This window comes from Triplophysa dalaica, chromosome 22 (genome assembly GCF_015846415.1).
Source record: "Triplophysa dalaica isolate WHDGS20190420 chromosome 22, ASM1584641v1, whole genome shotgun sequence".
Lineage (NCBI taxonomy): Eukaryota > Metazoa > Chordata > Actinopteri > Cypriniformes > Nemacheilidae > Triplophysa > Triplophysa dalaica.
The window spans coordinates 8,944,286-9,088,464 of NC_079563.1; the positions used below are offsets into that span (position 1 = coordinate 8,944,286).

At 37.4% G+C, this 144,179-nt stretch overlaps 9 protein-coding genes across 22 annotated transcripts in view; 2 read left to right on the forward strand and 7 right to left on the reverse strand.

The window, feature by feature from the left end:
* Positions 1 to 528: 528 nt before the first annotated feature.
* LOC130411857 (zinc finger matrin-type protein 4-like) lies at positions 529 to 29,109 on the reverse strand. 2 transcript variants are annotated; one of them, XM_056736839.1, is made up of 8 exons: positions 28,996 to 29,109; positions 28,453 to 28,473; positions 23,235 to 23,336; positions 16,828 to 16,917; positions 13,018 to 13,211; positions 8,042 to 8,266; positions 5,401 to 5,497; positions 529 to 1,515 (listed from the first exon to the last, which is right to left on the reverse strand). In XM_056736839.1, the coding sequence occupies exons 3-8, from the start codon at positions 23,315 to 23,317 to the stop codon at positions 1,500 to 1,502; spliced, it is 705 nt and encodes a 234-aa protein (XP_056592817.1). In that variant the 5' UTR covers positions 23,318 to 23,336; positions 28,453 to 28,473; positions 28,996 to 29,109; the 3' UTR covers positions 529 to 1,499. The 2 variants fall into 2 exon arrangements, with proteins under 2 accessions (XP_056592817.1, XP_056592816.1); XM_056736838.1 differs by having other exon boundaries at positions 13,018 to 13,174; positions 28,996 to 29,103.
* Positions 29,110 to 34,267: 5,158 nt separating this feature from the next.
* Positions 34,268 to 39,281, reverse strand: sfrp1b (secreted frizzled-related protein 1b). Its single transcript, XM_056736609.1, has 3 exons — positions 38,566 to 39,281; positions 37,622 to 37,702; positions 34,268 to 35,141 (listed from the first exon to the last, which is right to left on the reverse strand). Exons 1-3 carry the CDS (start codon positions 39,065 to 39,067, stop codon positions 34,816 to 34,818), a joined length of 909 nt encoding a protein of 302 aa, XP_056592587.1. The 5' UTR covers positions 39,068 to 39,281; the 3' UTR covers positions 34,268 to 34,815.
* A 5,490-nt stretch (positions 39,282 to 44,771) lies between these two features.
* Positions 44,772 to 47,459, forward strand: golga7 (golgin A7). Its single transcript, XM_056736627.1, has 6 exons — positions 44,772 to 44,848; positions 45,229 to 45,351; positions 45,620 to 45,772; positions 45,862 to 45,963; positions 46,384 to 46,440; positions 46,565 to 47,459. Exons 1-5 carry the CDS (start codon positions 44,840 to 44,842, stop codon positions 46,426 to 46,428), a joined length of 432 nt encoding a protein of 143 aa, XP_056592605.1. The 5' UTR covers positions 44,772 to 44,839; the 3' UTR covers positions 46,429 to 46,440; positions 46,565 to 47,459.
* A 1,342-nt stretch (positions 47,460 to 48,801) lies between these two features.
* On the forward strand, positions 48,802 to 53,001 carry r3hcc1 (R3H domain and coiled-coil containing 1; the record flags this gene model as incomplete). The annotated part of the gene is made up of 7 exons (XM_056736614.1): positions 48,802 to 48,938; positions 49,456 to 49,593; positions 49,678 to 50,158; positions 50,273 to 50,445; positions 50,526 to 50,596; positions 50,687 to 50,782; positions 51,534 to 53,001. Coding segments are annotated over 7 exons (1,206 nt in total), but the record flags the coding sequence as incomplete, so codon positions are not given.
* A 62-nt stretch (positions 53,002 to 53,063) lies between these two features.
* loxl2a (lysyl oxidase-like 2a) lies at positions 53,064 to 78,217 on the reverse strand. Of its 2 annotated transcripts, XM_056736612.1 has the most exons (14): positions 78,030 to 78,217; positions 76,028 to 76,325; positions 74,755 to 74,930; positions 64,508 to 64,716; positions 62,053 to 62,269; positions 60,535 to 60,718; positions 59,194 to 59,345; positions 58,937 to 59,104; positions 56,069 to 56,234; positions 54,792 to 55,032; positions 54,591 to 54,706; positions 54,226 to 54,362; positions 54,033 to 54,144; positions 53,064 to 53,793 (listed from the first exon to the last, which is right to left on the reverse strand). In XM_056736612.1, the coding sequence occupies exons 2-14, from the start codon at positions 76,305 to 76,307 to the stop codon at positions 53,729 to 53,731; spliced, it is 2,223 nt and encodes a 740-aa protein (XP_056592590.1). In that variant the 5' UTR covers positions 76,308 to 76,325; positions 78,030 to 78,217; the 3' UTR covers positions 53,064 to 53,728. The 2 variants fall into 2 exon arrangements, with proteins under 2 accessions (XP_056592590.1, XP_056592591.1); XM_056736613.1 differs by lacking the exons at positions 74,755 to 74,930; positions 76,028 to 76,325; positions 78,030 to 78,217 and adding an exon at positions 70,040 to 70,172.
* A 2,417-nt stretch (positions 78,218 to 80,634) lies between these two features.
* tacc1 (transforming, acidic coiled-coil containing protein 1) lies at positions 80,635 to 107,576 on the reverse strand. Of its 4 annotated transcripts, none has more exons than XM_056736411.1 (13): positions 107,364 to 107,576; positions 95,340 to 95,440; positions 89,258 to 90,254; positions 86,795 to 86,855; positions 85,861 to 86,017; positions 84,259 to 84,311; positions 83,638 to 83,760; positions 82,918 to 82,994; positions 82,765 to 82,808; positions 82,501 to 82,664; positions 82,316 to 82,422; positions 82,100 to 82,220; positions 80,635 to 81,986 (listed from the first exon to the last, which is right to left on the reverse strand). In XM_056736411.1, exons 1-13 carry the CDS (start codon positions 107,426 to 107,428, stop codon positions 81,918 to 81,920), a joined length of 2,139 nt encoding a protein of 712 aa, XP_056592389.1. In that variant the 5' UTR covers positions 107,429 to 107,576; the 3' UTR covers positions 80,635 to 81,917. The 4 variants fall into 4 exon arrangements, with proteins under 4 accessions (XP_056592389.1, XP_056592388.1, XP_056592387.1 ...); XM_056736410.1 differs by lacking the exon at positions 107,364 to 107,576 and adding an exon at positions 97,425 to 98,027; XM_056736409.1 differs by lacking the exon at positions 107,364 to 107,576 and adding an exon at positions 97,410 to 98,027.
* A 4,451-nt stretch (positions 107,577 to 112,027) lies between these two features.
* Positions 112,028 to 118,193, reverse strand: ddhd2 (DDHD domain containing 2). 2 transcript variants are annotated; one of them, XM_056736560.1, is made up of 17 exons: positions 117,955 to 118,193; positions 116,489 to 116,631; positions 116,215 to 116,408; positions 116,029 to 116,118; positions 115,839 to 115,953; positions 115,680 to 115,769; positions 115,428 to 115,569; positions 115,125 to 115,333; positions 114,962 to 115,029; positions 114,486 to 114,617; positions 114,313 to 114,402; positions 114,024 to 114,149; positions 113,205 to 113,360; positions 113,009 to 113,114; positions 112,770 to 112,910; positions 112,520 to 112,661; positions 112,028 to 112,426 (listed from the first exon to the last, which is right to left on the reverse strand). In XM_056736560.1, the coding sequence occupies exons 2-17, from the start codon at positions 116,616 to 116,618 to the stop codon at positions 112,351 to 112,353; spliced, it is 2,007 nt and encodes a 668-aa protein (XP_056592538.1). In that variant the 5' UTR covers positions 116,619 to 116,631; positions 117,955 to 118,193; the 3' UTR covers positions 112,028 to 112,350. The 2 variants fall into 2 exon arrangements, with proteins under 2 accessions (XP_056592538.1, XP_056592539.1); XM_056736561.1 differs by having other exon boundaries at positions 114,316 to 114,402; positions 117,955 to 118,192.
* A 546-nt stretch (positions 118,194 to 118,739) lies between these two features.
* On the reverse strand, positions 118,740 to 124,728 carry plpp5 (phospholipid phosphatase 5). Of its 2 annotated transcripts, none has more exons than XM_056736564.1 (8): positions 124,497 to 124,728; positions 123,955 to 124,067; positions 123,593 to 123,701; positions 123,373 to 123,460; positions 123,080 to 123,143; positions 119,759 to 119,883; positions 119,469 to 119,639; positions 118,740 to 119,312 (listed from the first exon to the last, which is right to left on the reverse strand). In XM_056736564.1, exons 1-8 carry the CDS (start codon positions 124,644 to 124,646, stop codon positions 119,143 to 119,145), a joined length of 990 nt encoding a protein of 329 aa, XP_056592542.1. In that variant the 5' UTR covers positions 124,647 to 124,728; the 3' UTR covers positions 118,740 to 119,142. The 2 variants fall into 2 exon arrangements, with proteins under 2 accessions (XP_056592542.1, XP_056592543.1); XM_056736565.1 differs by having other exon boundaries at positions 124,562 to 124,699.
* A 1,437-nt stretch (positions 124,729 to 126,165) lies between these two features.
* Positions 126,166 to 144,179, reverse strand: part of nsd3 (nuclear receptor binding SET domain protein 3) — a 23,441-nt gene continuing 5,427 nt past the window's right edge. For 5 of the 7 annotated variants that reach the window (XM_056736556.1, XM_056736557.1, XM_056736555.1 and 2 more), the window contains exons 5-23: positions 143,306 to 143,887; positions 143,078 to 143,198; positions 142,827 to 142,927; positions 142,084 to 142,129; positions 138,666 to 138,796; positions 138,304 to 138,429; positions 137,303 to 137,429; positions 136,397 to 136,594; positions 136,130 to 136,309; positions 134,094 to 134,243; positions 133,017 to 133,173; positions 132,545 to 132,747; positions 132,259 to 132,371; positions 131,867 to 132,136; positions 131,557 to 131,673; positions 131,334 to 131,475; positions 130,213 to 130,319; positions 129,798 to 130,002; positions 126,166 to 129,277 (exon numbers count right to left, since the gene is read on the reverse strand). In XM_056736556.1, coding sequence (XP_056592534.1) covers positions 129,006 to 129,277; positions 129,798 to 130,002; positions 130,213 to 130,319; positions 131,334 to 131,475; positions 131,557 to 131,673; positions 131,867 to 132,136; positions 132,259 to 132,371; positions 132,545 to 132,747; positions 133,017 to 133,173; positions 134,094 to 134,243; positions 136,130 to 136,309; positions 136,397 to 136,594; positions 137,303 to 137,429; positions 138,304 to 138,429; positions 138,666 to 138,796; positions 142,084 to 142,129; positions 142,827 to 142,927; positions 143,078 to 143,198; positions 143,306 to 143,887 — 3,348 coding nt within the window. In that variant the 3' untranslated portion in view covers positions 126,166 to 129,005. The remainder of the gene's footprint in view (positions 129,278 to 129,797; positions 130,003 to 130,212; positions 130,320 to 131,333; positions 131,476 to 131,556; positions 131,674 to 131,866; positions 132,137 to 132,258; positions 132,372 to 132,544; positions 132,748 to 133,016; positions 133,174 to 134,093; positions 134,244 to 136,129; positions 136,310 to 136,396; positions 136,595 to 137,302; positions 137,430 to 138,303; positions 138,430 to 138,665; positions 138,797 to 142,083; positions 142,130 to 142,826; positions 142,928 to 143,077; positions 143,199 to 143,305; positions 143,888 to 144,179) is intronic. The other 2 variants (XM_056736558.1, XM_056736559.1) reach the window with 2 other exon arrangements.

Here is a 144,179-nt window from a genome sequence, read left to right on the forward strand (position 1 = left end):
ATTTGCACAGAGCGTGTTTGCATAAGAGATGCTAAACGTTCTAAAACAGAGACTTTGTGTCATTTTAAGTATATTTTCTGTCATTTTTAATCTTTCAATTCATGCAAGTGAGAGTGAGCAAATTCACAGTTTTATACAAAGTAAAACCCCTTCAGGCCCTGCAGAGATTCAGCCGCTGTCTGTTGGGAATCACTTCATTTTATCTCTTACTCTGCTCCTTATATCATTTATGTCCTATGGGCCCTTTTTCCAAACAAATCATTCCAGCAGAATATAAAACACTGTAAGAAAAAGGCCTTAGAGAGACACTAAGGCGGATTTATGTTGGTAGATTTATTTTTGTTGTTTGCCTCTCATTGCAGTACACAAAAACACTGTTGCACTCGCTAAATGAGCGTGAATTAGAATTGGACCGTGTTGAATCATCAATTGATATTTCATTTGAAAGTCCAGCCCCATGATACTTCAACTTAATGTTGAAAAACTGAATGCCACACTTGTATTTGTGTCAGAATGTCTTTATTCTCTAGGAAGCCAATCAAACAGAAAAAAACAATACATTGCAAATAAAAAAGCTGGAGTGACAGCTTCATTTAAAACACTTCTACTGGTCGTTGTGGGAATAATTCCCTTTTTTTTGGCTATATGACACATTGCTGCACAAGAAAATCCGTCTTTAGATCTTTGCGAAAGCAAAATGACCCCATCAAAGACACTCCCCAAAATAACCCGAGGACACTAATAACTTCATCTGAAGAATGCATGACTCACTATCTCAAGTTTTTTTTCTTTGAGACTACATAGGTCATTATAATACCATTTTGTATTACACATTTACTGCAAGCATTGAACAGAATAGTTTGAACATTTAGCAGGAACAATAATGACTGAATGTCTTGATGAAGCTAAAGCAATGAAATTCATGTTTATGATTGGATTTTAAAGAAAAGTGTTTTAAAGTGGTTTTATAACAATTACTTTACTTTGGTCCATTACCTCCGTGTTAAACGCAGCCTCGAGATATCCAAACATTTCCCTTTTATTACCATCAGAGAGCAATACCTCCTGATAGTTATGTACAAAATTTCAAAAAGAAGATGTGGTCATTTTCACTCCTAAACACAATCTTCAGATCTGACACATTCATTTAAAGTAAAACATATAAACAAAATAAATAATTGTTTTTTAACAAATGTAGCACCACATTATTAATAATATGAATGCCAGAATTGTGTCCATCCTACATGCTTTAAATAAATACTTTATAATGTTCAGGTTTCACAATCTAATTTACAAATGGACTCAAATGCGCTGTGGTTTCTCATAATCTATCTAAGTCTGAGTATCTTCTGTAATGGTAGCGTCCGTACTACAAAGACATTTAAATTTGTCTTCTGTCTTGTTGTAACATAAGTTTAACTCAGAGGGGCAGACAGACCCTTAGATAGTTTCAAGAGTATCGCTGTTGTATTTAAGGAGACTCGATGTTCCATCAAAGTTCATTTGGTCTTCAAGCTAAGAGAGAAATTAAAACACATGGTTAGGTTTAGCAGAAAAAGCACAGGAAGCAAAAACATTTATTAACCCACTTTAGCATAAAAAATCTTGGAGAGTGTTCCTCATTTGGTCATTGTGAAGGGGTTTTTCTTTGGATGTCATCATTCACCACTTTATCTTTTATAGACGTCCAGGAATTTGTTGGTTGCTGAGCTCACCAGTTTGTGTTTTTTTTTTCTTAGAATGTACCAAATTGTTGATTTGGTGACTCTTTATGTTCCTGGGATCTTCCTGACGGATTTGTTGTGTTTTTTAATCTAACTATGGTCTGATTCACTTGGAAGGAGATCTCCCTGAACCGCATGATGTGAGTTCACAGCAACAGCTTCCAAATGCAAACACCGCACATAGAATCAATTCCAGACCTTTAACATGTTTATTTATGAGGAAATGATTTAAGGGAAAGCCCATACCTTTGAATAAAACAGCCATTGATACATCTGACCCATTACCTTTGGTCACTTGAAAAAGGGGGACCTACGTATTAAGGATTTGTAATTCCTAAAACAATCAGCCAGTTTGGATGTGAATACACTCTTAAGGGGCCATTAAGAATGAACGTGTTTTTCCTTGCAATGCGCCGCTTTCTCATTGTTTTTCTATGTAAACACGCGTTTGACGGACGTGCATTACCGCGGTGTCAAGTTAAGAAAACTTTTACATGCAGCGCTGTTCATCACTGTCACTTCCAAAAGCAGTGAACCAATCAGAATCATTTGGAGGCGGGCAAGCGTGTGCATAATAAAAACCATATGATAGTCATAACCAACACTTAGTTGTTGGCTGCATGTGCAAAAAGTGACCCAAATAGAACTCCAGAAATGACACTCATTGCTATCTCATCGATCAATCATTGAATTTCTAATTCCGGCTGCGTGGCATCCCACAGACCGAATGCAGTGACGCTCAATGGAGCCAAGTCCACGAGCCAAATCTGTGACTCCTTGCACTCAAATGAGTCAAATTATTAACTCTATCAGGTCATTGAGGTTAATGGAGTGAGGTTTCAAAGATAAACAAATCAGAGCAATCCAGAGCATGAAAATGAGGTGGCTGACGACCAAATCCCCAACACTTTTTGGCAGGGTTCAGAATATAAGCACCCATGACTAAACAGGCTAAGTAAACATATTCATTAGCTCTTCTTTCTTGGCATGTTCCATTTTCTGGTGTTGCTCAAACATATTTGTGACCCTGGACAACAAAACCAGTCTTAAGTAGCACGGGAACATGTTTAGTAATCGGTAAAAATACATGGTACAGGTCAAAATTAAAGATTTTTCCTTTTGCCAAAAATCATTAGGATATTAAGTAAATATCATCTTCCACCATAGATCAATATCAGCTTTCAGATGATGTAAAAATCTCAATTTCGAAAAATGGACCCTTAAGACTGGTTTTGTCGTCCAGGGTCACATTTGTACAGATTCTCTATCAAAGTTAGTGATCAAAACATCAGCTTGAGCTTTGTGATTGTCACGATACCAAAATGTCTGTTGTTACTTAGACCAGTTAAATCTCATGATTTTCCAAACTTAGTATAAAACAAGAGTATACAATTTATTTGAGTGAAATTCATTTTAAGTAAATGTATATAAATATTAATGTTATAAGACCGCAGAAATTTTCTGGCAGCTGGGGTGCTAGTAAGTAAAGTAATGACATTTTAAGTATTTTTTCAAGGAACCGATTAGTAATAAATAATATGAAATGAAAGTAGGGAGTAGTTATCTTATTTTTTTTACAGTATAATTTCTGAAGATGCACTGATACAAAATTTGTCTACCGATAGCCGATTATAGAGTGATATCTGCTGATGCTTATTCCAAAGAATACATTAATATTGCTTAACTTTCTGAATGTTATTAATTAATATAATGACTATTAATATTGAACATCAAACTGGTGAGATTCAATAAAATTTTCTATATACATTGTATTTTCCTGTTCTACTTTGTTAAACAGGATATATAAGTAATAATAAAGATTTTTGGCCGATATATCGGTGCATCTCTAATTATTTCCAATCAGAGTAACATGCAGTTTGAATAAGGGCATTTGACCAGTAGGCTAAACACAGTCACATATCGTTTCTTGATGGCACATTCACACTTGCACGTTTTGAGCTAAGGAGTGCTTTTCCACCATAGTGCCGAATCGTTCTCGTTGCTTAATCGTTTCACTCTGTGCCGATTTTAGTATCGCCTTCTACCAACTTTGTTTTGAAAAGTGGTGGGGACAGATATGACAAAAACAATACTTTAATAAATTGTTTCTAAATGCTAAATGACTAAATGTTTCTGTAATAACTAATTGGAAATATTTATCATATATAGTGGGCGGTCCGTCCATTGGCTACTCCCCTTTTCGACTTCAGCTCTCAAAGTATGTGGTTCCCAACCTGTCATTTCACGAGTTTCCCTTGCAGACAATAAATATGTATGATAAGGGACAGACAATATGCTTATTTGGCATGCTGTCTAGGGAAGAGAGCTCCAAGCTTGATAGTTCCTCCGAACTTGGGGTTCCTGCCCCTTGTTTGTGCCCAGACTCGGGTCGTCGCCCCCCGTTAAGTAAAAACGGGCTGATGGTGAGGAGCTGGGGTGGAGGATGGATGCTTGGAAAATGTAGAGAGAATGAAAGCCAGCCGGGTTAACTTTAAGGCAAACCCTAAAATCACAGCCGCAAAGGCAAATTTTGCTAAAAACGCGATTTTCAGGAGGTGGTAAACATTGATAAATGTCTCCCCTAACCCCGTCCCTAAACCTTACGTCACAGGGGAAAAGTCAAATCATAAGAAAACATACCGATGAGATCGTAGGAAATAGAAATTCACACGAATGAGCCACCTTGTAAAATAGGTATGAATTCCCATCAGATTGCGTTGATATATATTTATACATATGAAAGAAACCGTCTATTAAAATGCATTAGATTCAAAGTCGTGCTGGGTGACACGGAAAAAAGGGGGAAATTCGTGTCAGTAAACACAAATTAATAGATGTCACAAATTCCCGTGAGGCTGTGTTGAGATAGGAGACGGTAATACAACTGTACAACTGTAAGCTTATTATCTGTTTCAACATCAAAAGTGTAAACAAATTCTTCAGACTGCACTGTAGATGTGACTGCTGTGCATTTACACAGTGTAGAACGGTCCCCCAGAACCTTGGTATTTTTGACACCCACCACTTATAATGCCAAACCCCTGCTCTGATCGTCGTCCTTGTGTCTGATGTAGAGTCATTTGCATGCCTATGAACACATCACGCAGGGTGTGAGGGTAGAATAATGCTACCATGCTCAACTCCGTGACAGCTAGGACACGCCTTGCGGTTCCAATCACGCGTTTTACTTTCTTTCTCATTCATCTACACTTCATTAACATTCCACCCAACCCTGAACGCCACGCTCTGACCTTGCCTGCTTGTTTCAGCCTCCGCATGGACTGCGTTCAGTACGGTACCGTCAGGACACGGTCCAGTCAGGCAGAATATTGATTCAGGGCAGATATTGATCTCCTCTACAACACTCCATTAGCTTCTCTCACATGAACACAACACAAGGCAACAACTTTTGCCTGCTGTTATGTGTATTGCTACTGCACGATTAAATACAGTAATATTATTTATATTAAAGTTAATATTAGACACATGTTTTGTTGAGGGTTTTGTTGGTGGTTGGTTATGATGTTTTAAAATGTTAGGAGTTAGATGCCCCTGTGTAGACATACAGTACAGATTCAAGCTACTTGTGGATTGTCAAATTATGTTGATTTATAGTTGTCTTCACCCTTTTCACTGCTTGTACTGTGTTGAGTGGGACAGAATGACTGATACTTACTTGTTCTGGTGTTTGGAGCCTTGCAGATGTGCATGGTATTGTGCTACAGAGTTGAGTGTGACATGGCAAACGTCACATGTGTGACTCCGCTTCAGGCCTAAGAAGACACACATCGATCAGACTTTGTATGACAATAAATTATCAATAAATGATCTCATGCTATAAATAATGGCCTGTGTAGATACCTAGAAGTATACTTTATCTTTAATGTACCATATATTTTATGTATGAGGTCAATTTTGCATGGAATTTAAGCACTTTATAAAGTATATTTCAGAAATCTTAAAACAGTATCATGTTGGTAATATCATGAAACCTTTGCAGTGTTTTTTTATTTATTTGAGAACTTCTACTACAGATGAATTCATTCATTTATGAATTCATTGCAGTTCAGTTCGGAATTAATTAAATGATCATCAAAAAATGATTTCCTTCAGTAAATGTCAAAAATACTGTTTTACAAATAGCTTTCAGTTTCTTTAGGCAAAATATAATATAAAAAAAAAATATTGCTGCTGTCCTTCTGAAACTCCATATCCAATCTCCAAAAAGTTTCACGCTTTTCATTTTTGCCACAGATCATTATTATTATATCTGACCAATAAAAAAGTGCTTGTCAACTTGGACAACACAATATTTAATCATTGAAAAAGAAAAGTATGTTTTCCTTTTCTTAAAAACAGCAAATTTGGACATCTGAGGTCTCAAAATAATACAGAATACCAAATAAAGAAAAATAATATCGTTTTTGTATTATTGTATTATTGCTCATGTATGAAATATTGCTTTATTGCTCCATGAACTCTCTGTAAGTCGCTTTGGATAAAAGCGTCTTCTAAATGACTAAAGGTAAACGTTTTCCTTCCGAAATCTCCATATTTGGTGATTTTTATTTTTGCCACAAATCATTATTATTAGTCACCCTTTTTGCTTGTCACTGCAAATATCTAACCAATGAAAGTATTAAAAGTGCTTGTCAACTTTGATAACACAGCATTTAATAATTGAAAAGTTTGTTCACTTTCTGAAAACGATATCTATAATAGAATATATATTTATATAATAATAATATGTTATATATTAGATGTGTCTGAACATGAAACCATCAAGACATGTGATGTGATTTGCTATAAGATGATGGCTGGTGCTAAATGACCTTTGTATACTGTATGCTACATGACCCTTACAAGGCGCCACAAGCACCTCCTCTGTTTACTGAGAAAATCCTTTGTTATTCAAGTGAATACGCGGCACAAAAGTCCAGAGATCAGGCCAGATAATGAACAGAGGCACATCCAGGTGCATCATCAATACCATTTACCGTGGATCTATATTTAATCAAAGCTCCAGATTACATTTGCCTAAACTCCGCAACGAAAGCACGTCTCTCATTTCCTTGATATCGCCTGCTTTTGGGATGATTAAATGAAATAAATAACAGAAGGAGCTGTGAAACATACAGATAAGTGGCTTCCTCCCACAGCACCCTCCTCCCACACCAAATCTGTTTTCCACCTCCAACTAGGACAGGACAGTAAATAATAAGCGTGCGGGAAGCTTCGTAAAACAGTAAAGTCACTTTGTTTTAGAAATGGAGGGGATAGTTGTAGAGAGTGGGTTTATGACATCACAATCTTGCAACCATTGAGCTCATGAATTATTATTAGGTTTAAGTTCTGTTTTGATATATTAATAGTCTTATTATGATGTCTTGAATTGAGGATCATATAGGAAAAATTACAATTTATTCTAATCTAATCTTATCTTGTTTTATCTGATCATTTTATTTTATCTTATTTTATTTTATTGCAGCTGGCCCATCGTTTTTTGTCAGTGGATAAATTGATGGCTAAGGAATGTTTTCACCTACCTATACATTAAACAGATTATGGCTTTCAGTTGAGTTTACTGTACATCATGGTAAGTATACTTGTAAAATCGTGTTTAAATTGCTTGACATTAATTAAATAACTGTGTCACCGTTAAAATATATTTACTAGAACCTAGTAAATCTTTCTAATATATGATTACATGTCATACCCGTATTATCATAACAAGCACATGACAGAATTCAATTCAGTGAGTGCTTGTATTGTTACTGTAAAGTGCAGTATAAGAAAGGCTTGATGAAAACCGCAGCAGTGAGTCACATTTATGAGTCACAAGCGTGACGTGAGGGACGAGAGACATTTCAATCTAAATTCACTATTCGCCCCAAATGGCAGCTGGTACACCTCCCACTAAATAGATCTTCTCCTTCCGCACGTCAAAACTCAAACCAGGCGCTTTTGTTGTCTTAAACCTTCGCCGTTGTTGGTTTGCTTGGTGAGCAAACATCTTTCGCTCGGAGCAGTTCTTTGTTGCATTGTTAATTACCTATTGATAAGTGCCTTCAATGAAAGCTCTTTAGCTATCTGCTGAATAATGCAAATCTTTAATGAAATGTCTACTCGTGAAAAGACTCCAAAGACTATTAAAATGCCTCCACTGAGGCCTGTGAAACAGCCAATGGTCAATGCTAAAATGTTGTTTATGAGACATTACCGCAAATTGGTGTAAACAAAAGCCGTTCCGGTTGAACGTAGTTTTTGCTAATGCTTACTTGTTTTGTTTGTTCAGCTCATTGCGAGTTAACACATACCGTTCAGTTCCTCTCCGTTTTCAAGATTCTTGCCCAACTGAGCGAGGAGGTTTGCTTGGGCTGCGTTTTTCTTGTGCTTCTTGCCGTCATAGTGTTGTCTGGCCATGCCGGGGTTGTTGAACCAGGCTTTGCACATCTGGCAGTAGCGATGTGAGAGTCTACCCTGCCTGGAAGGACATCCCGAGGAGACTTCAGTCACCATATGCTCTGAACTAGATGTCACCTCTACAGGAAAGGATAACAGACTGAGTATGATATACATGCAATGTACTGTACAAGCATAACATGTGATTAGATAAGATAATAACGTAATCCTTCAATGCCATTTAAGGCCCATTCACACCAAAAATGATACTGTGAGTGTAACCAGTGGTGTCGTTAGGGGTGGGCTAAGGGGGGCTAAAGCTCCAAATGTTTTCAGTAAAGTGCCAAATGTTTTATTATCATGCCCTGTACGAATTACCCAGGGACCATTTTGGATCTTTTAAGTGTAAATTTAGTTTTTATAAACACAAAAACATACATGTATATAAGAAAAATATAAACTTAAATGTTTATGTATAATTTAATTTTTTTCTAAATATAAATAAATACACCTAAATATTTCCTAAATATATGCGTATGTTTTTATAAATACAAAATTAATATGCACAGTACTCAAATTATGTAAACACAAACGTTTTTTCAATATGCGATTCATCTTGATTAATCGTTTGAAAGCCCTCCTTTAAATATAAATAGTACATACAAAAAATATACTTAAAGTGGAAAATGAATGAACTCTTGTTGTTACGACCTACTCTTACACGACATGAATGTATGGATTCAAGACCAACCATCACAACCTCACAGACATTTTACAAGGTGGGTAATTCATGTGAATCTGCATGCTATCTTATTCGTACGTTTATGCTGGTTTGCAACATAGAAACCAACAATTCACTGTGAAATTGCCTGAGAAGAAACATGGATATTTGGAGAAATAGCACCTGCATTTTTTTACCCATATCCAGGCAACAGCAGCAGGTGTGTGACAGCATTAATAAAACACATCAGATTTTCACAGACATGCGTATGTGATTAAACTGGCATATTTTGCCAGTGGTCTGTCTCCTCTGTCATAGAGTGGTGTACAGCCTTGTGTCATTTTAAAGTTTTTCTCCGGTAAAGAGCGCAAATTTGGAACACAGAATGTCCCCCGCGGCTGGATCTTAATAAGATAAGTTCTGAATCTCATGACATTTATATGATGAATAAATGAATGCGAGGTAATCTATCTTCCACTAGAAGATATAGGCACCTGGTTTTTTACTATTACTGAAAAATGCATGTTTATCCATCAAATTCTAAAATGATTACGAAAGAGACTAGATTGGACCATCACACTTTATAATAACTATACAAAAGGGATCATGAATGCACATACAGGGGCTTTTGGCTCTTACGGTTTCGGAGACTGAAAATATCAGGATAGATGACACTGGCAGCTCTACAAGTGTATTTATAGAAGGTATCAAAATAACCAGATAACATGAGGCAATCTTTTTTTCTTCTTCCTAATGTTTCATGTTTCATCCAATTCTCTGAGGTGTATCTATGGAAGGGCTGTTTTGATTATAACACATAATCAGACTGGGATATATGAAATAATAATAGCGTGACAAATATATTTAACAAACGGGCGCTTGTAGGTGTGTTGCCCTCCTGACAGGTATCAAAGGCAAAGTTGTGTATTCAAGAATCATTGTCCTTATGTTTAACATGCACCTTATGCATTTTGCAAACACTTCTGTCTAAAGCACTTTACTGTTCCCTACATTTAATCTATATTTATATTATAATTCATATTTAAAAAAAAATAGCTTAAAGGTCCGGTGTGTAATATTTTGGTTGATCTATTGACAGAATTGCAGTGTTGTATATATGTCTTCACAGGTGTATAAAAGACCTTACAAAATAAAGCCTTATGTTTTTTTACCTTAAGGTCTTTGCACATACAGTGAAAAAAAATTGCATGTTGAAAAATAAATACAACCTCAGTCAATCATTTACACACTGCCTCTGATAATTTTTGTATGACACAAAGTGAAAGAAACAAAGATATAAAGAGAGAGTGGCAGATGAGCAGATGATATTGGAACAGCTTGATAACAGGATAGTATACAGTATACAGATTTTTTTATCCCCATCCCCAAACACGAGAATACCACCCCTCAACATTTGGGTAACATTACCAAAATCAGGGAGACCCGCAGGGTTACGGGTTCCTGGGGCTGTTCGCGGTTTCTGTGGACTGTTCGCAATGGCGTTTGCGGATGGGTTTATAAAACGGGAGACTCCTGACCAAAACAGTAGTGTTGACAGGTATGCAAGAAAATGCTGGCAGAGAAAGAGAGGACAGCTTTCCTATCGAGGTGCTGTCAATGGAGAGAAGCAAGGGATGATAGGAGAGATAAGGAGAGAGGCAGATGGACAGCAGAGTCAGGATGTTTCGTTTCGCAACAGATTCATTCATTCGCATCGATCTCAATGTGCAAGGTTTCTGTGCGTGACAAATATTTTGGATGGCGAATACACAAAAAAGCATATGAAAATCGGACTATATTTGCAAAGACCTTTAGAATGAGTTATTTCTATCTACGCTGTTTTGAAAACAGCGAATAAATTAGATTACGAATGATATATTAATGACATATTGGAATTGCAGGACAAGATCGACATCTTTGATTGAGGTTTTTGTTATAGAAACAATAAACGATGAATAAATGTAAAAGTGACAGCTTAGAAAATAGTATTGCATTAAAAATGTGTAGGTTGAAGTAAAACTGTGAATTGAGCGGGAATCTGTCATGATTCTGCATTTCATAGTCATGTTTTTCTCAGTCTGGTGGCAGAATCATGACAGAACCGCGTGTTTTGTGTGAGAAAGACATGGCATTGTTTGTATTAGACCTGCTCTGCGCTTTCTCGTGTCTAGTCAGTGTCCCCGCCCTCTCGTTTTCTCATCAGTATCATTAATGATTTCATGCCCCGCACCTGTTCCCTCTTGATTTGTATCCCTTTATAATGCCCTCATGTATATTGTCCTGTGCGCATTTGTTTGGATTGTTTGACCATTGGATAGTTTGAGTGTTTGGATTTTTGCCTTGCCTTGCCTTGCCTTGCCTTGCCTTGCCTTGCCTTGCCTTGCCTTTTCATCATCACCCATTGGATTACCTTGCCCTTTGGATGTTTATTGTTATCAAGTCGTGTTTTAGTTAGTAAGTAATTATATTTATCCTGTTTCTATTGTTTTTGCCCCCTTGTGGGAAGTCTTTGTTTTTGTAGTTTACTGTCTTAGTTTGTTTTAATAAAAAAAGTCTTTGTGTTTCCCTTCACTAAAGCAACCTGCAAATGGGTATCTCTTCCTTGACATTCACGACAGAAACCAGGAATTGGAATTGAATCAAATTTTTTGCTTTGAAACAGAGTGGTGCAACTAGATGCCATTAAATTACATACACTGTACCTTTAAATTATACTTAAGATGTATAAAGTATATATATATAATACATAAATATAATGTCTAAAAGTCTACTTTTTTGTCAGTTGCTAAAGTAATGCTTTCCCAATTGAGTTGTAAAGTTGTCCTCCATCAGTCAGCTTCAAATACTACAGAAACAACAGAAGCGCTTTAACTTCTGTTTCAGCTTGTTTCCCCGTTGCTGTCGTTCTGTATTGTCTGGATGTGCTTTCCATTTTTTTCCCTTTTTGGGTCAATTCCCACCCTCAGGTGTTTTGGCCACGCCCGGTTGTGCACGCTAAGTGAGTTAGATGATGTGTTGTTCCACACAACAACCGCTGCTCTTATTGTTAACAAGCCAAGGGTGACGCTCTTGAGAACACCAGCCTCTAATACGTATAATATACTCACGTCTTAATGATGATATATTACAAATAAACAACAATTTGTCATTTTTCAACTAGATTTTTAGCCTTTCTGACAAAATTGTGAGGGATTGGTGATTGCCTGTGCAAAACTCACTGTTGTGAGTGCCACAGAGTTGCTTTCTTGCTTTGAACTGCCACCAGCAAGGTCATGAGTTTAATTCCCAGGCAATCCACATACGAATATTATGTATGCACTTGTGAGTCGCTTTGGATAAAAGCATCTGCAAAATATATAAATGTAAATGTCGGAGGCGGTTGCAAAGGTTTTTTGGGTTGTTTTTAGTATGCTACTACAGTGGCTTTGAGAGTGTTCTGAGTGGGTGAAATAGCATTGCTATCATATGATCATATCATATATATTGTCAAAAGCACCCAGTATTGCAGTGGCTATAATACAGCTTATATTGTTAAACTTAAAGGGACAGTTCAGCAAAAAATTAAATTCTGTCATCATTTACTCACTCTTGTCTTGTTCCAAATCTGAATAAATAAATTTGTTCTGATGAACACAGAGAAAGGTATTTGGAAGAATGATTATAATCAAACAGTTCCTGGTCACCATTGACTACCATGTTAGAAAAAATGACAATGGTTGTCAAAAGTGCCACAGAACTGTTTGCTTTCCTGCATTCTTCAAAATATCTTATTTTGTATTCAACAGAACGAAATGTATAAAAAAATCCTACTATGGGAGTCAATGGTGGCCAAGAACTGTTTGGTTGCGAGCATTCTTCTAAATATCTTTCTCTGTGTTCATCAGAACAAAGACATTTAAACAGATTGGGAACAACTTGAGGATGAATAAATGAAGACAGAACTGTTCCTTTAAACTGTACTTAATAATAAATTATTTCATGCTCAAATTTTTTAATAGCCTCAAGTATATACATGCCTAAACAGGTCGATTCCTTCCTCATTGGCTGCTTTACATGTCATGTCAGTGTAAAACTCTTTTAAAAATGACTAGAGATCTAGGAACAGGTTTGACCCGTTTAAATTTGTTGATGTAGTCATCTTGAATCTGATTTCGGATCACCACCTCCTACCTTTAGATATGATGACAGGTGGCTCCCCCAGCAGTAGTCTCAATCTCTTGGCGTGGATCTTGCCCTGGTAGTGCGACTGGGCCACGACAGCCGAAGTGAACGACATATTGCACAGCGTGCAGCATTTGTTCTTATCAACGTCTCCCTCTGAACTTCCCTGGACGACACAGAGGCAGACATACAGCGCTGATGTCCTATAACAAGGACCATTTGTCACATAATAGTCCAGATGAAGAATATGAGAAGACAATTTGTTAAATTTTGTTTGTTAAAAGGAATGTATAAAATTTTATGATCAAGTCAAGTTGTTGGACACAAATCTGTATTTTCTGTCCAAGAAGTTGCATACATATCAAAATACACTTGGGGGTCCTGATCAACCTGAATTTATTCTGCGATTATAACCGACAGTTGTATGTGATCCCTTAAATAATAACTTATCCAGAAAAAAAACTCAACAAAAAAAACAAAATAGAGAATGTTACCTTTAAAATGGCCCTAGATTAACAATTACCATAAAAATATGATTGAAGGTGCATCAGCCATTCAGCTCAATAATGTTTCTCCACCGTATCTGTTTCAATTTCGCCAAATTCAAATGAATTCTTTGACATTGCAAATGACCTACAGCACATCAATAGTCAACACCCTAAGCATTAAGAACATGGCAAGGTCAATGTCATGAAATAAACATCCGGACCTCAAAGCCACCTAGTAGGGTTAGTTGTTTTGTATCGCTGAGTCTAAACATCTGAAGAAAAGATCCTATCGCAGCCTGATTGAATTTCTGAGCCTTAATTGTTCTGTGACAGTTTGTTACAGCAAAAGAGCAATTGAGCCGCTACAGCTGTGCAAAGGTCTGCCTTCTGTCCGCATGAGAAATGCCCCGAGCCATTGATCTGTGTCCACTCATTCTGCTTCTTGTTATTTCTCTCCTGACTTGCCATAACGTCTTTACTCTCCCCGAGGGGGAAGACCTCACAGACATTCAGCTCAACTGTTCCTGATCGACATTGACCTTGGCAGGAAAAAATCATCACATGCAATCAATTGAGAATCAAGAATCAACGCTTCTACGATCAGCATATTCAAGCTCAGATCACTGTGAATACTCATCTTTTGATTAAATCAAGAGGTTTTTTGGCTAAAACAGATAACTCTGTTTTTTGTGTGTTTTATTGTATAGGCTAGCAGTGTTTTTTTAGCTATTATAACTATATCAAAACAACCCAACTGCAGCTTGGTTGATATTAATTGGACGATAAAAAACATGATTTTTTCTTGATTTTATAAACAGAGTTATCTGTTTTTAAGGGAACTCTTCAAATGTTGTAATATAATACAGTTCATGATAAATGCATTACATTTTTAACCAAGCTGTTTTTTTGAGATATGAGGCTACATCGGAGTTGCCAGGTTTGCGTTTTTCCTGCTGCAGCAGGTTGCTTTTGAAGACGGTCAAAGATGGACAGATTTTGTTGATCTGATTTCATTCTTAAGGTAAGATTATTTATTAAAACAAAGTGTGTTTATGAACAATACTACACTGATTATCAAGAGGAAATTCTGTAGCCTATAGCCCATAACAACAACAATAAATGTGTATGTTAGGTAGGGCTTTGCAAAAATATCGATACATGTAACTATCGCAATATTAGCTTTTTCGATAGTTTATCGATATTGATACCTCTTCTATCGATAAATTTAATAAAGGGGTCACATGGCGCAAAACATGTGTTTTTCTTTGTCTTTGGTGTGTTATAAGTTGCCAATGCATGTATTAGACACGTAAATTGGCACAAAAATAAAAAAAAACTCTGATTTATAGGTCCATACATCACACATCATGGGTAAGGGATGTTTTTACACTTATCCTAACAGAAAATCCCAGGTGGTGCACTGCATGTTGTATTTCTAACTCTACTTTTTACACATTCTATTTAAAGTGTTGCAATATATCGCAAATGTTTATCGAATCGAAATGCATAGCAATACATTGTATTGTAACCCATCTTAAGTGATATGTATCGTATCGGGAGGTTCTTGCCAATACACAGCCCTAATGTTAGGTATAGGAGAGACATATTTCAGGTTTTTGGTATTGGTGCAGTGCTGGGGTCAGTTTTGTGCTAGTTTTAATAGATTGTTGGACAGATCTGGCAACCCCGAGCAAGATCTTTTTTATAGTTTTGATGTCTTATTTTCTTGTTTAAACTGTTTAAAAATCTGCCTTTTTCTGTTTGTTAAGGGTCTAAAATATTCGTTATATTCAAATAACATCCGTTGACTATAATTCAAACGACCAGGGCATTGTACACAATGATAAATTCCAAAACAATTGACAAACATAGCTAAAGCGCTAGAGACAAAGCTCAGACAGACGTTAACCTGAGAGGACCACACACAGGGGATGCCAGCTCAAGCTAAATCAATCCACACATTTGGTATCTTGAATTGGGTAAAACCCAGGTGCAAACAAGGATTGCGATTAACTAGAAAAAAAATACAAGACGCTGTCATGCCATATGCAGCCCAAAAAGACCCCCCCCATCTCTGAGCTCCTGACTTTCCCTCAGAATGCCTGTAATTTAATCGCTGGATCAGGTCCAGAATGCTCTGAGTTCTGATACTCATGATGGTGTCTCTGGCACATGACTCTCACAGACCACCGCATACTGTGGTCATGATTCAAGCAGCATTGGGAGGTCTGACATATAGAAACTAGGAGCTGAAGATTGGACAGCAATCGGATGAAAGATGTTAATAATAAGATGAAATTGCATAAACAAAGGCAGCTTTGCATGTGGTGAGTAACCTGGCTTATGTAAAAGAGATCTGTCATAATTTACTCACCATCTTGTCACTTCAAAGCGGTATGACTTTCTTTCTTATGCAGAACACAGAGAAGATATTTTGAAGAATGTTGGTAACTTAACAATGGCGGTACCCATCCACTTGCATTGGTACAATAGAAGCCAATGGGTACCGCTGTTGTTCGGTTACCAACGTTCTTCAAAATATCTTCTTTTGTGTTCTTCATATGAAATCAAGTAAATAAAATCATTTTTTTGGGTGAACTTAAGTATGCCATGAGGATGAGTAAATGAGCAGCAAATTATAATTTTATGCCTTAAAGGATCAAATCACTCTCAACTGAAATGATCCAATTTTTTGTTCAGCACAAAATTAGAAGAATTAAATTCTTCCGATGCATTTCAAAATATAAAACCTTGTTTTCTTCTTCCTGTCAACTCTTCTTTAGTTTTCTTCTGTTCATTCCCTTTGGTAGATAAGTGTCAGCTTTGGGGCAAAAAAAGGGACAAAACATCCATTCTACTGTAGTTGGAAAAAGTTCTATAGTTTATAACAGCATTATAAAACCTCTTGACCTTCTGCAGTCCAGATCATAGACCTTCACAAGCCATGTGTGACACAAAGTGACAGCTTGTCAAGTGCAAGCCGTAACAAAATGGATTGGGTCATTCTTTATACTTGAAAAAGCCTGACTTCATCCCAACATCCCAATAACAGCCCGAAATGTGAGTGACACAAGATCGGACAGGAGTGATCAGCCCAGATGAGCAGCCCATCCCTGTCAATCAATACGCTGTTGACAAAAGTCCGTTTTTCTCGGATAGCTACATCAGGACTCCTCAGTGCAGTAATGAAACTGTCTGCTTCAATTTTCAAGAAGGACAGGCGTTTGGAATTGGTGATGATTTGTTTCTGTAATCTAGTTCTGCGTCTTCTTTCGACATGTGAGACTTTCATACAGAACAGATGTATTTGTTTGAGTTTTAGGGAACTTACATTGTCTGTACGGAGCTTCTTTGCAGGACAGCCCCCATCCGCCGGGTGTAACATGTGATACAGCCGAACTTTGTTTGCATGCTTTCGACTCTGCAAGGGAAGAAAAGTGGACAGATCTGTATGTGATGGTTTCCCAAGAAGCCTTTTTTATTCAGTGTAGACAGAAAACAGAACTCGCCATTGATTATTAAACTAAGCGATGTCAGGCCCCGAACAATTTTCATCAGAGCTATGGGAACAAGATTATGGACCACTGCTCTCATTTTTCAAAGCTGGATATGCCCGAGCGTAGCCTGAATGATTGTTCTTCTGGGTGGATAAAGGTCCATATTGATTGTTGTGTAACAGACGAAAGCCCAGCCGTATGAAAAGCACAAAGGCACAAGAGGAGTAATTCTTACTGAAAGCTCCTTATTCCCTTTTCACCCAAAAGCCATGTGAATCAGCATAAAGTAAAATGCTTAAGGGATCATTCGCCCAAAGATGAAAATTCTTGCATAATTTATTCACCCTTACCTGTATGATAAAACCATTGAGACATTTCACAAAATATCTCCTATTGTGCTCTACAAAAGTAACAGACACAGGTCCTATCATACACTTGGTGCAATTCGGTGCCAGGTGCGACACAAGTGTTTTTTGCTAGTTTCAGCCAGACGCAGTTGTCATTTTCAAATCCTGAGCAATGTTTAAACTGCAAATGCATTTGCACTCATTTGTGCGTCCATGGGTGTGCTGGCCTGAAAGCGAGGTGTGTTCAGGCACATTGTTGACGTGTTGCTATTTTAAGACAACTGAAATAGACCAGGCTGAAACCTTGTCTAGAGTCAATGGTGCAATGTTTTTTTGTTATTTAAAAAGCATATCATGAACCTACAGGCATGTGCACAGCGGGACGAGCAGCATCACACAATAATGCCAAATATTAAAAATAAATGGATTGTAATGAAAAAAATTATTAGCATGTACATAAAGAAAAAAAAAACATTTTAGTCCTATAGATTGTCTGCTTACACTCTTTAACCCCTTGCACAACCAGATGCGTTTCCTCTCTGGAGAAGCTTCCAGTCTTTGCTCTAGCAAATTCCATCGTGTAAATAGTAAATCCGCCAGGGTGCAAGCCGAACTAGGTCTTGTGAGATTAGACTCGGATTTGCCCAAAACTCACCCATGAGTCATTAAGAGAATAGGCGCAACCCTTTCAGACCATGAACCGGCGCGCTGACCTATCCCTATAATAAAGATTTATAATAGGATTTACTTCTTTTATTAATGAAATCATGAAACAACGTGCGCATTTTCTGCGTCTGTGGTTTATAAATATAAAAACTAGAGTCCCCAACTAGAGTCCTTCAAGTGAATCTTAGCCATTTCCAGCATTGATTATAAAACAATACTTGGGAATCTAAATTATGAGAGAACACAACAGAAAAACGACATAACAGTTGAACGACAACTTGTGCGCTAATTTACATTTTCTAAAATCAAACGATATCTGTGTTCACAACAGAAAAGCAACCGGGTTTCATGATGCAGATGTAACGCTTCTTCCATTGGTTGCTTCCGCTGCCTGAATGTTTTTGCCCGCACACAGGTTAAAGATGCAATGCGCGGGTGCTTCAATGAGTCGGTGCGGCCCACTAATGCAGATAACATTGGTTGGAGTATTTCTGTGCCCATGCTTTACATTTTTAACTAAAAGTTCCCTGTGAGTAAACAGTAATTAGCGGACCCATTGCAGTTCCATCGCGGACCCCCGGTTGAAGACCCCTTGTATAATATATATTATCTTTTTTGTACAGTCTATCTGTTAATAATTTGCAATATTAATCTTTTATCTGTTAATAACCCACGACTTTCACTCACCACTCGTGGTGATGTGACAGGAGAAGTGATTTGACTTTGATTTGAGATTCTGCTAAAAGCTTCACATTGCTCCTTTAAATCAATTGTTTTTAAAACACATTCTTTACTTTAGCTATTGAATCTTTCACATCAGGTTAAACGTTTTCAGAAACAACAACATTTATGTCCTGTATAAAAATCTGCTATTTATGTGCCACAGAGGCAAGAAAATAATCAGGTTTGACGAGGACAAATGCCATGTACAATTATGTAAATTATGACCAAGTTCATATTTAAGGGTGAGCTAAAAGGGCTGGTTGTAAATATTTCAAGGGTAAAGCCTTCTATATTGAGTCAAGCAACTTTTATATCATCTGCTCTGATCTATTGATATTCCTCTGCCAACTTTGTCCTATTTTCACCTCTATGAGGTGCTTCAAATCAGAGCAGCAATGTGCAAATTGATCTGAGACTGTCTTGATACCTGCAAATTGTCACTCACAGACGTTTCAAAGCAACAACATCAACGTTATTGCGGATGCACGCTTTTGTGGATTTAACTTCTAGCACACATCCGCATATGATAGGGACCCTGCAGATTATTTCTGAAAACCAGCAAAAGAAATAACAAGAAAATTACATTAGCTATCAAGTTAAAAGTATGTCTAGCCATTATTATTTTGGGTTGCCAGTAGAAGAACCGGTACTAGAATGCGACAAAGTTAAACGACCCATTCAACAAATAGTTACTAAATAAAATGAACACACAAAACAATCCAACAAATTGTTTATTTAATAAAATTATTTTACAATAAAATATGAATTAATATTAATATAAATTAAATAAAGTATAAATAGCCATATTATTAGCTTCTAGCCAGACGATCAACAAACACAGACCGGAAGTTAACTTCGGACCAGGGACGTGCGTCCGATGAAAACTAAATTCGTATTTCCTGAAAATCTTTATGATGCCGTAACAGAGCGTGTCATGATTTGATTTCAAACATGAATAATTGAAGTTATTCATTTTAAATGAGATTTCAAGCGACTAGACCATTGCAGACTATATGTGGGCGTGTCCAACATCACCTTATATTTCCATAAAGTTTGACCTTATAAAATGCTAAGCGGCTGCTTTTGGGAATGAAGACAGCTGAGCTCACTAGTGTAGGCGGGATGGAGAAACTAATCCTAGCCGTAAGCAATTTTCCCAATTTAAATGTTTATGGCCACATACATGGAACAAGTGAAAAATTACGCTCGGAAAATCATGTCCAAGCCATGGTAAGTCTCAATGTTCTCAAAAACAAAACAGGGCGAAATATCCCAGTTCGGCGGTTCTGGTAAATACTTCGCATTGGCTTTAATTGTCTGTTCTCTTTAATAAGTGATTCAGGCAAGGCCAACGTTGACTTTGTTCCGTCTTGTAAGCTGATTTTCCTCAGGAGGGTGGTGGTGCGGGGATGGGTCTCATTAAATGCATGACCACACAGTCTCATCGCTCTGCCTCCTGCAAACATCTACCGTCCTCATTACCGCACCAACCAGCTGACAATAACAACCCTCCACCTCAGGGCTTGTTTTCTAAATTCTGAGAGGAAGAGAATTCCACAGTTAAAGAGAAGAAAACCAAAAGCAACACTGAGCAGATGTGTCACTCCAGTGACTTTATTGGAGAACATGTGGATTATGATTTTATAGTTAGAAACATCTATATATATAATAAAAATCTGTAAAACCACAGAGCGACGGCTGGGTTATTGAAAGTAAAAATCACATTAATTTAATACAGAGAAGTTTATTGTTACCATTTATAATGCGTATAAATTAATATGATCTATGAGGTTGTATTATATTATAAACTGTCCATTATATTCCTGTAATTTATAAATCAATAATCTTGCATGACCACGAGAAAGTCAGATCAAATCTGATCCTCTCATGTGAAAGTTTCATCATTACAAGAGATATTGTGTTAAAGATCAGTCTGGGATTGGGTTAACAAGCTAACAGCTGGTTCTCAGACAGCCCAGGCGTCGACCGCATGGTTTCGTTCCCTCACAAGATGGAAGCTAGAGGCAGATTTAAGATGCAATAATCAAAACATCTCCATTCAAGGCTGATGTAATGACACATAAGATTCGTCCCATATTTGCTTTCTTTTGTAGTATAAACAGTATGTGTTTACACAGAAAAGTCAAAAACATTTAAATGCACTGCATTTAATGAAAAAACTAAATAGTGAATGTTGGATACCGTTATGGCACTCAACAGTCATTGTCTACCTTATACAGAAGAAGAGGCGGTGACAAACAAGGTAAAGAAAGTGGCTAAACCAACACAATCTCACAAGAATTTGTGACCATTTTGAAGGTGGCTATTTGTATAAATATGTACAATCTCATTCAAACCTTGTAGTACGATTTGCTTTAGCACCATTTCCAGGTAGGTTGGGGTGGGGTGAGGGGCTTCAGTATTGCTTTTTCCTAATAATCGTACAGTTGGCCAAAACATCCATGTATCTGAAATTGAATTTCACTGAACTATAAAACAACAACAACGTAGGTCGGTTGGTAAAATGGTTTATGGTGAATAAAATGAATGAGAGACAGTTTGATTTTTCTGAGACCTCTGATAAATCCATTTACTTTTTTTTTAACCCATGAGATTTTGAACTCCAAAAATCACAAACGCAAACATCCAGTGCAAAGTAATCGTCGGACCTGGGTTGCGGCATTGAAAATTGACAGGAATAATCTGGTTCCTGTCGAGCAGCAGGGAAAAATTGGAGAGTTTAAAATGACAAAATGCTGACGGCGTGCCACTAGCGATCCATACGTGTCCTGATAATGACTTCTCCTGCTGGGGTCTGTACATGGGTGAACCATTAACTGAAGCGAATAAATAAAAGCCATTAGCTCTTATAACATGTACTAAAACGCTCGCACAAAGATGGCAGTTTGTGTTACATTCATGCTCGGTCAGCATATTATTCAAGTTTGAAATGGTTGTAAAGATGCACGGTTAGTCATGTGACTATAACCGTTAAAAAGTTTGTTTGAAAGCAACGGCAAACGCTCTGCTGCATCAATACCTAGCACACGTGCCCTTTTTTTTTACAGTAGACACGTCCCACAGGACTTCAAGGTAGGTAGAATGTAGATTAACCTATTGTGAGAGACCCACTTTATAAAAAAATATCTATCTATATGTTTTATGTGTAAAGACACATTTAAACGTTGTATATACATTATAAATGTTATATTATAAAGACAACATATTGTTTTCAGACATAAATAATTGGGAATACTTGTTAGATGTATGTAACCTTGAAGAGACGTTTTCAATTCAAATGTATTTGTACTGAAGCAACTTTCACTTTAGTGTGAAAAAAGTAGTATAGTGAGAAAAACTCAGTAGAAAGATACAAATATGCCCAATTCTGGAAATTATGCATGTTGGGAAAAATCTGATAAACACAAGGTCCAATGAGTATGCAATATACAGTGATGTACATAACTAACTATGTCTTCATAGGTGTATAAAGATCTTACATAATGAAGGGTTGTGTTTTGATTATCTATAAAATGAGCTATTTCAATCTACATACACCGCGGGTCCCCTTACATGGAATTCGCCATGTTGTTTCTACAGTAGCCCTAAACGGACAAACTGCTCTACAGAGCACATTTTGTAAATACGTAATCTCCTTCGGCAAATAAGTGAAAACTCAATGACATCTTTGTCCTGGGAGAGCCGATGTAGTGCTTCAAAAGGGAGGGCTGAAGTGAGCCGTTGGTTGCACTTTCGAGACCTCACTGCTAGATGCCGCTAAAATCTACACATTGCTCCTTTAAAGAATGAAACAATAATAATGTTCAGTAGACTAATTCTTTATAATTAGTAGTCTACGTCACATAGACTTTACACTGCAAATTTTCTGGGATAGCTTTAAACCTTTTGGTCTCTTGTCCCCAGTTTGAAAACCTATGATCTAGAACGTCACGTGTAATACCATGATTGTCTCATAATTTGAACAAAAAGGGCAATTACACCTAAGTTTACTTCTTTCAACTACCCATCAGTTATGTTTCTTCAATAAACCACAAACCACAAATCACACCACATGCACAGATGTGGGATATGAAGGACGAATGAAGAATACATCTATACAAAATGCCTTGGAAGATGCCTTAATAAACTCCTTCATATACTCCCTGTAATGTTTGCAAATTACAATTTTGTTGATTTTAAACACAACAGTAGTTTTAATAAACACCAGGCAGAATTTATATTTTCATAGCATTGACCTGTAAACTCCCACACCCAGATTAATATCATCAGAATTACTTTTAATGCACGTACATGGCGCGATTGATGATGGGTGAAACTTCACACCCCCTTTTTAATTGCGTATGAATATTAGCTGCCAAAATCGAATTAACCTACTTATCTGGCCTCGTTTAAGAAAATGCACAGCAGACCGGAGAATATTATTGACAGCAGATCAAATGAACGTGTATCAGTGTATGTTTATGCATAGTTCGAGTGTTACTCACCTCATAGTGGGCGACTCTCTGTGACTCAGAGATAAGCTGAGCGCTGCACACTCTGCAGTAGCTGTCAGTGAAGAGCCCTGCATCCACCTCTGTAGACTTCATCTGAACAAGAACATTTTGAGCATTTATGTGATGAATTTAACAATTAGCCATTTTAAACAATCATTCATTAAGGGCACTTGAACTAGATGATAGTAGAGAACATTGAGTCAAATATCAATTTCCAAAATTTAAACTTTGTATATTTTTTTTATTTTATAATGACAAAACGTTTTATTGTCTCCTGATTCCACAGTTATAAAATAATCAAATCACAAACCAAGGATTCTCAATTTAATGTCATATCAGGGCCTGTATTCTTAAAGCTTCTAAGAATCCTCTAAGAGTGCTCTAGATTTAGCATAAAAACTTTTACGTCGGAGTCTTAAAAATGATTCAGGACCAATCTGAGAGAAACTCTGAGCAAGAAAAAGACAAAAACTTTTATCTTAGTGAGGAGGCGGGGCTGACTTGTTGCTTTGTATGACACACTCTTTTAAAGACTGTGATTGGTTGGTCGACCAAGAAGGTAAAAATAGAGCTTTTAAGTATAGGGGCTTTTTTCATGTTTTACCGTACTCGTACAAACACACACACACTATTATATATATAAATATCCTTTCTTTACTTTTTTATTTACCATGCTGTTAATGTTAACATATTTGATAGAAAATGAACGGTGACACAATAAGTTTCTCTAAGAGCTGTAATTGTTTTGGAGATGTTAGCATATCTATAGGATCGGTCACAAACGTCTTATGTGTTGTGTCTTATTAACTCACTGTCATTCAATTCAATGTTATTTTATTATATAGCGCTTTTACAAGTTGGATTGCATCAAAGCAGCAATGCAAGAAAACCAAAACCAAGGTTATCAAAAGTTGAACACACACAAGCAAAAAAAGAAAAAATCAGATAAACCTTAAAAGTAATATGGAAATTGTCAGGCATTGCAACACACTCTTAAGTCTCTTAAAAAGTCCTCCATAAGAGGTCTTTTAAGGGTTAAGGTTCTTTATGAATTACTGTTTTCTTTACTAGGGTCTTTACTGTTATTCTAAGAGGAAACTGCCATATTTCTACCCATTTTCTTAGAATTGTGTTAGTAGGAGCAACTCTTTGCGCTAAGATTGTTCATGAATACGGGCCCTGATAATTAACGCTTTGTCTTTAGGGTAATTAAAGAATAATCTATGTCTACATCAGTCATGTAAGATTTCATCTGCGTGACATTTTGGGTATATCGTACAGTGACATTCTGTCTGGAAGCTGATGAAATCTTTGACATTTGGATTTGGCTTAAGGAGAAGAATGTTTTGGGGGGATAATGACACTGACAAGAGAATATAAATCTGGCACCGTTATGCGACTAAGAGGTACCACGCTGGAGGAGAAATAAATGTTGGCGTTCTTTTTTATGCTGATCTGGAAACAGCTGATGCCAACATATCCTGACATTTGATATAGCAGTGTGTAAAACTCATCTAAAGGAGCCATACTTTTGCCGTTTTTGAGGCTTTGATTATGTTTCTAGGGTGATTAACAATAGATGTTCATGTTTCTAATAAAGTAAACGCTTTTTATTCCACATATTTCAAGTCTATTGTTCAACGCTGTCCCTCTTCTAACAAAACGACTGGATTTTTTCCGGTCTATATAGTCTCTCCTTCCGAAATGCTCTGATTGGTAAAGGACTTCAAAGGATGTTTCATAGAAGTGTTTTAGACAGAGGTATGCGCACACACAATATCAGTGTATTACACAGAACAGCTTTCACAGCCGATGTTAAAGTCATGAAGCTGTTATTTGACCGTTGCTTATCTTAGAATGTGTGTAGCTGAATTATTATGACCACCTGTAGGACTGTGATGAAAGTGAAAGTAATTTAGCGCGTAGCTCAGTCAAATGTTTACAATCTCTTATAACCAAACACTACTCCAGCGGCTCTTCCTCTTCTCTAAGGAAGGCCTCACCCCTTTTTTGGAGTATTCCTATGGGTGGAGGTTATTAAAAGCGCGTGGAAAAGTGACATCCCGGGAAGTAGAAGGCTGTTGTCCGATTCCAGCAGTTCTCTGTAGTTCGTGAAAAGCGGTTAAAGGGGTGCTACAACAATGTGTCATGCATTCTGACTTCTTCACAATGTTAAACGTGCTGTCTTCTCATGCTTAACATGGTCAACTTGTCTAAAAACGAGTTGGGTGTATTACGTAGTATTTCTGTGCTCCATACACTCCCCCGGCGATCATGCAGGTTTTCGGAAAGTTTTTTCCGAACATCTAAAACAGTTTTGTAACTATTTTTCTTAGTATCTTATCGGACAATTATCCTGGAAAAGCACGCCGCACGCCCCACGCGACAGCATTGAGAGCAGGTGAAGGAGCATGCGCAGTCGTCACTTTCACTTGTGTGCTGGAGAGAGAGTGAGAGCATATGTTCACGAAGTTCAGGTGTTAGTTTGTTTACTGCATTTGGGTGATGAATGTTATATAAACTGTGGATATAACGCTGGATTTGGAGATCGTTTGAAACTTATATATGGAGTCGTCCCAGCGCTAAAAGATGACAGACATGAACCACATGCAGTGATTGAAACTGATGTCTGTGTTTTGTTGACAATGTGCTTTAGTTCAGCCTACCCCTCCCCCCCGCACGCGCCGTATGTTTTCGGAAACAATCGTAAAGCTGTATCTATCTTTCATAAATATGATCATACTAAATACTCCTTGATGATACAACGTATGCAATACTACTCTATAGTTACTCAAGATTAATGTGAGATTGGCAGAAACCCTGTGTGTTAGGGCCGCTTTAAAATAAAAATATCTCGCTTGGCACTGAACTTTGAGCTTTATCATTTTGCAGGTTTTGTTTATGCTCTAACAACAACATTACACACTAACTAAAGGTTGAAAAATGGGATTGTGGGGAATGGGATCTTTAAAAGTAAGGGGAGTTTGATAATGAAGAAGGAAAAGTAATCCATAAGCTTTGTCTTCTATCTTCTTGTCACATACAATGTTAAACACAAAATTGGATAAAACCTGCCAACATTTTGAGAAGTGAGTGACTGATATTTATATAGAAAAGAACAAATGTGGACACAAAATGAAGCTGGACTACTTAGAATATTTTTTTCTTTTAAAATAATATTAATTCTGTAATGTTACTGCCTTTGTGTGATATGACAGAGTTTTAGTCATTTTCAACTTTCTGAGAGATATGGCTCGGGATTCTAGAGGGCCAGATCTGAGGAAGAAACTGTTTAGGGCTCATTTTTGATTCAAGTGCATTGTCAGCTAAATTTGAATTATGATAAAAGAGTTTTACATCTCCAAACAAAACATGGGTTGTTTTCAAACACTTTCTTCTCACCCTAGGGGTCACTTCAAACCAACTGCAAATACAAAATTAGTTTTTTACAGACAATTGTTTCAGAAACTTTTAAGTCGACCATGTCTGTGACCCTCTGATACCCCCCCAAACTAAATTACACCCTCCAGCAACACTCTTACTTTGCTACGAAAGGTTATAAATAGAATACCATTTTTGGTTCCCCAAAGAGCCATTAGTATTACTGTAACTCATGAATCAATTATACTTTTTAAAGGGGTGATATGACACGGCTAAAACGAATATTATCATTTGGTCTAGATGTAATGCAATGCATATACATGATTTAAGGTTAAAGAACGCTGTATTTTGCACATATCATGCATGTTTGAATCTCCTCTTTGCCCCGCCTCTCTGAAACGCACAGATTTTTACGAAGCTCTTTGCTCTGAAGAGCAAGGTGTGCAATGATTGGCCAGTTAACCACTGTGTAGTGATTGGTCAAATACTGGAAGCTGGTGTGACGGAAATGGAACATCAGGTTCCAAAGCAATTGTACTGACTGGTACGACCACTTTACTTGCGTGTACATTTGGGCGGTCTTGATACCACGAACTGATGTAGATTTGTGGGGGTGTGTTTACACGAGGCGTTTCAGACAGATCTGGGTGAGCATTGGCTTTTAGATAGAATGCATCTTTTGTCCCGACACTTTAATTTTTTGTGTCAAATACATGCATGGGCAACTTATAACACGCCTAAGAAACAGAAAAACATGTATTCGCGCCATATAACTCCTTTAATAGTCTTAGAATATTTTTTCCAAAATAACTTAATTTTTGTAAAACAGAAAGGTTCTTCGGGTGTTAAACTAAATTTGTTACTTTTACATTAGAAAATATATGAAAAGATGGCACACCAAAGCTCCAAAAATATCAAATTTTATATAAGACATTTGCAAAATGTATTTTAAATCTATTTAATAATGTATATTTTTGGAGTTTTGGACTGGCAACTTTTCATCCATTTTCTGACATGATTTGTTACGGTAGAGCACCCATTTCAACTCGAAGTGGGTGGATTTTTCTTATTATTTTTACATAAAATAAGCCATATATCTTTTTTAAAACCTGATAAATACATTCACACTTAACACATACAATTTTTTACTGTAAAATAAACCATCTGCCGTCTATCAAAAAAAACCTTCTGTACCAAAACTCAGCTTCCTCAATAATAAATAACTACTGTAAATAATTAAATTATTGATTGATTTGAAGCAATTGCCACCACAAAAGGACTTCTAAATGAGAATCAATGGGTGAAATGTAGTTCAGAAACCTTTCATTCAGATGCGCATGACTACAGCAGCTTGTAAAATCAACTGGGAATTACACCATGATTGATCCAACAAGTGAAGGACTGGCTCAATATAGGTGTACAACAGATGTCAAGTGCTTTAAAGCTTTATGCTTTTGTAAAATCTGTTGTCCAAATCCTGTGTGGCACAGAATCTGCAGCATGTCAGTCATGCCAGTGAAAGCTTCATCTAATAAAGCAGATGAGTATAACATTCATCTTTCATGTGAGGAGAAGTGATTGCTTGTCTGGTGTATGCCCCACAACCAAATATTGATTTTTAATGTTGTGAGCTCAAGTTAGAAAAACACACAAAATAATCACTGAGGGGCACAAGTTAGCCCGTGTCTCACTTTAATCCTCCATAAGAAGTATTTTTTGGGATGTGGACAGGTCTACAAAACTTATGAAGAGTAAAGTTTTATAATCAGAAAAGTGCAGCCTTGCAAAAATATTGCTTATCAGAAGTAAGTAAAGTGTTTTAACTTACCGAGAAGTGGAAGTACGTTGACTATGGAAAAACAGAACACAAACACACCTTTTGTTACATGTAACACACTTTGAAAAGCTTTGTATACCTAAACATTTGTTTGAACTTGTTACAGTAATGTGAAGCCTTGTTTTCTTATCATTTATTTTTTATTTGGTTTGTAAAAATTCTCAAGTTCAACAATACCTGGATCCAGTGGTACACAATATTATAGATTCATTTATTTATTCAGATTAATTTATTGATTATTGATTCAAGATTTATAACTTGAAATGGCATGTGTTTGTAAATGACTCTCTGGTGGAATAAAAGAAAGAAAGAAAGAAAGAAAGAAATGAAAGAAAGAAAGAAAGAAAGAAAGAAAGAAAGAAAGAAAGAAAGAAAGAAAGAAAGAAAAAGAAAGAAAGAAAGAACGTCAAGACAAAAATGGAAATTAAATCTCGGATCTGTTCTTGTACGCCACTTGCATTTTATCATTTAGCTCCTTTGAGTTCATGCTTTTTATAGAATAAGAAATGAAGGATGGTGAAAACAAACGCTTACTTGTAATTCCAGACTGTAGCCCTGGTGCGAGTGATGGGGATGCAGAGTGAGTTGAGGGGAGAGTGTAAAGTCCATTGAGAGTGATGTTAAATGATGCTGAGACGTGCCGCTTCTGCAGCCACATCCGCTATTCACGTGCACGTAAAACGAGTCTCCGCCCCGCGACGCGCTCATTGGCTGCTGTATCCACAAACAAACAACCCCAAATACACGCTTTGGTTGAATAAAAAAGAATAAAAGATGTAATTTGCTTGATCACTAATGAAGGATGTTAAAGCTTCTATCTAATATATAGCGCAATTAAAGACTATATATGCACACAAAATTGATCACAGATTAGTTTTTTTCTGTTTTAAGTGTTTACAAACAATTTTCGTTGAAATCTCGGCGTTATGAGGTGATCATTTCTGAATGAGCAACAACTTTTCATCTTGGTCAATACAAAAAAGCCCATTTTATAAAACGTTGCAGACAATTATTTCAAAGGGAAATTGTTTTTGTGTTTTCATAAAACGACTATCAATCAATATACAGTATATGTTTATTTTAGATATAGTTATATAGTATTTAATATTTGTTTCACTGTCTTTAATCGAAATGTTTAAAAAACTCACTAGCAGCTCATAAGATAAACTGGAATGCCATCTATTGGGAACTTGTGTTAAGTGCATGGAGATTCAATTTAAATCAAATATATTTACAAAGTTGTATTGTCTCAAGAAGGTTTTACAAGAAAATAAAGAAATCTCAAAACAACAAGAAATTAATAGATTATGGGACATTTAGTTAATTGATGTAAGTACTCAACTGTGCTATTTTGAGATACCTTGAATAGAAGTATACTGAACACCACAATAGCCTATTAAGTACAACCTAATTTGTGAAGACAAAGCACTTTAAGCATGCTTATTGAATAATTGAATGAATAAAGTGTATTTTAATGATCGTTTTTAAGGTATACAAGAAAGAATAGGGATAGAGAATTTGCATAAACAAGACTGTCACATGTAAAATGTGCAGTATTAAGAAAAAGTGAAGTAGCAAAGTCTTTCAGATTGTAGATAATTTTAATAAAAAATATAACAGAATGTTCATAACCTTAAGCTTCAGCAGTCTCCGAGTGAAAAAGTCAACACAAAACCAAAACTCCAATGATGTAGAAATGGAGAAAAAAACCTGGTGAGAAACCAGATCATCGAAACAGTCGTCATCAAGAATGCCAAAAATAGGCCATGACATATGTCAGATAATGCATTTGTGACATTGATGTATTGATAAGGCTTTCGTATAAAGGTCAAGCCCTTAATACTGATAAATGATAGACTGAGAACCTCTGCCGTTAATATTTTGGCATTGCTTAAAAAACAGAACATTCAATTCCAATCAAGCTGCTTTAATTTTACAATTTTTTCTCACGGTGAAAGAAATAACCAGGCATTTACAGTCCTCCATTATCTGGGAGTTTGCCATTCCGAAACTATAAAAGGAACTGCTGGATTGAATTTGTTAAAAAAAAACGGTTTCTTGTAACTTTAATATAAGAATAATAAGAAACACTCAAGAACAGATGAGGTAAAGACTGTAAAACTCAAATATTTACTTATCTTTTTAGTGAGTAAATGTAACACAACCCCGGATCCCAACCCCATTTTCAGTTTGTCAATGTCATCAACGAGACACATGAGATAGATGTGTTTATATCTGAGAGGTTTGCGAGGCCATCAGCTGATTTATGAAATCCAAGCCACCTTCCAAAATCTGCTCTCACGTCACAGTTGGGGCCAGGTTTATATCTCAAAAACAGCAACTCGAGTTCAGTGTGTCCACAGCTCCTGTTTCTGCCAAAACCATGATCCACGACACCCAGGCCAGTTATCATCTATCCTGGTTATGTGTAAACGGACACGCATGCTGTTCAGCTTTCAATGTAACTGATTTAACATTGAATGTTTGCCCAGAAGAATGATGTGAGTGTTTCTTGGGTACCGGATTGCATCATATTCTTGAACATGTCTAAATAATTGTTTCTTGTGCCGATTGCTCATTTCTCAAACCCAGAATCTGCAAAGCGGTTTGCCAGCAAGATTTTTTGTGTTAAAACTGTGAGACGTGGATTTTGAACAAGATGTTTTCAGCCGAGTAAGAAAGCAACAGCTTCTAACTAAGAAGGAATTCCGGACCAAAGTAGACTTGGCCTAATTTTGGTAACCGTGCAAGCAGACCTCCGTCAGGATAATTTTCCAAGAATTTACATCTGATATGATTCGAATAAACACATTGAAAAATCTCTCACATTCAGACAGCAAGAGCAAATCTCTTATCATCGAATTGAAAACAGTAATGGCACAATCTTTAGTGTTTACGCATCCCATCTGGCAAGAGTTGGTGGTTGGCATGTGTGAGGATTTAACTTCAAGCTCCATGTGAAAGTTGTGTTTATGTACCTCATATGCTGTCCGGTGAGAGCATCATATTATTTATGGCTTTAAATGCACTTTTCTCCCTCCAGGCTGGAGGCGAAGAGCGAGGCTTTTTTATTCAATGAAACTGGGAAATATGCAGCAGCCAAGCCAACAGCTGCTTCTAATGATCATCCCATAGTCTCTGGCAGTCGGTGTCATCCCAGAGCATAAAAAATAGATGTTTGCTTAACCTGGATAAATCATTACTAAACTAATGCCGTCGATCGACTTTACCTGGAGGTGACACGCCTCAGGTTTATGCCAGTTACATGAATGGATTTCTATTTTGAAGCGTGCTTCATAGCAGATGGCTTCATTAAGTCTTCAATCAGACCCCCCAAAGGAAGTCAAAACAAAAGATTGGGGGGCCTTCGAAAGCAACTAAACAGTTTTCAGAGGAATGTTTCGGGTTCAATACAAGTTAAACTCTATCGACAACATCTGTGGCATGCTGTCAGTTACCAAAGAAAACAATGCATGCTCGTCTCTAGACGATGCTCTTTGTAAAGCCACACAAATGCACTTACAATTGACATCTAGGGCCTTGGCCACATGGTGTGTGTGTGTGTGTGTGTGTGTGTGTGTGTGCGTGCATGTGTGTGTGTGTGTCTTATGTACTGTTTACTGTTTTAGTACAGTATAAGTCGGAATCTTCCTAATGAAATGTTTTTTGAAGTGTTTCACAAATTTTTCATAAACCATAGCAATTGTATTGCGCAATGCTTACTGTATGATAAGTATTTCATGTTTGACCGAACCTGCTGAAATAAACTAAACCAGTTCTGGAAGTCTTCCAGACGGCTATGGTGATGCGACACAATCTCAATTCGTAACTCATTTTGAGATGGCTACTTTACATTAATTCGTACGATCTCATTTGTACGTTTTAGTACGATTTGGGTTTGCGCCAATGACGTTGAGGATAAGGGCTGGGGCTTCAGCATTGGATTTTTTCACAATACATTTTTGCATGATTCACTTCAAACGATTTTATACGAATTAGCCACGTCATAGGATGGGTGTTCGGTTGGTTTTCCAGCTGACACAAATATATTCTGAGAGGGTTGTCCTATAGTACTACGATGGCGTCACAAAAACGTTATTTAAACACTGCCATAAAAAGCAAGATTCATTTGTTTATGGGCTACCATTTCAGAACAGTTGAACTTCCAGTTTTGTTTTTTTAACACGTGCATTAGAACATTGATAATTACATTCTTTTAACAATGTTAAATAAATATCTTTAAGATTTTATAAGAGATTTTTGAAAAATGAAAAAAAAATCTGAAGTGCTGCTAGACTAGTGATTGCAAGTTTTATGACGTTTAATAAGGACATTTTTGTAAAATGTTATTTTTAACGTTTTTGCAACGTTTCTGATATCTTAAGTCTTGAGGTAACATTTGGAAAAGTTTTGAGACTGTTCCCTGATAGTTAGGTACTACTTGGAAAAATATAGTGGAAAATATCATGCAAAATTTAAATGGTGCATTTTCAAATGGAACCCAGTGCTAACATTTTCCAATATATAAAAAGTGGTTCTTTGTGTATTATTATTAAATATTGTAACATTGCAATATAGCCTATTAACAGTGTGCTATTTACAGTACATTTCCAAATATTCAATTATTGAATACATAGCCTATTTTCTTTACGTAATTGGGTTAATAGGCCAACTATACCAACCTTTTGTACAGTAACATCATGCTGTCGCAAAAAAAGTACTTTTGTTGACTTTATCGCACTACAAATTAGTTCCACACACAAACGCCCTTTATTTTTCCCCATATAAACACGGCTACGCTGTGCTCTTCAAAAGCAGCACCTGTGCGTTGAGTCTAGCATGATTTCATGGCAAATTCATTCGCATAGCCGTGTTGTCAACATCCACACTGAATCTGAATCTGATCTTATCTCTACTGCACACTTTATGATGTCGGGAATGTAAACAGCTGTTGCGCCAAAGGCAACATGAGACATTCATTTTCGAGCACCACGCTATCGTTGCAGTTCGTGCATATACTTACACAAGAGTTATCTGGTCAACATCTTTCAACCATTCTGACGTTAAATTTCACCAGCTTCTGCTTGACTTCTTTCAAAGCCAGATAACACATGCAGAGCTTTACAAAAACTCGCATTGGTTCCGCGTAAATCAAGCGGATGAAAGCGGGGAATTAAACAACTGTTTTATACAGTTTAGGAGCTGTATGCATCATTGCTCCACAGGCCAGGCCTGTTTTGGCATGATGGTAGATAACAGATCTCAATTCTCCACAGCTTATCAGTTGTAGATATGAACTTTTATACATGCAGTTTTCACAAATTAGTAGACATTACTATGGTTTTCTTTGAAAAATGCCCTCAGTCAAACCCCCCCAAAACAAGCCGGAGACAAAAAGTTTATTCTTGTTCATCATTCATCAGTTCGATTTCAGCATCTTTTAAGTCAGCTCAAATGTTGTCAGCATCTGGGCTTGGTAAATATTTTTCTTCTTGTTGGCCTTGTGATTAAACGTATCATTTACATCCTTCATCTTTCCACACATTAAAAAGCTTCTTATTTGCTTTTATCAGGTGAGCTAGCAGAGAAAACCTTCACATTCCTCGTCCAAAACAAATATCTGCTGATATAAGATTTGTTTAAACTTCTAGACATCTGCTTACATTCAGCACACAAAGTGTCAAAATAGACAGAATCATATTTTAGCAGTGATTTCACAGCATGTGCCATGTGTTCTGCAATTACACTCTCTTTTCACATCTGCAACACACTGTTATTCTGATTAAAAGTCCTATGCAGTCAAAGATAGTAAAAATATGTTCTGTTTTAATGTTCATTTTATGATTACAGTGTATTGCAAACAGTCAGGCATGCAGAAGACTTTCCACTTCAAGAGCAAATGAGATTTACATCTCATACAAACCAAACAAACAAACAAACTGTCAAACTGTGTTGTGAATATTATGAAATGTAAAATAACAGATTTTTTAAGAGGTTACTAATCCAACATGAAAGTGTCAAAATATATCAACAAATGTTTGCAAATGCACAACTCACACAATATACCTTGACCTGGAATGTATGATGATGAATAATAGTAAGTACTTGCAGTATAATGTAAAGATGTAAATGACTATTATTGTTTATTTGAATTGGTTAAATTGTTCAAGAAAACACTGAATTGAATGCATGACTGATATGTTAAAATTTAGAAATGTTCACAAATTTGAATGTGGCTTCTAACATGTGTTGTATTGTACAATACAGAAGATAATACATCGCTATATTGGATGGTTTAAAATGGCGAGTACAATTAAAATCAATACATTCATTTGTTGATCAAAAATGGGTGAGTTACTTAAAAACTGTCTCATGTGTTCCACACTTATGGCTTTTAAGTTTCTTAAGGGTCTTTTTAAATTCTTTGCTAGATTTGTCCCACTTGTGAATGCCTGTCAGAATATACTGTTGCCCCACAAAGCGACCCATAATTAAGAAGTTTTCCCCCAAGTTATCAAGTTGTTGGCAAGGACAGTCTGCCCCATTTTTCAAATAAAGGACAAGCTTTTTCAGGTCCTGCTTTTTCAGGGTTACGAGTTTGAATGGCTTCTTCTTTTTCTGCAGGATGAGTTTTCGGTCCAAGTTCTCTATTTTGACCTCCTTAATCTTCGTCTTGATCGCTGCGAGAGAATAAGAGACGATTTCAATGTTAGCTGTACGCACACACACTTTGTAAGGAGTTGGGTAACATGTAAAACAGTTTATGTAAGTTCAAGTTTTATTAAGAAAAAAATGTTCAAACACTTGTATTCTGACGAGAATACAAATATTTTAAGTGTTTTTGCTTAAGGTCCTTGTTGTAAAACACTTGCTTGTTTTTGATCTTTTTTCACATATCAGCCAAGAACGTCTTCTAGTTTATGTGTTTCAGATGCTATTTTGTGTTAATTGAGCAAAGCTGAGTACTGCAATGTGTTGTATAGCAATACCATCAAGCGTGCGTGAGGATACGATTCTTGGGTGTGCACCAAATTGAAATCCCGCAAAGATCAATAGAGAGATCATGCCATTCTTTCCAACACTATCAGTAATGTGAACAACCGAGGGCCCAATAGGGCCCCTGGAGGCATCCATATATCTTTGGCTAAGACTATGATTGTGAGTGTGTGTTATTGTTTGCTGTAATAAATGTGTAAGAATGTTTAAGAAAATGCCTGACCGCCTGACAGTTCTAAACTACCCTCATAGATTGACTACTCAAAGTTATGCTTTAAACTCATTTTAAAGTTTTACCTTCTAGCTCATAAACTCCACGACATTATCTGAGTTCCAAAATCTTTCAATTCCAGGGAGCTTTTCTTTTTAGCCAGATGTCATCTAGTATAATATCTTCACCACCCTGATGTGTTATGATGTGAAAACCATACAATGTTGTAATAGATGGGAAATGGTCAAAGAAGAAAGCTTTTGAAGCCAATTCATGAGCACGCAACCACAGATCGCATATGATTATTAGAAATGACAGCAGTGAAAGTAATTTTCTGTTCAGTTGTTTGCAAGTTGTCGTTCAAAAAACTATATTCAAGTTAATTAAATGATATGCATATAAAACAGTCAAATGAATTTGATCTTTACCAATGTTTGTCGGAAAAAAATATTCCTGTGCATCCAAATTTCCATAAAAAACGAACATATGGTTCAGGAAGGTTTGTTGCTAGTAGCATCTGTATAGGGCTGCAACTGCCATATTGTGCCATATTTTTTTATTCACATGAAATAAATGCATGGTACTGACAGTCACAATTGACCTCTGTGCTAATGTTATTCATGTGCTACATTACATTATTAAACAAACGATTATTACAAATTTCTTTCAAGTATGTACTGCCAAAAACTTTCACACAACCACAAGTTTTAAGTGTGGGGGACACATGCATAGCTTGAGACGTAGTCATCCTGTAATGTCTACAAAAAGCCTTTATTGGGTTGGTGCTTGATAGCTTGTCATAAAAATAAAAGGTCCAATGAAATTCTTGCCACCGGCAAGCTTCCTGCCTTGACAACATCTCAGACCTTGCAAAAAGAAACCTGCCAGATTCTGACCACACCAATGGCTCTTAGAAACATTATTGCAATGGAAAATGCTTTTTGTACATTCAAAATATCTCCATTTGCGGTTGAAATTCACTAATATGTCGTTCTATAAAAAAACGAACCTAGACATGAAATCTGAATATAAGGAGGGATAGGTTGGACCTTATGAAACAACAGAAAAATTCAATTCAAGTAAACAATACTGGCCACACAATCTAGGGCGCAGTGTGCCCGTTATGTACATAATGATTAATGAAAACAAGTATGAGTGACAATACAACCCCCCAAATGTTCAAATCAAATCTACGCCCTTTCACACAATACACATTGTTTATCAGTTCTGTTTAAGCACCCCGTTCTGTTTCACGCACTGTTCTCAAGAGAGAAATATGGATTAATGTAGTACAAATCCAGACATAATATTTGAAATGTTCTGGAAAAAATATTATTGGAAACAAATGTGTGAACCATAAGCCTGGATAATGGTAGAATCACAGTAACTAATCGTCTGATCGGATTTTATTCGCTTGAAATCATTAGGGTATGGCCATTACCCCAATCATTTGGAAATCACTCTAAAGCAGCATCTTGAATCTAGAATTTGGAGCAAGAAATGTTTTCCAGTGGTAATGTTTATAAAAGTTCTGCTCTGAAAGCCTTCACATCTGAACTGCATTGTAAACTTTGATTTATTTTTAATCTCTTTTGCTTTATTGCATTTCACTCAATGGCAGACAGACTTCTGTAATACTTAAAGCACATGTTCTCATATTCATGAGTAAAAGGGAAAATATAATGTACCGACTCAAATGCTCTTTGACTTATATTGAGGGACCTCGGTGATCAGCTAGTGTTTATAGAAAAAAGCAGTGTGTCTGTAAATGATTTTACAAGCATGGTGTCTTGATAGGAAACATTACATCTGAAAAGAAGACGTTTTTTATTGTTTTTACTCTTTATCTTACATTTGTTTTAATAAATATCAAGAGTTTGAAAATGGTTACTTTTTTAAATAATAACTGGTAATCTTTCATTCATAAATACGCTGATAGAAATGATACGTTACCAAATTCACTGGCACACATGTGTTCCAGAATAACATCTGTATTCATTTCATTGTCACATGGTGGACACACAGGAGGGTGGTCTGAGAAAAGAAGGAAAAGATCAATGTCCCATAATAATGTATGTCTGTTAGCATGAAAAACGGTTCAAATTAATGAAATTAAAACAAAGGACTTCTTACATCAAACATTGCAGAACTTTTTGGGGGAATTGCATGATCTTTTAGTATGCATTTTAAAGAATAATCATATTTTCTATTTTCTTCTGAATATAACAACATAAAAATGGACAAAAGATTTTAAAAATATCACAAAACATGCTTGGATTATAAACTCAACTCAAAAACAGTAATTGTTCATTTTAAAAAGGCCTTAACTTTAAACATCATAATCTTTTATATTTAAATTAAAATAGATCTGATTGACTTCCTGAAAATAGTACATTAAACAACCATGGATATTAAAAAGTCTAATCTGTCTCACTTTTCAGTGTTAATGTTTCTGTTTATGCATGCAGCTGTGTCTGTAAACATTTTTGCATTACTACAGTAGTCTATTTATTCATATTGACACAATTTTATAACAAACTTACAAGTTAGTTTTTTTTTTTGAATAGCATCAAATAAGAATCTGAACAAAAGTTTGAACACAACTAATTCTTTATCAGTATTATCCTATTCCACATTTTATGGTGATATTTATGCCATACCTTAAATGGACTTGTGTGACCAAAATAAACCAAAACTGACATTTTACAAATTAACTTTCCTGAAAACACTATTAAAAAGTTACCATGTGTGCCAACTTAATTCAATTATATAAATGTATTTCTAAACTAACGTCAAGCATCATTACATGCTTTAATATCACAAGAAACATCAATTCTGTGAGGTCCGAACTTTTTTCACCAATGGCGCACATCTTCGTTTAATTTATGTATACACACCTCCGGGTTTGGCCATAGTATTGCTGGTGGTCTCGTTCATGGCAATGCATGGCAAAACGTCGTCCAGTGGGAACTTGTCGCACGTGAGCATTTCGGGCCAAGGGAACCCAAATGACTGCATTAGAGGGGCGCAACTGTCCCGGACAGCCTCGCAGAGCCATCGGCACGGATATAAGGGTTTCTCAAGGCATACGGGAGCGAAGAGCGAGCAGAGTAACACTTGCGTGCCAGGGTGACAGGCTTTGTGCACCAGAGGAACCCAGCTGCCCGCTTGCTGCTTCACCTCCGCAATGGATTCGTGCTCCAGTAAATTGGGAAGCATCATTTTGTCGTAGCCCACATTAAAACACAACCTCAGGTCCTCGGGAATGTCTATGCACCGCGGAGATTTGCCGTAACTTTGCACCCCGGCGTCCGCTCTCCAGGTCATGTATTCATACTCGGATGCGTAAAGCGGAGAAAGCAAAAGAGCCAAAGAGACGCAGATCCACAGGTTCTTCATGGCACGAGGAAAAATATGTCGCAACGTTCTGCGTTGTACAAAACTTCTAAATATGGAATCAAGTTAACTTGGTTTCTTTAAAGTGCTCGTTTTCACAGAGCAGAACGACTGACTGCTGTTCGGTTGTGAGCGCGAGAGTAAATGAACGCACTTGAAAGAAACGAGCAATGAAACCGCGCGCGCGTTTTGGCTCGGCATACTGTGAAGAGATTGCTCAATGTGCTTGAAAATGGACGAATGTTCGTTTCTTCGGCAAAAGGAAACACAGCTAATATGTTAACCCCTCATAGGCTATTCGTAGGGAATCTTAGATGCGCGCACTTGCAGTTCTCAGAGGACGTATATAGAAATAGACTATAGGCATCACAGAGTTTATGATACTGTAATTGTGGAAAAATATATTTTGAGGATTGTCTCAGTGGTTTTGTGTCCATACAATGGAAGTCAAGGGGGTCAATTTTCTTTTTGTTTCCAACATTCCTAAAATGTTTTCTTTTGTGTTCCATAGTCAGGTTCCATAGGTTTAAAATGACATGAGGGTGAGTAAATAATGAAAGAAGTTTCATTTTTGGGTATAGTTTATACGACTTATGCCACACTTTACTACTGGGCAGAAGTAAACGAAAGGATTGAGAGATGTAAAATACAGTAGGCCTATGCCAGAGAGAGAGAGAAAGCGAGATAGAGAGAGAGATCGCGTAAAAAACTTAGTCACACATTTACAGATTTACTGTTTAGCATTAAAGCATTAAAATTATAAATGATATTTCAGGCGCTTTTGGGTTATTCATTTAGTATTGTCAAACAGTCCCATCCAAGTTAACTGTACTGTTACGTTACCTTTTTATATTAAACACCTGACCTTTTTTAACATGCCAAACAAAAAATTACTCAGAACAACTCAAGTTTAGCCAAACCAAAACTGAACATTTGGTTGAAAGAGAATAAAATAGCATCAAAACGTCTGCATTATTAAAAAAGCCTGAAATTCATTAAAAAAGACTTTGGATTCAAAACTTATAAGACGCTAATAAAATGTAAGTGAAAATGACTGTACACGCTCTGTGTCACTGGTGTAAAATGTCTGATCCAATTCAATAAAAGTTTAACAGCCTGATTTATAAAAGTGTTTGTCATGTTGGTCGAACCAAGCCGAGAGGCTCCCCTGCTACAAAGACACATTATTTAGAATCTATAATGAAGCATCTGCTATTTTTGGCTTGCCTTTTGGAACTGTGATGCAGATGCTTATGAGATGGCCTGCCATGTGCTTTTCACACTGATTTGAAAGCAGCTTCTCCTACCCAAACTCTAACCGCAATCATTACAAGAAACCGTACAGATGATCCTTGGTCAGTGTGTGCATTACTTCCAGAGTTTTGCAGCTGTGAGCTGGCTTTCAAAAATCACAAAGAAAGATTGTTTAACAATGATAGAATTTCAATGAAGTGAGATTTGAGTAACATTGCATTATCAATCTAGCACTGTTTTATATTTTCATCCAAATGCTGTTAGTTTTCGTTATACACAACTGAAACATTGAGGGTAAATCTTTGGTGTAACACACCATGTATCCCTGTTATGAGACCACATGTTTCAAGAATCTGAGAAGTGAAAGGGGGTCATTACCATTTTTATGAATGTCTCTTCTCCTGGTTCGGTTGGAATCAGATTTTTCCCTCTTTATTGAGAGCATTTTCAATGGTCCCATGAGAATGCATTGGGGAAATATAAATAAAGATGGAAAACGCATAAATAAACATTTGTAGTGTTCTTAGTATTGTTCTTGGATGTATTCTTGGGGTATTTGGCTTGGGCTATTGTTAACACTATAGTGCAATGAAATGGTAAGTAACGACGTCTATTCTCACCGTTCAGAATTTTTGTATTTTCACTGAAACACAGATACTTCTAATACGTGTTTCATGTGTGACATGTTGACGTTGTAAAGAATGGGGACTAGTTGCAACACAAGGAATTGTGTCACTTCTAATTGTGTTCACATTCAATCTACAATCATATATACAGTATATGTATAAGTTTATCAACACAATCTGACAGGAATTTGTAAATATTTTACGAGGTGCCTCATTCGTATGAATTCGTACAATCTAATGTGTACGGTTTAGTGAACTTTGACTGTGCCCCTGTGATGTTAGGGGCGGGGATTTATTATAGAATGAGAGTGAACTGAAAGCATAAAGCATAAAGAGCAGTCTGGTCTCTCGGTACATTGAAGTCATATGCTGATCATATGCAGAGCTGCAAAAAAACGAACACGCCCACTATCCAACATGAAACAAGAAAGTTTTCATGTAGGCCTATGCTCCGCCCAATATTTCGGAACAGAGGCACTGTTCATAGTTTCTGAACAGTGGATCACCTTCAAGCCATCCAGACTGAATATGACTTACATCTTGAAGATTAATGCAGTCGAAGTTATAATACCACGTATCATTTTACTTCCAAGCGGTAGAAGCTTGGAAGAAGCACTTTTTGAAGCTCCCAAAAGTGCATCCATCGATAAAAGAACTGCTCGACTTGTATAATGTATACAGTATTGGAATTGACATTAAAATGCATGCATTCGTGTATATTTGAACATTTGTAATTCTTTACTCTGTCAATATGTCGTTTTTATGTAACTTTATGTAATTTTATATCATTTATTTGAATGAATTAAGAGTCGTTTCATGTCTATCCTTGAATCACTTAACTAATGAAGGTTGATATATGATATGGAAAGTAATAAGTAATAAGTAATTAAATACTTTCTGGAGAGAGTAATTTGTACAGTAATCTTATTACACAAATGTGTTTTTTTCAGAGTAAATTACTCTACACTCTACTCTACTCTACTCTACTCTACAGGTGTAATTTATGATTGTGTCCGTGGCCAAAATCATATCCGAATATTTTGTGCTGATGTATAGTATTTCTTGAGTGTTAAAAGATAAGTAACATTAGCTAAGTACCAAATTACGTTACCACAGATTTGCAATACGAACCGCGGATTTCGCAAACCATTCTACCCCTAAAGGTACATATATTGAAAGTTGTGGTTAGTGACATGAATAAAGTTGTGCTAATCACGCTAAAAGGTTGTGCTAACTGAAAAAAAGGTCTTAGTGATCTTTGTTACATTGACTAGTTACAACATTACTAATTCAGATTTTTGATCATGTTGTTCTCTCTACATGAAGGTCAAACCTCATTTCAACACAATACATATATAAAAATATCCCTTCATTTAGCCATGCTATGAGCGGAAAAACAAATATGATTAACATAGTTCCCTCTGAAGTGCAATCCAACTGCATTTTTGAAGTTGCATTTCTGAAACACCATGAATTAGCACAAAATTTATGACGATTCAAAGCAAAATGTTTTACTGATACAAATGGGTTGTTGGTTTCTGGTCTAAATCCCAGTGGTAAAGTTTCCTCATTTGAAACGTTTAGAAGTGCAAATGTTTGGCTGATCATGAAAGCTGCATGTGGATGGAACAAACATTGAATGAAAGCTCTTGCCTGCTACAATAAACTGCAGATGAAGTGCAATTACTGTAAACTCAATGCAGATTGATAAAGCTGCGTGTGGTACTCTCTGCATAAAAATAACACTAATGGAAGTGAAGTTAAAACTTAAACATTAACTATGACAAAAAAGACATGTGAATAGAACATCATTTGGCTAGATTCAGAAGTCTTTGAATGCTGTGTGGGTACATTGGCTACTAGTTGACATCCATTTCAAGGCCAAAAAGTTAAATCTGTTTGGCAAACTGGTTGAAGTGCTCATCTTCATACTACATTCTCATTTCTATGACTGTACGGTTAACTGTAATCTGGCAAAGAGATCTCACGGGTTGTCAATGCATATGAAGATACACAGCAGGCTGCAACCATATTTTATGTGCTGCAATGTTCCAAAAATGTCTGACAGGACTTGAGTAATGGTGAAAAGTAAATGTTATATGTCATGAAATATGGACTAGGTGTCTCTTGAGAAAGAATAAATTATCCCAGTGATGGTTCATTCATCAAATATCCTAGCACCAGTCGAAGTTCAAGATGGGGTTTCATAACGATGGATGAAGGAATGAGAAAGAACTGTTTTAGGCATTAACCTCAGTATAACTATAACTGTTTAAACCGTTTCCATGATCACTATATTTGGTTTGCGTTTTAGTTCTTATTTATACCAGATCAGGACCATAAGTGTCTTCTTTCTCAAATCAGGAACACACCATTCCATTTTCCGCTTTCTGAAATGTTGTGACAACATTGTCCTGACGCTAACAAACAAACACATCATTACTATGTAAAGTATGTGGTGAGATCATGTCTGTTTAAAATTCATTGCTTTCACATTTAAATTACATGCTGCGTTTTTCTGTCTGTGTATTTAAGGGGGAACAATCCAATTTTGCTAGATAACAACAGGATTACACAGTTCCTGTGCATTTATTTTCTATTCAAGAAGATAAAGGAAAAGAAAATGTATCTTCTCTCTGTTGCTTACATTTAATTTAATTCAATTACAGAGACATTACTTCTGAATTAGTACACAAGTTCACATTCTACCCTGTGGAAATAAAAACAAGGTTCGGTTGGGCACTTTTTGGACCACACCGTTTTTTTCACCATTGGACCAAGGCTTACTCCATCTCCAGCAAGATCTTTTACACAACCCTTAACTTACTCCAACCACTAAAAAGCTATAGAAGTCAGATTGCTGCTCTACACCGCAGTTCACATACACCAAAGGTCCCCTTGAATGGAATTCACCATCTTGTTTCTACAGTAGCCCTAAATGGACAAACGGCTCTACAGAGTGCGTTTCGTAAATGCGTGATGTCCTTCGCCAAAGAAGCGAAAACGTGACGACATCTTAGTTCTGTAACAGTCCCAGTAGTGCTTTTAAAAGGTGGGAACATTTTTCTTTCTCAGACGGAATTCTGAATATGTGAAATTTGACGAGAGGTTCTAGTGTAGAATGATGTCATGAAATGTCTAGATTTTTGGGGGGCACACGTGCGTGACTGTCAGTTTTGAATGCCCATATCTTCTAAATGTAAATTTGGTTAGCGCTTTGGAGCATACTCAGTTTATTGATATCCTTAAGGTTAACACATTTTATATAAAAGAAAAAAAACTTACATTTTGATTTCACTGGTCTTTAAGGCCCACTTTGGATCTTTACTTATTAAGGACTTGGACTCACTTAGACTCAATAGACTTGGACTTAATAGCAGCATTCTTTAAAAATAAATCCAACTTAGATGAATTTAAGTGCAAAATACGTAGATTTCTTTTCAACGGCTTTAAAATACAAAGAAAAAAAAAATATGTATGTATTTCAAATACTGCCCATGGTCATACGATCACATTGTCATTGCATATTTGGGCTAGCTAGGGTTGTTTGAATGAATGTATGTTTAAATTTAGTCTATTTACTATTAAATATACTTTACTATGTAGGCTATTTATTTTATTTTTTATGCGGCTAATTTATTTTATCACGCTTGACTGATTATAGTATTGTACCCTAACAACCGTATTATTTAACAGATTATTATACGAGGCTAATAATTTCATGACCGTTTAACGAAGAACATCTTTCAGAAAGCATTCATATTAGTATTTTGTGGGACATTATTTAGGTTGTTGCAGCGGAACTGATTAATAGGGGAAATGTTTCTGCCGGACTGGAATATGAGGAGTGCAGGACTCAGCAGGCGGAGCAACAGGAAGCGGAGCAACAGCCACTATGGCGGAGGTACGTGAATGAAAACAACATATTATATCTATTTTCTCTTGTTTAAAGCTGGAAATTAAGGTGTTTTATTAAAAAATGTCTTTACATCATAAATGATGTCTTTATTTACATGTAATTCGGTTATTACGTTAGCGTTTCTTCAATAGCCGACGAAGATAGTTATCGTCGTCGATTTTTAACATCAGCTATGTTCGGTTCATCCATGAAATATTAGATCAGTATATTAAAGAAAAATACCCTCGGATCACTTTTTTAAGTGAGCACCGTGTGTCAACATATTTCAGTGGTTTTACTGGGACACATTTGATAAAGATCTGTATAAAGACGTCTGTTTTTTTTCATATTTGTTTTTAATGAGACCGATTATATTTGTTATGCAGACGCACAGCTTGCAGGACCTGCGGCAAGCAGCCGTCGCCTCCAAGGTTTTCGTCCAGAGGGATTACACCTCTGGCACCATCTGCAGGTTTCAGACCAAGTTTCCCGCAGAGCTGGAAAGCAGGGTGTGTAAATACAGATCTGAATAGAAATGACCACTTCTTAATGCTTATAAATGTCAAATTTAGCCCCTGTGAGATATATATTTTGGTATTGGTGATGTCCTGATGCAGATGTGTAGAGAACAGGACTGATGATTGCCCGTGTATTGATTATTTTTTAAATGTATCCACATTGGTCTTGGTTTGTTTTTAATTAATAATTTAGACTAGATCTAAATGTAGTTGACTGGATTTTAACTTGTGGTATGTGCTGTTTGATTTGGTGTTTCAGATTGATAAGCAGCAGTTTGAAGAGACCATGCAGACCCTGAATAATCTATTTGCTGAGGCAGAGAAACTGGGAGGAAGGTCCTATTTGGAGGGCTGTCTTGCTTGCCTCACTGCGTACACAATCTTCCTCTGCATGGAAACCCACTATGAGAAAGTAAAATTTCAAGAGTTAAATGTTGTGGGGTTTTGTTTTGGACAACCGCATTTGTTGCCAGCTAAATTAACTTTGTTCATTTCATTCAGGTGCTGAAAAAGATCGCCAAGTACATTCAGGAGCAGAATGAGAAGATATATGCTCCTCTTGGGCTTCTCTTGACTGACCCCATAGAAAGAGGGCTGAGAGTTGTATCCTTTTCTACATGGAAAAGTATAGTTCATCCAAAAAAAAAAATTTGGATAATAAAAAATGTCCACCCTCGTGTTACTCAACATGTATTTGACAACAACTCCTGTGAATCTCAAGTGATATTTGGAGAAATGGCTCTGTTTCCTTATAGTGGAAGGCAATGTCCAGTGTTGTTGGTTATCATCTTTCCTCAACATATATTCCTGTGTTCTGAAATCAGTTGTTGAGTTTAGAATGAAGTAATGGTGATTAAATGATGAAAGATTTTTAGGTGAACCATCCCTTTTAAAGAGTTTTGCAACCAAGAATGCATTTCTATATGTAATAGCTCTGTGCAGATAAATATTATTCATCCAAATAAAACGGGTAGAATTTAACCAAATACTCTTCAGAATATTTCCTTAATTCAACTTTTAAAGTTGGAGATTACTATTTTTGAGGATAGAAGCATTGGCTCAAGATAAAATACACCAAAGGTAAATGTTTTTAAAATCTCTCTTTTTCCCAATTTTTCCCAAGTTTCCATTTTTTAATCAAATTTGACTTTTATTGCTTTTTATATAGAAGCAAACGGTTATAATACTTTTTTTCTTATTCCAGGATCATGTGTGCAACATGGTTGGCCTGCTGGACTCAGAACCTGCTTTTCCATCTCATAATGTCCTTACCCTGTTGCTTCATATGTAGGAAGGGTAGACCAACCTTATTTCAGTTAATTCTTCTGTTTTTTTTTTAAGAGGAAGAGAGTGATTGTATAATGTATCTTACAGAAACCCACCAAATCAGCTCTTGATCATTAAGCAGCCCTCTGATGTCTTATTTTGAATTTCTTGTACATTTGTGTTGTGCCATGTTATTTTTATATTTTATAAATCGTTTCTCCAGGACCTGTTCGCTTCTCTGGTTTTCTGTATATACTTGTCTTGATTGAGAAGTATAGATCAAATGCACAGTGTTCGGTCACCGTGTAGTTGATCTAACCTTGTTAGAATCTCTTGTGATTTTTGCCTTATTATTGTGAAATTTGTTCTCGAAATATGATCAATTTAATCATTGGAAAAACTGTTTTTCTTACAATACTGAAGCTGCTTGGGTTTTGTGCACATCTGAAATGGATGATCAAGATTTTTTGCATTTAATCAAGAGTTTGTTACGTAACCCGTTTAATTACATTATATCATCACTTCATTCTGTAATGTCCCTTAACCATATGTGTTTTTCCTTCATTATATATTTTTAACACTAAAATTTACGATATTGTTCAGTGGACATCTGTTCTCTTATTTTGATCTGCAATGTAATCCTTAAATACACACAAATGCCATAATTCCCTTAAATAGCATGGTCTAATATTGCATAACCTTGTATTTCATACTGCTTGTCAGTTTAACCTACTCTTTGTGTTAATCTTTTTATCCTGTATCAGTGTCTTTTTGAAACTCTTTTGACACTTATTTAAACTATGTGCCGTTCAATAAAATGTTTTGATGAACAAGTTGATTCTATTTTATCTTAAATATTTTGCTCCCAGTTGTTCAGAGGTAATTTTGGATTGCGTCATATTTTCACCATGGTTTTAACTAACTAAAGATATGTTTTGACTCTAGTCCTGTTTTTGATTTAATCAAACTTAAACATTTTTAAGGATTGGGAAAACTTGTTGACTGGAATACCTCTAATGGTGTGTTATAGACACCTCATATTCCCACCTCAAACATGGACATACTGTAACTCCTGGTACACATTAACATGCATTGCTTTGGTGCAGTGAATGGGTGCTGCTGTTGTTTGGTTACCAACATTCTTCAAAATATCTTCTTTTGTGTTCTGTCATGCAGGTTTGGAATAACATGAGGTTGAGTATGATGGCAGAATTTTCATTATTTGGTGAACTAAACATTTTTAAACGTATTTAGTAACACACAGTAGTGTTGATTGAGTAACATTAAAATATCAAAAGCGTTTATTAAAATAAAGCGGTACAGTCCATGCAGCCAGCAATTGTATACTCGGAAATTACTTCGCTATAAGCTTAACTCCTGATAGAATCAATAACTTTTGTTTTAATATAATATGATAAATATACTATAAAATAAATTAATCTAAATTACATATATCCAGACCCATGACCAAACACAGACAGGAAGTTAACTTCGGGCCAGGCGCGTTCGCCCGATGAAACTCAATTAATGAAACGATCTGCTTTCATCAAACGTTTATGGTGAAACTTAAATTTTACGAATTCATAAAACATCCCGTGACCCAGTCCGACCACAATCCAGTATTTTCTGAACGAGATTAAATTCGTTGTTATTCTACTCCTGGCCACTTGGGTGCGCTCTTCACCAAATATCTCCATCTCGTCCGCCGTGTCCGTTCAAATCATAGACATAAATAAATCTCGTGTTTGTGGCTGTAACTTCGTTTGTAGGCCGATTAAAGCGTTTCCGGTGCTTGAAAGTTCAAACACCATTTACCACATCGTAAGTTTATTGTTTGTCTAGATCTGTTGCGTTTTGTTGCGGTGGCGATGATGTTTTTAATCTAAATGAAAAGCTATCCTCGTTGGTTAATGGTAAAATGAGTTTGATCGAGAGTTTCATATGCATTTCTTTCCCTGGAAAGTAGTTTTAATTCATTATAATTTGTTCTAAGTAATAATGCTTTAAAATGCTGTAAATAACGTAAAAATGCCTTTCCGGGTTAGATTTGGGGTGATTCTGAGACTTGTTTAACGTTAACAGACGTGACACACAGACACAGTGAAGTCTGTTCTTTAAGTTACTTAACTTTTATTCACCGTATTTCTTAAATGAATGTGTTAAAACTAGGGCTAACCCCGCTGTGGGCATCCTCCTAACACACTGGCTCTTCCTTGCATTGATGGCTGTTACCTCCCCAAACAAGAGAATCAATTCGTTCACACTATCTTAGAGGAAATCTTCACCTTTCAGGAGAAAAATGATCAGAAAAGGTAACATCACACAGGTTGAGTGTTGGGATCACTGTATAGTAAGTTTATTAAAGCAAATATTATAACAAATTGGATAAATACATAATATTTTAATGCATAGGGTACAGTCATGTAAACTTTGGAAAAGTGTTTTTTTTTTTCTCGTTTTTGCTATCACCATTGGTCTCTAATGCAAAGTTAATAGATTTCACTCAAGTCATTTTTAATTCATCCCTTGTTATTTCACATTTTGACCCCCTCTACTAAAAGTTGAAAAAAACATAATTACACAGTATGTATTAATCCATGGCTTTCTTCATTATAAAATTTTAAAGAAAAAAAATTATGAAAACACTATTTTCAGCTTTGGAAGTTTCCAAAGTATGGTCATTTCAACACAGAACGAGCCTATGATTCAGCACTCAAACCTTTCTTTTGAAATGTAGTTGCCTGCTTAAACTGCCACATGACTCAATGGTATATGTAGCCCCCAGGATATCCTGAAATGTTATCTCATCAAACTGTTTCTCTGTTCTAGCGTCCTACTATTCCCACCTCTTTCAAGCCGACTTCGCTTCCTAATTCACAAAACCACTTTGAACCACCCTGACCTCACCACCTTCTCCGTTGGTGATGGCTGGGCTCGCAGAACTGTTCTCTGCCATTCCAATCTCAGGTACCTGATCAGAAATCATGTTGATACCATTACACTTTTAAGAAACGCTGTTTCGTCATCTCATCAACATGGTGGTTTTGGCAGGTTGCATACAGAGGAAGATTGCAGAGACACAGAGCGCAGTTCCTTTGAGCGACCGCACTGTCGGGGCAGGGGAAGGGGGAGCAGAGGCAACAGCAGACCACCAGAAACCACATTCAACAACAGAAGAGGACACAGACGGCCCGACAAGCCTGTTTATGTTCCGCGTGCTGTAAGACAGAATGTGTCTGAAAGCTTGGCAGACTTTGAACAGCTGAACCTCAACCCTTGCGAGAACAGCTTGAGCACTTCAGAGGAATCCAGCTCTGATGACATCATGAAGGGACCTCTTGTAGCCAATCAGGAGCCAGACGTGGATAGCACTAACCAATCACTAAACGATACCTGCGACCAGCCCGTGTCTTTCTTAAAATCCCTGACATTAGATGACCGAGATGATGAAAACTGTAGCAACACAGTCGTTCCCACAGATGAAACCATCCAGCTACTCAGCAGTGAGGAAATTGAACAGTTCTACACTGAGGTGAGCAACAAAATGCTCAGCTTTTACTATAATTATTCTATTGTATTAAAATAACTGTTATCTCTTTTAACTGTTGTGTTTTCATTTTGTCTTTTTGTATTGTGGTTGTGTTAGATCAAAGCCAACCTGAAACACAAGGACGTTGTCATACAGAATACCTGCAATGATTATTCTGGTTTTGCAACTATCTGGCTCGACCAAAATGAGTTCTCGCATGTTGTTGAGATCTATGACTTCCCTAACATCTTTAAAACTGATGATCTCCTCGATGCTTTTGAGGACTACAGGTAATACATCACCCCTCTCTCTCTGTTCTGATAGGAATGTGTATTAAGCCCATAAATATGACACACTTGTTTGTTTACAGTGGGGGGGGCATGAAGATCAAGTGGGTAAATGACACTCATGCACTCGGTATATTCTCAAGTCAGGCAGCAGGTATTATTTCAACCCCACAACTGTGATTTTTTTCCTTTTGATATGTGGATGTATCTGTGGATGTGCTTATATGTCTGTTTCTCGTGTTAGCTGAACAGGCGCTCTCCCTTAAGCATCCGTTACTGAAGATCCGTCCTCTCTCAGAGGGAAGTCAGAAAGCAAAGTGGAAAGCAATGAGACGAGCAGGTAGAAAAGATCCAGAACTACATTTAGCATACGTACAAGAGGAAACTTCAGAAATGGGAATTGAAAATCAACATTTATTGTATTACAACACACATAATGAAGAATTATAATGCATCGCTCCCTATAATAAGTAGTTTTACTGGAAATTCTAATATCATTTAGTCCGCATCATGTTGTAAATAAAGGGTACACGTGTTCTATGTTGTGACTGCAAAAAATAACATACTGTAAGTGGTATATTGTTTTAAATGGTTAATATTTATAATGTAAAATAGCATAAGAGAGATTTTTCCTTATTGTTGATTTTTTTCTAAATTTTTTTGTCACACCATAGAACACTTGTATGGTTTGTTTACTACTCTTTTACATATACTGAGAGAATACTGTGATCATAGGACAAAACAGCACCATGAAGTATACAATGGGTACGGAAAGTATTCAGACCCCCTTATATTTTTCACTATTTGTTATATTGCAGCCATTTGCTAAAATCATTTAAGTTCGTTTAATGTTAAGTTTTTTCCTCATTAATGTACACACAGCACCCCATATTGACAAAAAAACACAGAATTGTTGACTTTTTTGCAGATTTATTAAAAAAGAAAAACTGAAAGATCACATGGTCCTAAGTATTCACACCATAGGGCATGTTGTTTACTTGTATGATTTGAGTTGTAAAAAAACTGCTAAAATTACAATAGATACAATGTCTTTTTGATATGTTTATTGACAAGCACCTGTTGTCGAACAGAATTTATTCAGCCGGTGAAGGAGAGGCCGCGTACAGACACTGAGGTCGCTCGGCGGATGGTGACCAGAGCGCTGGGTTTGAGAGGAGGATCAAAAGGAAAACAACTCTGACTCAAAAAAGACTGTCGTTTTTAAGATATATCTCGAAGCAACTACTAAACCGCCAACATTTACTCTCTCAATCTTTTTTAAATGTAAAGAACAGCCCACATTTTGCTGTGCTCATCACTGACAGGTGTGTATGGCTTTATTAACAAATAATAAACAGAATAAAACCATGAATACTGTGCCAGATGCAGAAATGTAAAGTGTATCTTTTTTGTGGTTACACAGGAAGTGTTTGGCATCTCACAAGTGTTCCAGTTATTAATTTCCTGAGCTATGTTCTATTATAGAAACCTGCCGATGGTTTATTGACCATCTGTTTGTGTGTTCTGGTAAGCATTTAAAGCACCTTTTTTCTTCACTTTTTTAAAGCAGGAAATGTGGCTTGGGTAAACAGTCTTGTTTATTTCAGCCTGCTTGGTTACCTCTTACTAACACATCTGGAATCTCTTGACATCTGGTCCAACTATTACAAACACACCATTTTGTTTTCAGTACCTTATTTCCATTAGGACTAGAAATATTGGTAACAGTTAGGTGTTATTTGTTAACAGTAGTAAATGCATTTGCTAACAATGAACAATTAAAATTTTACAGCATTTATTAATCCTTGTTTATGTCAGTAAAATTATTCATGTAAGTTCATGGTGTATTAACTTATGTTAACAGACAAATGTTTTAATGCAAAAATAAACATGAACTAAGATTAATAAATGCTGTTGAAGAAATGATCATTGTTAGATGTTGGCTAATGCAGTAACTAATTGTTAACAAGAAGCACCTTATTTTAAAGTGTAAACAAAATTTTGAAGAACAAAGTAATGTTGCTTGGATATATAAAAAAATGATAGACCCTAGAATTTCTTTCACTGTTTATTTAGGACTACATTCTTGAATTTATTGATTGAAGTCCGTTCCAGACATTTTATCAGGGCAGATAAAAACAAACAAGACCGGAACACTTTGATTTGTTATGATTGGCATTGCTTCAGAGGAATATGTTGTTTCTTTGTTAGTTCTGTTGGTAGAGTTTGGATTTTAAGCACAACGTATGTTTGGGATTTGAATGTTTTGGGGATCGAAAAGGAGACAACGTGGCATTTGTGGCACATTAAATATATGTATTTTGTTTATACATATTACTTGCGGCTAAACTCATACTAGATTATATAGTTTAAAAGGTTTGATTTAAGGATTGATTTGTTTCGACATTTGATTTACACGTTTGTTTATTTATTGTCTGAATATGTTTTTGTGTACTTTGAGAGATGTTTCAGAAAAATTCTGCATATTACATTCCTTTTTAAAGGTGTAACATTGTCTTATGTTAGTTTGATTCTATTGTCATTAAAACCGTTTTTTAACTAGTCTCTGTTGTTCTTAACAGGCCATACAGTTCAGAAATAAAAACTCAAAATATCACTCATCAATTGCTCCATTCTTTTATTATAGAAAGCAATGTGAAGGTTTCATGATGTGTGTTGTTTTACTCACACACCGTTTATCTTAAAACCATGTAACTGGTTGTAGATACCCTCATAAAACGGAGGGAGCTTTTTTCATAAGACGCTTCACAAATACGCAAGAAAATCATAGTTTCACATTGCATACATATTAAACACAATCCCTGACTGAACGTAATAAATTACTCAACGTGCATGATGAATGGACTACAGAAGTTGGACAGAGCTGTGTTGACTGTACATTAGATAGTAACGGCTATAAACAGGTTTGTTTATGCAACATAATACAGAAAAAAGCCTAGGGGACAATAAGAGCCAATGATGATCCAAGTTTGTGTTACAGTTATATATGCCATGAGTTCATAATGACAAGCAAGAAATTCTCTGTACAGTAAAATCACGAAAATTAAATGCTTTCGGTTCGGAAGCTTGCAAACTAGCATCAGGAGGAGATAATCTACATTTAAACCTAAACATGTTCACTTGGAGGTCGGTCAACAGAGCAGATGCTCGTGTCTGCTCTTGAAGTGCTGGAGTCTCTCTAGTGGTCAGTTATATTTCAACAGTCTTGAGTGACAGTTTGCAGCATCCACCACTGAGAGCCTTTGGTTTATTTTCTCTGTCTCTTCTATCTATGGTACAACTGGTTGCTCATTCCAGGGTATTCATCCATGTCTGAACTCCGTGAGCCACCTAGCAAAAAAGAGGTAGAGGTTAAATAGCTCTCATCTAACATCTAAATTTGATATGATGGAAAACAGCAAAAATGTTGAACATATATGAATAATAATCTTAAATATACAGTATTAAAGGGATACATCACCCAAAAATGAAAACTCTTTATATTGAAATTTTATATTTTGCATACAAAATCACTAACAGGAATAAATGAAAAATAATTAAATATAAATTCAAGTATTTCTCCAACATGCCTGTATGACAGTTATACGTCCATATTCTGTTTCCATCATAGCGACACTTGCACTTCAAAACATTGTTGGTGTAATCTGATTCTGCTACATCATAGTTAGGATTGATCACAACCTATGAAACAAGATACATTTCTGTAAGAACGCAACAATTATGTTAAATTTGTCTTCTGACTTCAAGTTGTGTGTATTGTACCTGGAAAATATAATCTCCCGGCTTCACATCTGTGATGTCGATCCACTGACAGTCAATGTCGTGTCTATAGGTGTCCCAGCAGCCAACCGTGATGCCCTGCTCCCCAAAGTTGGCACAAAGATATCGTTTCTGAATACCTGCATGAAAGAAAAAAGCAATTGTTGAACATTTATAAAAAAACTCTCTTTTAATCACCCTTCAAAACCTGTTTATGACTCTTCTTCATTTTAATTTTCGGCAATAAGCCCCCAAACACAAAACTGTGTTCAAAAGTACTTTTATGTTCTCAAATGTTAATATTCAATGGTGCAGAATAACTTTTGCTTTAGTCTATCATTGTATCCATTAGTGCAGTGAGTTCACACCTTCATCACACTGCGTGTCCTCCAAACAGAAGCTGGCCTTGTGACCTTCTGCAATCTTGGTACCATTCAGACTCAGAAGATCATAGTGTGTGAAGACCTCCATACTGTGGTAGTGCCTGTACCAATAAACAACAAGATACCCTCATCACATAGCTGTATTTCAAAATCAAAACTTTATTTTGTGATCTGAGATGATCTTGCCTGTGACACTCGTGCCAGGTCCATGCGTGGTATCCCAGCTTGGGTCTGAAGTCGGATAAGCCTACATTATGGATCTGGGATGAGAAGCGGAGCAGGCGTCGGTACGAGCTGTGGTCGCCTTGTTTTGCAGTGGTGGAGAGGCAGTGTTCTTCGAGGGCGCACTGGAGGGCGTACATGGGCCTGTCCTCCAGATAGGTGGTCTGCTCCACAAGCTGAGCGTTAAGCACCAGGTCAGGGGCCGCTGTGAGTCATGAGTTCAGAGGTCAGAAAGAGCAAATTCCTCCATGCAGTAAGATTGCGTGATGTATTGACCTGGCAATCTAAACCTCAGTCAGACTAACTGGTTAACATTGTTTATGAAGGTGATCCATCAGGTTTCTAGAGACTTACTGCTTAGTCCGACCTGTAAACGCTTTCAGTAAGAAAATAATCTTACTATTAGTAGTATACTCTTTCAATCATACCATTTTTAGTTACTAAACATACACTTTTAAATGCAACAGTAGAATATTTTTAGTATACAAGAATGTTTATCATTTGTATATACAAACATAAATGCTATGTGGCCCAAACTTAACTTCCGATAGACCTCCGCAAAGAAACTGTTGAGTAGTTTTAATGTCATTTAATAAAATGAATATACAATAATATATAAGATAACCAAACACAGACTGGAAGTGAACTTCAGGCCAGAAGTGTCTACAGTCTATTTAAGACTACGAGTGAAGTTTACAAGTATACTGATAGTATCCTTGATGACAAAGATAATTGCTTTAATGTTAAATCAATGTTGAAAATAACCAATTTGTCACAGATAAATATATATATTTGGACACTTCCGACAGTGTAAGTCACACATACTTTTAAGAATTTCATAAGTTCTCTAATATGCTACAGTAAACATGTTAACATTTAAAAGGAAAGTTCACCCACAAATGAAAATGTTGTCATTTCAAACATAAAACACAAAAGGAGATATATTGAAGAAGGTTGTTCACCAAACAACAGCGTCAGCCATTCACTTTCAATGCAAGTGAATGGGGACCGCTGTTGTTCGGTTACCATCATTCTTCAAAATATCTTCTTTTGTGTTTTGTAGAAGAAAGTCAGTCAAAAGTTTTGAAATGAGTAAACGATGACAAAATGTTCATTTTGTGGGTGCACGATCCCTTCGACAATGCCTTGATGTCATTATAGCCGTGAATCATGAACTCAAATGTACTCCGGGTCACTTTGAATAAAAGCATCTGACAAACGTATAAAGTAAAATGTCTTACTATCTGCGCACGAGACTCCAGCAGCGAAGCGTCCGCCTCCTTTCGGGCAGTTGAGATGTTTCCCGTGATGCAGACACTGAGTGAGACTCATCTCAGTACCTGAACATCTGACCCCACTCATCACAACATGATCAGCACTGCGGTCTCCAGACCAGTACCACGTCTCCTACACAAACACACACATTACACATAACGACACTATTTTAGTATTTAATGTGTTAATGTAAAATCAATTAATCATCTTCTAAATGCAAAATGTGTACGCTGTTTATTTAGTGCATTTCATCATAGCAGTGGTTCCCAAATGGGGGTACCCCACGCGTACCCCCATTTGGGGAACACTGCTATGATGAAATGCCCTTAAATATACAGACTACACATTTTGCATTAAGAAGATAATTAATTGATTTTATATTAACACATGTTCTCCCCGTGCCTTGGGGGTTTCCTCCGGGTACTCCGGTTTCCTCCCCTGGTCCAAAGACATGCATGGTAGGTTGATTGGCATCTCTGGAAAAAATTGTCCGTAGGGTGTGAGTGCGTGAATGAATGAGTGTGTGTGCCCTGCGATGGGTTGGCACTCCATCCAGGGTGTATCCTGCCTTGATGCCCGATGACTCCTGAGATAGGCGCAGGCTCCCCGTGACCCGAGGTAGTTCGGATAAAGCGGTAGAAAATGGATGGATGGATGGATATTAACACATTAAATACTAAAATAGTAAAAGTAAAATACTTTGGGGTACTGCATGGGGTATGAGAGAGAAACTGAAATTTAGGAATAAATAATGGAAATCAATAAATTATGATAATAGAATTGTCAAATGAAATGAGGACTACACAACTAAGCATAAAAAATGTACTCATACATTTAAAACGCATTTCAATTTATGAGAGTTATTTTTTGAGACCCGGACATGGAATCAGGAGCAGTGTCTCGGTGAGAAATAATGCAAGTTAGGAGAGGTTGCGGTTAAATGTTAAAGAAATGCTGATTTTCCTGGAATGAAAAACACTGAACTATTTACATAGTTGCGTAAGCTACATACAGAAATGTTTATAAGCAATAAACCTGCTTGGGGGCATCAGATATAATAACTGTCTGACTCTCATGTCACTGTATTTTAATGAAAAATGTTGCGGTCTGGTCAAGGGGCACTTGGCTTAAAAAATCATAAAAAAAAAGTTTGAGAACCACTGCGTTATAGGAATGAAATGCCATACATGTCATTACACCTCATTACCAAACGAGGGCGCTGTGTTTACATTTTTTCACACAACCCGAACGTGACTTGTGCGTCTGTTATAGAGATTGTTTCTCATTACAGCTGTTGCAAAAGTGTAGCGGTCTTAAACGCATTGTGTACCCCACGGAAAGTCTCTCAAAGCTTGTATTACTGTACAAACATATGTGAATGATGAGTAACGGTCAAGTATTATTTCTGTTTTCCATGTGTTTTGTGTCCCTTGACTCCGCAGAGTTGACTCATTCTAGCTCCCTCACTCATCTGAGAGATAATCTCGCGCGACCCGCCACCGGGTAAACGGGCTCATTGTGTCAGATTTTCCGCTCTCTCTCTCTCTCTCTCTCTCTCTCTCTTCCTTCCTCTACCCCTGTTTTCCACACTTTCTGTCTGGAAAGACCCACCGGTCCAGACTGTCCGATAAATCTTGTTTTAATGACCACACTGACATCTGGAAGTTGTATCTTGCACTTTTTGAGCCTTGGTAACGGTCCTACAGAAACAAGCTACCAAAACAAGTGATATTTACATAACTTAAATTAAATACCCTTTAGATAAAAGTTAATTAAAGAAAAACAACTGCTTAAATATCCCAAGGGTTTCTCAAGACTTGGTAAATCTTATATCGTCGAGTTAATGCGCAAATGATAACGTCAAATGATAACGTCATTACGTCCAAATTGTCTTTGACACGCGGCCACACGCCTCAATTAGGGGAGAACTTCAGCCAATCAACATAACAACATTTAATAATGGCATTAGCCTGCAGAACTTTTCCATTTCCACTCATTGAAGCGCCCGTCAAACTAATCCTATAGCTTTTATCATGTAAATAGTTTGCAGAGCTGTACTGTCGGAAGTTTATTACCAGGATGTCATTCAAGTGCGAGCGCCCCAAAACTCTTAAAGGGACAGTTCACCCCAAAATAAATCCGTCATCATCATTTACTCGAATCGTTTCGAATCTGTATAAATGAATTAGTTCTGATGAACGTTGGACGATTGCACAGTTCTTTGGCACCGTTGACTACCATAGTATTAGTAGGGAACATGACAATGGTAGTCAAAAGTGCCCAGAACGTTTGTCTTTCTACAGTCTTCAAACGCTCTTCTTTTGTGTCCACAAAGACATTTATACAGATTTCTAACAACTTGAGGTGAGTCAATGAAGACAGAATTTTCATTTTTGGGTGAACTGTTCCTTTAAGATGTCAATGTTAAAGGGATACTTTACCCAAAAATAAAATGTCTCATATTATTAACTCACCCTCGTGTCATTTTAAATCTGTTAACTTTTCTTTCTATTGCAGAACACAAAAGAAGATATTTTGAAGAATTTTGGTAACCACACATTGGGCCTCCCATTGACTTTCATTGTATGAACAAAACCAGCAAGACATTTATCAAAATATCTCTTGTTGTGTTTGACATAAAAAAAAGAGTCATATACAGGTTTTTAATGACAGGGGGAATCAAATACATAAATTGACTTCTTGGAGGAACCCGTACTTTATTGTGGAATCCCCAAAAATGTTAGTTGTATGAAACAGTGATGCCACATTAGCCACAGGGGGTGTCAAATGAAAAGCAAAAAGTGCTCTTTTACTGTTAAAATGTGATTATTTACCTGAAATGCGTGGCTGGCGAAGCCTAATCCCAGCTGTCTGCAGACCACCATCGCCTCCATGATCCCCCAGTTTTCACTACAAACGGTTCCCCACACCAGAGAACCACCCCTTTCAGCTAGAACCTCCACACGTCCCTCAAACGTGTTTCTTCCTCCACTCAAACGAATCTATAGCGATGGAATTAAATAGTTTAAAGAGGTTTCTTTTTCATTCCATCATTTCTTATGTGAGCTGACCAGTAATTAAATGTTCTTACCCTCTTTTGGAAGCCCATGGCAGGTACATTGCAGCGCACGCCAGCATCTTCCTCATGACTGCAGCCCAGCGCATCATTATTGAAGTAGCAGTCAGTGAGAGACTTCTCAAATCCAGAGCACTCTACCTCATTCATATGAACCGGACCCATTCCTGAGAAAACACGAGGACATTGAAGAACGAATTCCAACGAACATCGACTGTCAAACACAGAACCAGCATTCCTTTGCATAAAATGTAAGATGTCCCAGAAAGTTGTAATTATCTAAAGTTCTGAAGGAGATAACATCACATTAATGTTCTTTCGGGTAGCGTGTTGTATCTTGGGAGAGCTGGAGAGTGTTTGTATTTGTTTAGTCTGTATCACAAGCACAGAGTCATGGTGATGTTTCCTATCTGTTTTTCGAGAACACTGTCAACTTGAGCGCATGAGAAAATAAGGCTTTAAAGAACCCGAAAAAGGGATGTGAATAGGAAGAAGAAATTATACAAATGAATCCAAGCAGTTTGCCAGTTAGTTTTTGCTCCCATAGCTTCACTTTAAAGTGAAGACGCAATGCAATAAATCTACAAAATGAACGAAAGACTGCAATGTGATTCCCATTTGGTTTGTAAATCGTTCTCAAACCCTTTCCCTTATATAATCTGTTGGATGAAAATGAAATTAATTCCATTTCGGATGAACCTTCTCTGAATATTGTGGAAAATCAGGAACGTACAAGAATGTAAAATATACACACAACAAAATACAAAGTAAACCAAAATGTTTGAGTATCTTAAAGAGATTTTTCACCCAATAATGAACAATCATTTAGGTAGGCCTACCACAGTTGTTCGGTTACCAACTTTCTTCAAAATATCTTTTTTGTGCCTTGCAGAAGAAAATCATACAGGTTTGAAATGACAAGAGAGTGAGTAAACGATAAAAGAATGGTCATTTTTGGATGATCACTTTAATGCAAGTGTATTGTTTATGCAAAAATATTGCATGCAAGTTTGCCGCCGTGCAAACTCTCTGGATAAATCTACTATAAGAACCTCTCTGAACATCAGCTGTGGTACAGCCCTCTGCACGTCTCCAGTTGGAGAACAGATGTTTGAGAACACAGATGAGTGAGACTCCTGGCTCAGGAATGCTCTCATGAATCTGATCAAAGATACTTTAAAGGCTGTGATCCATGACTGTCAGATGAAGGCCAAAGACAAAGACTGCTGTCGTTTCAATTCAAGTGCTTCGAGAAGAAAAACATTCATGATAGATGTTTATGTTCTACGTAAGTTTAACAATAAAGCGTACATCACAATATGATGTTCCGTGTAAGATGAGAGAATGCACACTGACCTTGTCCTAACTTTGCTCCAGTAAAAGCCTCTTTGGCTGTGCCATAGCCCAGCTCTCGACACACGACAGTGGCGGCCCTCAGGTTCCAGTTGTCGTCACAGACCGTCCCCCAAACTCCGTTCTTTAACACCTCCACTCTTCCCTCACCAACATTCGCACCTCCCCGCAGACGCACCAGGGGTTGCTATTAAATTATATATCAAATTAATCAATGGGACAATTCAGGTTAGAAGCAACACTTTTTGAAGAATGGGGATAGCATTTGATGCTAGGCAAGGTTCCCTGGGCATTTCTAATGTGCTCTTAGCATCTTTAGCTTTATGTTGCTGCTAGCGTTGAGAAACTAAACACACAGGACCAAACTGTTTGTCACAGTTTGTTTGTTACTTTTGTTCAATACATTTACATATTCCTATACTGACAGAAGTCTAAATATATTTGGCCTATACTATTCAATCTTTTGATGGAGATTCATTTAAAAGTATAAAGAAGTGAAGTATATTTGGCTTGTAGTTTGTTTATTTTTGATTGGGTAGCCTTCTTTCACATATATTTTTTTTCACATATTAAATATTTTTGTTTTACCTACTCTTTTAAAAGTATATAATATATACAACTGTTAACAGCATTACAAGACAGATGAAAAGTGTGATAAAAATCCAGGTTATCCCATAAAACGTTTCCTAAATAGCCTACATGTATAAATATTAAAGTTGTTTTTCTTAAAGTGTAATTTCATAAACTAATAAATGTGCGAAAAATATTAAAATAGTAAACTATCGGTTTCCCTGTAAGTCACATTAGCATAGTTGCAGCCAAAAAAAAAAAACTGTTGTGTACGAAACTTTACTACTGGTACACTTATAGGTGCCTATATTTAAAATGAATGAAATAGTACAGTGTACTTACCAGTACACTGAAAACAGAACACTTGGTTGGTACACAACATACTTTGTACAAAAAAATTTAACTTCTTTTTTTTGGAAGGCCGAATCCATAAATCCGAGTGAATCAACACACCCAAAAAGAAAAATCCTTCATCGCAGCTGTGTTTCTTCAATCTAGCCGTCTCTTTATGGATCTGTTCCAGGTAATAGTCCACAGCACTGAGAAGCTGTTGTTTCACCGCTTGTACACACTCACATCAGCACTCTGCACTTGAATTCAAACATTATGTAATCTCCCTTTCATCCCAAAAGGAAACGTGCTATTTATTGTACTGCATGACCTTGCATGTGCCGCTGCTATTATTTCCAGGCCGGATGACTGTAACGATTCCCAGGAAATGAACATGCGAGGAATTCTTTCAGAAATAAACATTCAACCTTTCACACCCCAGTCAGCGCGAAAAAATGGAAAATGAAATTGCACATGTGCAACAGTCATTGCTAACAGGAAAGTATGTGACAGTAGCTGATGTGATGTCATGGCGGATGACACAGCAGTGTTAGAAACCACAGGTACTCAAATCATGTGACTTATAATACTGATGTCATTCATTCTGTGCATGCAACTTACCGATGGTCTGTAGGCCTTTCTGAAGCCAACAGATGATGAGGGGGCGAAGGCTCTTCCAGGCACGCAGCTGACTACCACAGGCAGGCCACGTCCACAGGTGCCGTTCCTCTTTCGTTCCAGGGGTTTGCCCAGTCTACAGCTCGACAGGTGGACCTCATTTCCTGTACAGTTCACGGAGAAACCCCAGTAGTTTTTTCTCTTTCGCATGGACAGGGATCTGAAAGAGGGAATACAGATTAGTTCAGTTTTGTCAAGACAAAAATACAATTAAAAACATCTAGATGATACTTTCTAGAGGATATAGGAACCTTTTATTTGTTGGTTCACTCCAAATAGTTAAAATAATACAGTTTTTCTTTAATTATTAACAGGACATGACATTGCTATTTCAACAGAGGAAACAGCACTTTTCCCATGATTCTCATAACATGCACAGAGGTTAGAGAAAGTTCTAGTTCAGCTATGGTCACCCAACATCTTCACTCAAACAATATGTGTGTCCTGAAGTTTCCTCCTGTTAAAGGGATACTCCACCCATAAATGAACATTCTTGTCATGAAGTCGTTCCAAACCTGTGTACATTTCTTTGTTCGGTTGTACACAATGAAAGATATTTGGAAAAGTGTTAGCAACTGAGATTTTGACTACCACAGAAATGCTAACATGTTTCTCAACATCTATCTTTGTGGTCAACAGAACATGTATACAGGTTTGGACTCACCTGAGGTTGAGTAATTCATGACAGACGTTTTGTTTTGGGTGGAGTAACCCTTAATGAGTCCAACATTTGTTCCGCTTCATACCTGAACAACAAAATCTTATGAACATGCAAAGTTTCTATCTACTGTCTTCATCAACAACAACAACAACAACAAAAATGTCAACTCAAATAGAAATTTAATTCCTATTAAAATACACACTAACAATAATACAACCTTCATATGTCTGCATGTCAGATGAGATGACTTTAATATCTCAACTATTTCTCCTAGACATCAATGATATTAAATGAAGAGCAAATTAAAACATTTTCTCAAGTCTCAGATATTTCTCCAGAGAAAAAAAGATCTTTAAATCTTACATGTCTCCATTAGTTTTCAGAAGAGATCTCAACAATGTCAAAAACTTGCTGACAAGTTTGCAATCAAGAGTCAATATTAATGAAAAGTTCAATATGAAGTCAAATATTTCTCATCAAACTGGACCAAGTCCAGATAATTTATCCTACAATACTCGTAAAAACGGGAATGTAAAATGATACAGTTTTACTGATATTTCACACCCAACTTGTACATTTACAGGTTAACCACTTTAAAGAAAATGTGTAAAAATTCTCTAAAACTGTGAACTTCTGTAAAAAAGCGGTTTTGCACCGTGTACACAACACCACCATCCTCTTCACATAGTTTAACAATAATCTCAATTGTTTCCATTTCTATTTTCCTAAGCAATTTTAGGAGACAGGAGATAAATGAAAACTCAAATCTCATGCGCTATAAAAGAGAAACTTCTGCAATAACAATTTCTTCTGGGGACGTATGCACAACTTACAAACTTAAAATCATTGTCAATTATTGTTCATTCTCAGCATATTTCTTGTTGTGGATAGAATCTAGTATAACCTCAATCTAGATTTTTTATAGAAGTCTTTTAATATGTCAGGCTAAAACAAACAGTTATCCGGTCACACCTTTCAATGGACAGAACCACACCTCAGGTGCTGGAGGGTAGACAAATAAAACCCATTTAATAAAATGGTGTGACTAAACAAGCAGATGGAAGAAGAGGGACACAAAAACAAGTGTATTTTAAAATGTTTGTGCCTCAGGGTGTTTCTGAAGGAAAGGTGAGGTCACATGTCCAGTGATTCAACCACGCACCTTTATAAAATGTTCCAACAAACATACACACACATACCTCACCCTAAAATATCAATCTTTCTTTAGCATGTGGCTGGATGTATGAATAAATGCATAAATATATATAGAAAAATATTTATCTTCAAGAACGTTCTGTTTTTATAAACGCGTGCATGCCTGGGCACTGGCCATGTTATAGTGTTTTATAATATTACATATAAAATGTTATCCTGCCGAACAGACAAGCATTTATTCACAGATTTATCACAGGAAAACTCTATAGACGTTTTTACAGTTAAAAGTCCCTAACAGAGTAACTGAGAAAACACAATGTTCTCTGCTGCATGGGAAGCAGCCAGGAATTATGTTGGGTAACATTCTGGCAATCTGGATATGATTCACCTGAAATCTAAAAACAACTCCCACATTTATTTCCATGGTGACTTTAAACTTTACTTTTCTTTAAGCATATTTTTTTTCCAAACAGGGATAAAAAGTTATTGTAAGTCATGCATGACTCACTGCCCCTTGCCTTACATAGCACATTAACACAAATGTTGAACGAATCCTATCTGATATGCAGGAATTTTCCTTACTTTAAGATTTTGTTGCTGTATTTCTTTTCTCCGGGGAATCCGTACATCCCACAAACGACTCGGCTGTTCATTTGTGTCCATTCCTCATCGCAGAACTGCCTCCATTTCCCATTGTCCTTAACCTCTACAAAGCCCTCTGTGATGGGGATCCGCTTGAGATGGGATGATATGGGTCGCATGCGGATTTCTTCCACCCTCTCCTCAATGGTCTAAGTTGGAAGCAAAAAACCCTCTTAATCGGTATAGTTCTCACAGTGCATCAGTGCTTACGTCGAATTAACTGTAAAATGTTTAAAACATCATATAGCAAGAGTAGATCAATAAGTAACGTTCTGGAGAGGTTGTAGTAATCTTAGTTTTAATCTTAAGGCTGGAATTTGAGGGCAATACTGAGGAGTCATATCATTTGTGACCAATAATTGAGAAGGCTGACCAGACGTGCTGTTAAAAAACAAGGTCAAGAATCTGAAATACATTATACATGGATATATACATGCTCTCAGCACAGACCTCAGCAGACTTGCAGTCGTTGGCTTTGTTGACTTTGTTTAAGCCCAATGAACTTTAACTAGAAGAGCACATGAATCTGTCATCCGTTTCATCCACAATCTCCAGACCACATAACATTTTAGCTTAAAGCGATATGAGCCATTAAATTCATCAAATCTAAACGCATCTTTGTTCGCTCCCACTAAATGACCCTCACATGTACCCAAACCGTTTAATACAGGGGCTTTTTGCCATGATGTCAACTAAAAGGAATGCTTCGACTCTGTAGCAATAAAAATGCTGTTCTATCTACGAGGAGGTGGTTATTAGTTTGAGTACGAATTATGAGTTATTGAGTTATGAGTTTCAAATGACAAAGGTAAAAATCATTTAGAGGAGTGAGGAGACTAGATCTGTGGCTTCTAAATAATTGAATTCATGTGTTAATGTGTTACACACAGTTTGTGAATGAAAGAAGAGAGAGATGTGCCAAAGTGAAGCCAAAAGAAAGTGGAGACCGTGAAGGCGTGAACAGAGCCAAACGTTGCAGACGCACAGTGAGCAAGATTTGATTTGAATGTAAATATTACTATATAAAGGCGAGACTATTGGCTTGGGTTTGCTTGAAGTGGGCTCTCATTCAGACACATCCCTGTTTGCTCTTCTTCTGAAAGTCTGTAGGAAACCAAAGGGTGAGTGTTGAGTGAAGGGGTGTGAGCGGGGGTCGTCCCGCCAGCTGTGAGTGAGACCACCGCCTTAAGCGTCCAGACCAAACATCTTCCACTGCATATTTTTACACCAAAGAGACGCCCTGTTTGATGAAGCTCAGGTTTTGCACCCATAAGACTTCTAAAGGGTTGATCTGACGGCAGGCGGGAGTACTTTCACCTTTCATCAACATGATGTGTCAGTAGGAAAAACAGGTGTTTTTTTTTTATTAAGCTTTATGTGAACAGAGAGACATTTGCAGGGCTTTGTAAACCAAAAAATGTGGCAAGACAAACACTATATGGATGTATTACGTTTAAATGGATTTAATATTTAATGAAACATATTTGATCCTCAAATGGGTGTGAACTCAAGTAAAGGGATAACTATATCAGGCTAACAAAGAATATTGTCTGTGCAGATAAGTGAACTCAAACAAGAAATTGTGACTTGTGAAGTCTAAAGAATGTCTTGTCTATGACCTGACAAGCATTCAGTATGAAGGTTGAATGTTATTATAATCCTCTGACTGACAGGATGACAAGTTCAATAGAGGACATAGGACTTCATATCCAAGGGCTTCTTTGAAATTCAGTTGGTAATCCAATCCTTATGGTATATTCTCTCTGCTTGTGTGTTCCCGTGGCTCAACTGGTGTCAAGAAATGGGTTTGATTTTCAGGGAATGCACAATTTTGAATCGCACAGTAAGTCACTTCATATAAAATAGATGTCAGATTGAATTTACCATAAGATCTGATTTAATATACTAAAGTATTGATTGAAATTGAAGACCCCAGGTTCATATGACAATAATCCACCAGTTGAGCTAAGGAAACTAATATACCAGTGTCAAAAGACCTGGAAAGTTAATTTAGGAAAACTTCACTCAAATAGGATTTTTAATATTCATTTTCGGCCTTTACAGCTTTTTTTTGACAGTCCAGTGTAGAAAAACAGGAGACGTGACAGGAACAGTGCATATAACAACTAGGCGCAAAACACCTAAGAGGAACCAAAGAGATTTCAGGTTATCGACGTCTCGCCATTTTAACATGACATACTATGCTAAATAAGTCAAAAATATAAATCTTAAATTTCTCTTTAAAACGTACATTTTACAGATTTTCCACGTAATGGATTTTTTTTTTAATTTACAGAACTTTAATTTGACAGATTCTTCATGGAATTTTAAAATACGGTAAAAAAAACATGTCATTACAAAAAATGCCAATTTACAAGGAAACTGGGAAAACATGTAATTTTACAGGGGGAAAACTGTAATTTCATGGTTTATTTCTGGCACCCCAGCTGGATATAAAATTTCAAAATAAAAAAATTACCAGATTTTTTTACAGTGTATCATTTGGTACTGAGCACCGAATATAACATGCAGAAAAATGCATTGTGACCACGGATAAGAATTCCAGAAGTACAAATATGTGAGAACATTTTACTAATTCATTTATTTGTTTTATGTAAATAGTGCAAAATGTTTATAAATTATTTTATTAATTCGTACTATAGATTAATGTTTATTCATTCATTTGAGTAACTTTGCATCCTTTTCGTTAACATGTTAACCACCAGACTCCAGCTTTTTGTGCACATGATATCAATAAATAACGTTTCTCTGTTTATATCAGGAGCTACTTATTTTATTATTAAGCATGTGATGGTTTTAAATCGCAGGCAGAAACTGATGAAACATGAGGATGATTGACCTAAAACACGTTTTTGATAAACGTGCTATTAATGTATTAATGCATTTTTCTTTTTTGCATGGCATATGCAGGTCTCCATTTTGCTTTAGAAGATATGTGTTAAGTCGTTTGTATTCCTTTAAAAGTGGTTGTGTGTGTTTTTGGAGCTTCATCATATTGAGCACGTAAAAAGAGATTTAAACATGTAAAAATATTTGTTTACGGTGTGTTAAACTGAAGAAAGGAAGTCATTAACATCGGTAAAGGCATCACGGCGAGTCAATTCTGAGAAAATGTTCCTATCTGAGTGAAATATTCCTTTAACCTTCTTAAAATAAGCGTAACCTGTATAACTGTATGTTTTATAAATAAGACTCAACAAAGACGTCTTTAAGACTTGTCGTCTGTCAGCTCAAACACACCCACGTATCCAAAACAAACCCACAGACGGGATACAGTCATTCATAAAGTGAGAAACCGTGCGCATATATGACTGCATTGAAGAACTTAAGGTCCATGCGTGAGCAATGGAAACAGTAGCAGCAGGAATGCACGGGCTAGGGATGGGAGGGGGGGGGACCCTAGTTATCCAGACATTTCTCACTCGCTGGGACAAAACAACCTTCATCTGAACTTCACAGTATCCAAATATCCAAATATTTACATGCCGCTAATGCTGCTCGGCTGGGCTTGGAGAGGTGGATGAGAGAGAGGTGATGGCTTCTGGTGCAAACGTGCGGTTGAGCGTTTCTCCTCTCTTATTCACTTCCTGTTCACGTGTTTCACATTGGTTCTCCACGTGCCTGTTTCGGAGACTTTGTGTAAAACGATTTGGGATTTGGAGGAAAACAGAGGGATGTTTGAGGGAGAATGTTACTGCACTCTCTGAGGAAACACAAGAATGAAGGTTGGTAGCTGGGGTATCGATTCTCGCTCTTCTCCACCTTCAGCAACTCCAGACATTCAAACACACACGCAGCGAATATTTCACAGCCACCAGAAGCAGGACGCTTTAACATTTCAGTGTGTCGTCACCTCGATGCGCTCAAACACAACTACATAATCGCACTGACACTCAAAGCCAAGCCAAGATGTCTACAGCTTTCTGAGAGGAATGCCATTTGTTCCAGTCTTTTGTCTTCAGGGCCATCTTTGTGTCAGGACGGCACTTACACTTAGAATGAAAGTAACTGTGAACTCGTACAGTGCAGTGAAGGGTCACAAAAGTCTTTTGAATAAGCTCCATGGAAACGCTTTAGGTTAAGGTGACCCCTGAACTCGCGTTCCGCAGACATTCTCTGGATGTATTTACGCTGAACCTTCAAGAGTCTTCACCCAGCGCTGGTGTTCAACAAGATTTTTTTTTTAACTGGTCAGAACACGTTTTTTGAGATAGGAGAAACAACGGTTTATAAGAACATTTGAGCCTTCTTATAGTAATCAGTGTTATTAACATGAGGGTCATTCTTTAGATGCAAAGACACCCTTTTTGATAGGGTATCGACCTAGTGACAGCTTGGGTTCTTTTTTTCTTTTTTTTCTGACAGTGAACACACTGAAATACAGTAAAAAAAATCTTATTACAGAAAAAGACTGGAAATGTTCAAGAAAAACATGAAAAAACTGTTACTTTACGCTTTATGCTGGCCTCCCAGCTAGGGGAATTTTTTTTTGTATTTTTAAAATACTTTAAAAACTGTCAAATTACAGAAAAAAGGCTGCCAATGAAACATAGAACATAATTTTACAATTATAAATATTTTTATTTTATAAGGAAAATTTTAATTTTAAGTGGACAATGTTTATTTTACTTTTATTACTGGCACCCCAGCAAAATTACTGTTTTTTTACAGAAGTTTTTTTTACAGTTCAGCCTAACGCTTTACATTTCAGTGTCATCTGACAACAAAAATCAGAAACAAACTTTAAGGACATAACTTAATCCCACACCTGACATCTTGATCTTTACATCCTGGTTTCCTGGTTTTAAATTTGACCGAAGGCATTGTCTAGAAATCCCAGTGGATTATCTCAAATTTCTCATTCTTGAAAACAGAATGTACAAGAAATCCAACACCCAGACAAAAATCCTGAACTTTGACATGTCCAGGCTATATAGAACATGGGTTTGCTACCGGCGCATCCTGTCGAGACAACCGGTTGAGACCTGGCGCTGGCGTGTTGATTTAAGAGCATGCTTTCAGTCTAATCCATCACCATGACAATCTGAGTAGAATCCATTATGAACATTCAATCTATAAATTCATTTTTGACTCATGAACATGATTTTACAATGTTCGGCATTGAAAATCTGTCAAATGTACAATGAACTATTGCATATTTTAGTTGAATTAAAGATCGGGTAACACTCTCTGTTTCTGCCAATCTCATATTAATCTTATGTACCTATACAGTAGTATGGCATACCTCATATCTTCGAAGAGTAGATATATAGTATATAGTATATAGTTTTATCACATTAATAAAAGAGAGATACAGCTGTACAACTATTTCCGGAAAAACACAAGCTGTTGGAGGCAGGCAGTGGGACGGAACTACAGCACGAGCACACAATTTTGCACGTATGCGCCGATTGCCAACAAAACACAGACATATGACTTAATTTGACCTACCCCGTGCAGTTGTCCAGCATCTTTTAGCAACGGGACCGCGCCATCTATCAGTTTCAAATGTTCTCCAAATCCAGTGTTATATCCACCGATTATACAACATCCATCGCTGAAATGCCCTGAACAAACAGTCACACCTAAACTTCACTATCGCAAGAGTAACAAGCTGCAGTACCGACAATCTTGACGCAACGCAGACAATCTTGGTCGAAAGTAGATCTAGATTTCCGGGAGAATTGCCCAATAAAAGACTTTCCAAAACAACTTGGAGTGCTGGTGGAATGTATCAATCACATAAATACTATGTAAAACATCCAACTCGTTTTTTTACAAGTCGACCATGTTAACCATGAGAAGCCTGCATGTTCAACAGTGTAAGGAAGCATGACATGGCATGTTACCTACACTTTAAGTAATGACTGAATTTTGTTGGAGGTTATACATTATCTTCAGTGTTCGAGTAAAGGCAAGTTTTACAAACGTTGTCTCCTCTAAATCTCCTGTCTTTTATTTGCCAGGAATGTGACATGCAGACTGCATTGTAAATGTTTTGGAAGAAGTGCATCTGTTAGGGACATAAAATAAATGATGATTATCTGATTAATTGCTATAACTGCAAGAAACAAAACCAAGCCAGCAGCTTTCACTCTGAACATTTTGTAAACACTACTTGAATGTTTCCATGTGCACTTGTGTGTGGTGGTGATTAATTTGATTACCCAACGATAAACTCTTCCTCCTTTCCAACAAATGTTTACAAGAACACAAATACCACTGTTTCTCTTTTTTCATTTACCCTTGCTGGAGAGGTTTTCTTTGTTCCTATGGAGAAGTCTTCAACAATTTAGTGTCCAGCTGCAAAGAGCTGCAACAGCATGTATTCAGAAATAAGTATAAAAACTGTTTACAGATAATATTGTAGGAAAAGGTAAAATTACAATAACCTAAAATTATACTTATTGATTGTTTTTCCATTACAGCAAAATAAATAAAAAAGTTGCTACTAATTGTGGCTTGCTAGAACACACCAAATGCAAAGCATCGTGTTTTTCACCTTCTCACATGAAACGCGGGATTACTTTAACACACAAATTAAAAAACCTCACATGATAGCAAATGTCTTCACGCATTCGGACGTGTCAAACCGTAGTAGTCAATAACCTCTTTGCATGAATATGCCACTCAGGTTGACATTTTTCAGTGTGCACAAAAGACTCACGACTGAAGCGAATTTGCGTCTATTCGCATCTTAGCATTGACTTAGTATGTAATTTACTCATGCAACTAGTTCAATTCGCTCTTAGTGTCAACACACATGGGTGTTGTTGATGGTTGGCAGGGTGTTGCTATGCAGGGTGTTCTGGGAGGTTCCTGGGATGCTTCTTTGCTTTGTAAAGTTGTTTACTAGCCCTGGTTATACAGAGGAAAACTCCTTTTAAAATAAAGGTGCTACATAAGGTTCTTCATATCGATGCCATAAAATAACCAGTGTGGCTCTCCAAGGAACCATTCAGTCATAGGTTCTCAACAGAGCTATTTCTTTCATACCCTTTTATAATCTGAGGAACCTTTTTTTACTTTGAAGAACCTTTTGTTCAATACGGGTTGAATGTTGATTAAGGATGAATTCATACAAAGTGAACATCCGAAAATGTGTGATTAGCAGCAAAAGGTCAAAAAAAGGTTTAACTCTAAAGACAACTGTAATTTGAAAAGAAACAAACTACTTTGTATGAATTCAGTCACGAATTGCTGTGTTGAAAGATTTTACTCCTATGCCATGTTCTGGTCCCATTTCATTCTGCTGTTTTCTTTCACTATAATATCTGTCATTTGTTTAACCTGTTACAACTTCCACCAGGTGAAAATTATACGTCCATTTGTTTATAAAACAAAACAACAGTACACCTCTCCTCCATAAATTACAGCAGTTTATACATTTAAGTGTAATTTGTTGATTGAAAGTATAAACTGGTTTGGAAAAACGCTTTCAGGAGCCTGCATACGTTAACACAAAAATGTATATCTATTTCTGAAATTCAGGTTTTAAGACAGGCAAATTATCCTGTTTAATCTAATAGAAATGTTGTGTATTCTTGTTGATTCTTGTTGATCATACATTCATCCATTAACATCTAAATTTAGCACAAACAATTTGGGCCTCTTAAAAAGACATTCATTAGATTAAAGCATGTTGAGTTTTTCCTTGAGAACCTACAAAACAGCCTTTGATCGACTAACCTAAACTAATGTTTCACAAGCCATTTAACACAGCTGCTCAAATACAGTGACTTCACTCATGAGGTCTGATGAAAGCTTACCACAACATGCTTTCAGTGCAATGAAGTGTATCTTTTCATGTAACTCAAGCTAATGTGATCATAACGGCATCCTGGTACAGGATCAGAGTTGAGCTTGTACACTGACAACAAGGCGAGGTAAAATAACAGCAACCAAACAAACTTTAAAACAGAGCTGTTTGTATGTGTAGAAAGCCAGAAGAAATCTCTACATAGTCACTTTTTTCCAGCTTTGAAAGAGCCGGATTTATATTTATGGGGGTATTTTGTAATGCAATGTTATGTCAAAACCATTTAGTCTGTTTGTAAGCGATGTGCTAAGTCATCATTCGGCTGCCAGCATCATTTCACACATCCAATTAGCCAATGATGAGGAAAATACACAAAGGATGGGCTCTCGGTTATAAAAACTTTGGCGTTGGACCTTGAACGGGAGCCTGAGGAATCTGGAGAGAGATTGTCTCGTCTTAGCTCACCCGGCCGGGGTGTTTAACCAGCCTTTGAGAATTTGCCCAAATATGATTCACAGAGGAGCTCCTGTGTTTCAAACTTCTGGTATGCGTGTCCCGGAAAATTTGGAATGACACCTACCAATAGCTTACAACCTCACACAGGCATTCGTAGACGTACCCTGTCGCCTGACTGGTGCCGCATAAACTTTGAGATAAATTTAAGAATGCTGGGCAAAAATTACACAAAACATGTGCAAAGTTTATAAAGACAACTCAGATTATAAAAAATATTATTAAGATTATAAGATTATAAAAACATATTAATAAAATCATAGTCAGTGTACTGCTGTGCATTATCTATATGCTTTATGTAAGCATATCGCGAAGTGGTTTGATTAAATCAAATGTTGATCAAACAGATTGGAACTACCCGTGCATTAAATTGTTTTAATGCACACCTTCCAGCCAATCAGAATCAAGTATTCAAATAGTAACTAAGTTTATATATAATATATACGTCCATGAAAATACAGCAAATATTTTAACTTACGCTTTCAAAAAAGTCCTGATCGCTTTTTTAAAAGGCCAGCGTCTTTTTCTGCAGCTCAAAGTGTCTTTTTAGGTTGAAAAATGTTCAACTTTTCTGAAAAAACGTCCTGTCAAGCACCTTTTCACAGCTAACCAGTGATGGAGACCTGTCGTTTCCAAAACAACATGCAAGGAACGTGATTGGTTTAGAAGGATCAAGCTCGAAAAAATTAAATCCCGGCCGAAACACCAATTGGAGCATAGTTTTGTATAAATGTAAGTTTCACTTTCAATAGCTTTTGATTGCTTTTCCATAGAGAAATTAGTATTGTAGATTTTAGTGATTAGTCGTAGCAAAGACGCTCTCTGTTTATTAAAATAGACTTCCACTACGCTGCCTATGAAGCCGGTCTCTCTAAGCTGCCTCCGTGCACAAATGCTATCTTTGAACATTGCTGGCAGCTATTTGTAATCACAACGTGCTCTGGGTTTTGGCATTTTAATTAACTTACAACTTATAAAAAGTGTTTTATATTTGTCAACCCTGTCTTAATTAAATGTTTAGGCCTGATAGCAAAACCCTCTCATAGAATGACCCCTGTGTTTCTTTTCCAACAGTCTACCCGTGTCTCAGGAAACACTCATTCGACAGTCAGGATTTCGTGTTGCCATAATTCATTCCATTAGTCAGCAGCTCTGTGGAGTTTCACCGCATTGACATTCCCAGAGAAATCTTTGGAGGAATGGGGGAATGACTGGAGGGGCAGGAAGGATGTTGAGAGAGACGCAAAATATGGTAAAGTCATTAAACCTTAAGTCATGGAATGGAAAAGCACACCATGAGCTCTTTGATCATTCTCAAGAGCCCATCTTTAAACCTGCCTACCTCGGTTTCCATAGCAACATGGCAAATATACAAATATTGGTTAATAAGTCAACGTATCCTGACAGACTGCACGTAAGGGACCCGTGGGTGTGTGGACAGCTGGCGCGTCATTAAAGAAGAATTGAGCGCTCATAAACTATTCCGGGGCAGCAAACTTTGGGGAGGAATTTGTGAGCCACGGTAACAGACCTTCACTTCCTTTCGCCCGGGAGATAAAATGAAAATGTTCACTTAAAGGATGGAATAAAATCTCCCAAACGTATAGATAAAGTTTCCGTAAACGAATGCTGTAATGCATTTGAGTGAAATTTTGGTTAGGTTTAAGGCTCTTGGCTTTAACGTTTGATGGAAGGGCTGTGGTTGTGGCGACAAAGTGTGGTCTGTCGAGCTGATCGCTAATCTTTGAACTTTTTAAAAGAAATTTCAAAAGAATATCTGTTCTGCTTTAAACCCAGTGACCAACAGAAAACCCTCAGGCTTGATATACTTCCAGGTCTGCATTCACATCTGCATTGCATTTTGGTTAAATTCCCACAATATGCCATGAAGTACCTCAACATCGTTGCTCATAGTGTTGATGAATCTGTGGCCGGGGATACGCTTCTGATTGCACACCACCCCGACATCCTCTGTGTGTCTGCAGTCTGACACCCCAAAGCCATTTGAGGGACAATTGGCCAAAGATGTCTCTCTTCCAGTGCAATGAACATTGTCCAGCCAAATGTGACCTGTGGTACAAGGAACAAAAAAGTGTGTTCAGGATGTTGGTCTTCGCTTTGGTATGACGCTGGTGTCACCAACAGGCTTTTAACTATTCTTAAAAAAGGGTGCTACGAAAGGTTCTTCACGGTGATGTCATATGAGAACCGTTTTTGGTTACCCAATGTTTCGTATTTGAAGGATCCCAAACCATTTCTTTATTTTTTGTAATCTAAACAACATTTTTGCACTACAATGAACCTTTTGTGGAACAAAAAGATGGTCCGGTTGCTAAAGTTTCTTATTGGAACCATTCAGATCAAAAAAATTATCTACGCTGGCATGAAAAAGATTTCAGATTTCAGTTGAAATAGGATTGTGTAAACGTCCTGTAATAGTGTCCAGGGGGGGCTAGTTTTTCATCAGAACAGCAGAAAAATGAAACCATCAGCCAAAAAAAAATATGTTACAGCAACTGAATGTGTTTTTGGTTTAATTACAATTCTAAGTTTAAGATCATTGGTGTTTATTTGGGGGGGGACAGAGATGCACCCTACAAAAAGGGGACCGTACAACGGTAATGCTTGAGAACCTTATACATTTTCTTTTCAATGAACCTGCTTTACCGCAAACACTATGATGGTCCAGCAACTTCAACAGCAGTAACCATCTCCAACCAACCAACTACAGGCTTTGTAACATACAGTGCTGATTTCAAACGTCCTTTCTTTTAGCAGATGTTTTTTACATTTACCTTTTTATTTGAAAACGTGAGATTTGATTTTGCTTACTCAGGGAAAAAGATAATATAACCAGTGGCTAGTGTTCCTCAGGGCTCTAACCACCCACTGATCTGCAGGTTGTGATTTACAATCTCTAGACAGATTTATAGAGGCTGATCATTAGGTCTCTATAATAAGGACACAAAAATGAGATTATGTCTGTTCCGGATTAAATCCCATTCTATACTTTTTCCTGACTGGAACAGTTGTCTGGTTTGTATCAAGCGCCTTTTAATGACTAACACATGCATTTTTTGGACATTAGTGTTGTAATATAAGAGCAAAGGCACACAGAAGATCCTAAATGTTCATAACACTATCAAAACTTCCAGATCTCGTCCTACCTTCTCCTTGTCCAAATTTGGCAGACGGTAACCAAGACACCGCTCCAAGGAAGCCAAGTTCCCTGCACACAACATGTGCGGCCTCGATTGAGAAGTCATCATCACAGACGGTCCCCCACTCGTTGTTGTAAAAGACCTCCACACGACCCTCATAGTTCTTGCGTTTGTTTCCGGCCAGGCGGAGTTGAATTTTGGGTGGCTGGGACTGAGTCTGGGCTTCAACCAAAGTCAGAAGGATCATCAGACCAAGCACAAAATGCAATGTAGAGGAGATCATCATGACTAGGAATTCAATGACCTGTAAGACAACGACACAGATTTAGAGTAACAAGCCATTTTAACATTTAAAAAACAGTGCTGGATTGCATACGCATGTTAGTTAGATCCTAAGGCAGAACATATGTGTGACCGGAGTTACACGCCTCCATGATAATCCTGCCCTCTGGTCATACGGGTAATGTAAAGAGAGGACTGGTGTGTCCAGACTCTCCAACAGACAATCCATTAAACTTTCCATAATTGCAGGAATAAACCCTATGGTTTACGATATTGTTGTCTGAGAAAGATGTGATACAGTGTGAAGGACATCAAGAAGCAGATATGAAACATACGTAAAACGCCTGATGTGTGTGGAATTGAAAAAGGACACAAAAAATACATTGTAATGAAGCCAAAGATGTTACAAGAATTTGAAACAATGTAATCAATACTGCCTTGCCTACTTATTATTATATATATTATCAAATAAAAAGTCACTATGACATAATATTCAACATCTAATACAACAGACAATAATTCCGACATGAATTAATTATAGTCACGTGGTTTACACGGTGACTGGGTTCATAGACCTTCCGGTACAAATGGCATTGTAACCCTCGTCCGTTCATATCATCTCTTAACAAGGTATAATGTATTTAGCTCATATACTGTATGTACTTACATGCTGTTCTTGGACAGTTTATGACATAATTAAACTTGATCTACGCATTAAAGTGATACTTCACCCAAAAATTTAAATTATGTCATCATTAACTCATCTTCGATTTGTTCACATCTGTATAAATGTATTTGTTCTGATGAACACGGAGAAAGATATTTGGAAGAATGTTTATAACCAGACAGATTTTGCTCCCCATTGACTCCCATAATTTGTATCTTTTTTTTGCATTCTGTTGAACACAAAAGAACACATTTTGAGAAACGGACTGCAAATAGTTCTGGGGCACTTGGGGGCAGGATCTGTATTGTTATAAGCATTCTTCCTAATATCTTTCTCTGTGTTTATGAGAAAAAATACATTTATACAGATTTGGAACAAATCGAAGATGAGTAAATGATGACAGAATTTTCATTTTTTGGGTGAAGTATCACTTTAAAGTGTTTGTTCCATATTATATTGTTTGTCCATCATTGTGTTTTTTTATTATAGCATACTTTAGGATTCTGTCTTGTTTTAAGATTTTATTTACTCATCTTGGATTTGTTCCAAATCTGTATAAATGTATTTCTTCTGATAAACACAGAGAAAGAAATTATTTAGAATGCTTATAACAATACAGATTCTTCTCCCCACTGAGTACCATAGTAGGGAAAAATGCAATGGTTCTTCACAGAGTGCCACAGAACTGTTTGCAGTCCATCTCAAAATGTCAAATGTAATGTGTTTGTTAGGATCATTAAAGCATATTTTAGGCTACTGATAGGCTAGATGTACAAATCTAAAGAGGATGAATTTATTGAAAAAACGGCATGCTTTCGTAATTAATACATCCAGTGTAACCCTTAGAAAAATCAATAATCAAATATTCAATAAAAAAATGTAAGCTTTGTGACTGTATAGTCAAAGTTATGGTTTTACTAAAAGAAATATTTGTGACCATTGATAACTCCGATTTCAACACATTGATGCAAGCAATTTTTCGTTTCATAAAGACACGTGCATCCAAGGAATCGATTTTCAACACAAAATAAATATCAATAAAAAGTTTCATACACTTACCTTAAAATCTTGAAACTTCGTTCTGCAAAAGTCTTCTGCCAAGTTACAAGCGCAGTTGGACGCAGCAGCGCGCACTCACATCTGTCTGCGTAACGTTACCTACGACACTTTTAAATGAGTTCACCCCCTAACGTGGGCTTTCACCGCCTCCCACTACCTCTGGAATCTGAAACCATCCCAGACTGTCAGATTATGAAAGTCACAGGCACCCCGATGTGTCTGCTGCGCCCATGACGTCATCCATCTGGGTATGCCCCGTCGCGCGGCGTGATGTCTTCACGTGTAACGTGAGCGGCCAGACGTACAGAACGGAAACATTCGGTCATACATGAAATCCAGACAGAGAGATACAGACAGACGGGCAAATATTTAGATATAAGCTAAACGTCAGATATGCAGCCAGACAGACAGGGAGGCACACGGGGAGACAGACAGACAGGCACGTGTTCAGATAGTCGAGGAAAAACTTGCAGATATGCAGACAGATGATTACAAAATTGAGGACATCATGTGTCAGTTATTACTTTATTGATAAGTATGCAGATGCACATGCGCATTAACCAAATAAAATACAATAGTCTATGCAATCTTATATGTTGATATTTTAATTTTACACGTAAGTCATACACAGATTATCTGGCCATAGATAAAAGCTCATCTATGAGTTACAATTTAAATCCACCAAATGATGATTCTTTATAATGTACACGACTATAGATGTGAGTTACAGTGAACTGAGGGCTACTTTAACCAGCAGGACCCCCAGCAGCAGGACCGGGCTGGAGCTCAGGACCATCGCGGCGTTATGTTCTCCGTGACTGTGTGAGCGATGCGGCCCGTTACAGTCATCGGTGAAGCAGCATTCCAGCTCTCCACTGCTCATGGACGACTTGTCACAGAAGGACTTGAAAGTGCATGACTTCAAAACGGTGTCTGTGGTGGAAAAAACACTCATGAATTAGGGAAGGGAAAGATGAAGTCAAATCTCCTCAACACAGAAGGTAGAGGCCAAACTTTGTATTTATGAAATGTGTCGAAATCAAATTGCATAATAGGTAATAATAATAACAATGAACATTGTTGTTTATTACTGGTTGTTTTTGTAGCAGATACATATTTAAATTCTGCAATAAATGGGAACCGGTTTAGACAGATGTCTCCCTCTTGTGGCCGCAGGTGTAAATGTGCGCGGACTCACGTGCGCCTGTGATTGTGGAGCACGCATCTGCGTTCGCAGGACACACAGCAGAGCCCTGCCGGTGACACTCCTCCTGGTTATGAGCCACACAGGTGTAACACTTCAACCCCTCACCTTCACACACCGGACAAGACAACACATCTGATCTGAGATTAAAACGAAGAGCTCAACTCTTCCAAAATGTATTTGGGTAATTTTTATAGTCGTTTTGGTAACACAATATCGTGTATTTAACATAGCAGGCCCTTCTGAAAACACAATAGAAGCCATCTAATGAACTTAAAGGTTATAATGGGAATAGTATTGGTTTTAATATTGTTTAAATGGTCTCTGTAGCTGTCTGATAATGGTTTGGTTTCCATTGGTGGGATGTTATTTGGAGGATGGGCACCAGAACAATATCGAATCCTTAGAATATATGGTCCAAAACACACTACTTAAAGACATTTTGTAATGGTTTATTGGTAAACAGCTAAATGGTTCATAATGGTATTTGTAATAGAAACCACTTTTTGTCCAGCATGTAGTTAATTGCGAAGGGCTAAAATTCACCAACAAACAGCTATAGGACGCAACATATGTGTTTAATAATTATTCATATATACATTTTTTTATAAATGCTATTATGTTTATTTCCATTTAAAACGTACAAATAATATGTTGATATTATATTATGTTTGATTACATTATAAGTGTTTTTTTAAAAAATGTTTAAATCTTTTCATACAGTATATCAACACCAACAAAATGAGGAAATATACCAATAATTAAACAACATACCGAAATAGATTTATAGCAAAGGTATGTTAATTATAATAAAAGTATGTTAAGTATGATAAAAGTATGGATCCTTTACTACGGTTACTCACTGTGTAGCACAGCAGCAAACAGAATCAGCACAGCGAGGACAGTCTTCATGTTGGAGACTGTAGGAGAGAAGCCTCGGGACAATGTGGAGGTCTAATCTAAAACTCTTGAGCACCTCTCTATAATCCCACAGTGTGTGCACCCATCACCCAAGCATTACATCATTTTAACACATGCATTAAACATGTAATAAACACGGATCCACATTAATCAACACAGATCAACATTTCACTAATTATTATCTTTGTGCATTTTGATTAAACAATTACCTTTATTACTTTAAAATATTGTTATAGTTGAGTTTTGGAGACTGTCTATCTTCAACATACTGGAAATCCTTATTAATACCAGGGTCACCAGATTTCCAACTTAAAGGATTAGCTTTGTAACACCCTGACAATATGTGAATATTCTTTTAGAGAAATGGTACATACACTGTGAAGGTAGAATAAAGAAGAAATAAAGAAACATATTAAGCAAAACCAAAACGTGTATTTTAATTAATACTATAAAGTATGATGTAATAATGGCAGCAACACATCAAGCTGATCATTACTTTTATTTAGGGAATGCATTATTGCACAAAATATATTAGTCAATGGCATTTCTGTGCAACACTCTCTCTTCCACTTTACAAACAACAATTACACAAAAATTCATCATAAAAATATACACACGTCAAATTTCAGTGAGTAATGTCATGAACATCAAAAAGCTCCTTACACAATAACATGACAATACACCATTTTAAATGTCAGGTTTGGCACACGATCATCGGTTTCATTTGGGAGTTGGTTATTCTGAGAAAAAATATCGCATCCGAAAGCAGAAATTGTGGGTAAAAATGAAAAGGACACATATCACTTTAGCATTAGGCACAGGAAGTTTGGCAAAAGATTGTCAACTCTCATCTTCATTTCGGTGCATTCTGGAATTTTTTCAGCATCCAGAGATCCCTGATGGGTTCCCTGCAATCGACTATCAGCAAATAGAGTAATATATAATATATCTTAAAAGGGAGTTTAAGTGCTCTTAGTTTTGACATTTGTGCTGTATTTTATTCAGGTGGCTTTTGAAAGAATAATTATGACCTCATGACTTGGGAAAAGGCAACTAAATGAATTCTTCATATCATATGATAATGGAACTCAAACAGGCAGTGAAGAGAAAGCATGCTCTGCATGTTACTCGCTTATAAACTCTTAAAACAGAAGTTTTGAATATGCTCAAATGTCTTTCTAAAAACTGCATTATGACCTCTAAAAAAACAAAACAATTATTCAGGTTACAGTACTACTTAAAATCAAGGCAAGTAATGTAACAAAATGCTGTATCTATAATTAAAAGTTGCAAATAATATGATTTGCTCCCTCTGTAACAAGTAGCAGCACTGCGATCATGTAAACTATAAACAAGACCATTGACCCTCTTTCCCACAGTAAAACGTTGCTTTCCAATACACTGTTACACACCCAGGTTTAAAAAAAACCCAATATTCAAAACACACATCTGCACAGAAATGAAAGCAGTCATCAGAATCAGATATGTGGGTGGTTTGTCTCTCACACCATTAAAACATTTGAGTGGATTACGGCAATATGGAAAAAAGTCCGACATCAGCACTTTTGAATCCGTAAAAATATGTTTCGACCGTTTAATTTGATTCCTCAGCTCATATCTTGTTTTTTCTTCCAGTCGCTGAGCCAGACCCACGGAAAAATGACTCAAGAAATGAAGAAAGCAGTTGGAGGTTCACGTGTTGTGCTGGGCCAGAGTGGGTTTGGGTCAGACAAGGCATACGGGGAAAATATAAGTACATCCTCTCAGTCTGTTGTGCCCATCTTGGCTATGAGCTCATCGCAAATCTTGGTGAGTTCTTCAATCTCCTGATTCTAAAAAAAGGAGATATTTTATAACTTTGTCTTGGCAAAAGTGAGCCATAACTTATTATTGTTATAAGACGCTATGTTGTGTCAGATGTTATCCTGCAGGTGTGAGATGTTACCTTCTGTTCAAGTGCCCGCTCCAGTGACTCCGCCTTCATCTGCTCTTTTCTCAGGCTGGCGTTCAGTGCCACGCTCTCCGCAGTGGCCTTGGCCCGCACCTGAGTGATCTCTTCATTCGCTCTGGAGTTATAACAGAGAATATCACATCAGTGAGAAATTGATTCTTTATGACGTCACTCATTAAAATGACAATAAATGTTGTCTGATGATCTTACTTATCGAGTTTCTCCTCTGCGTGTATTTTGAGCGTCTGATAGCGCTGTTCCTCCTGCCTAACGCGTGTGAGGTATTCCTGAGCGCATTTCTTCAGCACTTCTTCATTCTGACAAAAGGAGGAACACAGAACATATTTAAACAATGAGGCACATTTGTTCAAGTCAATAGGAAACAGACGCGTTACCTTCTTAAAGCCCTCAAGGACAGTCTTCATATTTTCGTAGCGTCTGAACAGGTCGGACAGCGAGCGCTCCACAGAGTTGAGGTCGGCCAGGGCCTGATCCCTCTCCAGGGTTAACTGCTGGACGCTCTTCTGATGTCCGATGTTCTTACGTTGCTCATCTTCCGCTTTTGAAAGACAATAAAAGATTTGAAGTATTTGAGAAATCAACATGAAACGTAGTTACATTTTCCATCAACAATTCTGCAAAACAAACATGGCCCTTACCTATCATCTGAGCTACTGTCTTCTCATACTCGTCCACTATTTTCCTGTGGAGAGATCGGTTACAAATGTTTATTTATTTCAAGGTCTGTACTCTGAGGGCATTAAATGAAACGTGGTGCATTCTGGGACGGGTTACAGATAAGGATGAGGTACCTCATTTCAATGACCTCAAGTTTGCCTTCCTCACATTTCCTTTTCCACTCATTGGCTTCGATCTCTTTGGTGATTATCTAGGGGTACATAAACAAAACAGTGCATGTGTAAAATGTACACATTTTCATATAGTTCAGGGAAAACATGTCATTCGATTCTTTTTTTATTTTCATTCAAATAAAAACGTACAATGTAACAGTTTACAGTAAAGTTGTATTTACAGTTGTAGTTGTTAACCTTTGTTAATGTAAGTTAATGCCAATACAATTATTCGGGTTAGTTCGTTGTGCATTCGTTAAACGTTACATCATTTGATTGTAAAAAATGTATTACAAAAGGCTGGAATACACTACAAGACTTTTCAAATTACACAAGACATCATACACTTGCAGACTTTTTGAAAGTTTCAGATAGAAACAAATCAAACTAACTGATCAAATCTGCAGACTGGCACAGACTTTCTGCAACAGGTCCTGAAAATCTGGGCAAAAAAGTCTTGTTGTGTATTTTAGCCTTAAATGCTGAGATTAATAAATGCTGTAGAAGTTTTGTTTATTGTTAGATAATGAATTACATAATGCTTACAAATACAAATTTATTGTAAAGTGTTACCACATGAATAACCCATGTTTGTGGTGTTGACACGTTGAATCAGACAGATCTCAGAACAGTGTATCTGGATCTGTTATAATGAGACCCAGGTCATGTGTTTGTTTATACCTCTTCTCTGATCAGTGTGAGCACTGCTGCCTTGTCCATCTCACTGAGAGGAATTGAATCCAGGCCTGGACTCTTCTTCTCTACACCATCACTGTCTGAAGAACTCTTACACAGCTCCTCACCCTGTAGAGCACACATGTATTGTGTCGATATTAATCATAATTTAATATGCAATTTAATATTTCATCATAATCATTCAATATGCAGCCATTCCTTTTATAGTTGATTTGTTGATTTATGGTTGATTCATTGATATAGTTGAACGTATCACATGCCGGCAACAAAGCCTAAATATGCCATGAAATAATAATATCATTATCCTCATAGCACATATATTTGATTATATCAACAGATTTTGCTAAAAGATTCCTATACTTTGACCTATTAGCTCATGTGATAGTCCTTGTCCTTGAGTAGATTATGGCGTATGGATATCACTAATCCTCCTAATGGGATATAATAATGAATGTCTTACAGACAAAGATAGCACACCTCTGTTATGTGTTGTTGATGGCAATACTGTCTAAGAATCCCATTTTTAACAGATATGATCAATATTATTTGTAGTGTTACTATTATACGGGTACAATTTAGATTTTACATAGATCAATCACAACTTACCGGAGAGGAGAGGTCCTTCTCATCAAACTGTTCTGTTATACCAATTGGAAGATCTGATCAAAAAGAAAGACAGATGATTATTGACCTTATTAACTATCCCACATCTACAAGGAAACTAATGCTTTTCTTAAAAAAGTGTTTAATATTTTGAATGAAACATTGTAAGTGATGCTGATGTATTTAAAGCCTTCAAATTACAGAATAGTTTTTTGGTACGAAACAGCCTATAAAAAGTGATTATTTGCGATAACTCATGAGGTAGCCAGTAGAGGGCAGCATAAGCAACTATAACAGGAATGAGATTAGTTTTGGTCAACTTCTGAATCTGTTGTAGATGTAACAAGTATGAGTAATAAGGCCTTCTATATACAGGTAATACCACATGACATGATCTAAAGGGCTAGTTCACCTGAAACAAAAAATTCTATCATTATGTATTTATCCTGTCATAAATATCCTGAATGACTCTTTCGTCTGTGGAACACAAAAGAAAACATTTCAAGAAATGTTTCAGCGTTTTTTTGTCTATACAATGGAAGTCAATGGGGATAAGTGTTGTTTGGTTACCAACATTCTTCAAAATATCTTCTTTTGCGTCTGCTCGAGAAAGTCACACAGCTTTGAAATGACATGAGGATGAATAAACGACTCAAAATAAAGTGTTTGTTTTCATGAGACCTCTGTGTTTTCGGGGATAAGCGCCAATGAATCATGGACGGATTAAATGTTTTATTTCACGTTGTCTAAACATGATAACCGTGGGTAATGTGTGACAGAATCACCCACGTCTGGCACTAAAACCTGCGCTACACGTGACAGAGAATGGGGCTCTGCCAAACTGCTGCTCCCTGGTGGCTCTCATTTAAACCTAACGGGGCCAGTGGATTGTCTGGAACTGTTTTTGTTTACTGGGCAAATTAAAATGAGATTTGCACTCGTGGTTCTCTGCCAACGGAACAGGGCGCTGTTATTTTGTGAGCCCTGGTGAGCCTTTCTGTGATTCATAATAGTTCAGTGTGTGCACAATGCCCAGAACTGTCCGTCCTAACAGAACAGTGTTTGTTAAACCTCATTAGTGACAGATTGGCCGGGTCTCTAATGTTTATTGATTTATTATCCCAGAATAAACACTGCAGTAGTATAAGTACAGCATTTGAGCTGTAATAAGAAAACTACTAAAATAATGAAAACTTGAAGTTTGTGAATGAAAATTATTCTTTCGAATTGAGTTGCAACTTTACATTAAAGTAATTTTTAGAGGATCTATTGGCAGAAAGGCAATATAATATACATAATATGTATAAAGAACTTACATAATGAGGGGTTTTGTTTTTACCACCTTAGAATGTATTATTTATATCTACATACACAATGGATCCTCTTACATGGAATTCTCCATGTTGTTTCTAAAGCAGAAACAACACCGTCGTGTTCCGAAAGGGAGGGGGGAGTGAGCCAATAGATGGTGCTAAATTTCAAACACTTGACCAATAAAATATATTTTTATGTGATTTTAATTGAACTTTATCAAACTTTACAAACCCATTTGCTTTTATTTAATGGAGGTGTGTCTGACTTCTAAAGTTGATGGAGATCTCTTACCCACTGTCTTGCTACATTTGGTTGTTTTGTCGCACTCTGAAAAGTCCTCCACATCGTCCTTCTGGCCCATGACAGTGGAGGCTAACTTCTCCTCATCGGTGGCATGCTGAACACGATGGGGCAGCTCAGATGAAGGATCATCCTGTACGTCTTTCTCCTGCGAATCAGAACACAGATGTTAAGCCATTCACTCTAATAACTGTAACACACTTCGATGGTTCACCCCTAGAGCTTTTCCATTTATGATACACTGTTCACAAAATAGCAGGTCAATAAGCGGCAAAGCTGATCGCGTAAAAAATTCACAACTGTCTAGTCTTAGAAAATTGTGAGACTCCTTCTAGAGTCTTAAACCCATTGGGACAAAAGCACATGAGCACGCAGTGACCTTCTTTGGGCCGTGTGACCTGTTTCAGTTTACATGCCACAAACTCACACACATGAATAATGCACACAACACAACACATGAGACCTGGTTTGAAAAGGGCTGATGGCCTGGAGACACTTTAATGATGTATGTATGGGAAAGGCTGCGGCATACTGTTTGTGAAGAGGGTTTGATTATAAAGGGACCATAGGAGAGAATGAGAGAGAGAGAGAGAGAGAGAGAAGGATGTTTGCTGAGTCACTGCAGTAGCCATAAAATCTTTGACAATAAAGCAAATCTACAGAATCTTTATACCGTGTTTGAGACTTCAGACTGAGACTTTTACGCAAGTGAAATTTGTAAACATGGGATACACAAAACAAAATATTCTATAAAAAATAACACTGGTTAAATAACAACGTTTGCTCAATTACTCAGTGCATTCAAGACAAAACAAATATATAGTATATATTAAGATCAACAAAAAGACTTGACCGTCACATACACAAAACTCCACATAAATACAAACATGCTCACAAAGCTTGTTGGTCAATATTAAAATCTTACCTGATGGCAGACATCCAGGACGAGTGTCTCGTTCTCATACTTCTTTACTTTACATGAGTTCCTGCAAAGAGTGTTATTGCAGCATCAGTATACAGAACAAGAGACACAGTTGCGTTCTCCATATTAGTGTTATAGAGCACCAAGAATACTGAACAGATATAAGTTAACAAATTATATGTTGGAATTGAAAAAAAAGTTTTGTTTACTCTCTCTTCTGTCAATTAAGTAAATAGACAGTTGGGTGACCCAAACTTAACTTATGAAAGACCTTCACAAAGAATCGATAACTGTTGAATAGTGCTAATAAAATTAAATACAATTAATAAAGAATAGAATATAAATTAATATTAATATAAAATAAATATAAAATATTTGGTTATATTATAACAAACACAGACCAGAAGTAAACTTCGGGCCAGCATGTGCGTCCGATGAAACTAGTTTTTCTCAACTAAAAATACAGCCAACTTGTCAAATGTATACTTGGATGCACTAGAAGGATAAAAGTGCAAAATACAAATTATAAGACCATTCAAAAACAGAGCCAACATAACTCTTATAATGAATAACTGATAGAAAATAAAATTGTTTATTTCTTGTTTGGAAAACAGACCATCTATATATTGATCCCTATTATCAAATCTGGGTTAAATCTAAAGTCCAACCAACTGCCCAAAGACTAAATCAATTCTGTCTGCTGGACAGTTACAGTATAATAAATAAATAAATACACTAAGCTCCTGCCCTTTATTTGAACTATTTGTACAACAGCTCAAATGATAATTCCAATACAACGGGACAGAACTAACAGTGCAGGAGGGCAGGAGAGGATACTTACAATAAAACACAGAGAAACTGCACTTGCTCAGTGGTCCTGAGGACAGTATGACAGAGGTAGAAGAGAAGAGAGGAAGCAGACACAGGGACGAGAGGAATGTGGAGAGGAAGAAGTGCCATAAGACATTAGAAAGCAAGAGAGGAGCATGCAGAAAATATGGTTGTGTTATAGTGCCAGATACAAATAGGAGTTAAGTTTGGAGGAGGAATGGGATGGGATCATTTAACAGAAGCAAGATGTGGGAATTGATTAAACATAGACAGCAAAGTACAGTTTACTACTTTACTCTAAACTAAGAGTATGTTAACATGACAACAATTTATAAAAAAAACTAAAGTAACTTGATAAATTGTAGCAAATACTTTAGTACACTTTGGTGACCAGGTGCCATTTTTCCCAGACACGTTCCGGCCAGGATTTCGGAGGTTATTTCTACATATGATCATTGTACTTAGTTTCATTCTGCCCTTGAAATATAACGGTAGCTTTTCTGAACCCCCCCACAATAATAAACCTGTATGGTGTATGTGATGGACATATGCGACCTCAGGAGGACGCACCCGAAATCATGGCCAAAATGCGTCAGGGAAAAATGGCATGTATAGTTACCCTAAATTAAATTTTTACTATGGTAAGTCTCAAAAACAGGAAGGTTAACTATAGTCATACGAAAGTACACTAGAACATTTTCACGAATGAACTAATTTAAATGTGCGACAAACTTCATATACAGCAATGTTTATGAAGGGAAATGTTGGCTTGCTTTTAAATGTTAAACTAAAACGGACAGTTGGTAGCAGCAATTTTTTACTGAGTCGGTGAATCATTCTTAACGACTTATTTATTCAAGAACGAAGTAAGTGTCTTGATGAACGACTCACTGAATCATTATCTCGTCAGAGTCGTTCGAAATACAGATTCATTTAAGAGCGAAACACCGTAAAATGTAGATGTAAGTGTTGGTTAATGTACGTTAATGCGCATATGCTACAGCATCACCAGTGCACTGTGCAACCCTGACTGAAAACACATTTTATAACATGTGCACTTTGAAACCCGGTTTTAAAAGTTGGCATTTTAAAAAGATTTTTGTTTTTTTATCAAAAAAGTTGGCATGTAAACAGACCCCAAAATGTATAAAAGACTGAAGGTCTTTGCACCTAGAGTCCAAAATTTTCATATGGTTATTTTTATCGTATTTGGCGCTTGTTCTTACGGTGTCTCAGTATTGTCAAAACGCCCTTGAAATGTTTGCTACAGATGCGAAAAACGCAGAAAAGCGAACCCAGTCCGAATATTTTTAAGACGGACAAAAATATCGGGGGTGTTCACAGCGTGGGGTCCCATTTATTTTTTAAGGTGCAGAAATTTTGGACGCACAGTTCAGACTCAATATGATATGCTCTTGATAGCTGCGATGTTAAAAAATAAAGGGGCCAGTATTAATAAAAATAATAAAAATTAAATGGTACATATGACGTTTGTGCACGCCAAAATCAAAGCACCTTAAGTTGGTTAAATTGAGTAATTATTGATAAGGTCAGGTACAGATGGAACATAAAGCCACAGATACATGACAATACACATCAACACACATCTTGCCCGTCTGATCGACTGCCACTCACGTGTTGATCCTGTCTTTGTTTTTCTTTATAGACTGTCCTACTTTCTTCCTCCGCTCCGGTGTGCCTTCTGGTTTGCATTTGTCTGCTTTCGTCTCAGTTGCTGGTTTAGTCGTATCATTGTCCCCTAAAGTTTTCGATGGCTTGAAAGGATCAACAGAGTCATCAAAGTTATCAGGGTCAAAATGAAGCGACCCCTCAGGGAGCGTGGGCGGATTGCTCATTTTGTTGCCCCCTCCAAAAGGATTAAAGTTAGGATCATCCCACTGATCTGGATCAAAGTTGTAGGATTTTTTAGGAATAGGAATATCATCAACGCTCTGAGTGGCCGTGCTTTCAGATAGTGGCTGGTTTTGTTCTGATATTGTCTCAGACGGGGGAGCTGATGTCTCTGAAGCTTTTGGTCGTTGCTTTTTCGGTGCAGTCAGCTTGCTGCTTGTCTTCTTTCCGAGCTTCTTGGGTGGGGGCTTCTTGGCTTCCCCATCATCAAGTCCTAACTCCATTTGAACCGGTTGCGTGGATATTTCATCTGTAAACTCAGATTTGGGAATACTGCCATTGGCAGGGGGGGAATTCTGCAATTCAAAACCTCCAGAGGCGAATGGATTGACGGTGTCTGTGAACTGATTGGAATCGAAGTGGAAACTTTCTTTTGGAAGTATTGGCGGCTCGTCGTCCACCTCATTGGGATCTACAGTATTAAGAGGGGCCTTCACTTTGAGTGAAGGAGGTCTCGCCTTGAGGGACTTAGTCTGTGGTTTGGAGGAAGCTTCTTTGATGTGACCATTGCAGGTGGGCTCCGTGTCATCTGTCTGTCCTGTTTCTGAAGGATCGGGCTGGTCTGCATCCATGACGGGAGAGGAAGGCTGGTTCTTTACTTTTAATGTCAGGCTGGGGTCCACACTGGTTGGGAACACAACCGGGGCATGTGCATCCTCAGGAGAGCTCTCGACCAGGGTCAGCTTCCGTGTGATGGAGGTCAACTGACTTAAATCATTTTCTGCCAAACCAAAAAGAAGATAGAAGTTAAAAGTTGTTCTTAAACCGTGTACACGCCAGACTAACACATTAGAAAAGATATCAATCCATGTTATTTCGAGGTTTGGTCAACACTAGCCAAGGCAATACGCGACAAGATACAATTCATTCAACGGAAACTTTGTTACATATTTGAATGATGAATGAAAGATGAATCTTGAACAGCTAGCACATCCACCATTACCTATCCTAGCTGTTAAGTGCAATAAATCTCAGTGCAATATCTTATACTTTATGGAAATACATATATTTTTTATGGTTATGGTTGTATATACTGTGTGTTTGAGACAATACTGTGTTAAGGGTCCAGTGCGTAATTTTTTGGAGGATCTATTTACAGAAATGCAATCTAATATACGTAACTATGTCTTCAGAGGTGTATAAAGACCTTACATAATGAAGCTTAATGTTTTTATTACATTAGAATGTGATATTTCTATCTACATTCACTGCGGGTCCCCTAACATAGAATACACCATGTTGTTTCTACAGTAGCCTTAAACAGACAAACTACTTTACAGAACACAACTCCTTCAGCAAACATGCAAAAACATGATGATATTTTAGTCCAGTATCAGCCACCGTAATAGACTTAATAGACCAAACGTAATAGACGTAATAGACCAAAATAGACTTTAGCTGGGTTTTCACGGATTGGGTCACATATACTAAAAGTTCACGCACTTTCGATGTGTTTAAATCTTTCCTTTCACCTGTTCCTAGAGCACATGTGTTCTATTGTTTAAGCTACGGGGGATATTTGAAGCACAGACTTCCTTATGACAGAAAAGGCAGGAAATGCTTCACTCAGGATGCACTTTAACAATAGAACTCCTGTCTGCAAGATGTATTAAAAACTCAACACCCCTATGTGACTATCGAGCACAATCGTGGGCTGGGAGATGCAGGATTTTAAATTCGGATGTACAGGAAAGACCCACAATTGCGAAAACTCCTAACACAACTATGTATAACCATCACGGATCTGCATGTGAAATAATGTAAACACTTCTAGCATCCATTTTGAGATACTTCTTATTGACTTGCCGCTCAACCGCTGACAGTCATCGCCAGTTCAGAGATGCAACAGCCTGTTGCTAAGAGACAAGAGATAGCACATTTATAAACGAGTATGACTTCACACTGACCTCACATTGACACATTTTACAATAGGGTTGCTTGTAATCTGTTCAAAATATTCACGCTTCAAATATTTATGTAAAATTATGTCCAATGATCAGAAGATACAATGAGAAGTTCTTAGAGTTAAGTTCTCTTTCTAAGTCTTATGTAGTAATGTGATAAGAAACGTTCTGAAGATCTTGTTCATTACATGCAAAGCGACATTTAGGATCTATGATCAAGTACTATTTTAAATACAAAAACTTCTGCTTTTCCAACCAGTCATTTGAGGAACTAGACTTCAGCATTGTAATGCTAATATTCCTCCCACAGACCTTTCACAGAGTCCCCTATCATGTCCATGTCCAATCTCCACTTCCTTTTGCCAAAATCGAACTTTCTCTCCTCACATCTGTTGCTTTATCGTCCTTCACTCTTCACTGAGATGGCAGTCAGCCCTTTCCTTCAAGGACGCCACAAACACTATGATCAGCACTAATTTGAACGTTTCTTTGAACGACCCTGTCATCACTTACAGAGGTCAAGACTCCTCCTCTACACTCATGAACAAGATAAACTTTGTTCTGCAATGGCTGAACCTCTGGGCAAAGATGGAAAGCACAATCTCTCTTTTACTATCTATCCTTATTCTATCTGTCTTACATAATGTCAGGCAATATAGCTCATAGATGTCCATAAACATTAAAGCAGAAGTTAGTATCATCTAAGTTGATAACTGGAAGGTTGAAGGTTCAACTTGGGTCAACAAATAAGACATTGCTGATTTTGTAGTTCATCTAGGCATTCTTTGAAAATCTACATATCAGGTTTAGGCATTGAATAGTACATGTAAAAAACAGTTGCCGTTTGTAAAGCATGCCACAGCAATGACTGAAAATCGACTGCGATTGGTTATGCAACCAGCGCTAGCGGGCGGGACTTGAGCTTCCTCTTTGTGGTGTGAGTGTGATGGCTCGACAATGTTTATTTCATCGAAACAGAGCTGGCGTTGCTGTGGACAGCCTGTGCTCATCAATTCCAACACAACTGCTTCATCTCCACCCTGTGGGGAGACATTCCAGAGTGTTTTGGATTATGTAATAAAAAAATAATGAAAAACACTCATCCTTGGAATGACATTATACCATCACAGTATATTATACACACAAGATCTGTAAAACATGTGTGACAGCACACTTAAGCAAACTGTTTTTTTATGTATCATTACATTCAGGGTATGGCAGGATTTATTCACCGTAAAATCGAAACTGTCAATTTGTACGCAATATTGCAGTTTACGATCAATTATTCATCCATGCAGGTCATTATTATTCTAATTTTATTTATGTGCCCTCTTAATCTTTCATCAAAAACTTCCCCTCTCCTCTTGACATCTCTTGAATGACCTCTTGAAGCTCTTCTTTGCATTTAAGTAATTATTCATGTATTACTTCTTATGTAGTGCTTACATTTTTCTCCTATTTCATTGAATTAATGTAGTGTAGCGTCACTAAGTCGCCGTTTGAGTGTTCATGGACCTCGAATTTTGACCGTAAACAGTAGAGCATCAAGGGCTGCGCAATATATTGAAATTATCTAAGTATCGCAAATGTGCATATGTAACCCTGGACAACAAAACCAGTCTTATGGGTCAATTTTACGAAATTGAGATTTTTAAATAATCTGAAAACTGATTAAATTAGATTTCTATTGATGTTAGAATAGGACAATATCTGGCTGAGATACAACCGTTTAAAACTCAGGAATCTGAGTGTGCAAAAAATACAAATATTGAGAAAATTTCCTTAGAAATTGTTAATCAGGCCCACTGTAGCAGGCCAACCACTTTCAAAAATTAAGTTTTTATTTATTTACTGGTAGGACATTTACAAAATATCTTCATGGAACATGACCTTTACCTAATATCCAAATGATATACGATAATTATGACCCATGCAATGTATTTTTGTCTTTTACTCAAAATGTTCCCGTGCTACTAAAGACTGGTTTTGTGATCCAGTGTCACATATTGCTTAATGCATAATCGCAATATTTTGCAATAACTGAATTATTATAAAAATTCAAAAAGTTATGTATAGACCACTTTGGATGACATAAACAGCTCTGATCCAAAGTCCAAAAGAACTTCCTGTTTCAGTTTTTTTTAACTACACAATGGTTGAACAAAATGCCACTTCAGAACATTTTTAACCTTTTTTTCCATATATTTCAAAACATTTTAAATTGATTTAAAAAAAATATATATTGTATCGCATATTGAATATTGCATTATTTAGCATGCTATCGCATATCACATTTTCCTTTAATATCGCACAGCCCTTCCATCCGAGTACTTTAAGAATACTAATTTCAGCATACTATGATTTGGGACATACTTATTCTATTTCGAATACAAATTAATACGGACAGTATGTGAATTGGGATGCACCGTATGTCTCGGCGTGAGGGCGGGCCATACTGACTGTACTTTCAACAATTCAATCCATTCTAAAATGTTGAGATCAGGTCCACCCTACAGTCTTCTCATCCTAAAAGGCGTTTACTTAGATGTGTCATGATATGAGAGGAAGAAAACGCTTTCACAAATTCAGTTTATCACTGACTTTAATGCATGGGGTGAATGGGACACACGAGGACTTCTAAAAATTGACCAAACGACTGCCGTTGGCCCTGTGTGTGTACAGCTGTGAGACAGCGCAAGGATCATTGTGCTCTCAGCTGGAGACATACTTTTACTGTCTGTGTAAGCAATCCAAACCACGACACGTAGACAAAGTAGCACTGCTTCTGTTAGACCAACGCACGGTCCATTTCTAAAAAACAAACTCCTTACAAAAACACGTTTTATTAAAAATGTAATTTATGCATTGCATAAAACAGTCACGTTATATTAAAAGAGTGCAAGTGAGTTAGCATGCATGCTAGTCAGCACTTAAATGTGTTATAGAAAGAAATGGAAAAAGATTAATCACATGATGTTCTCCGCTGCGGGCCTTTGACATTGTCTATTGATAAGCGTGCTCACAGAAGAGCAGATGCTTTTGTTCCACACCAAACCTCTGAATTCCAAGCTGTGTGCTGTTCCCACACTGGGTCAGGGGCCTCTCCTTAGCCAAACCTCTAGTTTCCAACCTCAAAACTGCCTCCATGCCATTAAACACATGAAATTAATACTGCCTCACCCTTTGGAGAAAAAACACATTGTTGCTATTAAATCTCTTTAATGCAGAACCTCTTTCTAACTGGAGGAACAATCAGTAGGCTACTTCACCTAGAGTCTGAAACCAGAAAAAGTATATCAACACATGTGTTGTGTATAAACTTGATGCTAGCGAGGAGTCAGATTGTAAAGCGTTTATGAGGTTTTAATGGGTGGATAAATTCTTCAAAGGCAGAGGAAGCAGCTGTTTCGAGTTTAAGTGATAGGCTACATTCCCCCGATTTTTGTGTATGATAGCAGAAAGGGAAAAAATATAAAGAACTTCAAGTGTTTTGCAAAAAAAAAAACTATTCTACAGTAGTTAAGAAACTGGTAGAGATTGTTTATCACTGCTCATCTATGTGAGGTATAAAAAAATATGAAGGCTGTTTCAATTCTTCTATTCTTTTCTGTGACACACACTATTCAAATTCCAAACAAAGTGATTCGGTGAAATGAATCACTTTTTCCCAACACTACTGCTGCTATAAACCACAAACAAAATGAAAAAAGATCAGACATATAAACCATGCATACATATATCAACGTATCCTTTAGAGACATACTCTCCTCTTGTTGCTATGGCAACCTTGCATCTTATGCGAGGTAGAGAGGCGCGTGTAGCGTCAGGTGCTCTGTGGCATCTCTGACACTACAGTTGTTTATTTGCCTTTCAGCTGTTTTGAGCTAAACTAGGTTTTTCACCTGTCTCTGTGATTGGTCGATCCAGTGGTGCCGGTTCTTTAAGTAGTTGATGGACGGGCGTCTCAGCCTCAGGCGTCTCAAACTGTCCCTCTGAATCCGAACTGATGGGAAGGGAAGAAAAAATGTGTCGTTGGTAAGAGGGAAAAAAGGCTTTGCACATGATTTAGGATTCAAGGTTTCTTTTTCCAAAAACTGACATCAATATTTATTAATGCATTTAATTTACATGGCTCAATGTTCATCCTTATGTTATTTTAAAGATGTAGGACTTTCTGTCTTCTGCAGATCACGAAGGAAAACATTGATCCTCATTGACATCAACTGTATGGACACCAAACCATTGAGACATTTCTCCAATTAAATTCTTTTGTGTTCCACAGATGAAAGAGTCATGTACAGGTTTTGAATGAGGGTAAATAATTAAATGATGTCAACATAAATGTTCAACATAAATGATGACATCATTTCTAGGTTTGGGTGAACTATTCCTTTAATGTATGTGTCTGTTGTGCTGGTTTGGAGAGCTTTCTAGATGAATACACAGACAGCGGAGCATAAAGGCCATGGGTTTGATCTGAAAGGGGAGAATTGTGAATCGTGTGTTTGTGTAAATTCTGTCCCTCTCTTCTGGGAGAACGGCCCAGTCCTGTTGCACTGGCCACCTGCTGTCCCCTGCTACTGTTAGAGAAGTAATTGCTTCTATATCAGCAAACAAGGCCACAAAGCTTCCCAAAAACACAAATTAAATCTCGTTTTAAAGAAACAGTTTATCACAAACAAAAAGAAGAGGAATGATTTTTGGGGAATGACATGAGGGTGCTTAAACAGCAGTAGAATTATTGGGTTCATTTATTCTTTAAGTAAGAATAAGATATTGGAAAAATGTTGTTCCTCTCACCCAACAACCACTTATTTTTCGAACCCAATACATTGAATCATTGTGGTTTTCAAAGAATCCCTGCCGGCACAACCCATACTTCTGGATTTGACCCAGAAAGCTCAAAAAAAAAGAGCAACATGTTTGGGTGTATTTGCAAGTCTCATTCAAAGACAGGATCTTACTAATCTTTTGGGCCATTGTTCAGGTTTGTGTAGTGATTCATTTGCGGTGTCTCTCAGACGTCGAGGTGCGAGGACAAGAATAAAAAGAAATGGAATGTTAGCAGACGGCTTTCCCACAACACAGGATGTCAACAACATAGCTTAGAGCAAGCAAAGCTCTTTCAAAGGATGCACAAACTAAATGTTAAACAATATATATATATATATATATATATATATATATATATATATATATGATACATTATTATAAAAATAACATTAATTACATCTAAAAAATAATAAATAAAATAAATATTTAATATGTTCATACTGTGTCTTATAATATTACAATATTAAAATAATATATTTTTAATATATATATAAAAAAACATGATTAATATTTACTATAAAAGATACATTGAATAATATTGAATAATACTTTTTAATTTTAAGGTTAGGCCAATATGTTTTCTCCTTTTCACTCAAGAGAACAGTGAAGGTAAAGGCAGTGTTATCATCTACAGCAACGAAATGAGCCGTGTCACAGTCGGGGGGTTGGTATAAGAGAACAGTAACATTCTGATCTTTATCTGAGCGCAGGGACACATTCGTCTAAACACATACGCTGACCCAAACACACTTCCTAAGGAAACCCCCAATACACCCACAAACAAACCTGCACTTGCTAAACAAACACGTAACAGTATTTTCACTAGAGCACCAACAGACATCAACTTGTGATCTTTGACATGCTTTGATCCATGTGGCTGACGGTTAAGCCTAGCTGTCTACACAGCATACACAACAGTTAGCGCCTTCATCTGACGTAAACAGGTGGCGGTGACAGCATCTATTCAAAGGTTTCCTTCCAGTGCTCATCTTAAATCTGTGTGAATGTAATCAGGGTTTAGGAGACAGACTCAAAGAGCATCTTAGAACAGATATGAGATATCCCCCACTTCATTTCTCGAAAGCAACCCGAAACCCAATCTTTGCACCCCACCTCAAGGCAGAAGGTTCTAGACTTGCCTGCAGCCATCAGACCTTTTGTCTTCCTGATCTCCTGCCAGAGCTTCTTGCGCCTCTTCCCTGAAGGGCTGGTGGTCCATCACTGAATCCGTCTCACCGTCGTCGTCCTCCCCTCCTCCCCTCACGGCCGTCCAGGTCCATTTGGCCCACTGTACGGGTGACAGCCAAGACATTTTGGACCTTTCGCTCAGGAACACCTTCTGACCGAATCCAAACAAGTGAGTCACTCTTCCCTATGTCTCTCCTCCTCTCTCGCAGATGTTTTTCTCGGGGGCAGTGCTTCACGTGGTCTCAAAGCCGAGCTTCATGTTTTCGTCGCAAAAGCCTCAGAGCTTCCTGCTGTGCGCGGAAACCTCTCACGAGTCGAGTTCTCTCTCAGCTTCCTCTATCAGAGCGTGGCAGAGGACCGAAGAGTTCTGCTTCCTTCTCTCTCGGCTCTCAGAGCGCAGAATACCAAAGCAGAGATCAGCTGGCTCCCAGATTACTGCCCCGTGCCCCCCTCCTTTTCAGGATTAGTCTAATGTGAAAAACGGGGGGAGAGGAATCCAGAACGCTGGTTTCTCTGGACTGGCTAACCCGTCAGCCCCTGTGGTGTAGGAATGGTTGCTTCCTTTCCAAGCGGACCTGAATCTCTCATATGAAAAGCAGAAGTAGGGAACACAAACTGAGGTCTAGGGAGGGGGGGGCGCTATGGTTTCAGTAGGGAGACTGTGGAATGTGGGGCTGAGCTCCTCCTCTGTCTTTTTTCCATTAACCATCTCTAGCCTTGAGCTCCGGCAAACAACCAGGAAAACCTGTTTTCTCACTCTTGCTTTCTCGCGTATCTCTCTCTCTACCTGTATGGATTGCCTCAGCAAACCGCCTGGGGAACTCACTGTCCCAAGGACTTAATGTTTCTATACTCAAGCCAACATCTTGGTCCAAAATTATACTAAACAAAAAAGTGGAACAGTAAAGAAATGCAGATTTCTTAAAAAAGCAGACTTAGCAAGGGTCTGACATGGGAATTCTAAGTCAAATATACAAATTTAATGTTAAATGAAATTGACCCCAGGAATCGTTGATGAAGTTGATGAATACAGCACTGAAGATCTCCATCGTGCACCAGAACCACATCCTCTGATCACTGTCAACAGTCTAAAAATAAAACACCAGTGAGTCTGTGTTGCTGGTCGTTGCCATCACAAAGACAATCCACAAAACCTGAGACTCAAATGGACTGAGCTTTGACAAAAGATTCAATTATAACCCAAAATAAACCAAGAATGTCCTTTTTATTTCATTAAAATGTCATTCCAAACCTGATTGACTTCTTTCTTCAGCAGAACACAACAGAAGATATTTTTGAAGAATGATGGTCACCAAACTAGACTGCTCTACATTGACTTCCATTGGATGAACACCAAACCACTTGAGACATTTCTCAAAAAAATCGCTTTTTGTGTTCCACAGAAGAAAGAGTCATAAACACGTTCTACATAACATATGGTTCGATAAATAATTACATAACTTTTAGATTTTGGATGGCCTTTCCTTTTAACTTCATGTGACCCTGTACAACAAAACCATCCTTATGGGTTATGACTTATGAGATTCATACATCATCTGAAAGCTGAATAAATAAGCTTTACATTGAGATACAACAGACAATATTTGGCTTAGATGCAACTATTTAAAGGAACAATACAGGGTTTTTAGGAGGATCTAGTGACAGAAATGCAATACAATATACAAAAACGGTTCCAGATAAACAATGATGCTCAAAACTGCTCCGTCACACAGCTAATATTACAACAATAACATATCTTGGTTCTAACAAACAGAAAGGCTCCTTCCTGACTTTTATCCTTATTTTTATAATTTAAGTCCACAGACCTTTTATGTAATAAATAAGACATCGCTCTTTCTACAGTCCTAAGGCACGTTGTTGCAGCTGACGTCTTTTTGCGCTGTGGTGGTCACCATTGTGTTTGGACAGAGAGATTCGTTGCAAATCTATATTATAACGCTAGTGGTCGCTGTAAATCAAAAACTGCGCCTTTAAAACTGAGGAATCTGAGGGTGCAAAGAAATGAAAAAAAATCGCCTTTAAAGTTGTCTAAATGAAGTCCTTAGCATAGCATATTACTCACGAAAATAAAGCTTTTACATATATACGTTAGGAAATGTAAAAAATATCTTCATGGAATATGATCTTTACTTAATATCTTAACAATTTTTCTTTTATGCCAAAAATCTATAATTTTGACCCACACAATGCCACTCTGTGGCACTGGCTATGTTACATAACTGATCTATGTGGAGGAGATGGGTCATTTCACATTACTCATTCAGTGAATCACATTTACTGTAAATGAGAAGACGCAAACAAGTATCTTCACTTTATATTGCCTGCTTAAAATGACACTAGGTTCAGTATTAAGCTTTAATGTTTTCTTAAAAGACGAGAGAAAGTTTATTAACATGAGAGCACGGCACCTAAACTACCATCCAAATGAAAATCCAAGTTTGACATCATGGCAGAAAAAAATGTGTCAGAAAGAAAAGGGAGGGTTGGACTCTTCTCTTTATGGAGGACCACCCATATACCCTACAGAGCATCTGAGAAGTTTTTAACACCACAAACTCAGAATATGAGGATAAGATTCCGTTATGCAAGGTGTGAAGAACCGCACGAGGACGTCTCACATTTCAAACGCACTTTGGAAACTTGGCAGGAGACACAACAGAAGCCCGATTAAAAAAAATAGGCAAAATAAAAGTAAACAATTCCACTAAAGAAAGCTGGACTAAGAATAACCTAAACGTCTTCCTCAAACAATGACTGGGCAAGTCTCTGTGCATTTCCTTTACAACAAGACATTGTAGTTCTATATAAAGCAAGACAAACAAACCTAGATAAGGTGGTTTCAGTTAGGTTTGGACTGCAGGGAAATCCTGAGGGAATGTGCTTCTGTGTTTCTAATGACAGAGTACATATTTAGAGAGACGAAAAAGAGGTTGTTGAAGCTCTGGGTTGGTTCCACCCAGCAGCCTGTGAACGAACTGCAACGATAACGAAAAAATGTCCTTGTTTATGAGCAGTTGAAACATTCAGCGAAACATTGCACAGATGAACAGAATAAATGTTTATTATATAAAGAGTTTTATATAAAGAGGTAAAGCACAACCATGTCAGTGAAGATCTGTCTTTTGATCGTCACGTGCCATCCCGTGAGAGCCGGCTGACTGATCATCCCAGCTCAAGCAATATCCATCACCAACCAAGAGCAAAGGTTGACCACTTGTTCTTTAATGCTAACCACTATTTACAATACTTGTATCATTTTTTCAATGAGAGCAGTTTGAAGTTGCAGCTGCACCAATTTACATTTTGCCTCTATTATTATATCTCCCTGAAACATTTCTCTGTTGTTTGATATTGGTCACAAAAGCAGTCTCAACAGAATTGGACTTAAACAACTGTAATTTAATCAATTGATACTACCATGCTCTCCTCACTTACCAAAACATTTACTCTGTAACTTTAACTCAAAGCAGCTGTAACATGTCAGAGGACTCGAGGAGACCTGGCCCTCCTGCCTGAGCCTGGTTTCTTGTTTATTCATCATTGGAGTTTGAGTTCCTCGTCACTAGGCCGTGTTGGCTTGCTCACCGGCAAAATGCTGGTATTAGATTAGATTAAGATTCTGGAAATTCCATTAACATTGCTTACTAGAATGGTCTTATTTTTCTGTAAGATTTATTGGATTTCATTTATTGTTTTGCATTTGGCAGACGGTTTTATCCATTATCCTATAACATTTGTTTAAATTAGTGCAATCCCCTGGGATCGAACCAACAACCTTGCGTTGTAAACGCAATGGTCTTACCGCTGAGCTACAGGAAAGCTCTTCCATAAAAAAAGCATTATATAAATACAATTTATTTGAGATTAATTCAATTAAATTGAATTGATTTTTACAAACGGGGGGCACGGTGGCTTAGTGGTTAGCACGTTGGCCTCAAACCTCCAGGGTTTGGGGCTCGATTCCCGCTTCCGACTTGTGTGTGTGGAGTTTGCATGTTCTCCCCGTGCCTCGGGGGTTTCCTCCGGGTACTCCGGTTTCCTCCCCTGGTCCAAAGACATGCATGGTAGGTTGATTGACATCTCTGGAAAAAATTGTCCGTAGGGTATGAGTGCATGAGTGAATGAGTGAGTGGGTGTGCCCTGTGATGGGTTGGCACTCAATCCAGGGTGTATCCTGCCTTGATGCCCGATGACTCCTGAGATAGGCACAGGCTCCCCGTGACCCGAGGTAGTTCGGATAAGCGGTAGAAAATGGAATGGATTTTTACAAACCACCTCCAATGTAAGCAACTGTGCTTGTACATGAATTGATCAAAACTTAGACTTTGGGAAGATCCATCGTGTCAAATGCATAAATGTAACAACTTGAAGTAAATAGAAAATGTATAAGACAATCAACACTTGGTATTTTGATTCAGGCCGGTTTTAATTTCTGTACACAGCTGTCAGGACCCTTGTGACTTCTGATGTCAGGTCAACTTAACACATCAAAACAATTAGTGTTTGCAGACAGTCTTGAGAGCATCATATTCCTTTCCTCAACGCCAGACTCAGCATGAGATATCCAAAGCTCCCAGTATCCAATCTTGGCTGAGTATGAATAGTGACATCTGCTGCTAGGGAGATTTCCGTGAGTGAGGAAAAACTGCATATAGAACGCATACATTCATTTATGGCTATATTGTCACAAAAGCAAGTAAGAAAACCAGTGCCGGGAGAGGCCGCTACATTAACCCAATCCATAGTCCGATATAACAAAATAATACAAAACGACACAAAAGAGGACTCAGAGCTGTTACATAACAAACCGTTCTTTATAAATAGCAACAGAGAGTTGTGTCAGAACTGAGCATGTCCATGAATAAGGAAAAGTCAGGAAGATTTACTTCATTCTGCTCTAATAGGATCCAAAGACCAAAAGCGGATAATAACCAATAAGTCAATACGATGACAGAATAAGATGACAAAATGCAAAATAGGTGTGATAAGTGAAAATCTGTGCACGATACTAAAACTTGTGTGACTTTTATAATCTATACGTATTGCCTTATAGAGCAGCAGTCTATTTGCAGTAAGCCATAATCATTGTTATTTTTACTCGAGTCACAAGGCAGAGACAACAGCTGTCCAAAAACAACACACATGAGTTATGAGGATCTATGTCCTGCAACATATAAGTTCAATGCTCAATCCTGGTTTAAAACTAGAAACTAGAGGTTTTGTTCAGGTTCAAATTGTAATCAAAGATAAATTTGCATTCAATCATGTGAGAGAAACGGCAGATTCATTTTTTTATTGAACTCTGTTTTTAACAGTGAAGCATCAGGATTGGATCGTGGATCTGAAGAGCTGAAGACACTGTTGTCACGGAGACAGGGAGTAAATGTTTACATCCAGTAGTGTTTGAGGTATTTGTGTGTGTCAGGAGGAAACCATGCATCTGTTGTAAAGCACAACGTTTTCTGAATATTAGCCAAACTGTTGGATGACAAAAATCATGTAGCCTAAGAAGACGCAATTGAAAGTTACTGTCAGGTGTCACTCAAATGACTATGTTAGTCAAAGATACATTTGATCTTTAGACCTTAAGTAGCACTAAACGACAAGATAGGAACTATTTGGGCTTTTTCTGCAGTATTTATGGGTTCTACTACCTGCAAGGACAAAAAATGAAACACACTGCATAACACCAACAACATTGTGTCTCTGTTGAGCTGTTTACTTGAACACAGAGCCACCTAGTGGTTAAAAACACTGTTATATAATTTCATATATGTTTAAAGTGATAGATCACAGAGAAAGGACAATTATTTCATCTTCCTGTTATGACTTTCTTTCTTTTGCAGAACACAAAAGAACATATTTTGAACAATGTTGTCAACCAAACAACACTGACCTCCACTGACTTGCATTGTATGAACACAAAACCATTGAGACTTTTCTTAAAATATCTTCTTAAGTGTTACACAGAAGAGTCATATACAGGTTTTGAACGACATGACAGTAAAAGTAGAATGCAGAAATTAGTTTTAGATGAACTATCATTTTAATTAATATTTTAATAAAGGGAGATACACGGAAAATAAGGACAAATGTATTATATATATAAAAACATTTATTTACAAGTGTTGTATTTTTTTCAAGACATTTGCTGATATGTCATATCAAGGGTGAGAACCAAAGGGATGTATGTGACGTTTTGGGTGAAATTGAGATTATACATATAGTTTTTTTGTGCTTTACTGTTTTCTACATAAAATTATGATACATAATGTAAAGAACATACTGTTATTTTTAGCCCAGATTTCACAGATAGGATCACCCATTTTGATATTTCATGTGAATGTTTGAAATGCCTCATAATAAAATCTTATAAAAATACAGCATGCTGGCGACATCTGCTGGTCAAATTCATGTAAATGTAAAATAAATGTTCACTATCTTAGCCTCCACATTCAGTATAGCATACTTTAAATGGATGTTTAATATCCATAGACCTAATAAGCTTTCCTGTAGCTCAGTGGTAAGAGAATTGCGTTAACAACGCAAGGTTGTGGGTTTGATCCCAGGGAATTGCAGATACCTATGTGAAATGTATAGGATAAAAGAAATGTAAGTTGCATTGGATAAAAGCGTCTGCCAAATGCCTAAATCGTATGTTTAATATCACTATAACACTATTAGGAATAGAATGTGTTTCTGTAGCTTTGTTGATAGAGCGTAAAACATCACAAATGTTACAACATTACAAATGTTTTGGGATTTATTTCCAAGGAATACATGCTGATAAAACATATTTTGAATGCACTGACGCTTTGGATAAAATGTCTTCTTTAAGCATCCCTCATTCATAAATGTAATGTAAACGTATAGAATCTACAACACTGCACCTTTACACAGCCACGGAAGAAAAAAAAAGAGACCATTCCAGATGTTCATGTAATCGGCATTTATAGATATATTGTGGCCAGTCCAGTGTGTGTAGAATTTCAACAAAATCAAACATAAAGTCATCCAACAGCAATGTGAAAGACTGACTGCATGACAAGACATAAAAACGGATATAAAAATTAAGGTTATCACATAAAAACTATTTGTTGTACTTTTTCTTAATAAAGGTACAAATAGTACAGTATTGCTTGAAAGTGAATATGAACTTGTTTTCTTTGCAATATTTGAGGACTGAAAAAATACAGAGCATCTATAATGCTATCTATCTCAAATGTATCTCACATATATATATTCACATGTATCTCCAGGTTTGCTTTTCTGCTAACAAATGCACATAGAAACAATTTTTTTATTTGAAATTTAGGAGAAATATTGTTAGTAGTTCAGGGATTAAAGCACAAATACTAATTTTCCCTAAACACATATCCTATAAATATATATATTTTTAAAGGGGTCATATGGCGTGAACACATGTTTTTACCTGTCTTTGGTGTGTTATAAGTTGCATAGACATGTATTAGACACGTTGACTAAGACCGCAAAAATGTATACGCAAGTCAGTGCAGTCAGGAAAATTGCCTTGGAACCCGATCTTCCAAATATGGTAAGAGACGCTAAATTTCAGTCACACGCTTGCAGTATTCAACCAATCACTACGCACTGGTTAACTGGCCAATCATAGCACCCTGGCTTTTTAGAGGGATGATTTTTGTAAAAAATCTTCGCGTTTCAGAGACATGGGGCAAAGAGGAGATACAAACATGCACTGTATGTGGAAAATACAGCGTTTTTTAACCTTAAACGCTGAGTAGGCAAACCTGTCCAGAAATGTTTTTTTCCTTATGCTGGTTGGAAGTCTCTTAACATCCTGATAGCAATCAATAAGTCAAGCGAAACATTGGTATTTTTATAATTATATATCTTCTGTGAAAGTCGTAGGGTCAAAAAACGTTGGACCAATTACTGTCTTCGGACCGAGGGCAATGATGCGTCATGTGTACATTTTCAGTCAGCGAATTTTGCATCCCACTGCGCACCCTGTTCAGGCAGACATCATACGTCATTTGCAGCGCTCATGTGCGATGTGCAGGCAGCGGGACAATGGCGGACAGAGAGCAGGTGCATGGAGATGTTTGATATTGTAGTAATGTAATTCACTTCGTACCGTAATGTTTTCTCACCGGTGACATGACTTCACTGTAACCGATCCAAACGCTTCTGGTCTGTGCGTGCGCTCACGTGTTTTGGAGGAGGCGTGGCTTTGGATGGTGATTCGCGAGAGGGAGGGATCATATGATTGTAATGCTAGCAATCAAACATTAGCATTTTCCAAATTATCTACTCTGCCTTTAAATCGTGTATACACATTGCTGATCTCTAAAACAAAACATAATATTTGTTTTAGCCGTGTCATATCGCCCCTTTAACTCTTCATTTTCTTCCATGGCTGTATGTATGGGACATGTCACACTATTTACATCCCAATACAGAAACTTTAGACAAGCACTTCATTGTCCACAAATGTGCAAGTTCAATCCCACAAATGGAGAGTATCATTTCAGCTGTGACCCTCGAACCCACATCCCCAAGCGACTTCTCTGCCTCCCTCGATCCCGCCTTAAAACAGAAACAAACATTCATCGACAAGAATGTACTTATTAGCATTTCCTTTCAAGAGAGAGGCCGGTCTGTTTGAACAAATTCTGTTTTCCTCGAAAAAAGTACAAACAGTCATATTACTAATGTTCACACCAACATAACAGATTATTCCTACACAAACAATGACATTGTTTTGATCTGCAGTCTGGGAAAATGGTTAAAGCGTCCTTCTGAGAACTGCCATCAGTATGAAAGCGGTTATTTTTAGATCACTGTTTATATACAACAAGCAATCCAGACACGGAAAGAAATTAAACGTTTAAAGTACATCCAAACTCTTTCTGATACAGCGCTATGTCGTACGAAACTGGGATAAATAATGTGTAATGTGTCACATTTTCTAATCCAAATTCGAGCACAAATTTAATAACTACATAGAATTTCCTGCAAACACTATTCGCAGATAAAGCTCTTAAACCAAATGCAACCTGCACATGAAGATTTTATGAATCAATCGTACATTTGAATATGCAAATCAAATAAACAAATTGGCTGGTAGCACATCGACCAGCCAATGACCAGCATGGACTAGCAGAATCAAGCATTCAAAACACAGCTACCTTCCTAAAAATGAATTCACCATCGGGACGTCAAGACTATAATTCAAATGTACTCATCCAACTAAACTGATGACTAAGTGACATCTGGACACCTTGCAGAAAGTGATGTAATCGATCACAAGATCTTGGGGAGGTTTTCAATATAAACAAATGCACATCACTGAAACACGGATACTTGCACGGATGGGCTCATCATGATCTAGACTAGATCCATCTGTCATGAAACTGCCTACAGTACAGTAATTCCCCAGTTTTCAATAGGCTGGCTTGATAAAGAGAAAATAAAAGCCTGAAGGTGTGGGTTGTTTCACAAAAGAAAAGGTTGCTTTGCACAGTATTATGTTACATCATGAGAATAATATTTAAAACAAACTTCCTGAAAGCAGTCAATGAGATGAGAGTTTGTTTCCATCTGACAACATTATATGCATAATCCCTAGAAAAACACTTAATTTTACAACAGGAGAAACTTCAAACCACACCTTTGCTACCACACGGTACGCTGGAAAGTGATAGCAAACACAACGTACACTAGGTAAATGACACAATTATTTTGGCACAAAGCCAGGTGTTTTTAAGACAAACAGGTACCAGGATATCAAGGTTTCACTGACCGCAAATACAGGTATTAGTTGATTTTCTTTTCTTCAGTTACTACAAACAATAGTTTGAAATCAACTTAAATAATTTAACAAACAAAACTGTGACACTTACATGCTACTGCTCTTCTGGTTTGGAGAGTTTGTCTCACTGGTCTTCTTGCTATGGAATCCCCCCATGATGTCAGTCTGTTTGTAGAGTTTGTGTGATAGTGTGTGGGTTTAAATATATAAATGTGGTGCTCCTAGCAGGTGAGATGGACTCATGATGTCAGAAACATACGGTCCAGAGCTACTGCAGTGACAGGGCAATGTGTGTCAGTACAGAAATGCTGAAACACTGCTTGTTTCTGCGCTGTACGCTGCCCCGCCTCTCTCTGTCAGGCCCCTCCCACCTGAGCTGTCACACACACGCTTTCTTATCTAAACCAGAACATACTGCACGATGTTAATGTTTTCATATACAGCTAACTGCAGACTAACAGTGAAATATACTCTTTATTTATTATGAATGATTGATTTTTTTAACATTAATTCACATTAATTATTATTATGAATTATTTTTATTCTTATTGTATCTGTTATTTACTTTCTATTTTCCTATTATATATATATTTCAATTATATTATGATTTACTTAATAATATTTTATTTTATTCTTAAAAATCTACATGCCTGATTCAAATTTAGGGACAAATTTGTCCCTGAAGTACAATAAATATATAACTATGTCTATACAAGTCTGTTGAATATAAATTATAAAACATATCTGTTTTTGACATGTTTTACTATATTTGTGACATTTTTTTACTTTAGCTCTAAAACCAGTCTGTCAAACCTGTAGTAGCTAACGGACGCTACTACATCATATGGACTCTAAACAAACATTCAGATGTGGGACATTCCACAGAACACTGGCAGGGAGGGATTGGGATACACACCCCGGCATCCATCCCGACAGGTTTATCTCATTGTGTTTTGAATAGATCTGCATTGATGATCTAAAGTGATCAAGAACAAATACAAGTAGATCTGGCCACAGTTCAATACCAACAGCCACTCCTCACACACAACTCTCAAGCTAAGCAGGAATGTTTGCAGTGATCTCATAAAACACGTCGTCGTGATCTCATGAGGCTGTGTAATAAGGATCAACCTCATATATGGGTCAAAACTGATTAGCTGTTCTTTTTTAGACTATAGCAAGGCAAATGCAGGAATTGTATGATGTTCTCAATAAGATGGTTTATGGAGCGACTGGAGATTAAAGGAACGACATTAGTGCTTGGGACAGATAACCATGCAAAATGCTTGACCGACAGTCTTAAATGCAAATTCTATGATCTTAATGTCTCTGTGTTTGTCGACTTAAACTGAACCGTCATCATTTACAGACTATTTATATCATTCCAAAGCAATATGACTGTTTCCAAAACTACAGCTTTTTTTACAGCTCTTTACAGAAAACAAATGAACAAACATGACATAACAAGGGTAGTTACTTGACATAATTAAGACATATAATTATTATAATTATATTACGTTACATATTATGTATTATGTATAACTTTATAATTATTATTTCAATGTAAATCTTTGGTACCAGACAAAAAGAAAACCTTGATGAGAGAAGTTCACCTAAAAGTTTGCCTCACATGCACCTGACACATTTTTTCCACATCTGGAGATTTCGCACAGCCGACACGGAACTGTTCTGAGATCAGTGTGTGTTCCTTTAGGATGTATTTCCTTCATTGCAGAGTAGTAAGCTGTCAATATCTTAGTATTGCCTCACTGTGAAATGCCTATATCAAATATAGACAATTTTGCGAGACGTAAACAATGATCCAGATGCACTTCCTGTTTCAGGTTTAAACACTAAACAAATGTTAATACAACCAGCAAAACATTTTCAACTGAAGTAAAGCATTACATGAACATTTAACATAAATAAAATGCTGAAAAACGTTTTAAAACTAAACGTTTACGTCTGGCAAAATGGTCTATTAAGAAACACTTTTTATAAATGATCTTACATAAAAGGCTCTTTGTTGAATATTACTGTGTGACATTGGTTCGAATAGTCAATTTAATTTCAAGCAAAGCTTCAGAATAGCTGCTCCTCCATCACATTTAGACTTTGTTGCGCGACTTTTGCCTGGTTTGCCATCATAATATTCAACTGCTTTGACACAGTTATAATACTGATGCAACCCTGTTTGAATACATGTGGAAGGTTATAGAAGGGTGTGGAAAAACTAAAATCTTATAAAGACTGCCCTCTTGTGGTGGAAGTGAGCAAAGAGGAAAGTACTATTTCGATGGGGAAAAAGTCGTACAAATCTGGTGCAAACTTTGAAAAGTAAAATGAGAATATTTTGGTTCACAGAGCACAACCTGTAACCTCATAAAGACAACTACATTGTGACGGCCTGTTGGACTGTATAGGAAGCAATTAACCCTATAGTTAAATTAAATAATGTTACAAAGTTTTTTTTATACATTTAATATATTTAAGTTGAAACTATGCGTCAATCGGAATTGGAGTACATGGAACATGACAAACTCTGTTCACTCAGGTCTCCATGAGTTTTGTCTAGACTCCATTCCGAGGCATTCAACCATGAGTTATCTCACGCTGGGAAACTTTCCTTTGTTGACTCAACATCTTTCCATATCCTTCCACACAGAATGATTACATAGTCTCCACTGCAGAGTACAGGTCAGGATACAAGAATCTGAGCACGATAGATATCGCTCCACTTCTGATTTACAAGGCCAGACAAAGTTTCACCCTCCAGCATTCTAACTCGGATGACTGGCACAAAAATTCACATTTCCCAGCCATGAGGTGTGACCTCATCCTTCTGCTACTGGCCTTAAGATGCTTGAAAAAGAGAGAACGCCAAGATGACGCAATACACATCCAAGTTCACGCTTTTGAGGCAGCTGGTCACTTAAAAGTAGATGTTTTTTGCCAATTAGATTCCATGTGGATTTTCATCCTGGTTTCTTTCTTCGGTGCAAGCCAACAGTGAGTCTTTTTTTGAAATGGGAGGGTGGCTGACCTGATTTTTCCGAATGTGGGCTGTTCGGGGACTTCTTTATTCTCATTGTATGAATTTAGCAAACTGACGTCTACGTTGGTGGATGAGGTGGTGGCACAATTACAGTATCAACAAGAATGGAGTTCTAATGTGGTTACCGACTGCTCACGAAACCATTTCACTGTCCACACGCTCTAACTTTTGCCATCCCTGCATGATCAAAAATGATGCCGGTATTTACATTTCACAGGCATTTCAAAGCACTCGACAACCATGTGACTATGAAAGGAATGCAGAAGACTTCAGCTTGGATTGTAGCAATTTGTGCACAGAAGTGTGTAAGCGTGTACCAACTCTCTAAAGCTTTTAATATTTTGGAAAGTACACCACAAGGCACTAGTGTGAAAACAACAGGACTCTTCATGGGCATCTTTTTTAAAGTTTGGACAGTAATAAAACCTCATAGTGACCCCAGGGCAACAAAAATGAGTTATGTGACCTAAGAACTACCCTTCACACCCAACAGACAACATAACTGTATTACAATGAACAGAGCTGTGACTTGGGTGACTAACCCGCGAAAACCATCAAGGCACGCGCCAGATAAATCCCCTTTCCAGAGTACCGTCAGCACCAAAATACTATAATCCCCAGCATATGAGTAAATAAACAGTTTCAGTAAATAAAACGTTTTGATTACAGCGTGTCTCACATACAATTTGCGTTGTTGTTTTTAAAAAACAGCCGCACAGAACTCTGCGTAATGAAAATGATGCGTTTTAACAGTTGAACAAGTTCTAACTTGACACACCGCGTACTCGCAAAGCTGTCGAACTTTAAAGGCCTGCTACAAATACCATACAAACCCATATAAAATATCATTTAAAAATATACTATACAAAAATACAGGTGCAAAACAGTATAATATCTATTTATTATACTATAGTTACTATAGTAAATATACCACAGTCTTTTTTTCGTGTGGGTATTACGCAGTAACATAAGTACATAATATTTAGAACAGAATTGTAAAATATAGCGAAATAAAATGCAGATAGTAGCCATTAAGGACGCAAATAAACGTTTACAAAGTAACTCAAGCGTAAAGAACACGTTGTGAACTGCGCTTGTTCTGTGCGTTCGCTAAAGAAAGATGTTCAAAACTTACCCAAAGTGTGTTCAACGCTGAAACGTCATTGTAACTGACCGACTGAACCTACAAGTCTTGCTTTTTTTGTACAAGCAGTGCTTGTAAATTCGAGCATGGACACGCAACATCACCGGCTTCATGTTCGGCACGAGCGTGTTTTCCTTCCAGGCAGACAAGAAAACATAAAACAGCTGTAGTATAACATTCCTCTAAGTGCGTTTGCTCACCTCAAATACGTCTTTGTCTCGTCAAACGCTGTGGATCAGACTTCATTCAAAGATCCCGTGTTGACAAATCGTTTAAACGTCCTGAAGTAGTAGTGCGTGCACATTTAAAGGGAGTCAGCAACGAGCTGACTGAAGTAATGCTGTTGTGTTTATTGGCGGAGGACGGGAGGGATGTTCATGACTGTGTAAGGAAACGGGATGTTTGGTAATGTGTGGCGCACTGTTCCAGATGGATAAATGGGAAATGGACGAACTTCCCGCTGGCTATGATCAGACTTTTGTCTTAAAGACACAGTGCTGATATTTGGCACATGGCAATTTGAAATGTGCTATAAAGAACTCAACACAAATTTTAGGTTAGGAATTTAATAATAATAAAAAAAACATCCAAACATCTGGAATACAATATTAAAGTATTTATCTCTAAGTTAGAAAACCACTGACCAAGTCACAATAAGTTAGAGTAGAGTCAATGTGGGTGCACAAGGGGACATTAGTGTGTCGGGTGTCTCAAAGCCTGCCTTGAGATTAGTGACATAACACTGTAATACTTGGCAAAAGTTTAGATTGAATTCCATTTCTTTTAGGTAGTTTACTGGTTAAAATCAGTAAAATCAGTTACTATATACTAGGCCTTAAATGTTGTCATTACTATAAAATACATTTATAACAATCACATCTAAGACTGTGAAGATGCCACTGGAAAATTTTCATATATCTCCTTCATAACCAAGAGAGCAGTATCTTCCGACTCCCTGCAATACATAAGATATTATTAATTGTATCCATGTTTAGTTACAATAAGGCAAGATATACGAGACGTGTCATTGGTTCAGATATTTTCTTACCAGTAGCACAAATGGCTCTGTATGGCAAATAGGTATTCATTAAAACTCTCTATTGGAGTCTCCTGAAGAACATAATCAATCCGTCGTCCACGATTCAACATCCCAACCTTCATGATCTTCTCTTCCTGTTCCAGTGGCGAGTCTGTGAGATTGAAAAAGCTTTTTGGTCAAGTGTCTATTATGGATACTGCAGATAGAAAGCTTTTACAGTAATTCTCCTATTTATATTAACACACAGTTTTATAGGTACCTTCTGGTTCCTCTATAGGGGACATTGAATTGACTCCACCCTCCGCCAGTGCTGGTGTGGGCACCTGAGAAATGCTCTGCCAAACCATGCGCAGGGAGCCCAAAAAGTCAGAGCTGACTCGATTCAAACCCTCTTTTAGCTCTGCAGACATTTAAAAGCACATACAGTGACAACATTTATAGACTATACAATTTTAATTTTAATGAACAATTTTGCTGTGTAAAGGTGATGGGAAATACCGAGATGCATCCTCTTTCTGCCTTTATGATGGGGCATCAACATTGCTGGTAGGTTTACATCTGAAGGCAAAATCATGGGCTCGATCCGATATGCCACTGGGTCAAACTGCATAGATTTTATATTAAGCTGTAAGAGCGTAATTATGTGATGCATTTGATTTTAGATTCTCTTATATTGTTTTAGTTGTGGTCTTACTGGATGGAAGATGTTGTAGAAACTCTTGCAGGTAGGAAAGCTGTAATTAGGGTCGATCCTCTTTAGTCCTCGGACGATCAAAAACATTCCTATGGGTGAGCCCAAGGCAAAAAATGCCTGCGGATGAAACGCAAACTGAGGATAGTCAATGGATACCTGCGGAATAAAGAAGCAGTTCAATTACTTTCAATTTTTCTAGTCATGCCACAGACAATTCAACACAATAGCATAATAAGATGAAATATTATTAGTAAAATATATATGCAGTATATAAATATTATATAAATACCAGTAATTGATTTATAAATAATTATTAGTACAACATAATTTTTATTATATTTTATACTTTTTCTGTTACAATCATTTTGTTAATAATGATGAATAATGCATAATTCAAGTAAATACAATCCAAGTATATCATAAATATGTTTAAAAATTAAATACTTCATATTTATGCCCATATTTATGCATTTTTGTATTTTATTTACAGATTGCAACATTTTATTATAAATACATGTTTTATTATACCTTCATATCAGAGTTAATATAGTTTTATTAATATTTTAAATTCACTTTTATTTTTAGATTTGTATGTTAATTTGAGCAAATTTGTTGTATACTATAGCCATTTGATTTTTTATTTGTTCATTTTTAAGGTTGCTATATAAGATAAATTTATTTTTGTTTTTGTTTATTGTTATAATTTTAAATCCTTAAAATCATTTCAATTGTAGTAAACTAGAATAACTATACAAGCTACTTTATCAACTGTTTTATTTAAGCCTGCGTAATTTCACCCCACATTAATTACTTTTTTACCTGTCCAATGCCAACATCAAAATGCTGATAATCCACCGCACTAGTGGTGGGGGTCTGATGTTCATTAGCACTTCTCACACCAAGACCTGAGGAATGAGCTGCATGTCCACTTCCAGCTCTGGAGTGCTGTTGGTTATTCAAGAAGAAAGTGTCAAAACATTCTGATCAAAACCAATGGATTCTTTCTGCCCCCTTTGGGTGTGGATTGGAAACCACAAGCAATTCAAGCAAATCCACATGAACTTCTGCCATATGCCATTGAGCTTTTCCAAACAGAGCTATAACGAACTACCTTCCATTTCTTCACAAAGTTCATGATTTTCTTGCGAGGACCAAGAGGTATTCCAATGTCTTTAAGGTCCCTCTCTGAGCAAAGCATCTAAAGGTGAAAACAAATCAGGGAGATTTAAATATGAAGATTTAAAAGTTTGTAAAAGTGTGCTGGAAAGGTGGAAAACTGACCAGGGAATCTATATCTACGTTTTCTCTCTGTAATATTTTGAGGTGCTCCTCCAACCCCTGACCCCTCAGCGCATCCTCCAGGGTGTTAAAGGAACAGCAAGCTGTGGCAATTTTAGGGTCATTATCATGGAGCTGTATAAAAACACAGAAAATTACAATCAACAGATTTAAAGAATCACTAGAAGTCACAATATTGTTTTAGCAGCATGCTACTACTGCATCATTGTAGTTTAATGCGCGAAAACATATGATACATTAAATCAGATTTTGTTGTTGAAATGTATGCTTTATTTGGTATGCTTTTGTTGGCTTTAGTTTAGTAAGGTACATTTTCATTTCTAACCTGCTAAATTTCACTTATATATTCAAAAATTGGATTTTATATATCTTAGATCCCACCATTTTTTATTATAGAATTTTTATTTTAGAAATAGAATTTTGATAATATGTTACGACAAACCAATAATATGACAAACCTCATCACGACCAGTGGCCTCTGAATCTATCTCCTGATTGGTCAATAGATCAAAAAGTATCAATGAACCTGCAAAAAACGACAACGTTTTATTAAAACCCACGTAAAATGTTTGCAACAACAGGTTATATATAGTTTTGAAAAGCAAAGTTATAGCAATATACCAAGACTGTGTCCTGCCAGTGAAACATTTCCTGTAAAAGTTGGATGTCTTTGTAGGAAGAGGCTGTGTAGACTGTTGATCTCCGAGGCCACTGTATCTACAATGGTCTGACAGTATGTGGCGCTATTGTAGAAGAAAAGGTCCAGCACTGTGTCATTGCTGAACTGACGCAGGCGGCTGATACTGGGAAGGGTGATTTTCTCAATGTCTCTATTGGGGATAAAAGTAAACATATTCATGTAGATTTAACATAGTTTTAATCTAAACGTTAGGTCTGTTTTTGTACCCATTTTAAACATCTTACTTGTCGACTCCTGTAGTTTCTCCATGCAAGACTCTGTGCCAATTGACCGGAAGATACTCCACTCTTCCAATGGTGGTTGTGGTCTCACCCTGACTGAAGTGAGTGTTTATAAGGCCGTTGGATGCGTTACGAAACTCGTTCACTGCAGCAAACGAAACATAAATACTCTCAAAACAAAGCTTTGTTGAGAGGCGGCTTTATGAGATGCTTGTTTTTTGTTTTAGATTGTAAGGGTTACAAAATACAGCTCACCGCAATGGACAATGCTACGGAGACGTATGTCACAGGCCGGACCAATGCCGTGAACCATAAACACCAGATGGTCGACTATCTCCGGCTCTCCTATAAACAAATTATGCTTTACCTTAAAAAAAAGCAAGACAAAGCTCTATTTCAGACTTGGGCACTCACCCTCTGGTATCTCTATCGAAATATTTTCAATTCCTCTTTTCAGCGTCCTGGGTTGAGCCCGGTCCGTCGGGGAAGGGGGGAAGTCCTTGAAGCTGTTTTGATGCTGTGTCATCAGCTACAATAACACACATATTGAGACACAATGTTTATTTGTTCTGTTGACACAGGGAATAGATTTTTTGGACAATACCTTTGGATTGTGAAGGATCACAGTTTCTCCTGTTGGAAGCTCCAGATTTGATTTCCATTCGTTCAGGGTAACTGCAATCATATAGGCATCCTGTTTCAAACAAAGAAATTCGCTTGTATCTGTTAAAATAGTTTTCCCGAAAAATAAAATAAAAAAAAGAATGAAATGTGTTCCTTCATAACGCACCTCTAGGATATCACAGAGTTCTTCAGTATAAGGAGAAAAGTTTATGTCTTTGTTGCCTTTGTGGAACCATGAGCAGCGCCTGACCTCGGTGGGTGTCTGTTCCCAGTACACAGCATAACGACGTCTTTCTCGTAGCCTGACGTCATACCTCCTTCCTTCAGTAGCCACCACCACTTCCTCCGTTCCATTTTTCCCTACGAAAGACGATGTTTGATTATGTCACGAATTTGAATGTGGCCCAACAAAACAAAAACATTTTCAGCAATATTAAGACCTTGACTGAAAGCATCCTCTAGCCCCTGCGAGTCCTCCCTGCTGAAGGGTTGCCAGGAATCCCTGGAGTCCACCTGCTGGTTGAAGAACCAGTGGTACTGCACAGGTTCATACGGCTCAGCGGTAGCCATGCTGAGCGCTTGACTGCAAATATGTTTAAGTGTATTTTGGTCAACGTTGACTAACATTTGATTAAAAAATGGGATGGGAATGTCACTTTTGTTGACAGAATGTGTGCTGCAGTTAGCCTTCAAAATGAAACATTTTCATCATTTACTCACCGTCTTGTCATTTCTTACTTTCAGAGAACACAAAAGAAGATCTTTTCAAGAATGTTTTGACAGCCCCCCATTCACTTGCATTGGTTACAATAGAAGTGAATGGGGGGCTGTGCGATTCTGTTACCAACATTTTTCAAAATATCTTCTTAACAGAACCGCACAGTCCCCCATTCACTTCTATTGTTACCAATTCAAGCGAATGGGGGGCTGTTGAAATATTCTTGAAAATATCTTCCTTTTGTATTCTGCAGAAAAAAGAAAACCATACAGGTTTGAAACGACAAGGGCGAGTAAATGATGACATTATTTTCAATTTGAAAGTGAACTACTCCTTTAACATAAACAATTCAACATAAAAGCAGTATTAACAGTCTAAATCATAAAACGCTCGGTTCTGGTCCTTAATTCTGATTGGTTGAGCTGAGTTTTAAGCCCTTATAAACTAGAATTTAAAACCGCATTACGTAGCATAAATATCACTTTATTTGCTTTACTTTATGAAACCTTGCTACGCATATGGAATAACCGTTTTATGAAGTGGGTAATAGTGCATTTTTTAACAGTTATGTGGATTTTAACGCTTAGCAGTTATAAAATGCACCGTAACTACTGCTTAGCTTTAATATGATACTTTACTTGCGTTGTTTGGCGCTGCAATGATCACTATTAAACGTCAAGCGCCTTACGTCATCACTCTGCTGTCGTCTACGTTAATACGCAATAATGGATGACAGATACAAAAAAGACAAAACTATTAGCGGTTCCAAACGTGAAATATCACTAATATCACTATAAAAAACCGTCTTTAAAGTATATTACCATCATACAAATTAAACAGGAAGGATGTGAATTTGTCCTGCAAAAGTAGGACAAGGTATAAATCAGAGGACGCAGAACGTAAGATTTCCAAAATATTGTATACAAATGTATCAGCTTGTATCAGCTTGTATACAAATGTATCAGCTTGTATCAGAAACTACGATACAATGTATCGGTTAAAAAAACAATATCATGCTCGCTTTCAAAATAAAGCACCGAGTCACAGCCACTCTTAAGGCTTTTTACACACCTATACAGCTCGATGTTAAGCCATGCTGCTCCAAAATACCGAGGACGTTTAATAACCTCTGAAAATACGGAGCAAAGAACAAAAACACTATTTACTAGCGTATCGTCATCTACTCACCGGTGTTGTCCGTACGGATGCCCGTTTGGGACAATTGACTTCTGATAGAGCAAACTTCACAGTGCTCTTCGTCGGTGTAAGTAAAAGTTCCGAAAAAAAGCTGGATATTTATTATTGGTTTTAAAATAGTGTAAAGGTCGATTAAGATCACCAATAGAAAACTGCATGACAAATCTAGGACTTTCACATATATGCTAAAAATAAGTCAATGTGCATTGTGCAATTGTAATGAGGCCGATAGTCATATGACCAATCATGAAATCATCACTAACAAATGACTCAACAATAATCTTGATATTCAAGAGATAAGATATTTCTTTATATTTAATTTTAAAATTTCAGTGGCAAATGTATTTCTTTTTTTAAGCACATGACATGACAGACCAACTACGTGTAAAAGTTGGGACACGCCTACTTTAATATTTGCTGTTTTTCTCAATATCCTATCCAATATTGATATGATCTAATTTTAAGAATTTAAGCATACATATTTATTTTAATAACAAGCAAATTAAGCCAAGCGTTGAATGGAGGTAAACCCTTGAAATCTTACCAGTAACATGAAATGAAAATCTTTAGGTTTATATTGGTCTAACTAGACAAGAATGCAACTATATTGATACTGACACATTTATTGTGTTGATGATGATGTTACAAACTGTACCACTTTATTTATGAACAGTAAACAGCACACTGGCCAAAGTCCTCCTCATAGCAAATATTGCTCCATTATACAGTGTATAGTCTTGGCACACTGTCCAATGATCTGACCACAATTCAGCAGATACATACAAATCATCACAAACTTTATTGACAAGATACTGGGTGAACATTTCCTTTGTGCGTACACAAGAGTTCTATAAATATGTCTGCTATATTGTAAAAAAAAAACTAGAAGAGGGTTTAACATACATTGAGGTCTCTCACTGGGATATTTCACATATAAAGAGATACAAATGATACATTTTTTTCAAAAAGACAGGCCTACAACACACAAAACATTAATTGGGAATGTCAACAACAGTACAGAAAGGCAAAAACCATTACCAGTTGGATGGTAGCACGCATAAAATAGACATAATCGCAGCAACTGACATTAGAAGGCGTATGTATCCCAAGTCAGCTGTAAGGAACATTCACACAGTATTAAATTGTTGGTCCTAGTTGGGTGTAGCAGAATTTAAGTTCCTACAAAGGTAAAAGGTAGCCTTGGTTGGTCTGCTTGCGCTCTTGCGTGGGCGCTGGTGGCTCTCTCATTCGGAGGGGTCTGTGGCAGTCCGAGTCGTTCAGAGGTGGATAATGTTGTCGGTAACATAAGTAAGAAATAGCTAAACCAAGGAGAGACCCCACCAACACATCTGGAAGAACAAACAAGATATTTCAATATATTTTAATAGGCAGCGGTGATGTCATAATTTCCTCTGTGACATTAGCAGACTCATTATTCATCCCTGATAATGTGTGACGGTGTTCGATCAATTTTTGACATTCAATGCAAGATAAAGGTTTCTCACCTTGCCAGTGATGTTTGTAGTCACATGTTCTGGAGATGGCGATCAAAACGGCAATGAGAAGGGGGGTGAGGAAGGCACACAACCTCCAGGCTGTACCCCGACCTGAAGGGCTAAAACAGTGCAGCTTTCCAGCCACATATAAGGCAGTGAAGCCCAGACCAGCAAACGCAACTAAAAAAGATAGAGTGGCAGCATTATTAAAAGTCTTGTTCTTTAATTATATGTATTTTACACTCATGTAATGTTCTGAGGGCGTATGGAGGCATTAAATAAACAGGATGTGTATTTACAGGAAGAGTGTCCACTAGGAAAGCTTTTCCTGCCCTCCATTACTACATCGGGGTCACCGCTACAGTGAAGCTCCGAATTCATCTGGCCATCCGGAAAACATCGGTAGAAGAAATCAGGCCGTGGCCTGTAAAGAGAAAGAAATGAAGGAAACATAAAATAATTAACAGGAAAACTAGGTCTGAGTTCCTACAATAGCGGCCTTTACCCCGCCCCTTCCAACACCTTGTACACACACCAGGGTTGAGAGGGCTTTGGGCTAAGGTTTCATCAAAATTTTATAAAAAGCCCCTCAAAGTCATATTCATCTTATACAACAACAAGTAGTTAAGACTGTTTTTCTTTCTGCTGTTCTTTGGGCTGTCTATGGAATTGACTCCCTTTTGGAGCTCTAGAGGCCTGTCGATGAATTGCGGTTGACGACACTTCCTTATTGGTTTCATTAGAGAGACCAGAGGGTTGCTGCTTGGGGTTTCCTTACTGATTGAATCAAGTCTGTTTCAGCTAGTCTGTTTGAACGAATCAGTTGAATGAATGACTCAGTGTCATATTTCAATTCTATTAAAAATCATGTTTTAATAAAAAATTGAATAAAAATCATTAAGCTTGCATGATTTATAGATCCAAAATTTACGGAGTGTTATTGTGGAAATACGTCATTACAGTCTGTGAAAAAGATAAAGTGATAACGGATAACGAAACTCACGACAACGAATGCATGGTGGATAGACACCATATATAAATACACGTTGAGAGGTAAATTTGAAATAAATATGAAATATAATTTAAATAAATTCATTTACATGTCTTTCATTACGAGTGAGTGAGAAGGTGAGTGTTGGGTGGCCTCCAACCGTTACATTGAAACGGGCCTCCAAATTGCAAGGGCCTCCGAATATCTAGTACGGTATAGTTTCATTACTGAGAATGAGCACGTAGTGAGTAAAACAGACGTTTACCAACAAATATCTATTCAGAATAAAAGCACCTATGAAGATCTGGTTACAATATGCACACACATAACTGATGAATAATTGAAAAGAGACTAATGGATCATTAGCATTTCCTAAAGGAAAAGCCTTTGAGGCAGCAAATATCAATAGCGGGGCAGAATAGTATTACGGTTAGATGGATAATTAGATAAGAAAGCAAGAAAGTATTATTATAATTATGGAAATTACAATTTGGTATGCATATTAAGAGTTTGGTTCCAAAATTAGATACAGTGGTATGCAAAAGTGTACACACCCTTGCAGAATTTGAAAAAAGATGAAAATTTTGGATAAATAAGAGTATTTTTGAAAATGAAGGTTTATTTTTAATTTAGTCCTGCCCTGAGCAAGTTATCTCACTAAATGTTAACATAAAGTTCACACTAAAGAATAATAACAGAATTTCTAAAAACAACTCAGTGCAAAAGTTTAGACGCCCGTTCTTAATACTGTATGATGTTACCTAAACAATCAATGACAGTTTTTATGTTAATCATAGTTGTTTAAGGGTTTCTTGTTTGTCATGAGTCATTAGACTGTCCATTGATCTTCAAAACAATCACCCAGGTCCTCCACAATCTTTGCTTTTCAGCATTTCTGGAAATTTGACTCATGTCCAGCAGTAACTGTATGATGTTGAGATTCCTCTTTTTACATTGAGGACAATCGAGAGACTCATACACAACTATTACAATAGATAGAAACATTCAGTGCTGCCCACAAAGTCAACACCATTCATTTAAAGTCAGGTGGGTGTAAACCTCTGAAAATGGTTTGGATGTAAATTGTTATTGTTTCATTTATACATCTTGTTTTTTTCATTTGCCAATGTCCTTCAAAAGATTAAAAAATACATAAATGTTTTTCAGGAAATGATTTTTTTTTTTTACGTCAAAACCATTTTCAGAGGTTTACACCCACCAGGCTTTTAATGAATGGTGTGGACTTTGTGGGCACCAAAAATAAACCTTCATTTTTAAACATCCTCTTTTTTTTCCAGATTCTGGAAGGGGTGTGTAAACTTGCATACCACTGCAACTCCCGTTTTATTTTATTTTTAAATAATGTTTTTAATTATGCTATCAAGTTTTTATTGTCGTTTACTGTGTTAGTTAGCTATATTTTTTATACAGTTATTACGATATTATTTGTTATGCTCAATAAAAAAACTTGATTTTAGATATTTTTAATTTAACGGAGTCATCTCTCAACCAAACTCTGTTTGCACAATGGACATTCTACATATGGGCAATTCGATGCAAATGTCAACCTTACCAAGTTTTACTCAATGTTATTACCATACTGATAGCACATATGTTTGGTCTCCACGTTTTTAAAGCATGTTGTTTTAAGAATGATTATCCATAGCCAGGTAAGGCAAGACAGTTTCAGAACAGTAACATTCGTAACAGTACATATTACTCATAGAATGGGCACATGAATATTAAAATATCATAAATAACTCTTATGTTCTATAAAGAGCCTCCCCTTTTCCATTTGTTGTGTATTATTATTTCTGGTTTATGCATATCAATTCACAGAAATCCTACAAAGTATGTAGTCTCTCAAAAACGATTTCCTAATTTTTCACATCCATAATGTATTTACCTTTTTTTAAAATAGACTTGTGCAAAGGCTGACATTTTTCTGATGTTTTATACAGGGTTTTAGTTCAATATGAACTGATGGTTCAATATATTGGTAACAAATACGTTCTATGAGAGTTTATCTGTCAAGATAAACACAGTGTCACATTTCCAAAACATGAATAATTAGTTAAATAAAAACAAAAATCTGTTATTGAGCAAGTACATAAAAACAGTGTTGAAAACGGTCTGCTTACCTGCAGTTACACCGATTCACAACAGTTAACTTATAAAAATGATTTATGAGCTGTCGGGTATGATTTTGTCAGAAATTTCGCATGATAAGTACGTGAAGTAATTTGTAATTTTATGTTTCAAACAGACGTGAAAGTCACAGACTGCATGATATTGATTCACCATATTTTGATGGATGAAACTACCTGCATAACCACCATTTACTCACCCTCAAGTTTTTCCAAGCGTTATAAAAAACGTTATAAAATTGTTTGTTATATTGAACAAAAATGAAGATATTTTAAGAACTATGGAAAACTAAACAGTTCTGGGGCACCACGGACTAAAATAGTAGTTTTGTTTCCTACTATGGAAGTCAATACGACCCCAGAACTGTTTGGATGCAAACATTCTTCAAAATATGTTTTATCGTGTTCAACGGAACAACTAATGGGTAAGAACTAAATTTTTTGTGTCAACTTTCCCTTCAAGTTAGTATTTCTCCACTTACCTGCCAACGGCAAGCTTGATAGCATTCGTAAAAACTCCATTCAACACCAGCGCCAAAGTTGCAGCTGAGAGACATACATCAGCATGCAATGACACAAACAAGATTAAGACCTTCATTTCATTCCTCACACAGCACCATCTACTTTAACCAAATACTGTCATCAGTACGGCTATATGTAAATTATAAGTGATCATAATGGAGCAAGAAGTCAATTTTCCTGAGAAATAAGTGCTTTAAGTGAACCACAAAACACGCAGGATATCAATAAAAAAAAACACTTTTCTGCAACTTACCCAGAGATGCTTCTTTAACATCCTTTCCACCTTGTTTCAAGAAGGCGAAGGAGAAAATAACCGCCAATGGTGTGCAAAGGGCGATAGTCTATTTAAATAAGTCAGACAGAGGAAAAAGATCACAAATGTCATCAACGATATCATCACACAACCTTGTGTGGTGCATTCGAATGTCACTTTCTATCCCTTTGTAGCAAAACAATGAGTCATAAGCACTTACAAACATGAGACGGGTAGGCACATGGTCCCTTTTGACCGGTTGGAACTTATAAAGCCAGAGTTCCTCAGGCTGGATCTCTCTGCTGAAAGGAGGCAGTTGCTCCGTTGCGCTGTACGGGACATAAAAACAGCTCGAGAGAACAATCTATGACAAACAGAGATTCAACTCAATGGACTGGAAAATCCTCTCACACTGGAGAAAGAGAACCAGCCGTCTCATTTAATGAATGAAAGAAGCCAGAACAAAACACTGGCAGAACAGGTTATGGATGAAGCCACGTGAGAATCGGTTAGATCCAGTGAACCGCAAATGGATAATAAATAAAAACTGTAGGATTTATTTGAGATAAAAACTGTTCTTACATAAACACAGCTAAAAGCAGCAGCCGTATGATAACTTCAGCAATGAAGCCATTATCAAAATTCTTCCTCATCTTTGGTGCAGGTTTGTCATTGAACACAGTTCCACCTAAGACCTGAAAGGATAACAGTTTGCTGTGAGTTAAATGAGAAGAATACATATATTTATACTTTGAACATAAAGATACAATGAAGCAAATGTAGGAACATCCGAAATCAGTTTCACCAAACCAACAGCCTGCCACCAGGATGAAATGAGAAGATGAGAAATATGACCATCACTTCAGCTGGTTAGTTACAAACCCAACATCACAGGAAAGATTTCACTCGTGTTATTTAAACTGCTTATGAGAATTACACTCATCCTCCTGCAGCGCGGGAGTATCGATATTTAAAAGTGAAACGAAACAGAGAAGTGAGTCCCGGGAGAGATACTGATTATTGGTCCGATTATCGGCCCGGTATCCGCAGCCGCCGCCACCAGCCAGCCGCGCGAGCCTCACCGGACCGCGGCACGTCTGTGAATTTTGCATATTCTTACGAACATTTCCGCAAACACGGCATCGCGCATCCTCCGTCTTTTGTCTGCAGCGTGGAGTGGAATACAGACCTTCCGATTCTTTCCTCTTCCGTCTAAAGCGACGTCTCGGCTGTTGAGCGCAGCCACCGGAGCAGATTTTCGCGATGTCTATCATATATAATTGACATGTCCCGCAGCAGCTGACCGCGGAACAGTTCAACGATGAGAGTCGTTCTCTGACGAGGTTGTGACTGAAGGTACCGACGTACACGTCATTATAGCGGTGTCCGATTCGCGAATTGTTCGCTTGAACCGGTTCGTTCGGTCGAACCGATACGCAGAGCGCGAATCAGTGAACTGCGTTTTTTTTAAGGTTAAGATCACTTTGCAAGATACACCAATGGGGCACAGAAGAACTTCCGGTTTCGGTTTTATTTTTTGTTTTAAATAATAGTTTTTTTAAATCTTACATTGAAGTTTTGTTATAATATAAGATAACTGGGCAATTCCAGCGTTATGGATGTGACATTTTGCGTTATGGACGTGACATTAAAATGTTCAGAGAATGAATTTGTTACGATTATATCGAATAATCTGTTTATATTTTAACGGACCCTTGTTGATAGTCTAAAATTAAGAAAATGTCAGTCTATGAAAAAAATTAGACATTTAAAAAAAGAGAAATATACAAGTGTTACGGATGTGACAAAAAAGGATGCGGTTTTTGGGATACGATAAACTTTGTAGGATTACTGTCAAATAAAATGCACAATCCTGAAGCAATAATACCCAATGAATGGAGAAGGGATGCCTCTTTATAGAACATGAAATAGTTATTTTGTTTTAATTTGCATGAGTCCATTTATGAGGAATATGTTGCGTTATGGATGTGACAATCCTGAAAATGGCACTTACCTGACTATTAAAAATCTTGCACTAGAAATAAAACAAATGCTTAACAAATTTGAAGAGACATCTCATATGGGTATTTGAATCACCAAATGTTAAAATCTGTGCTGTAACCGCTGGTATTTTGTTTTGTGATAAGGTGGATTTTTGTACGGAATTGCCAAGGTTTCTTCAAAATCAAGATTTTCATTGTGCATTCCAAATAATATCAATGAAACTGAAGTTGGTTTATTTTGATTTAAGCCATAAGAACTAAATAACTTCAGTTAACTATAACACAATTAAACACATGATAACATAATGAACGCATTATTTTTTAATTTTCTCATTTTAGAGTTCTCATTTTGGAACCAGACTCTTCATATAATTAAATCTTTAAGATATTTGTTTAAAATCTCTAATATTATTAAATCTAAAGAAATTTATTCTAATAAAATAAGTAAACCTGTAAGGAGGATGGTATCCGGGTTTTACATAATGTAAATTAACCCTAATAATTCAGTCATATTAATTGTACAGTAGTTCTCTATTTTGCTAATGTAAATGTTTTTAACTCTTTAAAATTATGATTTCAACAAAACAGTGAATCGTATTTGACCGCTTCTGTGATATGGGTTGTTCAAATAAATTATCTTGAATAATCAAATATGCACCCTCTAAAGTCTGGCACATGTAGGCCTATTAAAAGAGTCCTGGCAAGCAAGTCCTGCTAAAACTACACACTCTTAAACGTATAGCTTACTATGAAGTAGGTGACGACAATTATAAACCAACTTAAACATGTGAACATTCATTACAGTTTATTGAAGTCAAACCAGGCAAGTCTGAAAACGTTTAAATCTGTGGAATGTCGCTTAAAGTACTCTCAGAATAAATTATGAATTCTGAAGAAATACATCTCAAAAGTTGGTCAAATAAAATACAAGAAAAGAAATGTACAAAATGTTTCTACGTTCACAAACATTCAGAAGCAATATTACAGCATTCTTATGACACTACGATATGACAATTGAGATTTTTTCCCCAGCTATGTACAATTGATCAAGCATCATTCCCTTACACAATGCAATGACATAGGCTACATAACATAGCCGAAGAAGCCTCTATTCACGACTATATCGTTAAAAAACTTGGAGAGGACATACATTCTACCCAAGCCGTGTCATTTAGGATAAGTTTTAAGTTGGAGTGTGTAGTCCGATTCAATGTGCATGGTGAAAATTTTACGTAAACACACTAATACCCAAACTCTGTAACTCAGTAGCAAGAATTAGTAAACAGTCTATTGAAAAGGAATGTGAAATCGGTACAAAAAATCAAATCGTGTCAGTCTGTAGGACACCAACTTGAGTTAATTTTAAGCAACACAAAGAACATGCTTGGATAGCACAAAATGATTATGACACCTTCAAATACACAAAAAAATGTACACAAAGTACAGTGCACTGACACCAAACACTGGAATCAATGGAGGTAATACACTTTTAACATCTGATGCGGCAAAATAGATATAGCGACAAATCAAATACAGGCAAACCAGTGATAAAGCCACGGCATAAACAAATGGCACTGATTAAAATGAATTTTCCATGATCGCCAAATCCTGTACTGAGGTTTCAAAGCCATTCGTTTATTTTTTGTCATTGGCAATTTCTAGTGATCACAATGAAACAAGGCCAAAAAACTAAGTTAAACCAGACGAGAAGTCTCGCCTTGATATTTTCATTACAAATATAAGGGCAGATATTGATACTTCAGGAGTAAAAGTGCCTATGGTCTCTAAAGAAAATAACAACCTATATAAAAATAAATGCAAACTATAAAAATTACAATGAGAGAAACAGAATAAGAATACAAGCAAGCCAAAACCTGAATTGCCTCCATATTACCAAACAGAAAAAGTTTACACAAAGTATTTTCACAAACATATAAATCTCAGTTTGGCAGTCCAATCTTTAGAATTCCTTAAATTTGTCGTCCACTAAAAAAAACTCTGTCTTGAGACAAAGAACAATAAATACAGAAAAGAAAAGGCAAAATGGAACCGAATCAAGTAAACCAAAAGCACCTTCCCTCCTTTCCATAAAGTGACAAACTGGTGGTGCCATCACATATAATACTTGCACTGTGATCTATAAAAACATACATATGACTCCAATGGGTCTAGACGCCGTCGAAATTGATTCTTCCACCCGAGCAAACTGTGGCACAGCAATACTATCACAGTAACAAAGTACTTTACAGTTCAAACTGACATGTTAACACTCAGGCGTGGTGAAAGTTCTTCCAAGATCAAAGCTATCGAGTAGATTCACATCAAGTAGGTCACAGAGAGGATAATGCTGCTACACACTGCCATCCCTACGTCTCGCCACGTGATGACAGCTGTTCACTTTTAGCATAGTAGCGTATGTCATTACAACCAAACCGTAATACAAGAAAGATGCTAAACATCGAGCCAAAAAACCAAAGTGTGCCGATAAGGTACAGATACCTTCAAAATGAGTCTCTATTGTACAGCAATATATCCTATGCGTGAATACACGATAATGGGTGAATACATTGAAAACTTTACGGGAAATAAAACGACAGTTTGAATATATTTACACCTGCATGTTGTGAAACACAAATGTAAACGTGAATCTAAAAAAAACACATTTCAAGATTGTACTCAAAGTCTCACAACTAGCGCTGCTCTGAAACGTATGAATTCCTTGTAATTGCTTTTAAACACTGGCACCTGTTCAATACTCACACTGGTAAATATTTTGCTTTAAGAGACACGTGGCAGTGTTGGAATACATGTGGACTGCTGTTTAACACTACACCATCGAACATTGCCGTTTGGACTGATCTTCTAGAACTCATTACTTTGAATTACGGTGTCTCTTATACATGATGGCGATACAGTACGGGCCAAGCAATAATGTAATTCTGCTGACAAAAAGGGCACGTATACAACAATCCCATAAGTGATATCAAATTGACTAATACAGATGAAGAATACTGTACATTGTGAATGGATGTAAACACCGACATAAATATATTAATGATTATATCTTACAAATCACAAACTCACTGGAATGGGGCGGCAGTTTGACAAACCTTACTTGCAGTCTTTCGAATGTAACCGCGACTAACTCGGACGTAGTGAAATCCTACCAGGGAGCGGCGACTGGTGTCACCCGAAACGCATTACAACAGTCTTTGCTATTTACATGAGGTACATAAATAAAGTTCTTGGTTTAAAGTGTTTCTAGAGTGTTTCGGTACCGTTGGAAACGGAGTTTCACCGCTGGAAACGGAGTTTCGCCGTCGTTAAAGAGGAAAAAATGGAGCTGAAAAAGTGTCGAATAACTGTGAAATTTGTTTAGAAAACCAGATGTGAATCGCTAACGTTATTACAGAAGCATTTTCTGACGTGAGGCTGTAAATCGTGATATGTTAAAAAGAAATACCAGCTGCTGTATATTTGGAATGAACAACAAACGCCAAAGTTCACTTGGTGTAACCAGCTAGCCAAGTTTGGCCACTCTACGGTTCACTGTTGTTGAAGTTTTATGTTCTTTGTTGTGATTTTCTTGTAGCCCTCGTCCTTCTCAGTGCTTTGGCTCAGTCACTCTTGCTACACCCCCTCCACCTCTTCATCCCCGTCCTCTCCTGGTTCCTCTGTGAGTTCGAGCGGTTCGTTCTTTATAGTGAACTGGCTGAGGTTTGCCGTGGGCCCTAAGGGTCTCTGGGGGTCGTGGTTCGAGCAGCAGGGTCGGTTGTCTATGGCAGACACTGATAGCTGTCCTCTCTCATGATCTCGGCAGAACGAAGTGGGGCAGAAGTGGCAGAAGGAGGACGTGGCACGCTGGCACACGCTGCACTGGTGCCAGGGGCATTCCCACCGTCCTGAGAAGCATAACATTGACGAAATTGTTACAAAACATAAATTACGACGAAGAGATTTTTACAAGTTTCACGAGTCGCCGCATTCTTTCCATTTTTCACATTGCTGTTGTGTGACTTTGTCATTCCTGAGGTTTGTTTCTATTGAAAGTCAACAGTCAATCGACTGGAATTGTCACAAAACCTGCAGAACTGCTGTACACATGAAAAACTGGAGTTGCCTTTATTCTTTTCTCAAGCTGTATATAAAAATACATACAAAATAAAATATAGATTTAAATAATTTAAAAACTGAATCTGGATGCGTTCAGCGGACGCACATGGAAACTACTTTGCTAAGCTAATTCAATGCTAATGTACGTGTGCATGTGCATTCTTACAAACCATGCAGTCACTATTAATGACAAATTTTACTTCACATGCACTGCGAGTTAAATGTTACCTGATAAAAGTAGAAAATGTAACCGAACTGCTGTTCGCAAAAGCATAACTACAAAACTCATCTGCGCCGGAGTGCACGTACCAGATGGAGGTTTAGTCAGGTTGAGGCAAAGGAGATGATAGGCCTTCGGGCAGTCCTTTCTGTCACACATAACCAGCTCTCCTCCCTCTCCACAGCAGTAGCAGAAATACTCGTGGGTCTGTTTGCTCTCCGTCTTCAGTTTACGCTTCTTAGGTTTGAGTTTAGCATTGCGCACCTTCTCTTCCCTCTCCATCACCACTGCACTCTGCAGGAAGATGAATGAGGTCATTATAACACAATAACAACAGGAGAAAACCAAAAACATGAGCTTTATTTATTACTAGGCTCTTTGGTTCTCTTTATTGCAGTTTAAGTACACCTTAGCTATCGGCGTTTCTAGTGAATTGTCAATGGTGTTAAAGGAAATCGTGTGTGGACACTCCATGAGTTACTGTCTAATTCAACTAAGCATTACCTTGGGCTTGACTCCTAGAAAACCGCTACAGTTTTCAGCCCCGCAGTGGCACGACGTCCTTCCGTTACCCAGACAGTCCAAGTTATAATTGAAGGTCAGCTCCGTGTCTGTGAAAACAGCAGTCCTTTATGATTATTCCAAAGACATTTTTAATAATATATTTTTGTTTTTATTTTTTTTGAATGCAGGTGTTTTTACCTTCATTATGATTATATCCAGTTTATTTTTTATAAAATGAATACAAGTTGTTTCCAAAGAGAATTATTAGTCATGATTAATAATCAATATCTCAATAATGGCCAAAATAAACGTGATTATGATTTGTGATATCCTTATTCACAGATAACAAGCTCTCAGAAATCACTTTGACAGGTTTTTTTGACAAATTAAATATATCTTTTAACAACACATGACATAATATTTACAAATGATTAAACCAAATTGCCTGTTCTTGACATTTGAACATGGTTTCTTACCTTGAAAACCGAAACTAAACAGCTTTTCCATGCAGAAGGTACCGTCCGCATTTGATGAAAATGAGTTTAAATATTTCAAATTCACTTTTCAAGTCTAGTTTTTTCTCATGGTGAAAGTAGCCTTGTATTAAGCAGGAAAATGTACATGCCGCCAGCTGTTATTGCAGAATAAGCCCCTTCAGTGTGATACCTCACCGTTGGAGCTAATTTCTGCGATAACAACCTGCTGCCTGTACATTATCCCTTACAATGTAGAGATTTAGCGCCATCTAACGGTTAGACAGCGAATTGCAACCAATGACTCCCTTCACCCCTCACTTTTGAAGCACTACAGCAGCTTTCACAGGACAATGTCGTCTCGTTTTCGCTTCTTTGAAAGTGAAGAGATAACTTATTTACATAACCCACTTTATATAGAAATTTGTCCGTTTAGGGCTACTATAGAAACAACATTGTGAATTCCATGTAAGGTGACCCGTGGTGTATGTAGATAGGAATAGCTCGTTCTAAGGTAATAAAAACATAACGCTTCATTATGTAACGTCTTAATACACCTCTGAAGACATAGTTATGTATATTAGATTTCATTTCTGGCAATAGGGCCTCCAAAAAATGACACATTGGACCTTTATTAGTTGTTCTTACCAGCAGCAATATCACATGATGTGAAAAGCCCTATTCGCACGTCCCCATTCACAGTCCACTTCTGAGTTTCACAGTTCGGACTGCAGCTGTGGTTCATAAAGCGTGACAGGTTTCCTTTGGGTCCAGCATCTATCACACGGTCCTGACAAACAAAGGAAGTGGAAGTTTAATACAGTGGAGAGGGTGCATGCTACAATGTTCCAAAAGCGAAGACGAAATGTACCTTAGTGAGAGTCAGCATGTAAAAGTTAGTCACGTGGTTTTCATTGGAATGTCTTATTCGTTGCTTGCATTCCTCCGAGTCGATCAGCTCGCCGACGTACTCCATGACAAAATCACCCTTCCCATAAATAAAGACCCAAGATCAGTAAAAAGAAACGTACAAATTCTGACAAATTCATTCAGAGGCATGATAATAACACACTTGATATTAATTTAATAATAAACTGAGATGCGAACGATGAAAAAAAAAGAAGGGGGAACAGAACTACAATATTTAAGAAGAGTTCCCACTCAGATTCTTTTATTCTCACCTTCTTCAGGTCCTGTTTGGTCTTCAGGCCCCACCCTCGGCCGCTGGTCTTGATGACCTCACTATCAGGATACAGACGTTTGGAGAAGCACTGGTTTTGGCAGCGGTCCCCAGCGGGACAGACCTGCGGGTGACACTCGTACTGCAGCATGCGGTTCAGACATTGCGAGTCCTGACTGCATGGCCGCTCGTCTGTGGGTTTACAGTTGCAGCGGGGGATCTCGGAAAGATCGGCGACGTGCACCTGCACCTTGCCAACAGGCTTATTGGACTGAGATAAGAAACATAAAACAGTGTCACACAAAGCAGATGGAGTTTGACTTTTTATGCAGTTGCACGGAGGGAAAATGCATTTTAAGATATTCAATAAGAGCGGGAAAATGCTCTTGATACCTTGATAAGCTTGTATGGTGGGGGTCGGCGAGAGTTGCGTTCCTGTTCCAGGGCCTCCTTGGTTTCCCGCTGTGCTTTAAGTTCCTGGAACCTTTTGGCTGCCTCTTCGAGAGCTTCACATTCACAAAAACATTTTGTGTCAATATAACCCAAAATTCTTAGTATTAAGTATTTTATTTCAACATAATTGTCACTTTTAACAGGAAATGGCAACACCCCTAAACAAACAAACATAAAAGGGTTGTATACATTACCAATATAAATGAGAATAAAATTGGTTTATAACCTTTCTTGAAAGTCTTGTTGATGCCAACTTGCCCCTCTGCGAAGTTCTTATCGCTCTCAACGTATGGGAAAACTCTGCCCTGGTTAATCCAATAATAGTCGTGGGATCCGAAGAAAAAGACCGGGAAGTCGCCAATATCATGCTTCAGACTTTGGATGTTTGAGGGAACCAAGCGAGGGTTGCAAATCTCAGCAGGCCACCACCTACACAAGGGTTTTAACACATCCGTATCACATCTATACTTCATTCATTCGGTTTTAAGATGAACAAAAGAACCAATATTATTTTTGGAAAACGTACCTAAAATGTTGAAGAATATACATTTTGTTACAAATATTGTATCCTTTTGTCACATTAGATTTTGAATTTACAACCTTTAGTAAATGCAAGATATCCACGAATAAGAAAAGATCTTATAATTTCCTCAGTTGGAGGAGATTTGCATACTATGCAGACGGTTGGCCAGACGTACCTGTAGTTGCCCAGTTTGACCCAGACTATCTGCTTATAGTGGGGCTTTTTGCCTGATCTGCATTCCCCACACAGCCACGTCCCCTCTGGCATCTCCATGTTCAAACACTCGGGGTGGAACGAGGCGGGGCAGGCCTCGCAACACAACAATCGTCCTCCTTTTTGACAAGCACACACACGCACACACACATAAACACGCATTCGGATAGACAAGGGCCCACTGGATTACCACATGCTTGTCCATTCCCAGTGAAGGCGATATTCGCCAAACCTCGTCCATGAGCATGTCGGAGTCGGAAATTGTAATATTTGTTATTTGAAAATTCTCATATATGAATTTAGATTCCATACTCTGATTTGAAGTTCAGCATGCTTAAGGACACGGTTTGATGAGTAACACCTTTCGGCATAACGTTAATATGTGCGCTTTGGTGCCATGTGATTTAAGCAGCCAATAGTGAATGATCGGAAAGGGGCATTATGGGAAACATGCAGTGATGCACACCGACTGATTATCCGCGTTGACGCCACCTGCAGACACACAAAAGCGACTATTTTGGATGGTGTCCCTTAAAACCCTTGGTCCGAAAGACACAAGACAACCATCCAAAATATGTTTTAGAAGCTGGAACTTTGCTCAAGCAAACACAGAAATGTAAGAGCAAGTCATTGGGAAACAAGCCGAAGAATTATTGCTAAGCCAAAGTGTGTTACGGACTCAGAATAACAGGATCCGTGGCATATAACCTTGATGAATGCCGGATCCATAATACCAATCCTACCAGTGTAAAAGATGAGATTTATGTATTATTGTGTATTTGCCATCACCAAAATGTGCATTACCTGTGTTATGTGTTAATGTGTTAACCCGAATTAACCCCAAATGCTACGGACGGTCCTTAATGTGAGTCCTGCTAATGTGAGTTATTTGAAGCCAACTACTTGCATTAAAAGCAGCACGATAGCGTAAAATTCCGAGCTGAATGAGCAACATAAAGCACTCAAATCAAAGTTGCAATAGGACAGCTGTGATGCATACAGATGACAAACTACATAAACCAAGAAAACGTGGTTTTACCTTTCCCAATATTCTTTTTGGTAGCTGACGAAGAAGAAGGAATCATAGGTAATTTCATCAACTCAGCACGATTTGACTCAGTCAGAAGGTAGTGCGACTTAAAGGTATATGAACTTAATACGGTGTCAGTATGGTCGTGCACTAAAAGCCCTACACGAGACAAACAGGAAAAGTCATGAGTAATGAAACTACCCATGATTCCAGAAAACACACATCAGGAAAAAAACGACACACGGTTTAATACTGTAAGTAGTCCTGGGAAGAGAACACACACACACACACAAATGAAAGGAGGGATACTTCAGTGTTGGAGTGGGAGCTTTCAGAGAAAAGATAGTAGTCGAAAAGACATCCAATTTTCTCGCCAGATGTTAATGACAAAGATTGACAAACAAAGTGACTCAAAACTGCTCCCATACCAACAAAGATTACCCGTATTAAAACAGTCAATTAAGAGGGTTACAGAATTTACAAACGTATCACCAATTGGTTTCTGGAGATGTGCAATGATCCTGAGTGCATTTACATAAGGGCTGTCAAATGATTAATCGCTATATATCGCATACAGAAAAAAAGTTTGTGTTTACATAATAAATGTCTGTGTACTATGCATATTAATTTTGTATTTATAAACGCATACACATACACAGGAAATTTACATTAATTTATTTAGATTCATCAATAATTTAAATAATTTATAAATGTTTATATTTTTCTTAAATATATGCATGTATGTGTATGTTTTAGAAATACAAAATTAGCATGCACAGTACACAGATATATACTGTATAATGTCAACACAAACTTTTATTCTGAATGTGATTATTTGCGATTAATCGATTGGCAGTCCTAATAAATATAAATGTATACATACAAATATTTCCTAAATATATACATGCCTTTAAACATGTACACAGTGCACAGGCATATACAATTATGTAAACAAACTTTTATTCTGGATGCGATTAATCGCGATTAATTATTAAACGATCCTAAGCAAAAAACAGAAGGATAGTTTTTAATCTGTATTAAACACCTGACGATGCGTATAAAACAGGTTTATTGGTTTTGAAAAAAGTTTGTACATGAACTCGCATATTGTTGACTTTAAAATTGCTCATGTAAATGCACTCAGACAAAAAACTAGGGATGCACAACTCTGGTCATGGTTGTATCAGCCAATATTAATGTTTGATTTGTTTTTTGATTATATAAATGTGATAATTGGAATAGGGCTGCAACAATTACAAAATCTGGCTGACGATTAATTGTCTAACAAATAACTAGAATTGTTTGTTTCATGACATTAATAAATATAACAATTGTAAAAAAAATGTTATTCTGTTCTTTATGCGCTTCATATATTAAATGATGGTTGCAAATTGTGATCATTTCATCTAATCCTTTTTAAATTGCGACTTTAACACCGTTAAATATTTATATTATTTTATAAAATTATTATTATTTTTGGTCAAAAATTCTGCAAATAACAGAAATAATCACAACAACCTGACAATAAGAAAAAAAGTCCTAAAGGTGTGCTTGTGTTTATCTATTATCATGACAGCCCTAATTGTGGACATTATATGTTCTGACCATAACGTTGTTTTTTTCTGTGTAAGGTACTAGAAAGGTACCTGTACGCTCAAATAAAAGTTCAAATGAAATCAAAAGTTGAATTTAGTCCCTCCAAAGAAAAATTACAGACAATTCAATGTTATTCATTAGTAAGACACAAACATGAACTAATGTTTCACAGACACAGTACATCTGAAAGTAAAGGATTAGATGAAGACAGAAGGTCAAAGTTCACACTAAAGATAAGTATCCTATTGTTAGAGAGAACATTAGTGACACTGACCATACAGTAAAATACTATTTTGATCATATAAAGTGCTACAGCACTTGCATGTAGATTAAGACAAGACCTCACCATGCATTTACTATAATAAATGCACTAGGAGCCACATAAACCTATGAAACGATAACATGTACCAATTTGCGCAGAAATGCCTTAACTGTCAGGCTGAACGTACCTCGAGCACAGATGAAGCACCAGCCTACGTTAACAGGTGAGGAGAAGTGTCCATTCCTCCTTGAACTGGAGTGGTTGCTACATATGATGATGTGTGGTGTTATCAAGAGACTTCCGGCAGCCACACACCCGTCCCCTGTGTGATACGCTATCGGACACCGGATGCAGCGCATCATGCGACCTGCAGCCGAACACAGAATATGCATCTGTTGCTTCTCAGCAATAGCATCATGTACTTTTCAATGTTTTGATGTGATGTGCCGTTTACCTTTGCTGGCTTTGTGAAGGTCTCTGTCGAGACAGCACGTGGCGCAGCTGTGTTGCGGGCAGCGGAGGCCTCTCGTGTCGGTAGTGGTGCCAGGGTGCCTGCGGGCACAGGTGTCGTGGTAGAAGCGTCCACAGCCATTCACAGAGCAGCGTTTCAACTCGCCTTCCGACTCGTTGCAGGAGAAACAGATGTGGGACCCTTCACAGTGATGAAGACCAACAGGTTAAGTCTGTCACTATACAACATATTGTCACTATATATGACAAATGTTATATCAATTACCATGATTATTGTGTTAATACTGCAAATATGATAACGTTATTAATAATCAACGTTAGCATCTGGTTGACTGTTTAACAGAGTAGGTAGCAGATTTTGCACCCATTGAACATTTTGCCTCAAGAGTCACGATGGTTACAAACGTTCACCACCTCCCTATAATTGTATTTTGAGTAATTTGATGTTCATTAGACAAAAAAAAAAGAACATGCAACCTCAATTTACGATGGACTGATAGTTTTATTTTTATTATTTTAATAGATAATCATATTGATTTGATCACCAAGATCCAATATTAAAACAGCCCTGGCATCATGAAGAATATATGCCATTGGTGTGAATATTTTTGCAGAAAATATAATTGGAAACAACATTTTCTATACAAATTAGATTTTATTATTCATTTTGACTTATTATGCCCATTTGGTGAGCGAAGCCATGTTCATGGATCAAGATTTCAGAACAACAAATCTGTCTAAAGAAGTGCAATTTTATATATGATGCCTCCAGGTTGATAGGTATGGCATCTAAACCAAGCTTCCCAAGTCTAAACATGATACTACAAATTGTCAGGAATGTTGTTCCACCTCTGCAAAATCAGGTTCATGGTTTTGATCACATTCTCACCTGTCTTACACTCTGTACACATGAGATCTCCCTCTGTCCCGTTGTTGGATGCCAGACAGTCTGGATGAAAGAGTCTGTTACACTCTCCCTCACAGCTCACCAGTGAATCCCCAAATGTTTCACAGACCTAAAATATGACAGAAAATCTTAAAGTTTTCTGTGCATTTAACATGCATTAAGGTTTGTTTTAACTCGTTATTATGTTTATATTAGTTTTTAATAATCACATTTTCCGCAAGTTCACAACACAATGTAAAGATAACTTCAAATAAAACTTAACAAGAGAAAATCATGTTGTTTGTTCTCGCATTGGACGGAATTGAAATGATCAAGTGGTGTCAAGTAATAGATGGATAAATGACATTCCCTTTACTTCTCCGTGGTTAATCGTTTCGTTTTAAACGTCTCAAATATCACATTGTGCGACTTCAGGCTCACTAAAATCTGTCACAGCAAACAGCGCATTCCGCTTATTGCGTGCTGCCTTATCGGGCAACGGTGCGCTGAGTGTGGGAAAAAAACAGAAAGCAGAGCGCTCGCGCTGGGCATGCTGGAAAAAGCCCAGCTGCTGGTGTAACCGGTCGCACCGCTCCTGCTACGAGGTATGGGAGTGTCACGAGAAACTAGATCACGTTTATCAGACACTAGATAGCCTCTAGTGTCTGTCGCCAGAGAAGTGAGGTTTACCTGCACAGATCTCTCCTTGGCACTGGATTTTTTTTAAAAATGCCACTTGCGTTGGAAACGATTTAAAAACAAATAAATCTGCATGGTCGCAAGTGGTGATCTCTGCAAAGATATTACTCACAAATTCACCGTTTTAGTCACAGTCTGGCCCCCGTGGTCTTTGTTCAGTAACTTTGTGCAACGCCATTAATTCTATTAAAATGTTTGCACCTTTTGTCCAAATTTTTCTTGATGCAATTTAATAGATCAAAGTAAAACCAAAACATGTTTAATTCTCTAGGTTTGGAATGACTGGACTACATGACAGTACTCACATGGCAAACTGTGTCCTTTTTTGAAGAGCTTCCTCCCTGACGGGACAAGCTGGAGTCCACTGACTGGGCATCTGATCCATCAGCATCTACTGTAGCAGGACTGTCTGAACGCTTCCCGAATGCAGTCTGCATGAATTGAAAATGGATGCAAATCTTGATAAAAGAACTCATTAACCACTTTGGCTATGGACGTTTTGCTCAATCGACTCTGTAACCAATTACTGTTTCACAAAAGCAATACTTATTTGCATACTAACAGGTAACAGTATTTACAATGCTCAAGTAGGCAGCACGTTTTGGCAGGACTAAGGTACCATTACTGAATTCCTCGACAGTACACAGTGTTTGAAGTGCGGTCTGACCTGTGGATCATTGAGTCCTCTGGAATCTGAGTCAGAAGTGTCTCTGTACAAAGAACTGGCCATCTCCACATCTGTAGAGGCTCTGCTGCGTTTCTTTAACGGTTTACATGAATCTGAGATCTCACTGGCTCCTGCAGGATTGGAGGAGGGTCAGCATTCAGGTAATCCATAATCGATCATAACATATATGACGGGTTGCACCGACAAGGATTAGTTTTAAATCTAGATTAAATCAAGGTTTATTTAATAATTCTGTTGCACCAAACTGTAAACCTTGTTTAAAAATAGGCAGGTTTATATTTAAAGAATACATAACTAGGGAGTTTTAAGGTCCTACATGGAGTGTCCAACAACAAGTTTATGTACATACAGTGATGTGAAAAAGTACTTGGCCCCTTCCGTTTTTTTGCCTATTTTTCATGCTTAACGTGATCAAAAAATTGTATATTACTCAAAGAAAACTAAAGTAAATACAAAATGCTACATGATGGTATTATGTATTAAGGGAAATAACTATCCAAACATTTCTGACCCTATGTGAAAAAGACATATTACTGCCAGAACTGTTGAGTCAAGAAATCACTTAAGTCAAGAAATCACTTAAGTAGAACCTGTCTGACAGACTGAAGTGGTCTAAAAGATCTCAAATAGCAAAACATCATGCCACGATCTAAAAAAATTCAAGAACAAATGAGAAATAAAGTAATTGAAATGTATCAGTCTATAACGGGTTACAAAGCCATTTCTAAGGCTTTGGGACTCCAGACAACCACAGTGAGAGCCATTATCCACAAATGGAGAAAGCATGGAACAGTGCTAAACCGTCCCAGGAGTGGCTGGGCAACCAAAAATACTCCAAGAGCACAACAACGACTCGTCCAGGAGGACATATGAAAGATCCCAGAACAACATCTAAATACCTGCAGGCCTCTCTTGCTTCAGTTAAGGTCAGTGTTAACGACTCTACACTAAGAAAGAGACTGTGCAAAAATGGCATCCATGGGTGAGTTCCAAGGCGAAAACCACTGCTGACCAAAAAGAACACAAAGGCTCGTCTCACATTTACTAAAAAACATCTTACTGATCCCCAAACTTCTGGGCAAATATACTGTGGGCTGATGAGACAAAAGTTGAACTTTTTGGAAGGTATGCGTCCAGTTACATCTGGCACAAAACTAACACAGCATTTTATAAAAAGAACATCATAGCAACAGTCAAAACTGGTGGAGGTAGTGTGATGGTCTGGGGCTGCTTTGCAGCTTCAGGACCTGGACGACTTGCCATTATTGATGGAACCATGAATTCTGCGCTCTACCAGAAAATCCTTAATGAGTCCGGCCATCGGTTTGTGACCTCAAGCTTAAACGCAATTGGGTTATGCAGCAGGACAATGATCCAAAACACATCAGCAATTCCACCTCTGAATGGCTAAAAAAAAAAATCTAACTAAACGTCCTAGTCAAAGTCCAGACTTTAATCAATTGAAATGCTGTGGCATGACCTTAAAAAGGCTGTTCATGCTCGAAGATCCTCCAATGCGGCTGAATTAAAACAATTCCGCAAAGAAGAGTCGGCCACAGTTCCTCCACAGTTCCTATACCGATGTGAAAGACTTTCGCAAACAACTAGTTATGAGGTTTAGGGGGCAATTTCTTTTTCACATAGGGTCAGAAATGTTTGGATTGTTTTTTCTCTTAATAAATAAAACCATCATTTAAAAACTGCATTTTCTACTTACTCTGGTTTTCTTTGTGTAATATTAACATTCATTCGATGATCTGGATCACTTATGCAAAAAACAAAAATCAGGAAAGGTGGCAAAAACTTTTTCACACCACTGTAGAAGGTGTAAAAGCACCGTAATTTCGTAATAATAGGCAGTTATACCTTAATTCTTTGATGACTTTCAAATCATCTGTCTCATCCCCTCCATTCCAATAGCCTAGTCTGATGTGATTGGTCAGATGGTCTAGTCTGCACTGAATGGTATACCGCGAATGAGGGTCACAAACTACAGTTTTTGGGGGAGAAGAGTGAAGTTTTGTGGGCAGTCCTAGCAAAACGTTGGCTATGTGTAGTGACGTAAATCCACAGCGGTTCAGACTAGGGACGACTCGTTTGCATGATTCAGAGTTGACTCCCTTTTTAACCGTGTTGTTCATTCACCTTAGGATTTACTATAATATATAATAAAAATAAAACATATATCTATATTAAAATGTACGGGAAAATGATCAAAAACAGATAAGTGTGATGTCATGCTTCAATTATGTGTTTATTGTAAATAAAAATGGAAATAAATAAAACACCTCAGCACGAGAGAGGGCACGCCGTTTTGATGGGAGGTCGGCAGTGAAGTGTCAAGTTCATGATGCCCTGCTTTCTTATCCAATTCAGGCAAGCACAACGTCTGATTCAACGGAAAAGACTGACATCCTGATAAGAGTATTTAAGCAAGACCAGGGACACCGGTTTTGTGAGCGCCCTGCATAAATTGAGGTCCGGTCCATCCCGCCTACCGGTCGTTTTTCCCCCCCACTTGTGATTCCCGTACTGCGCTCTTTTCTCTTATGTCTGCTCCAGTCGCGAGCTGCAGGATAATGATGCGGCTCAACTACCATATTTGTACCCTGTCACATCCCTCAAGACTTGTTCAATGTGTTTTTGAATGATCAGACTGATCAACAAATTATCCAGAGAAAGGTTTTAAATAGCAAAATTACGTTTCTTTTACATGCACAAGCTGCTTATTTCCATTTTACATGACAGTGCAACACTGTTGCTGCTAACACCGGCGAGTCCAACATGGTGGACAAAATTAATCGCATGTGATGGTTTAAATACAGGTTAAAGTTTGAATCTACGATTTGTTAATCTCTGTTGAAAATTAAGTGGTGCGACGCGGTTTGAATTAAAATAAAACTAGGATCAAGAAACCCTAGATTAGCTCTAAACTCTATTTACTTTAATCCTTGTTGGTGGAAACCACCCAGAGAGAAGTAAATATTTAAGAGATACCATAACACACGCTATTTAAAGGGACAGTGCACCCAAAAATAAAAATTCTGATGTCATTTTCTCACTACCATAGAAGGACAAATTGGTAGTCAAAAGTGCCTCACAACTGTTTGCTTTGATACATTCTTCAAAATATCTTCATTTGTGTTCAACCGAACAAAGACCTTTTAAAAGTAATTTTGCCTACTATGGTAGTCAATGGTGGTCAAGAACTTTTTGGTTATAAGCATTCTTCCGAATATCTTTCATCAGAGCATAGAAATTGATACAGATTTGGAACAATCCAAGGATAAGTAAACGAAGACAGAATTTGTATTTTTAGGTGAACTGATCCTTCAAAGTAAAAAAATTGAAATGACTCAAATAAAAGATTGATCCTTCACGGCAAAGTGTTAAGCACCTTTCTGTGACCCTGTTTTGAAATCCATTTGAGGTGCGGTTTCCATCTGCAGCAAAACACACAAACACACGAAAAGGAAAGTTAGGTCATCTGAATATCAGTTTCTTTAATTACTACACCATGGTCTGTTTGAATACTTGATTCTGGTTGGCTGGAAGGTGTGCAATAAAACCATAGACTGTATAAAATATGGACCTAGTGTCCGTAGGTTTGTGAAGATAAAAAAGGAAGCCTAAAGTAGGATGAGGTGCTAGTCGCCATCGCATCATCACACGTCACTCCCGGATAATCGAAAATGGGCAAAAATACGGGACGTGGTTATAGGTGTGGCGCCTGGTTAGCTGAAACCACTTGTCACTCTATTGGCCACGCAGAATTTTAAGGCTTAATGTAAGTTAAAAGGGTTTAATTTTATTTCAAAGGAACTTACAAAAATAACCTGTTTGATCTAGAATTATACTTTAAACATAAATAACAGCTGTAAATTGACCATGGTATAAGCGGGATAATCCACAGCTGGCCGTGCCTTAAAGAATTTTAATACACTTTGCGGAGGCAACCACCATCCACGAACCTCGTGTATTAAAACCATTAACGCACGTATAGCTGTCCACCTTTACGTGATCCCAATGACACATTCAAAAGAATCACAACTTGTACATTTTTTAATGATCCAATATAAAATATAGGCATGAATCATTATGAATGACTCCTAGGCAGACACCCCTGGTTTTGTTCTGTACCTGTTCTTTCTTCACTTTCTTTTTTGGCACAGGTTCCACACTTTTCTCCGACTCAGAGCGGCTCCGCACGGATCTGCGCTGCTGTTTTCTCTCTAGAGGCTCTGTTTTTCAGAACAAAACACACCCTTTAGATACACACAGACTTTAAATCACAGTGACATCATACTGCTAATAACCAATTCAACATCTCATTTTGCAAAGCCATAGAAAGTTTTCCCATGAGCTTGTATATCTCATCTGTGTGGTCGCACCTGAGGATTGCTCTGTCGGCGATGCATGCTCTGCACTCTCCTGGTCACTCCAGCATGCGGGAGACGCGGCCCGTTCTTCTTCACTGGAACATGTCTCTGGTTCGGCTTTATCGCTGGAGCCCTGTAACACATTGAAAGATGAAGCAAACGTCTCTATTAACTGGGGTCAAATTAATTTGGTTTCTGGTGAAAATCACAGAAAATTCTGTGAGAATAAATGCAAGGTACCTCAGGTGAGCGAACCTCCTCGCAAGGCCTCTCCTCACTCTCCACCTTCTTAGGAATTTCCAACTTATCCTTCTGGAGCTGCCAGTCGCATTTGATGATCTCAACGTTGAGTTTCTTCATGGTTATGGAGAGCGGGAGGAGCTTTCGGGCCGCAGCAGTCCTCCAGGGTGTCCTGACCGGAGGTGGGGAGGGTTCCTGGGGGTCTGGTTCTGGAGGACTGCTGGGTTGCTGTTTGTGGTCCATATCGTCATCATCATCATCATCATCATCATCTCCTTGATTGGGAGACGATGGTTCCTCAAGGCTGTTGATGCTGCACTGCCTCCGCGGCTGCTGTCGGCGTGGGACGGTCTCTTCTTTTCCTTTGCTGCCGGCTCTGGAGCGTCTCTGCTTCCGTTCGGGACGGGGTTTTCCGGTAGGCCTAGGTGAGGTCACAGTGTCTGCAGCACCGGGTTCCTTGTCGATGTAGATGAAGGTGTAGTTCTCGTTGCGTTCTTCTCGAGTCATCAACAGGGCGGCTTCCGCGTGTCCCATGCCCACTTCCCACTGAGCGCGCTCCTTTTGAGACTGAGGCTTCAGGAGCTACAGTTTCAAAAACACACAGAATAAACACAATGGGTATTTCACAGTAAATCTTGGTATCCAAGATGTTACGGATGATTTGAAAAAATACTTGCATCAACAAATTTCCTTTTTAGGCATTTAAAACAATATCTGAAATGTTATAAAGCATTCATTTAAAAAAAAAATTACTTTCTCAGAACTCCAAAATTACAGCATTACCTTCACAGTCCAAAAAATGTCAATACCATAGGACGTTTTGCTAAAAAGCCATGATGCCTAAGCAAGTTTTTATTCAACATGTATTACAGAT

What these genes read in the sequence shown, in the direction of transcription:
- LOC130411857 (XM_056736838.1), bottom strand. Translation starts at nt 29,070, where the DNA reads ATGGACTTTACACTCTCCCCTCAACTCACTCTGCATCCCCATCACTCG. An exon ending in GCTACAGTCTGGAATTACAA is followed by an intron (nt 28,474 to 28,995) that starts GTAAGCGTTTGT and finishes GTTTTTCCATAG; the next exon opens with TCAACGTACTTCCACTTCTC. An exon ending in AGAAGCTCCGTACAGACAAT is followed by an intron (nt 13,175 to 16,827) that starts GTAAGTTCCCTA and finishes TGTGTCGTCCAG; the next exon opens with GGAAGTTCAGAGGGAGACGT.
- sfrp1b (XM_056736609.1), bottom strand. Translation starts at nt 39,067, where the DNA reads ATGAAGAACCTGTGGATCTGCGTCTCTTTGGCTCTTTTGCTTTCTCCG. An exon ending in TACTATGGCCAAACCCGGAG is followed by an intron (nt 37,703 to 38,565) that starts GTGTGTATACAT and finishes TTCTTTTCTCAG; the next exon opens with ACCACCCTCCTGTGTGTCCA. An exon ending in CATGTGTGCCAGTGAATTTG is followed by an intron (nt 35,142 to 37,621) that starts GTAACGTATCAT and finishes ATTCTCTCGCAG; the next exon opens with CGATCAAGACGAAGATTAAG.
- golga7 (XM_056736627.1), top strand. An exon ending in CCGCAGAGCTGGAAAGCAGG is followed by an intron (nt 45,352 to 45,619) that starts GTGTGTAAATAC and finishes TTGGTGTTTCAG; the next exon opens with ATTGATAAGCAGCAGTTTGA. An exon ending in TAGAAAGAGGGCTGAGAGTT is followed by an intron (nt 45,964 to 46,383) that starts GTATCCTTTTCT and finishes CAACTTTTAAAG; the next exon opens with TTGGAGATTACTATTTTTGA.
- loxl2a (XM_056736612.1), bottom strand. Translation starts at nt 76,307, where the DNA reads ATGATGATCTCCTCTACATTGCATTTTGTGCTTGGTCTGATGATCCTT. An exon ending in GAAAGGCCTACAGACCATCG is followed by an intron (nt 60,719 to 62,052) that starts GTAAGTTGCATG and finishes ATAATTTAATAG; the next exon opens with CAACCCCTGGTGCGTCTGCG. An exon ending in GGACACGCAGTGTGATGAAG is followed by an intron (nt 54,363 to 54,590) that starts GTGTGAACTCAC and finishes TCTTTCATGCAG; the next exon opens with GTATTCAGAAACGATATCTT.
- tacc1 (XM_056736409.1), bottom strand. Translation starts at nt 97,582, where the DNA reads ATGTCTTGGCTGTCACCCGTACAGTGGGCCAAATGGACCTGGACGGCC. An exon ending in CAAATGTAGCAAGACAGTGG is followed by an intron (nt 84,312 to 85,860) that starts GTAAGAGATCTC and finishes CTTTTTGATCAG; the next exon opens with ATCTTCCAATTGGTATAACA. An exon ending in GCAGAGGAGAAACTCGATAA is followed by an intron (nt 82,221 to 82,315) that starts GTAAGATCATCA and finishes TTATAACTCCAG; the next exon opens with AGCGAATGAAGAGATCACTC.
- ddhd2 (XM_056736560.1), bottom strand. Translation starts at nt 116,618, where the DNA reads ATGGCTACCGCTGAGCCGTATGAACCTGTGCAGTACCACTGGTTCTTC. An exon ending in AGGCCACTGGTCGTGATGAG is followed by an intron (nt 114,618 to 114,961) that starts GTTTGTCATATT and finishes GTTTTTATACAG; the next exon opens with CTCCATGATAATGACCCTAA. An exon ending in ACGTAGATATAGATTCCCTG is followed by an intron (nt 114,403 to 114,485) that starts GTCAGTTTTCCA and finishes TTTCACCTTTAG; the next exon opens with ATGCTTTGCTCAGAGAGGGA.
- plpp5 (XM_056736564.1), bottom strand. Translation starts at nt 124,646, where the DNA reads ATGATAGACATCGCGAAAATCTGCTCCGGTGGCTGCGCTCAACAGCCG. An exon ending in CTGCTTTTAGCTGTGTTTAT is followed by an intron (nt 123,702 to 123,954) that starts GTAAGAACAGTT and finishes TGTCCCGTACAG; the next exon opens with CGCAACGGAGCAACTGCCTC. An exon ending in ATCAAGCTTGCCGTTGGCAG is followed by an intron (nt 119,884 to 123,079) that starts GTAAGTGGAGAA and finishes TTCTCTTTACAG; the next exon opens with GCCACGGCCTGATTTCTTCT.